At 35.1% G+C, this 121,814-nt stretch overlaps 5 protein-coding genes and 4 long non-coding RNA genes across 10 annotated transcripts; 5 read left to right on the top strand and 4 right to left on the bottom strand.

Moving 5' to 3' along the window:
* The first annotated feature begins 16,589 nt into the window (after positions 1-16,589).
* LOC123663021 lies at positions 16,590-18,098 on the top strand. The gene is made up of 2 exons (XR_006744603.1): positions 16,590-16,979; positions 17,944-18,098. It is a non-coding gene; the product is annotated as an uncharacterized LOC123663021 (long non-coding RNA).
* Positions 18,099-24,770: 6,672 nt separating this feature from the next.
* On the top strand, positions 24,771-25,386 carry LOC123662870. The gene is made up of 3 exons (XR_006744556.1): positions 24,771-24,869; positions 24,981-25,102; positions 25,166-25,386. It is a non-coding gene; the product is annotated as an uncharacterized LOC123662870 (long non-coding RNA).
* Positions 25,387-29,941: 4,555 nt separating this feature from the next.
* Positions 29,942-34,049, top strand: LOC123662876. Its single transcript, XR_006744558.1, has 2 exons — positions 29,942-30,272; positions 33,905-34,049. It is a non-coding gene; the product is annotated as an uncharacterized LOC123662876 (long non-coding RNA).
* A 5,779-nt stretch (positions 34,050-39,828) lies between these two features.
* LOC123663075 (piggyBac transposable element-derived protein 3-like) lies at positions 39,829-41,667 on the bottom strand. The gene has a single exon (XM_045597813.1). The coding sequence runs from the start codon at positions 41,665-41,667 to the stop codon at positions 39,829-39,831; it is 1,839 nt and encodes a 612-aa protein (XP_045453769.1).
* Positions 41,668-42,289: 622 nt separating this feature from the next.
* LOC123663076 (piggyBac transposable element-derived protein 4-like) lies at positions 42,290-43,987 on the bottom strand. Its single transcript, XM_045597814.1, has one exon. It carries the CDS (start codon positions 43,985-43,987, stop codon positions 42,290-42,292), a length of 1,698 nt encoding a protein of 565 aa, XP_045453770.1.
* Positions 43,988-61,357: 17,370 nt separating this feature from the next.
* Positions 61,358-62,367, top strand: LOC123662873. The gene is made up of 2 exons (XM_045597657.1): positions 61,358-61,662; positions 61,783-62,367. The coding sequence occupies exons 1-2, from the start codon at positions 61,497-61,499 to the stop codon at positions 62,331-62,333; spliced, it is 717 nt and encodes a 238-aa protein (XP_045453613.1). The 5' UTR covers positions 61,358-61,496; the 3' UTR covers positions 62,334-62,367.
* Positions 62,368-67,398: 5,031 nt separating this feature from the next.
* LOC123663077 (piggyBac transposable element-derived protein 3-like) lies at positions 67,399-68,238 on the bottom strand. The gene has a single exon (XM_045597816.1). It carries the CDS (start codon positions 68,236-68,238, stop codon positions 67,399-67,401), a length of 840 nt encoding a protein of 279 aa, XP_045453772.1.
* Positions 68,239-100,026: 31,788 nt separating this feature from the next.
* Positions 100,027-100,869, top strand: LOC123662959. The gene is made up of 2 exons (XR_006744581.1): positions 100,027-100,060; positions 100,514-100,869. It is a non-coding gene; the product is annotated as an uncharacterized LOC123662959 (long non-coding RNA).
* A 9,323-nt stretch (positions 100,870-110,192) lies between these two features.
* LOC123662825 lies at positions 110,193-112,709 on the bottom strand. Of its 2 annotated transcripts, XM_045597620.1 has the most exons (3): positions 112,494-112,709; positions 110,601-111,179; positions 110,193-110,540 (listed from the first exon to the last, which is right to left on the bottom strand). In XM_045597620.1, exons 1-3 carry the CDS (start codon positions 112,642-112,644, stop codon positions 110,290-110,292), a joined length of 981 nt encoding a protein of 326 aa, XP_045453576.1. In that variant the 5' UTR covers positions 112,645-112,709; the 3' UTR covers positions 110,193-110,289. The 2 variants fall into 2 exon arrangements, with proteins under 2 accessions (XP_045453576.1, XP_045453575.1); XM_045597619.1 differs by having other exon boundaries at positions 110,193-111,179; positions 112,494-112,705.
* Between the last annotated feature and the right edge of the window lie 9,105 nt (positions 112,710-121,814).

A 121,814-nucleotide genomic window follows, 5' to 3' on the forward strand; every position in this document is an offset into this window, starting at 1 on the left:
AAAAAGCTATCATCGTGTTAGGACGTGTTTTTCACACACACATCACTGAAAATCCAAGATGTCCTTTGATACGGAAAGGTTCATTAGTGAAATACAGAATAGACCATGCATATGGAACATGCCGAGTGAAGAATACAGCAACAGAGTATTAAAGCAGAGCAATTGGAATGAAGTCGCTGATATTATATACGATGATTGGCAAAACTTAGAAGAAAACACTAAACAAAAAAGAAGTAAGTTCCATTCTAATGAATTTATTATTTATTCAACAATATACTTGTATCACTCACTACATAAAACAAAGTATCATAATTTACAAAGTATTTACGGCTTTACACACTCCGTTACACTATTTCTTCCTGTAGCTACAACTTACAAATATTTCTCTTGCCAGGGTAGCTTTCCTTCGTTAATAAAATAGTTTTTAAAGTTTTCTCTTGTTATTTTTCCAGAATTTGATACAGTAATAACTTGGCTCCTTGAACTTGTAAGAGTTATTGAGGTACGTCGCGAAATATGTGCATATTGTGCTTGTTCTCTTGCTATGACAAAATTATGTAAAATACAAACAGCTTTTACGATAGCGATGGTTGTATTCACATTAGTAGCGATCGGTGTATGCAGAACTCTCCATTTGCTTGTTAGGATGCCGAATGCACATTCCACGCATCTCCTAGCTCGACTATGACGATAATTGTAAATTCGCTCTTCCTTATTTTAACTTTTATTAGGAAATGGCCACAAGATATGCTTTTGTAATCCAAATGCCTCATCTCCATGAAACACGAAAGGTTGGGGTAATCCATTTGTATTAGGCAATTTAGTTGAGGTAGGAATCTTCAGAGACCCACACGCCAATTTTTTGCCAAAACCACTTTCTTTAAATATATTACTGTCAGCATTTCGTCCGCAAGCACCTACATCAATAGCTATAAAAGAACAGTTTGCATCTGCTACGGCTAACAGAACAATTGAGAAGAACTTCTTATAATTAAAATAGACCCACTTTTTGGTGGTTTTCTAATACGGATATGCTTGCTATCGATAGATCCTCTACAATTAGGATAGTTGGTTTTTTTATAATATCGTTTTGCTATTTCTAGCCACAATTCTTCAGAAGGTTCCGACATTTCCTGTGGCTGTAAAATATCCCATATAATGCATGCAGTTTCACTTATTATTTTCGATACCGTCGATTTTCCAACAAGAAACTCTTGTGCAATTTTTCTGTAACTTAGTCCACTTGACAGGAATCTGGAAAGAATATTGAACTACCGATTATTTCTATTTCAGTAAAAGATCTACAAAAAAAAATGGAAGGGTTTGCGCGACTATCACACCAGAGAAAAAAATAAGGATTCCTCAGTCGAAAGCGGAAGTGGGGCAACAAAAAAACGCAAGACACCATACTTGGACATGTTACACTTTTTAAATGTTTCTAGAGCTAGCAACCAGACATCTGGCAATATTAGCGCCGAGACGTCTAACGACAGTAGCGCTATTTTAGATAAAAATGATTCTACTGACTCGGTAGTTAATGTCAGTAGACCAAAAAAGATGACTGTGTTTCAAGAAGCACTAATTAACTCGATGGAAAAAAAAAGAGAAAACGATCCAGATATGAACTGTCTACTAAATATTTTACCGGAAATGAAGACAATGTCCCCAACACAGAATTTTGAATTTCGGTTCGAAGTGATAAAAATTATTAAAAATATAAAATATAGTGTACATAATAATTATGACGGTGGTATGATGCAAACTGGATGGACGAATGCCTGCCAGTACCCACATCAGTATGGCTATGCGAGTGGAAGCAGCGGTACACCAAATGTGCAAAACTATCTTCGAAATAGTCCATCACATAGCTCTACAGGTTCTTCAGCGGAAGTAGAAGACATAGAAGCAATATTGCAAAGCGATTCAAACCACATTGAAGATGAGGAATGACTGGTTACCAACTTAATGTTACCATATTTGTTCCTAATTCAATTTAATAATACAGTAATTTTGAAAAGTGATTGTTAAATTAAAAACTATAAATGCGAAAGTGACTTTGTATTAAAATAAAAATAACATATTTTTTTAAAATCCTAAAGCGTTAATTATTTACTTACCTCAAAGTTATAGTAAGCCGTTCTTTGTGACATAATGTATCTCTTGTGATATTATTTTTAGCTATGTACTGGGTTATAGATTTCAACAATTCATCAAATGTATGAGAAGTCATATTGAAATAGTCGTAAAATTTTTCTGGATGTTTCCTTAGTTCTGGGTAAAGAGTGTGCAATTGTCCAATGCTCAACCTTTTCTTGTATAATGGGTGAACCCAGTGCTTCCTTTTATCCTCTTTCAGCGCTTCTAAGATACCAATTACTTCAAAAATATCCATCGTGACCAACACAACCACTCCCTTCGTACAACAAAAGTAAAGTGATAATTCAGTCGGTCGGCTAAATAAGCGGCTAACTCTTAACAGTTTGCTTGCGACGCACGAAAATTGATTTGAGTCTGCAGCTAACTCAAATTTCAGTTCGCTGCAAATTTGCGGCTCACTCAGTCAGCCGCTAATTGTTTGCCTACTGGGGACGCAGCATTATTCTTTATAATCTTAAAAATTTTTGTTTCATCCACATATAATATTACATTTGAATTCAAAAAGCACCTATCAATGTCATTAACAAATACATTAAATAGTAGAGGTCCTAAATGTGAGCCCTGTGGTACTCCAGAAGTAATTGAAACAAACGAAGAGGTGTAACCCTTAATCGCCACAGCCTGTGACCGATCACGCAGATAGGATGTCAGCCACCTAAGTAAATTCCCATGAATTCCGATATGTTCAAGTTTTTTTATTAGGAGACTATGTGAAATTTTATCAAAAGCCTTTGCGTAATCAGTGTATATGACATCAACTTGGTGTCCTGAGTCCATTGCATTAAGTACAATATCTAAAAACTCACAAAGATTAGATTCAGTCGATCGCTTATTGATAAACCCATGCTGGCTACTCATTAACAAGGGTCTTAACACCGGGTATATCATGTCATATACAATTTTTTCGAAAAGCTTTGGTATAGAGGACAATTTAGAGATTCCACGATAATTTCTTACATTCCCCCTGTCAAGACCCTTATGAATCGGAGTTATCAAAGATTTCTTCCACTCTTTAGGTATACAGCCCGTATTCAAGAACTTTTTAAAAAAATAGTTAAAGGTATGCTTAAAGTTTTACTACATTGTTTTAACAACATAGGATGAATAGAATCTGGCCCACTCCCCTTGCGTACATCTAATTTAGCTAAGTATGATTGTACTTTGTTCTCTGATATATCTAAAGACGCAATGATTGTATTAGAGTTATAATCCATAGTATTAAGCGAGAATGATATATTCGGTTCAAATAGAGATTGGAAAAAGCAACTGAACATGTTGGAATTGTTTGTCCATGTGAGCCAGATTGCAGACCCAAATACATAGTATCAGGTATACCAATGTGTTCTTTCTTAGATTTAATAAAAGAACAAAATTCTTTTGAATTAATTTTAATATTTTTTTCTACTCGCTCTAAATAACAATTGTAACAGTAATTTTCTAATATCTTTGTTTGTGCTCTAATTTCTGAGAATCTTTCATAATCACTGAGCCTTCCATACGTTTTCCATTTTTTATGCCATTTTAATTTCACATTTACAAGTCTAATCAACCGCCGGGAATACCAAACAGGATACCCAGTCTCTGTGGCTAATTTAGGTGGAATATATCTATCAATTACAGCGTTCACGATTAGAGAATCCAATCCCGCATCAAAATCGCGATCCCGCAAGCTTGCGGGATTAAGATCATCAATCCCGCGGATCCCGCGGGATTTGCGGGATTGATTTTAATTATTATTATTTTTGTTTCATGTAATTTAAAGAAAGAAAATACACACAAATATTTTTAATTATTCTTATCAACATGAAGCAAAGTTATCACTTATATTATAAATTAAATATAATGATGTTTAAGACAATACAATATTCACAATATTTCACGTTTCATATTTAGATTTTTATTTGAAATAGAACATATTCATTGGTTTTAGAGGCATTTAAAATCAGCTTATTTTTTTTTTGAAAATACTTTCGAAGAAATGATAAAGTATCTAACGTTTCATCTTTTAGATTTGATCTTATCTTGTTGCATAAATAGCCAGCGGCGGAAAAAGCACGCTCGGCTTCCACACTTGTAGGCGGAATTGACTTTACATAAGTATAAACAGCTTCCAAATACTTCCCCTTATTCCCTCCACATTCAAAAAGTGTCATCTCACGTTTCAATATCAAATCAGTTGAATTATCTCGAGTCACGAGACACGCACAGCAGCTCTAGACTCTGCCACCCATTCAGTACGGAGACTGCGCTCTAATTCTTCTTCTAGTGTATGTGAAGGCAGATTCGATAAAGGCATGTCTTCTTCACTGTCATCATCTTGCTGGTTTTCAGTTTCAGGTTGCACGTCTGACATCAGTCTCTCAATTAAACACTTCATTTCAGTTCTTAGCGTAGCTTTACTTGGATAAAAGAATGGATTGTCCTCTACACTTGCAGACCTTAAATCTTTTTCTAGATATTTTTTTGGATTTTCCAAGTAAAGCAACACAGCAGTTATTGATGTGCGGCGTTCTTTTATCCGGCGAGACAGTGACACAACAAGTTCCTGGCTTAACCTGCTGTTTTGTAGATTCAGTTTATTAATCATGAAACGCAATGTGGTTTCTGCGGTAATTAATGTTGCATCCTTGCGGCATAAGACGTTTACAGCGAGCTTCACTGGCTCTAAAGCTTGTTCAATATGAGTCAAAGTCATATATTCTTCGTCTGTGAATGAAAATGAAGATGATGTCAGTTTAAGGTCAATAAGTGCTTTAGATATGCAATGTTTGACTTCGTTGAACCTCGACAACATTGATGCGAGACTGCTCCAGCGCGTTCGGCAATCTAAAATAAGCTGCAATTCTTTGCCAAATTCTGCTTTGATGTATTGTTGCAGCAGATCATTTTTTACAGGAGATTTGGAACTAAAAACCTTGACAATTTTTCTCACTTTTTGAATAAGTTCTCTGTATTGTGGTAGCAACTCTTCTGCTTGGATTTCTTCCTCTACCGAAAAATTACCTTGCTCGTCGTTATCATCTTCACTTTCATTATCACTCTCATTATCTGGTCTGTTTCCGAGTACTTCAGCTTGCATTTCTTCTTCTTGTTGTTCTTGTCTCTTATTGTACAGAACTTCAAGTACAGCGAGTTGCAATCCATGTGCGAAGCATAATTGGTGGTGCGCTGATAATAATCTGCCAACTTTCTTCATGACGGCTGCACCATCGGTTGTCGCTGCGATCACATCTAGATTTAGGTCAATTTTAAAATCCTGGAGTTTTTTTTCAAGCGCAGTTACACAGGCTTCTGCAGGAAAACGTCCTTCAATTCTTACTAGCCCCAGGTTCCAAATGTTCGCAGTCGCAGCTCCACCGGCAAATAAGTGAAGATTTAAATTCAAATAGCGGCGATTTCTTAAAGATGTCCACTCATCAAAAGTTAGTGTGAAACGCTTTTGCAATTTTTTCAGTGTTTCAAGTTCGCCGATAGTTTTCTTTCGAATGGATGCTCCGTAGGCTATCACCATAGTTTGTATCGTGCTGGCAGAAGAAGGCAATTTGTGGCCTTCCGATTCAAATAATTCGCGCAAATCAATTGACGTGATGAATTTTGAGAATGGGATTCCATCTTTTGCTACCATTCTGCACACTCTTTCTTCCATAGAAACTTTTTTTTCGAGTGGGAAATAATCTGTTAATTTCTTTCTTTTCGGTGGGACTGACACTGCCGAAGTTGAAGGACATTCGTCTAAACGTGAAGTAGTTGAACTAAACGAGCCAATTTGGCTTGCGCTGCTCGTTTCCATTCCCGGTGCTGGATTTTCAACGCTACTGCTGACGCTGACGCTATCAACCAAGTTCAAATTCATGTTATGCTTTGTTCGCAAGTGGGTGTTAAGGCCTTTAGTAGAGCGAGCAGAGATTTTTATAATAGTAGGACATAACTTACATTTAGCGGTTGATCCATTTTCCGCTCTTAAAAAATGTTTCCATACTTCACTCGAGCTTTTATACTCTTTATAAACTAAATTGACGCTCATTTTTAATAATAAATTGTATTTTTTCACTCGTAACGTGCTCTTGGCACTTTAATAACTTGATAATAAAAAATAATAGTCCTGTCGTACGTTACGTAACCTTTTCACATCACAAGTAAGACGCAAATTACGCAATAACATTCTTTGACACTTGACCGCGCGCAAAGGTAAATCCCCGTGCGCCGTAGGGGAATCCCCAGTCATAGAGTACTGGAACTGACATTGATTACGTTCCGTTCCGTCCGATAATAGTTCCGATCATCGTCTGAGCCTATTTATCTTACTTTTTTTCAATCCCGCGAACGTGCGGGATCCCGCATGAGTAATCCCGCATTTTTGATCCCGCAAAAAAGGTGCGGGATCCCGCGTTTGCGGGATTGGATTCCCTATTCACGATACTATAGAACGTATCAACAGCCTCGGCAATATCTTTATCCTCTAGTTCAACTCTCCAATTAATTTTTGATAGCTGTGTGTTCACATTGCTATAATCCGCTTTATTATATTTACGGACTAAGTGGCGATTAAGGTTAAGATTCCTCTCCATGGAATAAATATTTATCACTATACTAAGCGAGGGATGATGAATATCCTCTGGCTCCGACAAAGGCAGAGTCCTACATACAAGGCACTTCAAGTCAGAAAGAACAAGATCCAACAATCTATCATTGAAATTAAAAACACAATTATATTGTTGCAAATTGGTAAAGCTTATAAATAAAGACAGTTGGTAAGTAAGCACGCTCTGCGAAATATTTTGTAATGCAAGACTACTACAGTTGTTTTGTATTGACCATGTGGCATTTGGAATATTAAAATCACCCATCACGACAATATTATGAAGAGGAAAATCTAAACGTAAATCCGAGATGTATTCAAATAGTTTTAATTGAGAATCTGATTGTCTACAATTATGAGGAAAATAACAGCACAACACAATGATAGACCTAGCATTAGTCAACATTTTTGAGTTCTACATTAATCATTGTAACATCTGCATCATTAACGTCGGGAGCTTGAGGAATGCTACGCATGTCTACAATAATTTCTCGACGAACCGCTATAAGAGTACCACCCCCCAAGCTCAAATTAAAGCGCTGATAGTCACGGTCCGTTCGATAGACTTCATACCTGGTATCAAATAATTCCTCATTAAAGAACCCGGGTAAAAGCCACGTTTCTGTCAAGCAAATAATATCATAGTTATTATTTAACACATTAGAGTAAAAATCTTTAGTTTTAATTCGCAATCCACGAACATTCTGATAAAAGACACTTAATAACATAATGATGATAATAGACTTAATAATAAACATTTAACATTAACTTTAAAACAAGAAACCACCATTACTCTAAAAAAATATACGTGGCAACCAATTTGTGTTTTAGATATTTGCAACAACGTATCCCAAGAATAAGTAATAAAATTCAACAGTAAGTATACATTTTTCACCCCAAAGCATGAACCCACTGCAACCCCTGGAAGAGATACATGGTAGCTCTCAGGTATTTTCAATAAATGTGACAACACATGCTGAGAAAGAGTAACAGAATCCAATTGTAAGCACTTACAATCAATCCCAACACAAGAATCCTCTGCAATCACCAAGAAAAATACAAGGCACTCCATTTTTATTCTCCACATCTGCGATGACAAATACTGGTAAAGCATAATAATGTTTAATTGTAAATACTTAATAATAATCTCAAAGCTACCACTGCAACCATTAACAAAAATACATGGCACCCCCTTCCGACTCCCAACATCCATGACAACAAATGTTGGGAAAAAGTAATAATCTTTAATTTTAAATACTTAATAACAATTTTAAATCTTGAAACTACTGTAACCGTTAACAAAAATACATGGTACTTTGTTTCTGTTTTTATCATCCATGAAAACAAATGCTGAAAAGAAGTAATAGTTTTCAATTGTAAATCCTTAATAACAATTCTAAATCTAGAAACGACTGCAACCTTTAACAAAATTATATGTACTTTATTTTTATTTTTAACATCCATGATAACAAATGCTGAGAAGAAGTAATAATTTTTAATTGTAAATACTTAATAACAATTTCAAAGCTAGAAACCACTGCAACTCTAAACAGAAATATCCGTAATGTCATCTCTGTTTCCAACATCCGTGCCAACAAATGTTGAGAAAAAATGTTAATTTTCAATTGTAAACAATTGATAACAATTTCATAGCCTAAAACTACTGCAACTTTTAACAAAAACACACAACTTCTAATGTTTTTTTTTTTTTGTAATATATACATAAATAGATTTTGAGAAAAAATAACAATATCCAATTTCAAATATTCTACATCAACTTTACAGCCTGATACAATTTGAACCCTTGACAAAACTATGTGACCCTTCATTATGAATTTTAATAAATGCAACAATAAACCCCAAGAGAAAGCAGCCAGCAGCATCCACACAAATGAATTCAACAATACATACCCATCAACTATAAATTCAGCAGTGAGTTCAACAAGAAAAAGAATATATTCTCCAAATTCTAATAACAAACAAAGTATGAAGTCTATATTATGATTACAATGAACATAAAAACAAAACAGATAACAAACGAACTTAACACTTATGATAGTTTTTTTAAACAGTCCTTAGATGTAATATGAATAACTGGAGAATCATCCTTGCGCCGAACCATTATGGTACAATTGCGAACCCAGCAATAGTTGTAGCCCTTTTCCTTTGCTAAACGTTTCGCTTCATTAAAAAGTGCCCTATTATCAGGAGACAGATGATCATTAAAATATATTTTATCTTGTCTTCCAGTAAAACCTATATCACAGGCCTTCAAATTATTTAATTTGCGAAGAAATGTTAAAAAATCGTCTTTCTTATAACGAGAGTGCATTTTCAAAATTATGGGTTTGGGTCTACCGTCACTAGTATTATTTTTTGTGGCGATTCGAGTTATGAAGTCTATATCGGTATCTGTGGATAATGTGTAGTTAGCTTTTTCGGCCAACGTTTTTAATAATTGAATAAGATTTTCACCATTTTTTTGGGGAACACCGTTAATTTGATGAGCGACGAACCCATTGCTCACTTCTACTTTGACTTTCCTTTATATCCTGTAAGGTCACTTTCAATTCATTTACTTCAGATTCCAGATGGCCTATTTTAGAAATTTCCAAATCAAAGTCACCAATTCTTTTAAAAACAGAATTGATGGATGATTCCATACTTGCAAATTTTTCCGACCACTGGCTAACTGTCTCAATTATACTTTTAAATTCGTTTGCAACGTAAGCTTTAAAGGATTCAATCGTCGAGTTGAGATTGTTGAATTTTTCATCAAACCATAATAACAATGATTGCGTATCATTAGAGAAAACAGGCGGGCTATTGCCACCCTTATTAGATGATTTACAAAGAGGGCACTTCCATTTAGCCTTATTCATCGGTAACATTCTCTTAAAGTCTGCTTCAAGTAATCCCACACATTGGAAGTGAGATGTTCTATTACAAGAAGCACATTTAATACAGTCATCCACCTTTAAAACTTCTGAGCAATATTTGCAATCCATTTCGATCTGAGAGTAGCGGGTATATAACAAAACCTTTATTCAAAGAATAAACAACTTACTGCTCAATAGTGTCACAATCAAAATACAAAAAAAAAAAAACAATGCAGTTATTCTCTTCTTCTTCTTAAGTCTTTTTGTTTTAATTCATATAAAAACAGCCAAACAAGAGGACAGCAATTAAAAATAACCTAACGAGTTTCTACACAGTTCATAAGCCTCAGACAGCAAACATATACAGTTGTCAGTTGCACAAATACTACAACTTAACTATATTATTAAGATATTAAACACACATAGACTAAAATTGATAACACTCAACGCTTAATATTTCAGTTTTCGATATTAAAAACTATTATAATTCAGCGCTGTAAAAGTAACACATAATGTGTAACAATAATGTGTGTTATTAATCGAAATGAGTCGTGGAAAAGTGATGTTAGGCTTGGCTTTAGGCAATAAGCAAAGCCAGGATGATGAAAAAGGTTTGAAATATTCATTTATATGTTCACTTAACAACCTTTACATTACACAACCCTTTTATTGTTTCTTTCCGTTTAGTGTAAAATGTTTATTAGTTGTATTAAATACATGTAAAATGAACCCCAAAGAGGCCATTATTGTTTTTATTGCGCTGTTATTAAGCGAACTAAACGGGTCTGCCCGCCAAATTCAAATTATGCTTTGTGCTCATTTTAAAATTTAATGGACGAACAATAAAAATAATAAGTAAATTATTTTCATTTTGTGAACAGAACTTGCTGATTTAAATATAGAGCAAGATGCTATTATGAATAAAGAGAACATTGCAACTACGAGTAAGTCGTGTGCTTCTGTATTTAATGTGTCTAATGGTAAGATATAATTATTTTTATATTAAATAATTTTAAATAATTTTATTATATAATTATTATAATATGTATTTTTAGGAGATAAGTAAAATATACAAAGATCATTATGGCACTACATTCCTGCAAATAAAATTATTCTCATGCCGATATTTTTATATTATGCATTTAATGTCATTTTTTATTTTCAGGCGAGGAATTATTTGATTTTAAGAGACTCTTCGCAATAGAACTCAACCGAATTATTTTGAAAAAAATGACGAAGATAAAGATTTCTCAGGTGAAACAATTTCATCTCAGTATATGCCTACTGAATCGAGTTTAGCTTCAACAGAAACCTTACACAACATGCAGCTACAGTCTTCATCTAAAACTAGTGAAAGTATGCACTGAAACGAATGCTGCAGCTAGTTCTACAAAAAGGCAATATGTGAAGGAGAAACAACAAGGGAAAAAAGGCAAAAAAATCTGACTTCATGGAAAAGAAACATATCAAAAAAGCTTAAAAACTCAGGATTACAATTCACAAATTATAAAGGAAAAGTTATCAAAGAAAAACAACTGGGGCCTGGATGTACCAACTCAAAGTGTGTTAGAAAATGTCCGACAATAATTACTAGACAGCAAAGGATGGATATTTTCAAGGGTTTTTGGCAATTAGCTGATCATAATAAACAAATGTAATATTTGGCAAGATTTGTAAAAAGAGTAAAAAAGAAAACTGTCGCATTAGATAAAGTATTTGATTCCAGAAGACGTTGGACTTACCAATATTATCTGCTTGACGAAGAAAAAGAAATAAGAGTATGTAAAAATATGTTTTTGGAAACTTTTAACATAACTGATATGTGGATAACTACACTGTTCAAGAAATTGGATAAAAGCGATGAATCTTTTCTAGAAGCTGATATGAGAGGAAAGCATAAAAATAGAGGAAATGCTATTGAAGATCAAGTTAAAGAATCAGTCCGTGAGCATATTCGTTCAATACCTGTAAAAGAGTCGCATTATGTAAGAAGTAGATCATCAAAACATAATTTTGACGAGAGCCTGACATTCCCGAAATTGTATCGTTTATACACAGAGTGGTTAGCTTCAAAATAGCCTACTTACAAGGAAGCTAATATAGATCAGTATGGAGAATTTTTAATACTGAGTTTAATATTGGCTTTTTCGTACCTAAGAAGGATCAATGTCTCACTTGTACCTTGCAAAATACAATGTCAGAGGATGAAAAAAAGAAAAACGAAGAAGTGCATGCATACCACATAGCTAATAAAATTATTGTAAAACAGTTAAAAGAGAAAGACAAAGAAGAATCTTTGAACTCAAATACAGTCGCGGCTGCATGTTTCGACTTACAAAAGATTTTAACTACACCACAATCGGAAGTTTCAGCATTTTATTATAAAAGAAAATTTTTAGTGTATAACTTTACTATATATGACTTAGGAAAAGCACAGGGATACTGTTATGTGTGGGACGAAACAGTGGGGAAAAAAGGGCCAAACGAAATAAGTAGTGCAATTTTAAACTATATAAGGTTAAAAGCAGCTGAAGGTGTGACTGAGTTCAGGTTTTATTCTGATTGTTGTGGCGGGCAGAACAGGAACAGGATTATATTCCTAATGTATGTTTACGCAGCCAAAACTTTTGGCGTTAATATTACTCACAATTTCTTTGAGGTAGGCCACTTGCAGTCAGAAGGGGACTCTATGCATGCTCTGATAGAGCGACGAAAAAAAAATCAAACAATTTATATTCCACAACAGTGGTACACGTTAATTCAATGTGCGAAAACGACAGGAAAACCATACATATTGAAGGAAGTTACGCAAAAAGATATTTTTGATTTAAAATCTCTCCTTATCCTAATACCTAATTGGAAAATCGATCAAAACAATAAAAAAGTAATGTGGTCAAAAATTCAGCACATTAACATAATATTAAATAGTTACTTCCCAAATATTTTGAATTTTCAATATAATTTTTAAGATGACAAGTACAGTACAATTGATTTGGAAAGGAAGGTATCTGTGAGAACTAGGCGCAAACCTAACACCAAATCCTTAAATTCTCTGTGGGACAATAAACTACCTTTAGCTTATAAAAGACCACTTAACATTTCAACGGTTAAATTTCAAGATCTCATGTCACTTTGTAATACAGGTGCAATACCTGAACAATACAAAATATTCAATGTCAATTCACCTCATTCGGATGCTGTAGATAACAATAATATTTCAACCGATAGCGACGAATAAGAGCTTCAATAAGTGATTGATTGTGAATTTGTTTTCTTTATCATAAGTATTAAAATAATTCTGATTCTTAGGTTATAAAGAAGTTAAGAAGAAAATAATATGATTAGTAATACAGCGTTGTTATCAGATCTTATCAATTTTAGTATACTTTTGTTTGAATAGAAGTGAAAGACTTTTTTTTGTGCCGATCGCGGTTACGACGAATTCGTTTTTTTGTTTGTTTGAATAAATAATGATAAATTTTTTGCTTTATTTTATTATAACTAATAGTAACTATAATTCAAAATGACGACGCGTTGGTGCAACGGTCACAGCACTGATTTGTGGCAGTTGTACTAGCGGTTGCGGGTTCGATCCCGCACATGACAAACATTTGAATTTTTATGTGTTTTTGTTTGTTAATTATGTTATGACTGAAATAAACAAGTAACGCCATTGTAATTCTAATTACATTTTTGTTCACTGTATATAATTCATAAAGCCGTATCCTTACATTATTGCAACTGTTCATACAATGTTCTTAAACTAAAAAAATCGTATTTTTCATCATTGTAACTTGAACAAAAACAACTTTCCGTTCGATGTATCACAACATGGTCGACTTCATATTACAGAGCGCAAAACTTAATAATAAAACAATTTACTTCATTACGGTACGACTTTATTTAATATCACTTAGCCACTTTTTAAATACACAAAAAATTGTAAAACACTCTCCTGAAAACTTAACAAAATCAGATACAATGTTCTTCATTTCAGGTGTCGATATAAGATTGAAATGTCGCATGGTGGAACCTAAGGTGCCAATCAAAATACCAATTGTAAATTACAATTGGTATTTTGATTGGCACCTTATGTTCACTTCCCTGAGAACTCCAATAAATATATTACAGATTGTTTATTTTATTTTAATAAACCTATGTTTGACAAATATTACTATTTTATCCATTCATCATGACAGCCTCCTCTCCTGAACTCAAAATTTATTTAAGTACATATAGTTCTTAACTTTTATTATTATTATAGAAACCAAAAAAAATATATATTTATATATCTATTTTCTACCAAGTATTTGTTCATAGAGTATTAATAATGATATATAATATGAGGTATAAAATCAATTTATTTCTCATAAGAACAATAATCATTCACTTACATGAGAAAAGTCTATGATACAATAACATTTAAGACATCGTGAGCTTAATCACTAATTTAAATAAATTTAAACATAAATGTAATAAAACTGAAATACACTCTTACAACTTAAATATAACAACACAAAGTGAAAACAAAGTGAGTATTTTTTTAAAACAAAAACAATATTAACTATATAAACAATTAATACAAAGGTAATTGAATAATATTGTAAGGTAAATAATCTTTAAATATATATAACTATAGCAATCCACTCTAACACAAACTACTTCAATCTATAGATCTAATAAACTTCACGTGAATAGAATCTATAGCACCTATCACATAAGGAAATCTAGCCATTTTATAAAATTCGATTTGTATCTGGCGAATGTTATCTGGTAATTCTGGAAAGTAGATGTGGCGTGGCCGGAGTGAAGCAATAGCTGCAATGACTGTGCACAATTCTATGTACAGTAGAAGTGCTGAATCCACCTAAATCTGCAGCAGACATTTGATTACACCCTGTTGCGTAGAAACGCAGAGCACATAACAATCTGTTGATTGGAGATAGACTGTGATTCGTGTTTGACGGAAACTCTAATTTATCCTCAATAGACTCCAGTACAGACAGGACTGTTGACTTCGTGAGACGGAATCTTGTTACGAAGTCTTGATCATCAAGAGTGTCGAACTGTTCTTCTCTCTCACATATCCATCTCGGACACCTTGCGCGGCGAAGAATACACTCATCCTCTTCGTCTTCCTCAAAAGCTAGTGACAATGCTCTTTCCATCTTTGAACTACCTTATATATATACGCTTTTATAATTATAATATTACACTACTATGAACTCAAGGACGCTCCGAGAAGCCTGTGAATGCTCCAGGAGGCTTCTGAGCTTCTGGAAGGAGCTGGGCTGGCTGAACTAGTCAGCCCACTTTTCACGCATAATGGAACACCTTTGCGTCTAAATGCGGAAAATCGAGCCCAATACATTACAATACAATACTACTATGAACTCGAGTATAAAAGAGTATATCATATGACAAGTATTTGTTTTTAGCTCTAAACAAAATACGTTTACAGAGCTAAATGCCAAAAATCGGCCGTTCAGAATTTAAACTCAGTTATTCTCTCGTTTAGTTTATGCTGGTGAAATGCAATTTGGAGCTCTAAACTCCATTAAACGCGTAAACCAAGTCTATGTTGAACTAATCACATTATTTTCATCAGTGAAATCAGCCCTTACTTACATAATATTATGTATGGATGTTTCATGTAATCAAATGGTGATTATAACAATAATAAAGACATTAATATTGCAACTTGAGGAAAAAAAATGCAAATAAATAAATGTTCTTACCTTTCTCAATTACAATTTTGACAAGACTGCAGCATTTCTCTCACCATCTTAAATGAGTTCCATTATTCATTGAGAAAAATTAAGTTATGTAAAACTTTTCAAACGTTTCTTGTAGAAACTATATTGACTAAATATGCACATATTTCCTTCTAATTTAGTGTCTGCCATTGTTAGCAGGCTTAGAAAAATAATGCAGTACCTGAAAAGAAGTATGTGATTAATCTCTATCTTTTTCCATACATGTATCCAATACTCCATCGATGTAACCAATCAGGCTACTCCATAAAAGTTTCGAAATAGCGGTTGGAGTTTTCTTATGTATGGACGCCATGCATCGTCATGGCTAGTCAAGAAAGTTGCCAAATATTTTAAAACAAAATTACTCGATTAAGGTAAGTTAAAAATAAAGCGTGATCATTCATACCCAAAAGAAACTATTTTATAAATATTCTGCATATAAGTGCGTATTTTAGAGTATATTATTAGCTATTGTTATAAAAATAATCCGTACTTTTCATTTTGTGACAAAAAAACACTACTCCTTGGAGGCGGAATTATGCTGTTCATTTGAATTATTTTAGTTTTTGTAGGCTTTTGATATAGAGAAGAGAAAAAAGCAATACCTACGTAGAAACCACAACACCAAGTACCAAACGAAAAGAACTTTTTATTTTATTTTTCCTTTGTCCTTTCCCAATTTTTCACTGATTGATTTGATAGACATTTGATAGCCAGTACCTTTATACACTCAGATACTCTTATTATTTATTAATATACCATAGTAACTATTGGCGGCAAGGAACTTTTGCTGAACCATGTAACCAAACAGTATATAAGCCTTATATACCTTATTTTAAAAGGTACATATAACTTCCTTGATAGGCATTTGGCGCTAGAGCATGGTGTAGGTGACCAAAGAGTAGACATGTGTAAGTAATGCAATTGATACATTACGCGTGATATTACTCGAACATGAAATATGGCATCACACATTACGCGACGAAATGAAGTATTACACATCACACTTGACATTACGCGCTCTGTTCCAGGGGTGTGAAACTCTCATACAATATCGTAATTCAAAAATATTCATACAAACTAACGCCATCTTTTAGAGGAGGAGGGTGAGTTCGGGGTGATAGATTAATGTGCCAAAAATAGATGGCAGTAGCGGCAGTAGAGTCTAGAATTTTTGCAAATATAATTAATTTAAATAATCAATCAAACATGTTTTGTACGATTCATAGGTATAAAAAAATATATTATAAAATATAAGTATATTTTAATTTATCTCCAATATTTTTTGCCGTGGCAATATTATTGAGGCCCATCGTGCATTAGTCGGCCATATTTGAATTTTGAATCACTCGTTTATTTGTGTTTGTTCAGTGTTCGTTGTGATTTTAATTTTATTGTGTTATTCCCTACGTTTTGGCTTGTTTACGGACTTTTTGATCTTCTACGTGTTACGACATCACCTGGATTGTTATTTGGACCCCGGACTGATTGCATGACTGTTAACTTGGCTCTTTATTACACGGATTACAATTTTTGCAATTTTGATTAAGTATTTTAAAATGCCGAAATCAGCTGAATTAAAATGTTATTTCAAATGTGATATTGATGGTGAGTATTCAAATTATTTAAAGAAACGTTTCAAAGCAGTATTTAGACATTAAGTATTATACCAAGATTACTCTTTTCTTCTCTATTCGACTTAGTAAAAAAAAATTATAAAAGAAGTAATTAATTTGTATGCCATTTTAAAATTTGGTTAGCAAGAAAAACAGCCTATAAATCATTTGGCAAGCATACAAGGATTTTTTCAGTAATAATAAAATGAGGCTGCAAAATTTTTTTCTTTATAGTTAGTTATTCAAACATAAGTAACATAATAAACAAAATAATAAACAAAATAAACATAGTTAGTAATTCAAACATAAGCAAGCAGCTTGTCTTATTATGTATCTACAAAAAAAAAACAGTCATACTGCAAAATAATTATTTGTCGGAGCAAGATTGATTGGCATTCATATTTAAATTTTGGTTAGCAATAAAAATAGATTACGTTTTTTTTTTCAAAATCAGCAGTGTTCGTTAAAAGCGGGTGGAAAATAAAGCTATATATATGACACTATCCCAATATTACTAAATAGGGATCCCTTTCTTTCGAATTTTTGTTTTTCTAATTTAATTTTGCAGTTAGGTATTTTTTGGCATACTATTTCAGTAGGCATAATTATCTTAAAGGCTTATATTACCAGCACATGGGTCACTCATTGCTGCTTTTACATATATTCAGCCACAAAAAAAAATACTATAACTGTTCAGAGACAATACAAATTGCAGACGGATTTAGAAATATTTGCTGACTATATGTTGTTGCCCAATTGTACTAGCTAATCAGTAATATTTTTTTGCTAACAATGATACAAATACTTTGCAAACTGTTTAAATCACACCCTTAATAAAATAGAAGTAATAATTAACTCTTTTTATTCCTTTCATTGCATTTAGAATTCATTATTATGTCTCTTTAGTATCACTTTTATGTATAAAGCAATATTTTAAGAATATTAAAAATTTTCAGGACCCTTACATCGCTTTCCCAAATGGGAATATCCTCATACAGAGAAGTTAAACCAATGAAAATTTTGAAATTTTGATAGGAATGATCATGTTAAAAAACAAGCATCCGATTATTATAATAAAAGATGAAAATAAACAACAGTTTTATAAATTCTATATGGTACTGGTGTTTTATTTTTAAACCCTCGATTATCTGTTAATATTAGGTAAAATAGAATTAATTTGAAATCAAATTTTTAATACTTAACACAAAAAAAAATAGAAAATATTCTTAATGTACATACTTGTTACTTTTTGATAAAAGTTAATGATAAATATGAAATACTTTTCACACTATTTCCACCAATTTATTAATACGAACTGTTTGTATTAATAAATAAGTGGAAAAAGTGTGAAAAGTACATACAGTATATTATTTAAATAATAATCAATCTGGTAAAAAATAAATAAACAGCGCCACCTGTAGTATTATTATAGAAATAAAATTGTATGTGCACGCCATCTGTTAGTGGGGGAGGTCGTGATACATCAATTTTAATTTCTGAGTGGCGTATCTATACCAGTATATAAGTGTTTAATCTATGCTCTGTTCGGTCGGAATGTTGGATTTCTTATCTATTTGCTCTGTCTAACTTCACTTACTGAGTGAGACACGGTGATGCGCGGCGCACTTTTGCAACCAGTCATAACCTCACTCTCTAGCTCTACATTATTTTCGTTAGTATGAGTGAGAGCGAGCTACTGAGCCGTGGCGAGTTTCCGTCATTTTTTTAAGTGAAATATGAATCGTATTTAAGAATGCTAAGGCATATTATAGCACAACACTGTACGTAATACTTTTTAATAATGCGTTACGCACTTGACTGCCGCTAAAATTCGAGTTCAAATTTCTGCTTTTGCATTTATTAAAATGTTTTGTTTATTTATGTTACTTGTGAAAATAAAATTATAAATGAAGTATTGACATAAAAAAAGTAATCATTGTATGTATATAAAGTTGATTTTTAAATACGCCAGTATTCATGGTCATAAGTTTATTCCTAACTTATATTATAAACTAGCTGCGTCCCGCGGTTTCACTCGCGTAGTTCCCGTTCCTGTGATGATTCCGGGATAAAAAGTAGCCTAAGGCTCTCTCTCCAAGGTCTGTTTTATCTGTATACCAAAATTTGACAAATTCGGTTCAGCCGTTTTGACGTGAAAGAAGGACGAACAAACAAACACACATTCATAATATTAGTAGGGATACGAAAGTAACTCTATCTACCTTTTACGATTTCTGATTTTGATGAAATTTGGTATAGTGATCGATGGGACATCCGAAGAGGATCAATAATCACATGGGGACCGAAACTAAACGGGTAAAATCGCGGATCACGGCTAGTATTAATTTAGTTGTCCATGTGTTTATTATTAATGTGTTAATTTAGTTGTGTGTGTTTTTACAAATCAAAGCTAATTTTAGAACAAACTTTTAGAAAACCAAACAAAAAAAAAAACAAAACAAATATTATGAATTTTTAGCCAGTTTCCACCTCTCATTTACCATTTTTATGCTAAAGTGATGTTTGGTCTGCTACGTAGTACACCGAACACCGTACACTTAAACAAACTATAAGTACAAAATCTCATGGAATGTTTGGTGTGATGACAATTACGTGATATATAGCATTTCATAAGAAATATCTCACGCCGAACAGTACACATTTCGGGTAATGTTCGGTGTGATGGTGTGATGCCATATTACTCAGTACGAAATGTAATATTACATTACATTTTGAAGCACTGTTTTGCGCAAGTCTACCAAAGAGTATTTAAGTAGGTGACAGACTGACAGTTATGAGTTGCCTACAGTACAGTGTGACCAGAGTGCCTAGGGCGAGTTTATTCACAGAAACATGAGAGAAACGCGTTTATACGTGAAGATTATTTTGCATGGGAATTTAAGCACTGCAGCCTAGGCGATAAAGAATAGTATACGATACAATCGATACACAGTCATCTAGCGGCAAACGCGAGAACTAGGTTGAAATGCCGAATTTCCCATACAAAATGAAATTAAAATTTACGCCCGTTATTGCGAAACGGATTAAACAAAACTCGCACTAGGCACTCTGATTTCATTAACCAACTTCAAAAAAAGGAGGAGGTTACTCAATTCGACCGTATATATATATTGTAGTGTCGGAATGAAAGTCTTGATCAGAAGGTGTCGATCGAATGCTTGTGTTGACTCTTCGGTCCATCGTATGACAGTCTTGTCTCGCTTCTTAACGTTGTGTAGGTATGCATTGAGTGGCGCTTGAATAGATGCGGCGTTAGGTATGTGGTCGCGATAAAAATTTAACATACCGAGGAAACGACGTAACTCTTCGATGTTCGTAGGTTTCGGATACTTCATGATGAATACGTGCAAGTTAGCTTGAAGACTTCTGTGCATGTGATTGCTGGTGCATCCGCTTGCATGGTATGCTGTGCTACTTTCAAACAGTTCTTTTCAGAGCTAACAATCTTGTTTCACGAACATTGAAACAGCTCTTTTCAGAGCTATGTACTTTCTGTTTCACGGACACGTCAATGTATCTTGGTAACGGTAATAGTTAAGGTTATGAACGGTGAAGGTATTTTTAAGGTAAAGGTATCGGTAAGGTTAAATGGTAAAGGTATCGGTATCAGGTAAGTTATCTTGTAGTAGCCTCATTGAATTACTATTACTACTTAAGTAATAATAGTTCGATGTGGTAGGTAGCCACATATATATAGGTATATATATTTTTTATGTGTGTTCGGGGATAACTTCGTCATTTATGAATCGATTTTGATAATTCTTTTTTTGTTGGAAAGGAGATATTCCTAGTTTCGTACCATGATAAGGAAACCAGGATCTGATGATGGGATCCCAGAGAAATCGAGGGAAACTCTCGAAAATCCTCATATCTTTTTACTTGGTATACCGATTTTAATGATTTTTAATTTAATCGAAAGCCGATGTTTATCATATGGTCACATTTAAATTTCATTGAGATCTGATTACAACTTTTGGAATAATCTCTGATAATGCGTATTTACTTGACTATTTTTTCGTCTATCTATGTTGAATTACTTGTCAATATAATTGAAGTCGGTTTTTCTTCGTTTGCCTGCAAACACAATTATTTAACAAATCTACTGCTAGTGGAGGTTAAAAACTACTAAATTCTACCAAAAGAGAACGAGAAAATACTAAAAATCGATTACATTTCTTCGCTGTTGTGTTACAACGACGAAGCAAATTTGTTCTCTTGATTATAACGATTAAACAATAAGATGAACAAAGAAAATACCATAAATTAGATAAATCAATGTTTATTACTTAAAATTAAAATCTACAAAAATATAGGTATTTTTAAATCGTGATCGAGTTATGGTTATTCTCCTTTATAGTGAGTAACATTGTAATAAAGCTGAGTCCATTAATTTGATTTGAAAACCCTATTTCTTAGCATCTTTAATCTATTCTATTTTTTATTGAAATTTCGTGTTTCACTCGGAATTAATATCTGTGCGAAGACCCTACATTCCAAAGACAATCCTTAGTACCTATGAAATACAGCTTAGATTGGCTTGTTTAATAAGAGACCAGTATAAAAATGCCTCCAGGAATTATCATTTATGTACAGTTAAATTTAGGTACAAAAAGTGTTATAACCTCAAAACTCGTATAATATAAGTTTTATGTGCTAAAATGGGGTAAATCGGGAAATTATAACCTAAAATCATTTTATCGGTATTTACTCACCAATTAAATCGGGTGTTCGACCGATAAATCGGTAACTTTTACATCACTGGCTCATGGCACGAACGGTTACGAAAAGAATAAAAATTAATGACAAAGCTACCTAATTTTTTTCAATACATGTGGGAGTCCCCCAACAGCTTTAAATAACATCCCTATTGTAAAAAAAAATTCCTTGGCGTAATTATAGATAATAAAATTAAGTTTAATATTGATTGTAAATTGTATACGTGAAAGGGCTTATAAAAGAATTAATATATTAAGATATTTAGCAGCAGCAATTTTTTGGGGTGCTGATGCAAAGATTCAGATTCAAGAAGTATTTTATATAAAAGCATAGTAAGAAGCCACTTTGACAATAGTTGTATACAGCTTATATAAATGCTAGACCATCTCTGCTAAAGAAACTAGATATTATTTAAAATAGGACATTAAGAATAATTACTGGAGCTATGAAATCTACACAAATTAACTCAGCGGAAATTGAAACAGGTATTCCTCTTCTAATATTAAGACGCTTGATATTAGCCCAGAAGTTTTTTCTAAAAATGCTGGCAATAAACTCTTCTTTACCTGTTAGGAAGCGCACAATCAATAAATGCTGCAAATGTGACTTATTTTACATTTAACGATAAATATTTCAAAGTTTGTCTATTCTAGCTCTCTATGGCCTATTTATGGATATCAATTTGAAAGTATTTTGGAAAAAAAAATTACAAATATTCTCGATATCAATACTAAATCAGAATTTCTTAGATTGTTAGATCATAAAAAAGATTCTTATAAAATTTATACGGATGGATCCAAAAGCACCCAAGAAGTTAAAGCAGCATATTTCGATAGTAATTTAGGCTGTACAAAATGTATTTTGCTAAACAACAATTGTTCAATTTTTACTGCGGAATGTTACGAAATTTAAATGGCATTACTATATATAAATTCCAGTAACACATATTAGAAATGTTATTATTATTATGGATAGCAAAAGCGCTTTATTAGCTATAGACAGTTGTAAATTAACCTTTAAAACAAATTGTTTAGTATTTAAGATTAGAAATTTACTGTACAATTTAAATACGAGAAATGTTTACGTTGAGCTAGCCTACCTTACTACAGAGGAATATCAGGTAATGAAATAGCTAATCAAGCTGCAAAAAGTGGATATGATGAGGACCACAGAGATGTTGTTAAAACACCTTTCTCCGATTACTTTCCAATCCTCAAAGACGGGATTAATAGACTTTGGAGAGATTATTGGACTATAACAAAGCAGAATAAAGGACAATGGTACGCTAAAATTCAAAAAGACTTCAATACTAAGCCCTGGTATAATATCATCATCTGTGAATCAAGAAAATTTGTCTCCATATTAATAGAATGAGATTTGGAAATTGTTTAATTCCATCTCATCTTTTCAAATTAAAAATTATTTAAGACCCTAAGTGTTAAATGCAGTGAGTCGTACGCTGACATAAACCACATTATTTTTAAATGTGAGTCATTGAAGTTACATAGATTAATCCTGGCTTCGGATATAAATAACATTTGCTCAGAAAATAAAATGAATTCTCCCCGCCGTCCAGAAGAAATATTAGCCAATCCAGGATTTTTTAAACCATTATTCAAGTTTATATGTTCGTCAATAGAGAAGATATAATAAAGAAAAAATGTGAAGTGTAGAAGATTTTGTTTATAATTATATAATATTATTGTCTTAATATATATAGTATTTAAAAATGTGTACAGTTTAGAGCGAAAGACTCGAATCCAGCTCTTAATAAATTAAAAAAAAAATTAAAGTTAAACATGGTTATGGTTAAAACCTAGGATGAGTTATATACTTATATCCAGGGTTAAAACCATGGAGCATAGAGAAAAGGAGACCGATCGCTACGTACTAAAGCATAGCCCGCCTGTCCCTAAAAACTTGTACATAATTGTAGTTCATTTTCAGCCACCAGTCTGCGCTGCTGACGGTAAGTTGCCTCTGTGAAGTTAGCTGTTTATGTCATGTGCTTATGAGTACAAGTAAATGAAGTTAGTTGAATAATGTATTTTGTAAACAATGTTTACAAATTTTCTTTGCGGCATTTGTGAGAAAATAATCGTGCTCCGTATTTTTTTAATTTTTGACCAAAAGAAACATTAAAAAATGGTGAAACATTGTATTGTGCGTAGATGTAAAAGAGATTTAGCATCTGATCGCTAAAATAGAATGAATTACTGAAAAACAATTTGCGTCAATCATCTTTATTCAAAGTACCAAACTACCAAAGGTAATAATATCTTCATACGTTATTGATTCATAGCTGTACATTGGAATACTGAATATGTAAAATTATTATTTGCTTAGTTAATCATGGTTTTTTTAAATAAATTAATCTTTATTTAACTTTTAAGAAATTGTTGAAATTAAGGTTAATTACAAGATTTGCAAGTCATTACATTCTCAAAATTTATTCATTCACTTTCAGAATAACGTATTGAGGGAAAATGGGTAAAAGCTTTATCACAACAATTGACTCCAAATCAGTTTGTGTGTGAGAAGCACTTTCGCGAAGAAGATATTAAGAAAATTGATCGATTGATTATTAATGGAGCTGAAATTATCATCCCTCGCAAAAGGTGGACTCTTTTGAATGACAATGTCATTCCAATAAACCGTCAGGATTTGGAAAAGGACATTTCTGAAGAGGTTTGAATGCCAAAATTTATTATTTTTAGATGATATTGAAATATAAGAAATATCAAATCCGTTTACTTTACTTTAAAGTTGTTTTTTTTTTTGTTACAGCAAGTTCCAACAGTGCAAAATGACATTAATACCCTTGTTAAAAATCGTTCAAGGTAACAATTTAAAAGAAGATTCTCAACCAGCAGGACCCCATCATATGGAATCACCATTCATCAGATTGTAACAGCTAATAATGTAAAAGAATTAGATATTATTATGTTTATCATATTGTTATAGATTTGCGAGATTTTAATATTTTTTTTGTACATATATTTCAACATTAGGTCATTATCTCGAACATGTCTCCGTCTCCTTTTCACTCAATACTGATCCAAGGATGGTGTTATTTTGCTTGTGATGAAGAGTTGATATTATATAAGATATGAATTTTACTATTTCCAATAATCTTTCAGTGAAGGTAAATAATTTTCTCATGCTTTTTTAAATAATTTTATCTATTCATAATGCATACAGAGCATTTTATAAAATTTATTAAGTTTTGCTCACATAATCATTTCTGATACAACAGGTTTCTTTCTCTCAACAACCAGAAATTGTTATTGATACTACATCATCTATAGAAGATATAAAAATGTATATGGAAACTCTGCAAGCCACTATTTTATGTAAAGGAACTGACATACACTATAGGTACCATATATTTTCTTTCATTTCTTTTAATATAAATAAAAATCTCATACTATTATACATTAGGTGAAAATTGAAAATAAACTTAAAGATTCACCTAAATCGAGGCTCCATCTAGAACTGTGACACCTGAAGTAAAAACAAGCATCAAGTACATCTTTTAGTAGTAGTGTGAAAAGAAAGAAAGTATCTATCTACATTACCTTTGAAAAATTCCAAATCATCTTGTAAGTCAATAGATATGTTTTTTAGGTAGCAGATTTTTTTTGTAATTATCTAACTGTATGCAAATGAACTTGTAAATAATGTAAATACATTTATAAAGCAATTTTATGAAATAAAAAAAATATGATATTTTAATTGTTTTTTATTTATTTTACTACTATGTCGTTAAATATAGCAAATTTTGATCTTTCATTTCTACTAACTATCACTCAATATTGATACTAATTCACCACTTCGCCAGTAAACCTGTATAGTAGTCACAATGCAAAGGCCACGTTTATATTGTCTCCTTGTTAATTAAATAATTAACAGATAGTCTAATAATATGGCTAATACATTTCCGATAATTTTAGTACTATTTATTGATTCTTAATTTACTTTGAGAGAAGTTGTATTTATAATTATAAATTATGTGAAGAAACATATTGTAAGCATCATTAAAAACAGTAATTGTGGTGTTTTTATGATTTTTATTGAAAAAAAAAAATTAATAAAACCATATCAAAATATGCATAATATTGTTCATAATTAATGAGAGACAATAATGTATTTTTATACAAAAAAAAAGCTATAGAATACTATACAGGACAAGGCGTTGGCGCAACGGTCATAGCACTGGTTATGGTGGTTGCGGGTTCGATCCCCGCACATAACAAACATTTGTATTGGCCATACAGATGTTTGCTGTGGTCTGTTTGTGCAGTCCTTTTGAGTCTCCCCACCGTGCCTCGAAGAGCATGTTATGCCGTCGGTTCCTGTTGTTATCATGTACATCTAATAGCGATTGATACGGAATAAATCTGCCAACCAACATTGGAGCAGCGTGGTGGATTAAGCTCTGACTTCTACACGGGGGAAAGAGGCTTATGCCTAGCAGTGGGATATTAGAGCATTACAGGCTGAAGCATACAGGAAGAATACCACTAACAAATGCTATAGTTTTAACTTATTTAGTATCACAGAACAAAAAAGAAAAACAAAATATAGACCTAATCCCAGCCGTGGGATGTTAAAATATTGATCTTATAAAAACAATTTTACATCTTACTGATAAAGTCTCAGTATCTGTAAGTTATTGAATCTATAACGATATGAAACGGATAAGTTTTTGATATGTTTTCATTCCGCTTCACACTTCACTATCTGGCAAATATTTTTCTATTCAGAACCTTTTTAAATTATATTATAGGTAATTTCATATTCGAATCTTATTAATAGGTAAACATCGTAAATATTTTAGTTAAAGTACATTTACAATAAATGTGAACAAAAAATAAAGGTTATAAAAAATGTATAAGTAAGTGTTATATTAACTGTGAAGTTTTATACTAAGCTTCCTATCGCAGCTTTATTGCGTTGAAATAGATTAATAGTACGTAACTTAATCCAATATCGTCTACTTCTGAATGAATCTTTATTGTGAATTAAATTAATGCCCATGGTTAAAAATATGCAAACACCTCACAGACTTATAAATAAGACAGTCTTCTCTATAATTATTATTTAGTACTATCTGATCCGAAAGGCACGTCCTTTTTTGCGAATTATCGAAGTTTAATCACTATTTTGGTTTTTCTTTTCAATTTATGCGAAATTTTCGCATGAGTTCGCCACGTATATACACATCTCTGGAGTTGTTATATACGTTGAATTTTTTTTCTATAGGTCATTGTAACTTATACTTAAAATATACATAAGTTAAAACTAAAAGAATATCAGGTAAAATGAAACCCAGTCTCTTAATTTATACGCTAGTGTAAATTCCAAACAACATCTGTAAAAGCGTAGAAACGTGTGTATATTATTACGATAACAACTTTTTGAATTGTTGTAGCTCAGAAACAGTTTTTCAGCTTGTTAGGAATTTATGCACCTTCGAATGTCTAATAAAATGATCGAACTAAACGTTGATAGACTTGATAGATCAGTTCAAATTAGCGCACAACAGCCCGCGCTTTTATTGAGGCAACTTAGCGATCGCAGCGCTACGCTATTTCGTCGATATTTTCGACCTACCCCACCCCAGCCCGCAAAATAATGATATTTGTAATAAAAAAAAATTCAACTACGTTGGCCTTTTAAATTGCTCACTTCAAATTATTTAATTAAAAATCAAAAAAGTCGTTGAAAAAAATTCATTTATCAATATTTTCAAACTCCTATATCTTTTGATGTATACAATATTTTAAATTGCTCAACGTGTTAAAACCCTGCTGAAGTTGCATTTATAATTGCTCAAGTACAGATTTGAACAGCTCCACTTTCCTTAATTTTTAAATGTATATAAATTGTTTGAACAAATAAATTAATGATATTTGTAAAAAAAAAATAATACTAATCGATACATTTTCAATAGCTCAATTCAACTACGTTATCCTTTTAAATTGCTCACCTCAAATTATTTAATTATAAATCAAAAAAGTCGTTGAAAAAATTCATTTATCAATATTTTCAAACTCCTATATCTTTTGATGTATACAATATTTTAAATTGCTCAACGTGTTAAAACCCTGCTGAAGTTGCATTTATAATTGCTCAAATACAGTTTTGAACAACTCCGCTTTCCTTAATTTTTAAATAAATATAAATAGTTTGAACAAATTTATCGTTTATATCATAAGACAGGTGTATATACGCTGCGCGTGCGCATAGACAATGATGGGAAGCCAAAAAATTGCGGATATTCGTAATAAAAAAGATACTAATCGATAGATTTTCAATAGCTAAATTCAACTACGTTGTCCTTTTAAATTGCTCACCTCAAATTATTTAATTAAAAACAAAGAAGTCGTTGAAAAAAATTCATTTATCAATATTTTCAAACTCCTATATCTTTTGATGTATACAATATTTTAAATTGCTCAACGTGTTAAAACCCTGCTGAAGGTGCATTTATAATTGCTCAAGTACAGATTTGAACAGCTCCACTTTCCTTAATTTTTAAATAAATATATAAAGTTGGAACAAATTTTACGTTTATATCGATAAAGTGAGCGCTGCAGATGCGCATAGACAATGATGGGAAGCCAAAAAAATTGCGGATATTCGTAATTAAAAGATGCTAATCGTTCGATTTTCAATAGCTCAGTTCAACTACGTTGGCCTTTTAAATTGCTCACTTCAAATTATTTAATTAAAAATCAAAAAAGTCGTTGAAAAAAATTCATTTATCAATATTTTCAAACTCCTATATCTTTTGATGTATACAATATTTTAAATTGCTCAAAGTGTTAAAGAACTGCTCAAGTTGCATTTATAATTACTCAAGTTCAGTTTGGAACAGCCCCACTTTTTTGGCAGGCAGATTTCATACTTTCCTCGTATAATTAAAATAATTACCTACTTTTATTAGTTATCAGGATTCACATACATTGTTAAAGTAACATTACTTTCCACTGTTATCCTCAATTGCCGGTTGCTTCTATTAAATAGTTTAAGGTGAGCAATTTAAAAGGCCAACGTAGTTGAATTGAGCTATTGAAAATCTATCGATTAGTATCTTTTTTATTACGAATATCCGCAATTTTTTTGCTTCGCATCATTGTCTATGCGTACGCGCAGCGTACACCTGTCTTATGATATAAACGTTAAATTTGTTCAAACTATTTATATTTATTTAAAAATTAAGTAAAGTGGGGCTGTTCCAAACTGTACTTGAGCAATAATAAATGCAACTTGAGCAGTTCTTTAACACTTTGAGCAATTTAAAATATTGTATACATCAAAAGATATAGGAGTTTGAAAATATTGATAAATGAATTTTTTTCAACGACTTTTTTGATTTTTAATTAAATAATTTGAAGTGAGCAATTTAAAAGGCCAACGTAGTTGAATTGAGCTATTGAAAATCGAACGATTAGCATCTTTTTATTACGAATATCCGCAATTTTTTTGGCTTCCCATCATTGTCTATGCGCATCTGCAGCGCTCACTTTATCGATATAAACGTTAAATTTGTTCCAACTTTATATATTTATTTAAAAATTAAGGAAAGTGGAGCTGTTCAAATCTGTACTTGAGCAATTATAAATGCAACTTCAGCAGGGTTTTGACACGTTGAGCAATTTAAAATATTGTATACATCAAAAGATACAGGAGTTTGAAAATATTGATAAAAGAATATTTTTCAACGACTTTTTTAATTTATAATTAAATAATTTGAGGTCAGCAATTTAAAAGGACAACGTAGTCGAATTGAGCTATTGAAAATGTATCGATTAGTATATTTTTTTTACAAATATCAATATTTTATTTGTGCAAACTATTTATATTTATTTAAAAATTAACGGAAGTGGATCTGTTCCAAACTATACTTGAGCAATTATAAATGCAACTTGAGCAGTTTTTTAACACTTTGAGCAATTTAAAATATTATACACATCGAAAGATATAGGAGTTTGAAAATATTTGTTTTTTTTTTGTAATTTTGATTTTTAATTATATAATTTGAGGTGAGCAATTTAAAAGGACAACGTAGTTGAATTGAGCAATTCAAAATCTATCAATTAGTATTTTTTTTATTACAAATATCATTATTTTGCGGGCTGGGGTGGGGTAGGTATATTTTCGGGACACTATTTTCTATAGCGATCGTTCTCCTCTTCTCTATGCTCCATGGTTAAAACTCTTAAAACCATAGACATAGAGCATAGAGCTCTGATACTCCATGGTTAAAACTAAAATGATTCTTTCGAATTTTGTGACATTTCATCCGCTTTCTTTGTACGCTTCCTTTTCTAAGCATTTATAGGTATAACCTATATATATCGTTGACGGAGCAAACTCTGTCTAGTGTCTACGATATATCGCTCATCCAGAACGACAGTGTCATAATTACATTTTTGTAACTTTACAGTATGAGTATTTGAAAGTTTGGGACTAAAAATTTAGGGAAGTTCTTCATATTATCGAATTATGTTTTACATACTTGTCCAGGTTAGTTAATAAGGTAAGTTTATCCATATTTATTTATTATACTAATTTGAAAAAACATACATTAAATACTGAATAAAAGAAGCACGACCTACACTTATGACATTTTGTTGAAAAAAAAAACTTAAGTATATAATTATGACAATGTCATTGCAGAAATAAATATGGAATAATCGACAATTAAACATCAAAATTTAATACAAATTATTGTATTCAAGCAATATTAGAACACAAGCATAATATGCTTACTATCAGAATTATTTATTACACAATGTCTTTTAAAAGCTTTTGTTAAATCTTTTCTTTTTACCATAAAAAAATATTTATAAACTTAACAAAATTAAGAGATCAAACAATACCTACAAAACATATTACAATAATACTTATCAATGAAATTAAACTTTCCTCTTCAGAACAATATAATATAATTGTTAAATATTATGGTAAAGCTTTAGATTAGGTAAAATCGAATTTCGGGATCGTGGGGGGAAGGGGGGGGGGGGGGGGGGGGGAACACTACCCCTGGTACCACTATCACACCTCGGAACCCCATAGTTATGGAGATATCGATGGTTAAAGTTTTGAGGTTAGAAGAAGAATTTCGTACCTTTCACACGTTATTTTCACATTTCACACGCGTTTTTTCACAGTTCACACATTATTTTCACATTTCACACATTATTTTCACATTTTATAAGCTATTTTAAAAATAAAAACGATTTCGACTCCAAAATCAACAAACAATACAACTTCGATACTCATGCTCCATTCTATAGTTTTCACATCTTATTTTCACATTTCGCACTTAATTATAACATTCCACACGTTAATTTAACGTTTTCACACGGTTTCACACGGTTTTCACACTTCAAAACCCCATAGTTATAGAGATATCCATGGTTAAAGTTTTGAGGTTGATTGATCAACAAACGATACAACTTACGGTAACTATGCTTCGATCCGTAGCTTTAAGATGTTATATTCACATTTCGCACTTGATATTAGCATTTTAAACGTTAAGTTATTGTTTTTACACGATTTTTTTTAACAACTGAGAAATAGATGTTTTAATAAAAAATGACAGGCCACTTATCGTTTCGTTCTAAAACAATATACATTGTTTTTGTTTAAATAACTGTAAAGGCAAAAGTCTTACATCATACAGCCTTGTTTCATATTATATTTTTTAATTAAATAAATAAAATATAATGAAGTAAAAAACATGACATGAATAATTTTTTTTTTACAATAATCTGACTTCAGAAAAAGACCGAAAGAAACCCATACCTATCTAATTTAAAAATTACACCGTTTGTAGACATAGTTTTGTTACAAAAAAAAAAACCCTAACCTATCTAATTTAAAAATTATATCGTTTATAAACATAGTTTTGTTACAAAAAAAAAAAAAAAATAACCCTAACCTATCTAATTTAAAAATTATATCGTTTATAAACATAGTTTTGTTACAAAAAAAAAAAAAAAATAACCCTAACCTATCTAATTTAAAAGTTACACCGTTTATCGACAATTTTGTTACAAAAAAAAAAAAAAAAATAACCCTAACCTATCTAATTTAAAAATTATATCGTTTATAAACATAGTTTTGTTACAAAAAAAAAAAAAATAACCCTAACCTATCTAATTTAAAAGTTACACCGTTTATCGACAATTTTGTTACTAAAAAAAAAAAAAAATAACCCTAACCTATCTAATTTAAAAATTATATCGTTTATAGACAGTTTTGTTACAAAAAAAAATAATCTACCACCTTTAAAGTTAGAGGAACGCTTGGCTCCGGCGCTGCGGGAAGTGCAGCCCTTCCGCCCTTGCGTGCGAAAGCACGCTCACTCATGCTCCGTTCCGCAGCGGAGGCTGGTCGCCTTCGGCGACCAGCCTCAGCCGCTCCTCTACGCATTCGTTCGCGCGCTTTCGCACGGCGGGCGAGGGCTGCCCTCCCTCCGCGCCTCCGCGACACAAAAAAAAACACTCTAGGGGTAGGACAGACCAAGACCACGTGGACAGTGGGATGCTCCGATTCGGTTTTGGGTATTTTTCGAATTTCTAAACCTATATTCTAGCACGCAATGTTACTAAATATAAATTAATTTTGATACTATAATTTAAAATTATAGACCATAAATTTTGAAAATTAACTACATAGGTATTTATAAATTTATTTTAGTTCTATAGAATATTTTACACAATTGTTTGTTGAGATTGTATATTTCAAAAGAATGATAACTTAAAGAGTAAAAGTATGTATTTAAATAATAAAAAAAAATTTTACCACACACACACCACCACACACCTATATTCAACATATTTTTATATTTATTTATTGTCATATAAAATGAACTAAAATATTGAGTATTTTTCGTTTATAACAGTAAATAATTAAAAATAAAATATATTTAATTAAAAAATATAATATGAAACAAGGCTGTATGGTGTAAGACTTTTGCCTTTACAGTTATTTAAACAAAAACAATGTATATTGTTTTAGAACGAAACGATAAGTGGCCTGTCATTTTTTATTAAAACATCTATTTCTCAGTTGTTAAAAAAAATCGTGTAAAAACAATAACTTAACGTTTAAAATGCTAATATCAAGTGCGAAATGTGAATATAACATCTTAAAGCTACGGATCGAAGCATAGTTACCGCAAGTTGTATCGTTTGTTGATCTTGAAATCGAGATTATTTTTACGTACTTCTGTTCGAAAATAACTTATAAAGTTGCAAAACGGCGCATGAATTGCACTGCCCGCAGCGTTGGAGCTAAGGTGAAGTCAGACGCGGAGCTCAAAGGTATAATAATAGCTTTAAATTCTTCTTCTAACCTCAAAACTTTAACCATCGATATCTCCATAACCATGGGGTTCCGAGGTGGGATAGTGGTACCAGGGGTAGTGTTCCCCACCCACCCACCCCCCATCCCCCCACGGTCCCGAAATTCGATTTTACCTAATCTAAATCTTAGCCAATATTATTAATACAACACTTGCTTATAAGTCAGTTATTAGAAAGTTTCACGTAAATCTTTATATTTTACTTATAATTAAAAAAAATATTTATTTAATCTTAAAGTAAGTACAGAGATAATATTTTAATAAATTACACTCTTCAGAACAATATAAGATATAGAATAGTTAAAACATGATTAAAACACTTGCATAACAGTTTTTTTTGTGGTGTCAGATAAATTTTTTTTTGTTAGCATAATTTTCTTTTCTGAAATTAACAAAATTAAGTGAGAGATCGAAATTACGTACAATATTAATAGTATTATAATTTCTTTAAAACAGTCTAAACAATTTTACCTTAGCAAGTGTAAAGTGGTCACTGCCTACCCCTACGGGAAAGAGGTGTGATTATATGTATGTATGTTGGTGTAGAATAAAGAGTTATTATTATTATTATTATTATTATAATTATAAATCTATAACTAAACATACTAACACATTCTCTGCCATGTTTGTCACCCATAAATTATTAATATTCTGTCAAGTGGTCGATTCAGGGTCCGTCATATTAGACAGTATCAGTAAGAAATGATTAATTATTTATTTTATTAAGTGAGACAGATTCTTAAGAGTTTATTTATTTATTTATAAGAGATTATTATAATATAACCTTTTTTTCACAGTGTTTCCGAATGGTTGTTCAATAGAGCTTGCCCCCGCAAGGTCTGGAAAGATGTCTGAGATGACTATCTTCAATGGTATGGGACTGGTCAGAGATTTGTTTTAGCATTTCATACCAAATTCAAATCAAGAATCCGGAAGCGAACCTCCTTCTCAAACAGTCTACTGATCAAACATTAACAACAAAGGCACAAGAATATAGGTTGTTCAATCTCTTTTGGATCAAACACTTCAAACTGGTAACTTGTTTGATTAGAGCAAAATCATTACAGCCTATACAGTCCACTGCTGGACATAGGCCTCCACAAGTTGACGCCAAAAATAATGTGAACTCATGTGTTTTGCCCATAGTCACCACGCTGGGCAGGCGGGTTGGTGACCGCAGTACTGGCTTTGTCGCACCGAAGACGCTGCTGCCCGTCTTCGGCCTGTGTATTTCAAAGCCAGCAGTTGGATGGTTATCCCGCCATCGGTCGGCTTCTTAAGTTCCAAGGTGGTTGTGGAACGTTGTTATCCCTTAGTCGCCTCTTACGACACCCACGGGAAGAGAGGGGGTGGCTAAATTCTTTAGTGCCGTAGCCACACAGCACAATGCTAACTTGTAATTTTCATGATGATTTTGAGTTGTTTGCAAAATGATTGAGTTTAATTTCTGACCATCATTAAATTTGTTAACCCTTTATGGCGCAAGATCATTATTTTCGTTATTTTCACAAATACTTGATGGCAAAAAGGGTATAACTAAATCAATAATACTGAAAAATACCAAAGAAAGTTAAGAAATATGAAAATTTTGAAAACAGTTATTTTGCTTATTGTAACACAAATCAACCCCACATTTTTCGCAAACTGTTTGAGTATACCCTGTGCAGACTTGAAATTTGGACCTCATTTGTGTATTTACCCAAGCAGGCTAGCAGGCTAGTGACCGTATTGGTCTAACCTTTGAGGAACATGTTAAGCTTCCTTAAGTGACCTTTCTTCTTTTTCTCTTGTATGAACCTTCGGTACGGATGATTGCTTTATATTTGCATAACGTTTCTGCTACAGCTACTCTTAAATCAACAGACTTAAGAGTTTTGCTGGTACCAGCTTCGCTGCCAACTGAATTGAGTAGTCCACTTGCAAACCCCGCTAAGTCAATGCCGCAATTAATTGAGAAAACTAATTAAAACGTTTAGTCTTAAAATTACGATATTTAGATGCAATTTTTTGTGTATTAAATAAACTTAGTAGCATATCGAAGTAAATGGTATTAGCAAATAAAATCACAGTTTCATAATAATCATTTAATTTGCATTTCAAAATCAAACATAGCTAGTTTTGCAAAAGAATTTTTAACATAGATAGTTTTGCAGTTGTATGCAATCAACATAGGCAGTTTTGAAAGTATCAAATATAAGCTTCTGTTTTACTATACTCTTAATAAATTAGGATTTTTATCTATTATTATACTCTAAAATCTATTTCTTCATGTATTATAGTTTTTTCATTATCAGTCTCATCTACAACAGTCTCATTTCGTTCTTCTTGAAGAAACCTGTAATATTGTAAATAATCGTAAGAAGCCCAATCTTCACCGAAATGTTTTTTCAGAAGATTTCGCACATCATTCAACTTGACTGCTTTTACTGGAACTCCAACATTCATCATAACGGGCACAATATTTTCGAATGATTTGCCTCTTTTACAAACGTTGCCATAATTTATTACCTCAGATATATAATTAGGTTCCCCTTTAATGGCAATTCTATTACTTCTATCTTTTCTTAAAAATAATCTTTTAGAGGCATTAAATTGAAAGTGCCAAGATCCAGGTAACTTAAGTACGTTCTTTACGCTTGATTTCCAATCATGAAAATGAAAGTCGCTGCCTAGTCTCAGAACTGTTCCATACTTTTTAAAAATATCAAAATATCTTTTAGGTTCCACGATAACTTCTAAAGGACGTATTTCTCTTTCAATATTTCCAAATACACGGTCGGGGGGCATAAATGAATGCCCCACTACAGGGAATATCAGCGTAAGTTTCTTGATTTGACGTGGAGCTTTTGTTTTTAGCCAATATGCCAACATTCCCAAAACAATTGAGTTTTTATTTTGCCCCCCACAACCGTCGCAAAATAATTTAACATGACTAACAGTATCTTCAAAATTGGTATTCATTAGCCGATGAAATACCACCGAAGCAATCTGATTAGATCCTTTCTTTGCCTCGGTTTCTAACCACGTGTAAATAAATGTGTTTGAACAGTTTTGAGCCTCACGAGATGGTCCTTGACATACTGTTAAGTTATAGGTATACAATTGTCGGCTAAAGTAGGCACTCTGGTCTGGCACTTTTGGTAAAACCAAATTCTTTTGACAGTCAAAAGAGAAAATTATTTCGTTATCGCCTTGTGTTTTGAGGCTTTTGTAAAAGCATTTGGCCTTTAGCTTGTGAATACGAAGCTGAGCTATTTGAAGCTGTTTTTTTGCTGTGTCGCGTTCTCTTTTAATAACTTCTTTTAATTGGATGCATTTAGAACATGCGTCTGTAGCGGGAGACTTAAAACTCAAATTAAAGTATTTGTTAAAAATACGTCGAAAATTTTCATATTTCACCGGCACATTCTGAGCGTCATCGTTGTAAAGTTTATGTAATTTTTTTATACTTAGATCGCTGCTCAGGTATTGCACAGTAGATCTATCTCTTACATAATGCGATTCCAAAGCTTTAAGTCCCTTTAAATACGATTTTACGGATTCTGTGCGATCAGAATACAGATTGGACTTTCTATCGCCTCCTCTTCTTTCTTTCGGCATTGCCATTGTCATTAAATGCTGTTTACAAATTCTTTGTATTCTGTCCCTAGAGATTCCCAGAATTGTAGTCATTGCTTTTTGACACACCTTAACTAATTTGACGCGGCGTCTTACAGCCAAATTTTCGTGCTTTGGTATAAAATAACATATAGTCTGGGTTTTTTTCTTACTTTCTTTTTTAGGAGTTTGTGCTGTACAGTATTTTAATAAAAATGTATCTTGCGTAACTTTATCTGAAGTTGAATAAAAATTCCGATGAAATTTACTGTAGTCTTGAACCGTTAACTCGTTACACTGGTATCCCTGTTTTGAATTTCCATGTTCACATTGTGGTATAACTGGCAAGCCCTTAGGCATATGTCTAAAACAAAACAGATAAAAACTTTAATAACTAACAACAGACAAAATAAAAATAAGTAAAAAAACTTTTTAAGTTAAACGGTTTTATGTTAAAAATACATTGCAATGTTTAAGATAAATGTACTAAAAACCAAAAAATAATAAAATAGATACAGTCGTGGGAATTATAAACATATGCATAGACTAGACTAAAATAAAACCGTGGGGTACGTCAATTGTCTACAATCGTTGATTAAAATGTTTGTTTTGTAATGTTACACTATAATTAGGCAGTTGTTCAACCGACAACGATGGACGTGTGATAAGTAGGGCTAGAATGTGGAAACAAGCTAGCAAGCTCGATTATAAGCGAGTTTTAGGGTTTCATAGTGGTGAGCGAGTAGTACTTTTATCATATGTTTTGTCGATTAAAGACAAACTACGAGCAGTGAAACGATTCCTCGCCAGTCAGCAGTGTGAATGTCCAACGATAAACTAGTTGAAACATCTCTTTTATTTACATGGAGTGTATAACTATTGGAATTTCCATGAGCAAGAAAATAGTAAGTAATTTCCTCACCGTCTGCGGGCCAACTGCCTATTTTAACGACGAATTAAACGATTCTTCTATCGCACATTAAGTCGATAATTTGTAGACAATTGACGTGCCCCACGGTTTTATTTTAGTCTAGTCTATGCATATGTTTATAATTCCCACGACTGTATCTATTTTATTATTTTTTGGTTTTTAGTACATTTATCTTAAACATTGCAATGTATTTTTAACATAAAACCGTTTAACTTAAAAAGTTTTTTTACTTATTTTTATTTTCTAGTTTTTAGTTTTTATTTCGCATTCTGTTTAATTCATTTAGTGCTTCATTATTGCAAGGCCCATCTTAAATATTGAGGTTGTATAGTGCACTGTATTCTTCTTGTCAAGCCCTTTTATTTGATACCCATATTGGTGGGATTGATAAAAAATTGTTATCAGACATTTGGTAGCGGCGGCCAGCTTAGATTTCAATTTTGCATAGTAAATTGTATTCTACTTGTTGAGACCTTTCATTTGATACCCATGTTGATGGGATTGATAAAACCTAAGTTATCCGCCATTTTGTAGAGGCCGCCATCTTGGATTTTAATTTTATATAGTACATTGATTATACTGGTTGAGCACTTTCATTTGATACCCATATTGATGGGATCGATAAAACCTACGTTATCCGCCATTTTGTAGCGGCCGCCATCTTGTATTTCAATTTTTTATAGTATATTGTATTCTGCTTGTTGAGCCCTTTCATTTGATACCCATATTGATGGGATTAATAAAACATGAATTATCCGCTATTTTGTAGCGGCGGCCATCTTGAATTTATAATGATAATGAATAAACATAATTGTATTGTCACCAAAATCCAAAGTGTATACAAAATTTCAGATTAATCGGTTGACAGGAAGAGGGTGAAATTTGAATTACTAAATTTGACCCAAGAATAAATAATAAATAAAAAATAAAACAAACGGGGTGAGCTAAATAAAACCGTTTAAAAATATCCCCAGCAAATATATATATACTACTTAAAAAAGGTAACAATAAAATCTTACCGTTTTGACTTCTCAAATTCTCTCTTCCATGTAGATTTATCAGCTATCTTTTTACGTCCTTTTCTGTTTGGTGCCAAAACAACTTCTTTTTCTTGACATTCCATGATAATTTTAATACAAAGTACCTCGTTTTTGAAAGCCTGTAGTATCTAAACAAAGCAACGCGTGCATGCACTTCGACAGTATTATGTGTACTGGGCTACTGGCTCAAGATGGCGGCTTTTGCACGAGTTACCACGCAACTTAGCGTCGTTTGCAAGTTAATACAAACTTAGCGATTTTTGAAAGTGGACTGCCGATCAACATAACGACTTTTGCAAGAGTATGAAGAATTCAATCGCATTTTATTCCTACTATAGCGAGTTTTAACATAGTATTGTTAAATACACATGTTAATATTTTAAGTACTTAACCGATTGCCGCCATTGGAAAAAAATGTTGTTTTTTTAACATAGCGTGGTTTGCAAGTGGACTACTCAATTATGATGAAATCATGGGGAAATCCAATGATTTTTTTTTGGAAAATTTGTATGAGGAACGTTTCAATAATATTATTTTGGAAATATTTAACTACTTTTAGAAGTTTTTACTAAGAAAAATAAAGAAAAAAAAAGTCCGCTAATCTGCGGGCCTGGCACTGAGATTGAAAATTTTAATCACAGTGCCAACTCCGCAATTTTGCGGAGTAGTTTATTTAATGTTATACGGTTTATTTAAAAGTATCTATGATATTTTAATATAAGATAATAGTATTTTATTTAATTTTAATACCCTTGGTAACATTTACTTAAGTCTTTCACAGGATAATGGTGTGATAATGTTACAAAAATAAGTACAAATTTTTTAAAAATATCTAAAAGCGACTTTAATTGCGTAAAAAATACCTCAACTACAGCATTCTAATTAAACATAAATACAAAAATCTCTAAAAATAATCACAGCTTCCTAAACTCACAAAAAAGAATTAACCCTTTATAACTCAATGAAAAATATTAATTTAGATTGTCGATTTTTTAGTACGTCTTAATAAATAAAAAGACACGTATTTTTTAGTTTTTAATTATTTTTTAATAAAAGCTAAAAAACTTAAAAAATAGGGAATGTGACAGATATGTTACATTGACTCATAATGTTCCTCTACGTCCTAGGTAATAATTATGTAAGAACAGTAACTCTAGGACGTATGAAATGCTTTAAAGCAGTTATTCTGCTTATTGTAGCACAATGCTACGCCACACTTTTCACAAATGGTTTGTGATACGCCAACACAGTTCGGATACTTGCAGCGAATCCTTTTTTCGGCCCATACAGGCCAGTGCCCAATTTGGTCCTGTCGCACAGCTGTTGGAGGGACATATTGGGCTGGACCCTTACGTTTTTTTGCCTGGATTTCAGGTTCAATATTTCTCCTTGTTGCAACTGCTTTTGTCCCAATTTTGCAGAGCACCGTAGCGATCTCTTCGCGAAAATCTGCTGACGATAACAGATTGTCTTGTGGGTTCTTTATTTTGTGTACTCTTTTATATAACAGCCAAGCATTGGACATGACAAGATCTAAAAAATGGTAAAACATCCGGACCTGCCATCTTTTGCTTCGTAGTTTTATTTTATATCGACCCATTATGCTGTCGATCAAATCGACGCCGCCCATATGGCGATTATATTCCCCAACTATCTTTGGGCAGTCAATGGTCATATATCTTTTATTCACCTTGTCGTACCTTGTGACTTGTGACTTGGGTAGCTCACCCACAAAACTTGATGCAAGTGTAACAACTTTATTGTCTTTCCAGGCGACTGTGGATATCTCCGTTCCTTCGACGCTACCAACGTACTCCACCGAGTAGCCACGTTCTTTTTTTGAGATCTCTTTATCCGTTGGCAGTTTGCAGTCTGGTATTCGGTTACGTCGGACGGTACCAAGACTTAGTATGCCTTGTTTAGACAGGTATTCCAAGAGTGACAAAGACGTAAAATAATTGTCGAAATATAAGCGGTAATTTTTATTTCGAGGTATTTCACGTGAAAGTCTGACAACAACATTTGATGCAGCACCCAAATCAGGCTCAGTAAACTCAACTTTATTTTCTGCTCCTGTTTCCGGCTCAAATTTGTATGCAAATCCACTTACACCACTTAGGACATAGATTTTGTAACCCCATTTATTCGGCTTTTTAGGATTATATCTTTTCAAATTGTGTCTTGCTTTGGTAGAGCAAATTTGCTCATCAATACAAAGATACTTTTCATATGGCACATTTTGGCAGATATCATTTAATTTTTTTACGACCGGTCTAATCTTAAAAATTCGATCGTGGTTAGGATGATCGCGAGGAACATTTTTTGAATTATCATTGAAATGTATGAAACGCCTGATTTTTTCAAATTTATTAACTGGCATTGTATTTTGTACCAGGGGTGTTCCTAAATTACCACTCCAATGCTTTGTTACCCTTGGAAGATGTACTAACGACATAATATATACAAGTCCGATAAATTGTTGTATATCAGTTTCAGTAACACGAAAAGCCATACTCGGATCTTTCTGAACAATATACAGATTAGTTTGATTGGCAATTTCTTCAATCAATTCTTTGGGAAAAAGTTTAAAAAAGAACTGGATAGGACTATTGAGGTCTAAAAACTCTGGTGGCAAGGTTTCATCGCCCGTAAAATGGATCTGGTGGTCATTTAGTTCCAGGTTCTTCTTTTTCCAGCGTACATTCAGTTTAGGCTTGCTTTGACGACGTACCGACGGTCCTGGCTTAAGAGAAGGTTCCGTGGTGTCTAGGTGTTGAGAAGTACTTACATCGTGCTCAAGGTTCTCAATAATTCCGTCGATACTCGATCCTTCAACCGTTTCAAAAGGTCCCTCTTCAAAGGGGGACTCCAGATCGGGAATAAAAGATGGGTCCGCAACGCTGTCATCGTCACCATCAAATCCATCCTCACTAGCCTCATAATCAAAGAGGTACTGCGTAATTTCATCTTCCCCTAAGCTTCTGGAAGCCATTCTGTCAAATAATAAAGAAACGGTCAGTATACTGCACTATGGGAGCATTATTACGCAATGTAACAGAAATGTTACAAACAAAAATTTTATGATTTTGTCACAAATTACGAAATATTATAAGTGACTAACGATAAATAGTTAAAACCATAGACTTACCTACTAGATTCACGATACAGATTCGTATTTCACTTAGTTATTATATTTTATTTTTATTTTTGTAACTGTCATTCGCAAACAAATTCCACAAATTGGCGGTTACTAATTTTCGAACAATATTTGATGTAAGTAACGCCATCTATTAACTCACAAATGCACCAATTTCAGCGAGCAGTCTGTTACCGTCGTGAAACATTGACTTAAAATGGAATAAAGTATCAATTTGAAATTTTATGAGCAATGAATTGGTTTGTTACAGTTATGTCACAAGGTGATATAAAGGGTTAAAAAATCCAAATAATACTAGAATTTTGCAAAATCAACAAATAATCATAATAAACAGAACGCCGTATTATCGTTATGTAAATAAACATTTATAGCAAATAAAACTTCCAAAATATGATCATAATGCTTAATTACAAAAAATATCAAACATTTGGTAACTAAATAAAAAATGAACTAAAATTTAAATTGATAAATGGTATTCATCGAAACATTCAAAGCAAAGACCAGGTTTGTCATGACACATTTCGCAATGCCACATAGAGTCTTTGCGTTTTTTTTGCGCTTTCGAGCACATTCGGCACATTTTACGCTTGACAAATCCTTTGGAATTTCTTTCAGTAATTTTACTTATTTTGTGCAGCACTTCTCGACTATTTCTTGCTCTGCTTGAACCAGCAACGACTGTAGTATTTTTTTCGGGTAACAGCTCATTTATCACAGATAAACGGTAATCATAGAGTGTCATTTTCGGTTTACCAGAATATTTATTGTACATTTTGTATGAGTTTAAAAAGAGAAGTTGAAAGGTATGGATTGCTAACTTGAGATACCAACGAAGTGTTTTTCTTTCACATGGATAAAATGCGAGCAACTGGTCTTGTCTATCAACTCCAGACATAAACTCATTATATTTTGCAATGGCTTCTGGCTTTTCACTGATCTGGCCACGTTTATTGGCAACTGGCACCATTCTGTCTGTATATTCTGTGGTGATGTACATCAGTGGGCGTTTGTCTTTCCATTTTCCGATGTGTACATTTTCTTGAAATCGCGATATATTGAAACCTTTTTTCAGTTTTTCTTGATACACTTCCCGTGGATTTTCCTTCAAATCTTTACGTAAGGTTCCAGTACAGTATGTTTTATGTTCTAAAAGACACTTTGCTAAGCGGAAGCTATTGTAATAATTATCCATATACAATGAGTGTCCGTTTTCAAGATACTTTTCCATCAATTGCATCACTACTTTTTGCGCGTGTCCTTTTCCTGCCACTTCAATGTCTTGATTTCCTGCATAAACACGAAACTTGAGAATGAGACCATCTGGTTCAGTCAGCATATACAGTTTTATTCCATACTTATGTCTTTTATTTTTGATATATTGTCTAAATTTAAGACGCCCTCTCCATAGCACCATACTTTCGTCTAAAGACAATTCTTTGGCAGGATAATAACAACTATCCATTTTATTATTGAAATAGTCAATCATGGAGCGTATTTTGAATAGTGGGTCTGTTTCATTCCCTGTCTCTGAGCTGAAGTGGAGACATCTCATTATGAGCAGATATCTGTTTCTACTCATATATTGCCCAAAGACAGGTATTGAAAATAAACGGTTAGTTTTCCAGTAGTCTTGTAATCGGGACAGTTGAATAAATCCCATGTGAAATAATAAGCCCAAGAATATTCTTAGCTCAGGAATATTCAATTCCTTCCAATAATTTATTCTTGAATTTTTTAATGTTGTATTATTTTCTAATAATTTAGCAGCTTGAGCATTAGTTCTTTCGCAAATCATGGAGAGAAAATCATTTTCAAAGAAGAAGTTGAAAAATGAAATAGGAGTTGTACCAGGGTTGCCGAAAAACGCATTCTGTTTCGTGAAATCTATATTTCGCAACTCGCATGTTGAGGTCCATCCTACTGTACATGCAGCTGCGCTTTCTGGCGGTTGTAACGCTTCTGATGGGCTCGGAAGTTGCGACAGTGGCACCAAATCCATAGCCGCATTTTGCTGAATAAGCCGCTGGTCAGCGGCCTCTTCTTCGTCATCTGATGAAAAATCAAGATCCTCAAAATTGTACTCCTCATCACTGCTATCATCTCTGAAGAGCTGGTCTTCAATGTCGCTATCCGTCATATTATAATTTATAGGCATTTTGCATCGTTTTGGCCGTGACGGTCCGGCTTCGTCATCCATATTTGAATCTTATTCACGTCGCACTAAAAGTCAATATTTAAAAACCGCAACTCGTAACTTAAATTTAAATCTTTCAAGCGTAGAGCCACCGCATAAACGTGTCGCCAAGTGCAGAGCCGGGCGCGTACTGACTCATACAAACCGAGCGGCGTTACTCCGCATATTTGCGGGGCCGGCACTCCGCGCTAACCCTGCGTCCCGCAAATATGCGGAGCTGGCAGCGAAGCTGGTACTACCCTTTTCAGCCAATATTCTGCGGTACAGAAGTCATGCGTTACAGATAGCCAAATATAAGAAATGATAAAAAATTCGTAGATACCAACGTTTACTACGGAGTTTGATTTTGTAATGGCTCATAACACAATCTAATAGGTCGACACCATCCATTTGTCGATTATATTCCGCCGCAACAAAAGGACAATCAACAGAAATGTATTGTTTTCTGGATTGTGGATGCTAGATTTACAATCTTGTTTTCTTTTTAAGTGACTATAGCCACGTCAACCCTATTACTGTTGCCAACCTGTTCTACGGACTTACCGCGTACGTATTAAAATTATACTTCATTAATAATATTTAATTATATGAAATAGATTATTAAAATGATTACATTAATTATATACTAAAAGTTTAGACCCCAAAAATAGAAAGAAAATATCAAAATAATTAAATAGTGGAATAATAATAATTTTTTTTTTTTATAATGATAAAGATATATTCATTAGAAATTATTGAGATTTCTATTTGATCTATCTATGTTTCTGAAAATAGCGTTATGTTTACCAATCTTATATATTTGGGAGACTTTTTATAGACTTCTTGTCACATTCTGAGTCATCTGAAATTTCAGTAAGTTGTAAGATGTGTTAACATTATTATCCTTTTTATTTTTCTTCACATTATAGCACTGATTTTAAATTGTTAATACCACACGAGGTGTTTGTAGCACAAAAACATTTTCTATAAATTTTACGAATTATGTAAATACAAATTTTATTGTTCATATTACGAGTATTGCATAGGTCAGTCCTGAATAATAATTACCAGTCCTTAATAATAAGTACCAGTATTTTACAGTATGGGACTGATTCCGTTGCTATGAATTTTATTATCTAGTTTATGTGAAGCCAACTTCAAAGATTTTTTCAATCGAAGAGAAGATAGATCTATATTGACATTTATTGGATAAACATATACATAGATAACATAGTGAATACCGCTGACTAACCTGGGTTAATTGCGATTTTTTGTGGATAGTCTGGCATTGCACATTAGGCTGAGAGCTCCACACTCCCGTTGCCCTTAGGTGCCGGGGCTAGTGCGTAAATTGCATTTCCCCTGATTGAGTCGATTGAGGATTTGCTTCCGGAGATTGATCTCGGAGGTGCTTTGGACCGTATTTTCTGTGGTGTGGGTAATTGCGCTCGACGTTTCTTGTTCTGGTAGTAGCGTTGTGGCCTGGTGTGGATTCTCTGACCTCTGTATTGATTCATCACCGGACCCTTGTAGTTAAAGGCGTTCGCTGTGTCTGTTGCTGTGATTTCTTTCATTTATTTAAAATTATTTCTTGGCCAGATTTTTTAATGGCTTTTGAAGCTTTCAGCTTCTCTGCAAAACTTTCCCCAAACAACCATTGGTCTACGAGGGTGGGATGATAAGTAACTAGCCTAATAAGAAAACACTTAACTTTTCGTGATAAAATTAATTTTATTTTTCGACATAGTCTCCGTGAACCTCTACGCGCTCTCTTCTAAAGCAGTAATGCCTTCCATAAAATGATTTTTTTCGAGGCCCGCAAAATACTTCTTTACTCTACAGCGGCTATGAATTCATCATTTGTGTTAAATTTCTGTCTGCCCAAAAAAGTTTTTAGCTTATAGAATAAGTGTGAGTCTGATGGTGCTAGAAAAATCTAAAATTATTTTTTATAAATTTGTATATCGTTCACAACAATTAATGTCAATAAGGGTTAGTAAAAGTGGTATAAAATTAAAATGTCAAGTTAAGATTAGTAAATTACAATACATTATATGTAGTTAGCTGTTATTAAAATTCAGTGATAGTAAATTTACAGAATTACTTATAAGCTATATCTTAATATATTATTATAACGTCTGCCCAATGTAGTTTTTGATTTTCTGAAGGGGATTGGAGAAAATATCTATATCATTTCTCGTATCTCCTTCATCGTAATCTGTAGTACCACAAGATGATTTTAAGTTGTGGATAGCGTTATACGTTTCAAAAATTCTATTTAAGGGAGAGAACCGTCCGAAGTTAGTACGCGCGAACTTTTGTGCAAACGGGACATACTTATTCAGTCTGTACAATCTTCTAGGCACATTTAACTAATAGTTTATTAGTTTGTACAGAAACAAGTTGTCCAGCAGCTTTCGTCAAGAATAAAGTGGTTTTAAGTGGAAATGATGCAGTCGATCCTCGTAAGACGGTAATACTTTAGCCAAATTATATTTAAATGACAAGTTCCACAAGAATCTTTTGGACAATTTCGCGCTTTATGTAGATGTCATAGTGTGGGTTCAACACAACACTGCAGTACTACAGGCTACTACGTATCAGTGAGTTGAAGATCGTAAGTATGGTAGACGATTTTTTAAATTCCTTCCAATTCCGCATGACGAAACCGAGTGCTTTGAAGCCCTGTTTAGCGATTTTGTCAATATAAAGATTAAACCGAAGTTTACTGTTAATGATAAGTCACGAATATGGTCCAATTCATCTAACGGTAGGTCATCTATAATATATGATACTGCAGTTAATTCTTGTTTTCGAGTAAAGCGAACTATTTTAAATTTTCTTATCTTATTAGTTAGCTAGATAGGTGAGGAATTTTCTTTAGATTTTGTACACTTCTTAGTTTTTATTGTTTTTTTTTTTATTGGCTTTCTAAACAATAAGAAAATAAAGCAATCATTCATAGTAACGCAAGTTTTTAGATATTTTGGCGAAACCATTGCAAAATTTCGCGGTTTTATTTGTTTTAAAAATGAATTGGCACGTAGCCTCAGTACTAATTGCAAATAAGAAAAAAAAGCACAAATTTTTTAAAAATTGACTTAAGTCGAAATTCTGGATTTTTTTGACAATTACAAAATTTCAAAATTTCTCATGAACGGTCAATATTTGTATAGGCAGTATAGGTATAAATTCATAGCTTATGTTATATACTATCATGCCCTTAAAGGAATTTATCGAATTACTAGTATCCCTGTGTATAGGCTGGATGTTTTTTTTACTGGTTAAATGCTTTTGTCAATAAAAAGTGATGGTCTTTTTTTTTTAAATTTTAACATCCGTAGGCTCTTGAGCGCCCATGCCTTTTTATTTACATTTTAATTTTCAAGTGTTGAGGCTTATTATTTTCAACATTTCATGCTTTAAATTACGAACTAAAGCTTCTCTAATTCGATGGTGAGTCCAAAACTGACCGTGAGAGATATATATGTAGTAGAGAGATATAGTGTAGGTTAATCATTAAGATAATTATTTATGACTATGTTTTGTTTTTTTTTATGCTACATGCTCCAATTACTATTTTATAACACACTACATGCTTTATACTTTACATTGTGTGACTCCACATTGTTAATTTACTCGACCATAAACAAAACCCTTGCCCATTGTTCATGAGACCAGTTAGCATGTTCGCGGGCAAATTGAAGTCGAGCTGCTCTATGCTGTGGGAGAAACTGTGGGCCACGGGCTGGTCTTCTTGCCCTTAAATTAACTTCCTCTATACATCTTCACACTGTACGCTCACTAACATTTACATTCCTGGAGATTTGAAGCCGCTGCTGGATGTCGACAGCAGTAAGGAAGCGATTTCTTAAAATCTCTAACACAATAAAGCGGTCGTCATGGGCTGACGTGCAACGTACACCACTACTACCTGGTCTGCGTGTGCAGAGGCCAGTCTCTTGGTACCGTTTTAGTGCATATTGCATCGAAGAACGCGGTACGTTAAGGATAGTAGCCACTTCACGATGGGTCATCCCTTGTTCGACTAATGCCACTGCTTGTGCTATCTGACTTGGTGACAAAGGCATTTTTATGGATATTTAGGCACCTTGAGATGTTTATTTATCACAATAAAACCAAAGAACTTCGACAACTTAACACTTGCAAATTCCAGAACACAATTCAAAACGTAAAGTTCGTCGGATAAATGACACGATTCAACTAAATTTCAGAACCCAAACCAAAATGAACTTCAACTCAGTTAATAACCCTCTTAGGAATAATGTAAACATTATTTCTACTCACTTATACAATAAGAACAAAGTTAGACACACTTAAAAATTTGTTATCGCATGTTATAAGTTTGGCCAAGATTACGTGCCGCTGAGTGTATATGCTATATTCTGGAATGGTAGATGTGGCTGATGGGATCACTTTCAATTCAAAAAGACACTTAAAGACTGATTAGTAAACTATTTAGTTTTACTTAAACATTTTGAATTTATTTTTATTAAACGTAATCATTTTAAAATTTATATAAAAATACAAAAGTTATGTCAGATAACCTAGACATGTTACTTCTTAAAGCGATTTTCATAGAATCATAATACAACACAATTCAATCTAAACAAATAAAATAACATTCCAAAAGTAATTCAAATATAATACATTTAAAACCAAACAGATCAGATTTGACATCAAAAGAGTATCTGACATTACCAATCAACATATATAATTTATAAAATATACGTATACAATGTGTCCGGTTTCCGATGTCCGATACTTTAAGGGGTTAAAATACAATTAATTTTATCGACAAATCAGGGATTAATGATTTTTTTTTGCCATCAATAAAAAAATGGCAGTACTTTAAAAAAAATTGTCGGCGGAGCATAGATGCTTGTATTAATTTAACAATATCTACACAAGTAGAAGACTTTCAAACACAAAAGTGGTCTCAAATGTTAGTTAATAGTGTAGACAATAAATCTAGATTAAAAATATTATTTTCTAATTTTTCAGTATTAGTAAAAAACATTTTTGAAAAAATAAATTAGACAAAAAATTGATGTAATTTTTCAGATTCTTAGCTTTAAAAAAAAAACTATCGTGTTAACCATTTTTTTTTATTTGTTTTTATAATAATACAGGATATTTGCTATAAATGCACATTTAAATCTTAACTCTGAGTTAGATAGTTTAGGAGCTATGACAGTGTAAACATACTTACTTGAAAAGCGTGGATATACTAGCAAATGAAATAAAACAAAATAATTTATATCAATTGCATTTAATTTGGCAAAATAGTTACAAAAACTGCTCAAAGTGACCTCCTTGTCTCTGCAGACATGCTGTTGCTCTTAGTGCAACGTGTTGCGTAGAGCGCTGGATCATTGCCCTGTCTTCTCGCAATTCGTTTGCTGCTTGTATTATTCTTTCTGCTAACTCCTCTCGTGTATTTGGCACATTTACATACACTCTTCGTTTGAGTGTGCCCCACAAAAAAAAATCAAGAGGTGTTAAATCTGGCGACCGCGGTGGCCAAGCAATTGTTCCTCCGCGTCCGATCCACGACGAATAGTGTGCGTTTAAATGATTACGCACACGAAGCGCGAAGTGTGCCGGAGCACCATCTAATTGCAGAATCATTCTGGTCCTGTAGGCCAATGGTAATTCCAATAGAACATCCAAAAAATCCGTTTCCAGGAAATTTAGAAATCTTGGGCTATTCATTGTCTCCGGTAAAATGATTGGTCCAATTAGAGTGTCGTCAATCATTCCGGCCCAAACGTTAACAGAAAATTTGTGTTGAAAAGAACTTGGGCGGATCGCATGTGGATTTTCTTGAAGCCAAAGGTGTTCGTTACGGTAGTTCGTATACCCCGATCGCGTGAAAGTGGCCTCGTCTGTCCACATAATTCTTTTTAAAAAGTTTGGATCATATCGCGTTTCTCTCAATATCCACGAACAAAAAATTGCTCTTCTTACACAATCCGGTTCCAGTATTTCTTGCACCCTTCGAAAATGGTAAGGATGTAATCCTTCTCTTTTTAAAATTCTCCACACCGACCATTTCGATAGACTGAGACGATTAGCTATGCGTCTAATGCTCAGGCTAGGGTCTTGAGTAATCATTTGCAATATTTCCTGTTCATCTTGGAGCGACAAAACACGAGTACGTTCGTTACCGAGCTTTCTTATTCCATTTTCCGCAAGTCTCAAATGAATTCTCACGAAAGTGCGAGCATTCGGCGTACGTCTGTTAGGAAATCTTCGTGCATACTCTACAACAGCTCTATTTGCACTCCCGTCACACAATCCATACACGAAATGGATGTCAGCGATATGCTGGCTTGAGTACTCGTTCATTGTAATTAACAAAAAGTAACAGTTCAACAACAAAACAAAAAACGTAACAAAGTCTAACAACAAACAACAATTATGTAAAGTAAGTAGATTTAGTTAAAACAGCACAGGAATGTTATCACAACGCAGAGCGAGGGACGACTGCTCGACGGCACAAGCGCACACTGCACCCTTTTTACCTGGAGACAGCCGTTATTCTGTCTCGCTCGCACTGTTGTGCACAGCGTTTTTACCTGCTCACACAAAGGATCTTATTGTGCTTGCTTACGGTTCCTTGAATTATTGAAGAATTTATCTTACTCACTGGAATAGGTGTACAACTGTACAGTTATCTAATATGCACTTTGAACAGTTACATTCAAATTATCATAGCTCCGAAACTATCTAACTCAGAGTTAAGATTTAAATGTGCATTTATAGCAAATATCCTGTATTATTATAAAAACAAATAAAAAAAAATGGTTAACACGATGGTTTTTTTTTTAAAGCTAAGAATCTGAATAATTACATCAATTTTTTGTCTAATTTATTTTTTCAAAAATGTTTTTTACTAATACTGAAAAATTAGAAAATAATATTTTTAATCTAGATTTATTGTCTACACTATTAACTAACATTTGAGACCACTTTTGTGTTTGAAAGTCTTCTACTTGTGTAGATATTGTTAAATTAATACAAGCATCTATGCTCCGCCGACAATTTTTTTTAAAGTACTGCCATTTTTTTATTGATGGCAAAAAAAAATCATTAATCCCTGATTTGTCGATAAAATTAATTGTATTTTAACCCCTTAAAGTATCGGACATCGGAAACCGGACACATTGTATAATGTACCTGTATAGCTAATGTATAGATTATTATTATTTATTATTTATTTATAAGATCACCAACATACTGTACACTGTTGCTACATAAAATATTATAATCAACAAAGATATAACTAAGTGCCAGCACAATTACAGGTGACGACAACATGCAAATGAATAATAGTAAAATTAAGACCGCGTAAGTTACATTGGCAAAAATATTCTATTTACATAAGGAAAGCAATGTTAATAAAGAACAATATAGAATAGAACCAGTAGTCAGAATAGTTTTGGGAACAGAATAAATAATTCATGATTACTCAAATGATATAAGAATTGTACATAAAGTTATTCAATTTAAAAATGTCATTTAAATTAAAAACTATGAGTTATGACAATAAATAAGATTAAAAAATAATCGCAAAATTAAAATCATTTGGAAAAAAAATGTATATAAAATTAATTCAACAATGTCATAAAAATTAAAACAACCAATGCATAATATCAATTAGAAAAATGTCATAAACTTAGTTAATAATCAAACAATAAATCAAAACTTGTACACAAAATTAACATGTTTACCCACTATCTATAACATAGTAATTTCTTTCTTAAATCTGTAGAGGCTGTCTGAAAAAAGGTCTAGCTGATCGATTTTTGCAGTTTCGATGAATTGTTTTACAAATCTATTTAGAGGAGCATTTTGCCTAAATTTGTATTAAATTTCGAATATCTTAAAAAATTATGGGACTTTGATATTCTTGGCAGCTTATATGGAATCGAAAAATTCAACGATGAAAGTAGTTCGAGTACGTCTAAAGAGCCATTAACAATCTTATAAAGAAAAACTATGTCAAGCATGCGTCTTCGATCCACCAATGATTGCATTTTAAAGAAGGCGAGTCTGTTCTCGTACGAATTAACTTTCTTTGCCAAATTAAACGAGTAGGTTAGATGCCATAGAAATTTCCTCTGGACACTTTTAATTCTTTTGATGTAAGTATCATACAGTGGGTTCCAAGGGACACTGCAGTATTCTAACCCGCTACGCACAAAAGAATTAAACAGCGTAATTTTAGTAACAGGAGATTTAAATTCTTTACTGTTCCGTAACACAAATCCAAGATTCTTAAATGCTTTAGAACATATTAGATCTATATGGTTGTTTAGCCGTAACTTACTGTCCAACATTACTTCCAAGTCCCTAATAGTTTCAACCTTGACTATGGTTGGGTATGGTATAGATATGATAAATGAACACTTATTTTTTTAAATATTATTAATCTTAGTAATCACATGCAAATTAATAATCAGAATCAGGCAATGGCTCCATACCTGAATGTGCCGAATCGTCAGAGTCGTCACCTACTTCAATAATAAGTCTGTCAGAAATGTCGTCGACAATATGGCCATTTGGTCTTCAACTCCAATTATATGTTTAATGCAATCTTTCCAGCGCTGGGGAGTCACTAGACGAAGCCCTTCCTCGAAAAAACTTCGCACTTCGTTCATTTTAAAAGTTTTTATTGTTTTTTGCGATATGGCCCTTTACCTATGCCCACACCAATTCAATTGCGTTTAGCTCGCAGTGTTAAGAAGGCAGTCGCAAAATGGTACCTCACCGTTAAGCAGCCATGTCATCGACGACATACCTGTCATGGGCTTTTTTATGTTGCTGTGCAATTTCCATTAGTTCAGATTTTAACATTTTGTTATCAAAGACTATATTCTTTGATTTAAGCCACTCTCGTATTTGACCTTTACGCCAAGGTAGAAATAGGTAACGATTCCAATTTTCTGGTGTGGTACGGAGCATTTTCAATAACAAGTACTGAATTTCCTTTTAATTTATAGACAATGTTTTTTAACCATTTTTCATATTCGTCGCCATTCATTTCCTTTTGATAATCTTCTACTCCTTTTTTTGCATCTAAAATCAATTCTCCACCATCCACGAAACCTACAGGTACCGATGATGCCATAAAATTAAGTCTCCACAATCGATTAATGCACTGCGTCGTTTTCTAGTCATATATTTGAAGTTCAGATGCTTTAATATTTTATACAAAGTACTTCGAGACAACGGCGGGAGTTCTGGGTCATCATTTACAGCTTGAAGAATCTAAACATATTGAAAATTATCTGAATAAGTAATCATTAAAGTCTTGTCGAACTAAAAAACGTTAAATGAATGTTAAAAGTAAAATAAGAATAATACCTTGCAAGGATGGTGATTTATTTCAATAAAAGAAATCGTGCACTTGTCGACGTATAGCCGAAAGAGTGAAATCGTCTATTTTCTTTTAATAATTTGCCTTATGTGCAACTTCTGGAGCGCTCATATTTTCATTCTCCTTGTGCTCCTTGAGCACATTGTATACCGAACTCCTGGCTATGTTTAAAATTTCAGCAGTTTTTAAAACACATTCGTTTTTCGGGTGGAGATTCTGTGTATACATTCTCTGTATCTGATCTGTATATACATTTTGTACGCGTTTATTATCATGATTTTTTTTTTTACTTTCGGTGAAAGAAATATGCTTATCTTTTTCTTGGCGAAAAGTTTTCTTCATTCCATGATTTTTAAAAGATTCGTCTTTTGTCAAATAATAAAAAAAATATATGGTGGTAACAGTAAAACGAACGATTAACGACTTATCAGACGAATAAAAACTTTGGACTCATTTATTTTTGAATGTATCTTTTGAGGGGTTTTTTTTAAAGTCTTGAAAATTTTTATAAGTGCACTTCTTTTCGGGCTAGTGTTAATATAGTTATAGACATCTCTGATTAAATCTGGAGGAGGCACATAAATGAAATGAGTAACAGATGCATTTGACTAAATATAAATACGGAATATCTCTTTGAAACCGTGTTGATAAAGAGTTGAAATGACCCATCATGATGTTTGCACTATCCTGCAAACCCAATCATGTTTTATTTGTAAGAAATGTCATTCTCGTTAAAGAACAATATTATGTGTTCATAGAGTGAGCTGTAGCATCTTCAAGAAGTATGAGACCCAAAAATGAGTCAACTACATTGTGGTCTTTATACACTCGTGTGCAACTGAATCGATTCAAGCCGTATATTGGTATAAAAGTTAGATTTTTAGGAAAATGGCTTAGCCGATTTTCTTGTTTTTTTTTTGTTTGTTTGAAAGCCTAATCTTTTCTCTTAAAAATGCTATCCTTATTGAGAAAAATCGGTTGAGTATTTATTGATAAAACTTAATTTGACAGAAATACATAAAAACTGAAGAAAAATGAAAACAACAACATAATGAATAGAAAAATTATTTTTGATAAACTAAAGAAAATTTAAATTTTCAATACTTTGTATAGCTTTTATAACAATTCGCATGCGATTTTTCATTGATTTTATCAATTTTTTGATAAAATCTTGAGCTATCGTATTCCTATCTTCCACTAGCGCAGTTTTGAGCTCGACGATTCTAGATGGAGCCTTATCTCTAACTTGCACCCTCCGTTTGAGCACGTCCCATAAATGCTCAATGCAATTCAGATCAGGACTGAGGACTGGCCACATAATCGTCTCAATTTGCATCTCTTGAACTCCCTTTTTTTTGTTTCAAAATCGTCTGTATTTTCTCATTCCATCACCATGTATCCTTGTTTATCTTCCTTTTTCCTTTCGTTTCCCCAAAGACATCCCTTGCTTACACTTCCTACCCACGTTGCCATCTCACTCCAGCACTCGTTTACTCCTATCTCCGTCATATCTCCCATCTCTATCATTTTACCAACAACTCTTACCCTGAATTCTGCAGCCATCTCCCTATCATCCACTTTGTATCATTTCTTTCTAACTGGGGGCTTCGGGCTCTTATTTAAACGCTGAACTTCCAGGGTTAAATCCAGGAGCAGTAGCCTATGCTGGGAAACAAGGCTCTCACTCGGTATTACCTTGCAGTCTTTGGCCGATTTTAGCCTGTTTCTTCTTAAAATAATATAGTCAATATGGGTAGAGTGTAGACCAGTACGGTATGTTATAAGATGTTGTTCCCGTTTTTGATAGAACGTCTTGGCTTTTGCTAAGTCAAAGGCCAAGGCTGCTTCCAGTAGAGCTTCGCCGTCTCGGTCCGTGACCTCGGCCCCCATGCACTCTCTCATACCCGTTATTCATTCTTCCCACATGTCCATTAAAGTCCTCCCTAATGTGTATTTCGTCACATTCTGGTATTCTCATTATTACCGCATCGAAATCCTCCTAAAACTTTTCTTTCATACTGTCATCGCATTCAGTTCCAAATTCAATCGATACCCGTAACTGACAAATACTCATGAGTAATCTCAGTTTTTTGCAACTCGTAAACGTATGTTGTGATTTGTTTATTATTTTATGTAATGAACCGCTCGCCAAATTTCTTAAAAAGACAGCTGTACCATCGGTTTTCTGCTTTACTAAGGTAAAGGGTGTCCAGCGGAAAATTTTGTTTTATAAACTTAAATAAAAAACATATTAATAAACTCAAAATATTTATTATATTTTTAAAACAAAGCACGTTTCTGCGGATTTTATTTTTTTAAAATAATGTCCTCCAAGTGACGTCCATTTCTCGCAACACACTCTTGTAAGCGAACCCTCATATTGGCGAATACGCGCCAACACAGTGCTTGGGGGATTGCATCAATTTCACGCCGGATATTTTCTTGCAGTGCAGATATGGTGCGGGGATTATTACAGTACACTTTAGACTTGAGGTATCCCCACAAGAAAAAATCACAGGGCGTCAAGTCAGGCGATCGTGGTGGCCAGGCTATGTCTCCGTACTTGCTTATTAATTTTCCAGGGAAAATGTCCCTTAACTTCGACATGGACACCCTGGAAGTGTGCGGGGTTGCCCCATCTTGCTGAAAATGTGTCCTATTGTTGCGCCCTGGAAAAACTTGCAATTGCGGCACCAAAAACTCATCAATCATGCGGCAGTATACAGAGGAATTCACAGTTTCCCCCTCATTAAAAAAATACGGTCCGATTATTCCTTGAGCTGAGATGGCGCACCATACTGTGGTTTTAGGGCAGTGCAAACTTTTCTGATGACGTTCTTTTGGGTTGTTGGGATTCCAGTAACGCATATTTTGCTTGTTTACGTAACCCCCGATGTGAAAATGTGCCTCATCGCTGAACAATATGTTTCCAAGTGTTCTGGGGGTTCGAAATCGTTCCAAAGCCGTTCTGGCGTACCTTTCCCTTGAAACATAATCGTTCTCATTCAATTTTTGGACAATTTGCATTTTATAGGGATGAAGCTTTAGTTTTTTTTTCAAAATCGTGTGCACAGTTGACTTCTTAATGCCTGTAGAGGCGGCAATCTTTCTTACTGATTTCCTTGGATTTCTAAGAATTTCTTGACGCACCTGTGTCACTCGTTCTGGTGTTGCTGCCGACGTAGACGGTCCTGGTGGCGGCCTATTGATCATTGTCCCTTCTTCTCGAAATCTTTGCACCCACGTTCTGATAAGCTGCGTACTCGGACCATCGCTTAATCGCCGAATGTTGTAATGCAAACAAAAAGCACGACGCGCTCGAATAGGCGAATTACCGTTCATCAAATATTGTTCCACCGCGTACGCGCGGTGCGCGCCCGACCAATGACTCATGGCGACTGACAAATCCGCAGAAACGTCGCTTCTAACGCCACCCCCTCCGCGGCCCTAACCCCGCTTACAAATGAGTAACGTTGATTTAAAGTTGAAAAATTCCCGCTGGACACCCTTTAAAACCAGAAAATCCAGCTGCCCTTGAACGACAGCATCGTCTTGAGAGAAGATGTATAAAGAAACTATTTCAAGAATCTCGTACTAGTGTTACTATAGAAACTGAAAGAGACCTTACACTGGCAATAGGTCGTGAAGAAGAAGTGAACACTGAAACCACTTCAGCAGCATGTTCACCTAGTGCACCTGAATTTGATACAAAAAACTCAAGTTTACCATGAACACACATATGGGTCTATTAATAGAAATGAGAATAATAACACCTTTATTAAGTTTTACACAGGATTTGAATCATATAAAAAAACTCAGTACTCCACTCTGAGCCCAATGGTTCACATAATTAGGTATTATGACAGCTCTTTGATAAATCTGATTCCAGAAGATCAGTTTTTTTAACATTGATGAAATGAAGACAAAGCAAATGTAATTTTTAATTTATTATGTTTTTTAATGTCAGCCAAAGTACTGTATCACAGAACATATATACCCTAAACGGGAAGAACGACAAGTTCATAGAGTGTAATTGCTTACATAGAAGCACACTAGCGCTGCACTTGCTGCCATCGGTAACTATTCGATATTGCGGGAAATTCGAATTGTATTTATCTTTAATAGGTTTTAATACGGAAATTTCAAGAGGCGTAAGAGAAATTAGTATAAATATTTTCCCTAACGCCTATAGAATTTCCCGGTATCGTTATTAAAGGGTAAAGGGTGATAAATAGGGGTAGGGGTAATGAATAATAACAGTTTTTTAAACATTTTTTAATATATTTATTTTTCGTATCAACGATTTTTTTTTGATGCATTATCAACAAATTCTCGATTTTTTAAGGTGCAAAACCGTTTCAGGCAGATTTCAATTGTGCTTTTGATTATGTTAATGTAATTTATATCCTTGTGTTCATTACACCCCTGCAGCTAATCTTTATTTAAACAATCGCATTTATTTTGTATGTCTTTTTTATTTTTCTTTTATGCGAATTTTCATTTAAATAATTATTTATAATTTTGGCAGCATTTTCCACCATTTTACAGAAACTTGGCTGGATATATTTTAAATAAAATTTTACATCGTCGTATTCCTTAAAAGACGTAAATAGATGGAAACCTCAGTGTTTGGATCAGCATACATGGTTTTACAGGGCTCGCAGTTTACTGCCATCTTTTTAGCAATTAAGCCACACACATATTATGCACATGCTTGCATTTCTCCAGAACACTGAGGTATATCAAACTTTTCTACACCTTCAAAAGTAGATCTTATAGATAACATTTCCGCTGGTAAAGGTGTAGAAGAGTTTGCATCATTTTTTGCTGGTTCAACTTTTTCAAGGAATACTTTAAAATTACTTAAAATATCATTTTTATCATCCAGACAGTTACTGTTTATATTATTAGTAATTAAATTGGTAATTATACTAGTTTTTAAGGCTGCAACAAATTGAATTGAAGTGGGGTTTGGATTACAACCACAACTGCTTCGAATGCACCCGAAATAGTTTTCTAAAGGATCTTGATTGAGCTTTCGGACACATAATGTTGTAATTTTTATAAATTCGCTTAACTGCGTTCATCGTCTTTAACCAACCTTCTTGAGATGGGGGCTTACTAGTTACTTAGTTACGGGTCTCTGTAAAGAACTCACTATAGACGGCGCCATGGTTCGCTTAAACCGAAAATAAAAATCATCATATCAAAAATTTCGCTCTAGCGGGTACATCGTTCCATAGTTTAATTGGCTAGAGCGCCGACACGGTCAGTCGACGACGCGGGTTCGAACCCCGCTGGAGCGGTCAATTTTTGATATGATATTCGAAATTGTCAAGGATGTTTCTCTTTCAAAAGAAACTACCCATTACATCTCTCTAAATAAGGCACACAGACATCAGTTATTTTACAATTTCTTGCAGTATATGGACACTTGACTAGAATACACTATCATTGGATAGTGTCTTCTCCCAATAAGCCATCTGGTGAAGCAGCAAGAAATGGATTCAGAGGAAAATAAACAATACATATGCTTGTACTGACAGTCCATACTTGTCCTCCTATTTCGCAATAGCAATTGTTTCATGGATTTAACCATGAACCATTGCTCGAGTATGCACAATCTTCGGTGCAAAAATTTTTTGTAATATACTTTTAGTGCAAGTTTTACTGTGGCAAAGTACATAAAATATGCTAGCAATAATCCTACATGATCTCATTTCATGCCACTCGGCAGAGGCATTTTGAGCCTTGGTATTCTTCTACAATGCTAGAATTTTTTCAGTTGTGACATTCTTCAATAGGAGCTTTTCAAGCAAATTATCTTGTGGAGTCTTGGCTAAATATGGGTAGTGATCCAATTCAATCTCATGTGGATTTGCAGGTTCATATGTCTGCAGTAAAAGCATTGACTTACACCATACCCGATGACCAAATTCCGCACATAATCTGTATAATTTTCCGTTACGTCACTCTCATTTAGGGGCTTAAAGGCCGGCGCCCACTGACGGCGTGGCACGGCATGGCACGGCAGGTTGTGCAGAGGCAACCCGCGGCGTGCTGTAACATCCCGCGGCGTGCTGCGGCATCCCGTGGCGTTCCGTGGCATGCCGTGGCATCCTTCTGAAAGCCCAGTCACTCTGGCATCCATCAGTTTTGCTCCGCGCGTGTTCGATTTTGGTTGTGTCGTTATGGTTGACTGGGATTTAGTTTTAATAGCACTTCTAGCTGAAGATGAAGAGAGACAAATAAGAAGTGCTAATTTGACGAAAAGACAATTCTGGGTGCATAATTTATGGAGAACAAGATCTACAAATGGTGAATTCAGCAACTTGTTTAATGATTTGAGATACGACATGCGAAAATTCTATGATTATTACAGAATGGACTATGAAAAATTTGAAAAGTTAAGTCATTTGCTAAAATCGCATATGTATAAAGAAAAACAAAACTAATTTTCGATCGCCTATACCTGTTACCGAGAGATTGTCTGTATGTTTAAGGTAAGTATATATTACATTACAATGATTCATATACCAACGCGTAATACATACAGCTTCCCAGCTAACTTGTTCTAGCTATTATATATTACAATCTAAGTTATGGTATGTGGATAGCTGTTTGTCATTAAGGTAATTGTATAAGGGTATTCTGTGTTCGCGCTCATGGAAGCAAGACATGCGCTCATGAGCGGCAGGTGACACCACGGAGCATTTACTAATATTAAATTAAAAGTCTTGATATATTTAGTAATTATTTATTTTTATAATCAGCTATCTACCACAACTGCTACATGGTGGCACTTGACCATCAATCCAGTTGTGTACCTACAGTACATTATGACAAAAATGAAAGTATTATAAAATTTTATGAATTTTCATAGTCCGCCAATTCACTATTGGAGTTATTGTCATGTATATCATTATTATTATGACGTCTGGATATAGCAGTAGGTATGTATTCTATATGTGTAGCACCATAGTTTGGTTCGGTGTTATATTGTTGTTCGGCCTTACTAAATGAACAAAAATTGTGTAAAGGATTTGATCTTTCGATTATTGTATTATGGGTTCTGGCAACAGAAGTTGGTACGTATTGCTGAGATGAATGTAATTCATTTGAAATATCGAATCCTGAACTTGATGTTGAAGGACGACTTGGCTGCACAACTGAAGTTAACTCCACATTTTCCAAATGCTTTATTTCTGCATCAGTAACAATATGTAAAACATCGCGTTTTATTTCAGCTTGTAATTTTGGTGACAAAGTCTTCGCTGTTGCCGCCATTGCCTGAAAAAATATCTCCATAGGATGTTGTTCCTTTTTTTGGTTTTCAATGTATTTTTTTAATATTTCTGCTGTTGTTTCCGTATGCTGTGCTTCCGATGACATGTATGATCGCTGACGATCATGTCTAACTGGTCTAGAATCTGATGCCTGTGATAAAAACGACATTGGAGATATAGGTGATTGTGCTCCAGGAAAAGGAACAGTTGATGCTGTTTCGGGAGGTTGTGTATTTTCAATATGCTGCGTATCTTCGGAAAGCTGTGTATCTTCGGAAGAAGAGTCTAAATTTGAGAGCTGAGGTCTATCTTGAAAAAACTTTTGCAGAAATTCAAGTTCCTTTTCAAATTTAATTGGTCGTCTCTTTTTGGCAGCGTCACCGCTTTTGTACACCCTGTTTTTTAAGGCTTTTCTATAATTGTTACGAAGGCAGCTCCACGCCTTCTGGCATTCTTCATCTGTAACAAGAATGAAGTATTTCAAATAACACACGCTTTTAAGTCGTTTACTAAAGCCGGGTCCAGACATGTATCATTTGCACGATCCGATCACCGTATTCGTATCCTCGATGCGTATCATGATCGCATATGTATGTATGTAATGATCATGATCATGATCGCATATGTGGACGGGTAATGACGCGTTTACCCGTCCACATATGCGATCATGATACGCGGATACGGTGATCGGATCGTGCAAATAATACATGTCTAGACCCGGCTTAATGATTTTTTTTTGTTTTGTTACAGGTATTTAATTACAGGAGCTTCTTTTAAGTCTTTAGCTTTTAGCTATCGTATGGGATTCACTACCGTGCGTAATATAGTCCACGAAACCTGTAAAGCAATATTTACTGTATTAAGGTCGACTGCATTGCCGAAACCCACGAGCCAACAATGGCAGTCAATTGCAACCGACTTTGATAAATTTTGGAATTTTCCTAACTGCATTGGGGCAATAGATGGTAAGCATTTCAAGATTAGAGCTCCTAATAACAGTGGAAGTATGTATATCAACTACAAGAAGTTTTTTAGCATCGTTTTATTAGCTGTCGTGGATGCAAAATACAAATTTGTGATTGTAGATGTCGGAGCATATGGTCGAAATAGCGATGGCGGTATACTCCAAAGCTCTAAATTTGGTTCGAAACTACGTAATGGGTTTTTATGCATACCACCGGAAAAGGCTTTACCACATTCAACTCAAAAATTACCCCACGTATTTGTCGCCGATGAAGCCTTTCCACTAACAGAAAATATTATGAGACCATACCCCTCACATCTTTTAAATGATGAAAAAAAAAGGATATTCAATTATCGCTTAAGTAGAGCACGGCGTATTGTAGAAAATGCTTTTGGGATGTTACAAGAAAGATTTGAATTATTTCAAAAAGGTATAAAAGTTCAACCAAAGTACATTAACAACATCATACTAGCAAGCACGTGTTTGCATAACTTTATCATTGATGGTCATTCTATGGAGGCGCTTAGCTCTAATACTAATAATGCAATCGATAGAACCAATGATACAGTGTTCAACAATCTCGAAGGGATGGTTGTAAGAGATTGTTTCACGGAATATTTTTCTAATGTTGGTAACGTGTACTGGCAAAATAAAATTGTTAATAGATGTTAGCTTCTATTTTTGACAATAAATAAGTAAAAAATAACTTACGGGTTTTATTCATTTCTTCTGCAATTTTCAGCCATGCGTTCCTTTTCATATGTTGATCCATGTAGAAACGGGAGGACACATTGTAGATACACTCATGCGAACGAACCAGATTAATAAGCTTTTCTTCATCCATTTTTCCGTATTTTACGTGAAAGTAATATTATTATATCGCGTACGCACGTGCTAATCACTTTTCATGCGCAGTCAGTGTTGTGAGAGACAGACATAAAATGGCGCGCGCCAGTGTGTTTTCTCCCTCCCTTGCCCCCGCGCACAGACCGGACTGCGCCCCACCGAAATGCTGCACAAGTTTCAACCTTATTTCAACTATCTAGCAATCATAATTCCTCGACCCCAAAGTGACCCACACGTCTCGCGGGATGCAATGGCGCGCCGCGTCATCCCGTGGAATGAAAAAGCAAGACACGTCATGCCGCCGCATTCTGTGGCGTGTCGTGTCATGCCGCAGCATCCTGCGGCACGTTGCGGCATCGTGGTACCAAAATAAAGTAACATAAATTCTAAACTCATTGAAATAAGGTTCAAAATAACTTAATTAGTGTTAAAATCCTTTGCTATGACGCACCGTGCCGTGCCGGCAATGGGCGCCGGCCTTAAGATTACAGGATTTTAACCTCTTGCTTGGTAAATTATGAACTGCTTGCTAAAATGTCATTAGCTTTTCAGTACACGATTGACGCAGTTTCATTAATTTCTTGTGCACCATTTCATGTATACCAAACAACAATACAGAGACATGTTTGCAACTTGCTTGAGTACCACTTCCCGCAGCACAATCACAATGACATTCTTCTATTATTCCATCTTTACTTAACTTTACATCAACCACATATGCCACTGTTTTCGTACTGGCTTTACACTGTCCACGCAAGTAGGTGTAATTGCCTTCCTTGGAAAAACGGGCAGTCACAAGATGACGAGATTCGTAAAGAAGCTGTCCATTAGGCTGGGTACTATATCTGTAAAAAATAGAGGTAAATACGTTTACTTTTGTTCGTGTTATAATGAGACTCCTTTGCGGAAAGTTTTTTGATACAGTCTCTGTTACGGCCCTAGCCAGTCCAGCAGAGCCTCAGAGATCGGGGCCCATCAGCGACCTCCCGGCGGACTGCCTAGGGTCGGGTACGGAATACCTATGGCGATCAGGTTATGCGGCGTGAGCAATCAAATACAAAAAAAGAGGGTTGAAAATAATAATGAAATTGCACTTACCTTCGAAGGGCAGCTAGGGTCTATTGAGGTCGAAGATCGCCAGGGAACGTGTGTAGGTCGTGTGGTGTGGTGTGACGTTGAGTGTAAATAGGTGTCCTGACGGTCCCCGAAAAGGAGGCCCCAGGCCCCCAGACTTCGACAGTGAGTAGGCACCCCCGGTCACAGAATTGATTATAAAGAAATACACAAGCAGTTACAGTCACAAGCACAACAACAAATATTTACAGTTAAGTTATAAGCACAGCAATTAAAAAGGTAGCAGTAAAATAAGTAAGTAAGCAGTTAGTAAACCGCGAGGCACGCGCAAAACAATAATTCCAACAATGGGAACCGGCCGGCCGTCGAGAAGCGATACGGCCACACCGTGCAGAGCGAATTCGAGACTGACGCAGCTAAGCGGCGCGGGCGACGGCGACGGCGGGGGGCCGTGCCACCTGGCGATATCACCGATGAAGCCCATACAGAAAAAAAGCGTCGCTAACGCAGCGAAATGGTATTACAAAATCATAAGTAATAAATGGACCGCCCACTAGATGTAAGAAACGACAGAGCCACGGTTAAACGCGGACCGCGAAACTAAACCCTAACGCAATCGCTCTAAGGCGCGATTTGGCCTAAACAGTCTCTAACCTTGTCTTTCTTATGTGCGCTCTGCGTTAATTTGCGGTCACCACCTCTCACCACTCTTGAGGTATTTTTCCTTTATGAATTGTTTTTGCAATAAGATTAATACGAGCTTTGCTTATGGAAAATACTCTCATAAAGTAACTTCGACAAACAGGTACATTTTTTTCCTTGTAAATGAATAAAGAATAAAGATTGTATGAAACACTCATGCAGCATTTTTTGGATTTACTGTTTGGTTTTGACACATAGTTGCCCCTCTTTTGTGGCTCGTATGAGCAAATCCAACGAGTTAAAAAAATATCTTGATTGATTTTGTTAGTTTTATTGAAAAACCGTTTTCTGTTTTTAATAACCTCATCAATTTTGATCAATGAACAGCGAAACTTACCTACTTTCTGCTTTATGATTGCACGTTTTTTTAAATACATAAAGGATCCCAATCTTTATAACTGTCACAAAAAGGACACAATTATTAATAAATCATAATAACACTAACTAAAAAATCCACACAATATCATAGTATGTACTTACGCTTTTCGCTTTGATTGCTTGTTCTGACGTTTCTTTTTTCTTGCTCCCGTGTTAATCATATCTACAGTTTGTTCTTCCATCTTTTACTAAGTAAATAATAAATTGTCTTTTAACTTCAAAATAACATTTAATTAACTACAAAATAACAGTCTATGCCTTACGTTTAATAGGTAGTTAATACTTAATACTAACTTGCTAGTTACTGGACAATTGACATGAAGGATAGATAATCTAACAGAATACCATACACGACATCATTTACAGTTAAGTTTTAGTTGCGTTCACAAAACTTAAAGATTATTAAAGTGTTCTAAAACACAACAATATACATTATAATTTTTAAGCTAAAAATTAACGAAAGGATCATGAAAGTAAATAGCACGAAAGTAAATAGCGCAGAAATAAGTGCAGTAATCAAATTAATTCTAAAAATGTTCTGTTTTGATGTGGATATTGTAATCTACATTTTTAAAGATATATTTTGTTGTAAATACGAGCTAGTTTCGAAAAAAAATTAAAAAATTTGGGTACGTTTTTTATATGCAATTGACCACTTTTGTTGCATTCTGAGATCGAAAACGTAAAGAATTAAAAAAATTCTACCATAATCGAAAAAAAAAAAAAATTATAAAATGTTATTATCCACTTTTGATCAGACACTCTTCATTTACTATTTTTGATCAACGACTAAATTTAGAAATCAAGTACGAATTTTAGAGACTCGATTTCTGCATATGACAGACTAGCAGTGACTTTGAGATTTTTGGCCACTAGAGATTCCTATGAAAGCCTGATAAATTTTACTAAAACGTCTAAATGTATGTAATCTGAAGAATGTGCTGCGATAAATGAAGCATTGCAAGATTATGTTAATGTAAGTAAAGCAATATACTTATTATTTTTATACATACATACACGACCGTAATTATTAGTGAAAGTAAGTTGATAAACTTAAACAATTTATTTTTAAGACATTTATAAAAATAAAAATAAAAACAACTTAGATACACAAAAAGTAACTAAAAAAGAAATGTTACTTAAAATTGTTAATAAAATACAGCAAAGAATCTCCGGTTTCTTCAGTTGCTTGACCATCCGGAATGTGTAATTGTTGGCCTATGTTCACATTACTTTCTGAACTGTTTTCCATCTGGTTGGGTGGAGGGGATTGATCTGTGATTGCAGAATGCAGAATGCATGTATTTTGTGAACTGTCTGAATATGAAGACATCGGAGTTGATGCTAAATTTGACTCAAAACCAAATTTCTCCAAATCAGCATCGAACAGTATATTATTTATGTAATGTTCAACGTACGCTTTCGTTCATTTTGAATATTCACGATGTTTTGAAGCTTCACGATTTCCAAAAGCTTGACTCTTGTCCCTTATCTTTGATTCATTTGTCTTTTAAAATACGGTATTATAAATTACAGTACGTCAATCACTCTGAGAACTTTGATAGCGCGATGTAGGATACGTCAGTTTTTCTCTAGTTTATAGGTTGCGTGATAGATGTCGCTACTAGTTTACTTACCAGCTATCGTTTTTCCAACAGTTTGGCTCAATAATTGTGACGCATATTTTACCTTTATTTTAAGTATTATTTCTTTGTCACAATGATTTTCTGTAAGGTTTTTTATGATTTTTAGCCATTTATATGTTGGATTATTTTCATATAACTGTGTGATGTGCTTCCATTTTGCTATTTTTTCTTCGCCATTTATAGTAAATTTTAAATCTTTTGTCAAAAGATTATTTCTCACTCCCTTTAAAAGATGTGGGACATCATATAGTGGAATAACTTGTTTCCCATCAATACAAATGTCAATGTTCGTAGGCATCTGTTTTTTCTTAAATAATTTTTTCTTGTTTCTTCAACAAGATAATTTATGGCACCTACATTTGAAGTTCCTTGGTCACAAATTGTAGCCAAGACAATGAAGCCAATATCACATGCAGTCTTTTTATATTTTTTTTATTTCTCCTTCTAATATCTCTTTTGGCGTGCCTCCCGAGCAAAATGAGTATGTAATTTCTCATAAATTCTCATACCATAAACACTTGAACGTAATCTGCAATTTTTTGACTGGCTTCACCAGTATGATTTACAAATCCAGATATTTTATCTTTTTTTTTGATTATATTCAAAATGTGGAGATAGTGCCATCTTATCAAAGATTAACGTTCATAACCTTTCATCGTTTTTCATCTTATTAACCCTCTTTTGCAATTGTTTAAAAATATTGTCATTTATGCCATGTCTCACATTGGCTCTCGACTCCATTCTTGAAAGAGTCACAGGAGATGGTAGCACAAACATTTTACTTAGCCATCTGTAAGCTTTTGGTCCATTTTTATACAGGCTAAGTGACATGATTTTTTTCTTTAGTAAATCTACGTCCCATTTTCGGTATAGTTATTTCCCTAAACTGCGTAACTGTGAAGATAGCAGCCAATGTTTTAAATTTATTCAGACCTTTTTGGAAAGTCGTATTAGAAGACATCTTCTGTGCTTGCTTTAATCTTTTTTGATAAGACATATTGCGTTTTATATATCAGCAGAGTTCAAATATTTTTCTTGCAAGCCCTTTGCTCTATGAATTCTTCTGTAAAGAAGCCACGAGTTTGCCATGCTTAGGTCCAACAAATGGTAAAACAAGCGTACTTGCCACCTTTGCTGCGGAGCTGTATTTTATAGCGTCCCATAATGCTATCGATTAGATCGACACCACCAATATGGCGATTGTATTCTCCAACAATATTTGGACGATCAATTGATACATACTGCTTGGTCTTTCTGTTGTATCTCCTCACCCGCGCTTTTGGCATTTCATCTACAAAACTTGATGCTAAATTTACCACTTTATTATCTTTCCAGGCTACGGTTGTTATATCCACACCATTGACATCAGCAACATACTTTACAGAATACCCTCTTTCTTTTTTTGACATCTCTTTTTCTGCAGGTAGTTTGCAATCTGGAATCCTGTTTCTACGTACAGTACCAAGACTAAGTACACCATTTTTTGCCAAGTATTCTAGCAATGGCAACGACGTAAAATAATTGTCATAAAATAGTCTGTAATTTTTATTGCTAGGTATTTCTCGCGAAATACGCATGACAACATTTGAAGATGCACCTAGATCAGGTTCGCCGGGTAAAACAACATTTTCTGAGCCAGTTTCAGGTTCAATTTTGTATGCAAACCCAGAGATGCCACTAAGAACGTACATTTTATAGCCCCACTTGTGAGGCTTATTTGGGTTATATCTTTTCAGCGGATTTCTCGCTTTAGTAGAGCATATTTGCTCATCAACGCAAAGATATTTTTCTAAAGGAACTTTGGAAAAGATTTCGTTCAATTTTTGAACAAGTGGTCTAATTTTGAACAGTCTGTCGAATTCAGGGTGTTCTTGGGATAACATTTGACAATTATCATTGAAATGAATAAATTGACGGATCTTTTCAAACATCTTTACGGGCATTATCTCTTGAATTATAGGAGTACCTATTTGGCTATTAAAATGACTGGTAACTCGAGGAAGTTGAATCAGAGACATTATATAGACTATACCAATAAATTGTTGAATATCTCTTGAGGAAACTCGAAAATTATTATTGGGATCCTTTTGTACAATATATAAATTCGTTTGTGTTGCTATAAAATGAATCAAATCTTTAGGAAACATAAAAAAGAAAATCTGAATGGGTGTGTCAAGCTCTAAAATATCTGCTGTTAAATTTTCATTTCCTAAAAAATGCAACTGTTGCTCATCCAAAATCAGGTTTTTTTTTCTTCCATCGCAAATTTAGTTTTTGTGGCTTTCTAGAAGGCCCTGGTTGACTTGATTGCGGTATAGTCGATGCAGCAGCAGTACATGGAGACGGATCTTGTTCACTATCTTCTAAAAATTGAATAATCTCATCAAGGTTCACGCCATCTGCTTCATTTTTATCGCAAATAATTTCTTGCTCCATATCATCATTTTCAGGTTGATATCGGGATCTGCAATACTGTCATCGTCATCTTCCATGCCATCGTCATTGTCTTCGTAAGTATTCAGCACCTTAACTATTTCGCTATCCCGAAGGGGTCGATTATTCATTCTAAAAGGACAAGCGGAAAAAACTTACGAGAAAATACCACATTCAAATGGTTCAGCTATTTAAGATTTAAGGTTCCATAAACAGACAAACAGATAAACACACACATAGTTGTCAACCCTTCTTTTTGCGTCTAAAGTGAAAAATAAATGAATCATTTTTACAAATGGAAAATTTACCCGAGTTAGGCAATGTGACATTTCTGGCACAAACACGACAGAAATTCAAACTCATCGAAGGCATTGAATTAAACAAAATCTTTTATTATCAGTCAAGTTAGTTTCATCATAAATAAGGATATTGCAAATTATTAAAGAAACTGCATTTCTTGTAGAACTTTTTCGGCCTGGACCTATTTTATATTTTGTGTTATTCGAACTAACAAATTCGATGAATTCCAATGAAAATGAAATTTAAAAATTCAACTCATTATTAAATTAATTAAACTCATGTATTGCCGGGAATTTTTCCATTAAATATGTTACTACGGGAATTTTTTTCTAAGTGATTAAAAACAAGCATTTTCAAGTCCAACTTGGTCATTGGACAGCCACATTCACTAGCAGCCACGAGAACATTTACAAGTTTGTCTTCTTCAGTATCTGTTAGTTTCTTTTGTCCCCCTACCGGCTTTATATATATGTACTTCTTTTGCTTTATTTAATATGGTTCTCCATGGTATGCCAAATTATTTTTCTGCTTCTCTACTAGAAATAGCTCTTTTTTACCAAATCTACAGCTACGTCCAACATTTCTACAGAGTAGTTTTTTGTAATTTCTACATCCTAGTTTCTTTCTAGTTGTCTTTTTCTTTCTCTTCGTTGTACAAACATTCATTTGGTTATTATTGTTCATCCTATAAATGAAAAAAAAAAAATGAGAAACTGTAAATGCAAAAAATTTGTACGTTACAAAATGTGCCATAATATTGCAACATGCGTACAATACAGAAAGTCGTAGTACCGTATGTCATTTATCACTAAATAGCATATATAAAATAACTGTTTCCAATTAATAATTGTGTTTGCTCGCATTTACACGATACTAAAACATAAACGATTTTAATTTTTTGTCTGTTTTCTGTTTATACGGGCTAATCTTCGGAACGGCTGAACCGATTTTTATGATTACTTAAACATTTGTTGCCAGATCTCAATCAAATTTAAATGGTACCACATGACAAGTATCAGCTTTCGATTAAAATAAGAATCATTAAAATCGGTACACCCAGTGAAAAGTTATGCGATATAATATAACGTTAGTCGACGAAAAAATAGTCATGTAAATACAGATTATTGTATATAACTCGAAAAGTACATGTTAGATCACAAATGAATTAAAACAGGACCAATTGATACACATCACCTTTCAATTGAAATAAAAATCATCGAAATTGGTCCACCCAAAAAAGTCCACACAAAAAAGCTCTGATGAAACATCCATAAAAAATACAGTTGAATTGAGAACCTCCTCCTTTTTTGGAAGTCCGATCCGAGTCCGATTTCAATTATTTTTTTTAATCAAAAGGAGGTCCATCTCATGCGTACTTACTTGACTACTTTTACGTTGACTTACGTTGTATTATACCGCATAATTTTTTACTGGGTATACTAATTTTGATGATTCTTATTTTAATCAAAAGCCGATGCTGGTCATGTGGTTCCATTTAAATGTAGTTGAGATTTGATGACTACTTTTTAAGTAACCTTTGATAACGCGTATTCAATTGACTATTTATTCGTGTACCGCCGATACTTGTCAATGTAATTGAAGTCGGTTGTTTTTTTCGTTTGTAAGCAAATACAATTATTTTGCAATTCAAGTCAACCGGAATGTATAATCATAAGCTTAACATAATAAAGAACAATGGGTAATTTTGTATGGAACCCGTACCCACCTTGTAGCATCTTAGACTAGGTGTCATTTAGAAGAGGCTTAATTGACTAACTCAAAAACAAAAGAATGACTGATTGAACGAATGGGAGACCGAAGTTATCATACACATTTTAACTGCCAATTGTTATGACAATCGCACCTTTTTCCGTTCTGTAAACCAAATAAAAAACCAGTCGGCTATTCTGTTTGACTTAGCTTCCTTCCTACCATTTGTTTTTGGTACAGAAAAATAGAAAAAAATAACCATCAATATTAAAAAGCACAGTTTTATTACAAAACACAGCAACATCATTTTTAAACTGTGTTGTTACTCTTAATGATTATATCATCCCAGGCACTTGCCGGACCTACGAACTTATCTTGGTATCAGCCAACACCTAAGTACCGTATTATGCTAACAGTGTGGGCACAGGCACCTAGAGTTTTCATGTCCGTCATGCAGGAGCAATAAAAGGCTTCAATGGCTTCTCTGCCCTGGACATTACCTTTGATCAAATCGATCCATATTAACTAGGGGGGATCCCCAGACTCGAACTTACGAGACTCATAGCGGTAGCGGTTTAGCCACCGCGCTACGGAGGTCGTCAATGAGATTGTAAACGCATTTTTCTAGCTTGTCACATGTGTTTGTATGTGTAGTATCTACTACATGCACGCGCGTGATATTTTCTCACTGCTCTTTTCGGAGTCTTTCCCGTTCGCACACTATGTCAGGTGAAATAGCATTCATTTAGGCTTCGCCTACCAACGAGTTCGCACCGTCGACTTGTTGAACCTTAAGGTATCATTCTTCATCTGTGCTTTGAAGACTTGCTGCATCTGATGAAAAAAACTCAGATTATATAAAAAAGAGTTAGCGTTTCATACTTCATCAGTTTGAAATAATGGCCTGAACTGATGGCGGATTAATGTTTTACGTTTGTCTGTGGGCCATAGCTTAGAGAGAAAATAAATGTAAAAGAAAAATGTTGTTAAAAATTAAAATGTAACAAAAATACACACCTTGTTCTTCATTAAATATAATTGCCAAATTATGAAGTACAACACAAGCGATGATGATTGTTTTAATGTTCTCATATGAAACTCTTATTACCTCCAGCAATATCCGAAACCGTTGCTTCTTAACTCCAAAACATTTTTCAATAATGTTACGGGTCTGAATATGGCGTTGATTAATTTATCGCTCTGCTTCAGTTCTAGGTGTCAGTACTGGAGTGATAAGCTGAGGGGTACATGGATAATCACTATTCCCTATGACCCTCCCAATAAACTCCCGTTCTTCACACCTCCTCTTAATAGAGCTTTCCCTATAAATTCGGGCATTGTGTGTACTTCCCTTCCAATGACATACAATGTCACAGATCTTAATATTTGCATCACAGACAACCTATGAATAATTAAGTTTGAAGCTTATGCATGTATGTATTATGTATGCATGTATGTATTATGTATGCATGTATGTAATTAAAAAATCTAACAAAGTATCGAAAATAAACTAAAATGTACCGTATCTGTTTCAGTACATGAAAGTAATGTAAGTAGAAAATAAAATATTCAGTGAGGACAGTTACTTGGGTGTTAATAGAGTAATGACCTTTTCTATTTACATGGTATTGGCCCACATCTCCACCAACCCTCCTTATTTTATTATGAGTGCAGTCTATAGCACCAGTTATTTCCTGAAGCCCGCAAATGGCTTCAAATTTTCGGATCGCATTAATCTCTTCCGATATATTGGACGGCATTTTGATATAACGCGAGCTTTTCGAAGCCAAGGCTATCGCCACTTTGCGGGACAAGCGCGACAGAGTCTGCTGGCTCATGCCGTAAATGTCAGCGTTGTCCTCTTGAATCTGAAAATATAGTTAGGTACATATAGTAAACATTAGGAAGGTAAAAAATCTTCATTATAACCTACTCCTTTATAGTAAATATATGAAAACTTGAAAAAATACTAAATAGGCGATTAACCTCATGACGGCCCCAATGTCTGATTACTGCCATTGCAATTCTACAGGAATGCTGCCACCTCGAGTATCGCCCTAGATATATCAGGTCTCACTATTTCTACGATACGACTCATGTTTTCTTTACTAGTTCGGCATTCTAAGTTTAAATTCCTCATCCGATAGATAAACTTTGTAGCGGATTTAAGCGAACTTTGTAATTCTTCGTCTTTCTTCTCCTCCTAGCTCTGAAACTGCTTGAATCAGCTACGTCGTTTTGGAAATCACGAAGATCTTCTAATCCATCCATGTTTTAAGCACAAATATATTTTTTTTCTAACAAACAGTTTACAATGGTATACAAAATGGTTGTTCCCTGCAAAAAATGAAACACACTCTAGAAACCACTTAAATACAGATGTGTGGCATAAAGACAGTGGTCCTCTACAGTCAGAGTATCTGCTCATGTTTTCTAACAGAAGAAAGGCGTGTTTATAAAATAAAACAACATTATTTTCTTATAACGTATATTCTTTATCGTCCCTAATAACAATGTCACCCAGAATTCCTGCCGGTGCTGCAATATTTTATTGATGTCTCGCCCAACCAAGGTACCATATCAAAGTCATTGTATGCGCGCAACATCCAACAGTCTTTCGTCCAACTAAAGAACTACTACAGTACTCTATAGTTCCTGCTCGACCGGGTACATTATTTTCAACTAATAAACATATATAATACTGTCTTCTAGACAAATGGCGTGACTTTATTTTTCCTGTAATTAAAATTGTGTCCTCACTACCTCTAAGATTATATTCAGAAGAATTTATATTTATTTCATTACAAACTTCAATTCTACAGCCGCCATGTAAACGCACATGCTCGCCATAATAGGAACGGGCTTGTCGTATTTGGTATGTTCCCAAGGCGAATAGAATCAAGTCTCTGTATTCAAGTACAGGAAAGTAAATATTTTCCTGATCTACTGTTATGCTTTGAAAATTACTGGATCATCTATTCATGTCGACCGCTTCAGCCATCTCAGCCAGATTATTTGGTAATGTAATATTTTGCCTAATTATTGCTAATATGTCATTGACATATTCATTGTCTTGAAGGCGAGCACTCTACTTGTTTAACAAAGCCGCTGCTATTTGAAAGTTTTGCATCATGTGAGGAAGTGATCTATGGAAATATTCTTGTCGCAGTAATTTAAAATCTCTTTTAAAGTAGCCATTGATTACTTCCACCACCCATCTGGCTACGTAGCTCCACCGTAGCACCACCGGATGATCTCACGCCGACTCTCGAGATGCGTCGACCACACAATTCCACAGCACCGTCCACCCCTGCGATGACAACCGGAGGCAAGAGAATTATCTCGTCTTGGTTAAAAATATATATAATTATTTATGGTATACATATATTTTTTACAAATTAAAACAAATTACATATTAGTCAAGTAAACTGTACACTAAAAAAATCTGTTCACAGCTGTGTTACTTAGAAAGTTCAATTAATCTATTCATTTAATACAAGACAAAGACAATAGATAGCCCTGACATTAATTATGGATTTTATTACTATTATTTCGGGGAATTCCAAGTAAGTCCTTGTATCTATTTTACTAACTACGACTTATGGAGTCTCCTTTTTGAAATTGGAGTTATAGAGTATAAATATGTGATATAAAAACTTCGTAGGGAAATGTCATTTTGTTCGAGTTACAAAGTCTTAATTACTTGAAATACTGCATATTCAGGGGTTCAGCGGAAGGAAATGGCGTTCTTTTTCGACTTGCTGAGCATTTTGACTTAAAGAGGTTCGAGTTATAGAAATTCCACTGTAATATATTTTTTATCCAAGCCTGCTACATGTATGAAAAAAACAGAACTCACCTCAGCAATAACTTTTCCATTTGCGTCATGCTTTATGTATTTTCGAAGAATGTATTTTTCTTCGAAATGTTTTTCACATACGTAATGTGAGGGTGCCAATTGCCGGTTGGAAATTTGTCTATTGCCACTTTTTGAGCCGCTCGCTGTTCGATGGCACTTTAAAAACAGAGTGCTTTATTTTCAGGCTTTTTAAGCCCGTCTTACATTGCGGCACAACATAGGACTTCGTCGTGTCTTAAATAATAGCTACTTCACGAAAGGAGAATGGTCATCTGTGACCCAGGCCCGGCGCAAAAGTTAACTATCACGGATTTTTTGTTATATTAAGTGTACCAATAATAAAGTGTCAGTTTATTCGATATCGATGGCTAACATTGTAATACTACTGTGGGCAAAAAATAGTAAGACTTTGTTCATAATTTTAAAATTCTTTATTTATTCTGCCAAATCTATTTCTTCCCCCTCAAAGTAATCCCCCCCGGCCGCAATACACTTATGCCAACGTTTTTTCCAATCCTCGTAACAGTTGTTAAAGTCAATTTCCGGAATAGCCTCTTACAGACTCTCTTGTATTACCAAGACTCTAGTGTTAATCGTATACGTAAGACTTCTAGGTTATAAGACAATAGTGTTATCCAATAAAAACTCTGAACTGTGCTCGTGAATTTTTAATAAATGATAGGTAATAAATGACAGCTACATATTAAAACTTAAAACTTAGTTTTCTAAATCTAATAATACAGTTGCCATACCCAGTGCGGGATGGTAAAAGTCGTCCTGGTGTCTAGCCCACCCCAGGTAATAAATGACACTCACCACATGAGCGCAACTACCCAATGTTCTTTTACCGTGATAGCAAGAACAGTAGTACTCGCTAATAGCATTTCTACCCTCAATCTCGGGGTTGTATAAAACATAAGTATAATAAGTTTTCGTAGTGACGTGGCGAGAATTGATCCTGCACCTAATGAGGACATGATTGTTAATAATCGCCTCCGGGTGCCTGTATAACTCCATCTCATAAACCTCAGTTGCTTTCAAATGTTCGCTGCAGTAGGAACGCGCTACCTTAACGTGGTATGTACCAATCGCGAACAGAATGAGGTCTTCTATCGTCAGCCGCGGGAAATCTGCCACCTGTGGGTTGTCAGCCGCCATTCTTTGGAACGTCGCTCTTTGCCGGTTTATATTGAACCTTTCCACATACTCAGCCAATAAATTGGGTCTTTCAATATTTTCATCTATTATGTTAATAAAATCCGATAGGTATGGACTGTCCAAATAAGGCTCTTGGAAGCAGTTGATCAGTGCTGCAGCAATTCGGAAGTCATCAAAGATATGTGGTACATTTTTATTGAAAACTCGATTTCTAAACAGCTTGAAATCTCGCTTAAACCGCCCGTTAATTGCCTCCACAACCCATCTCACCATGGTTATTTTTCTAGACTTGTTTGCTTGTTCTCTCCTCAATTGATTTTCGTGTCTTAGTTTAGTGGGGGGCATATAAACATCATAGCCGTAAGTTTCCATCAATGGAATTGAATCGCGAAAACCCTTGTCTAAAATAAATACGTCTCCTTCCACAAAGAAATAGTGAAATGCTCCATCTTCTATTGGTTCGTCGTGATTTTCTAATATTTGTGTCATAATCTCAGCGTCTGTCGTTCTAGCGGGATAGGGACCCGTAACATCGAGGATGTAACCATCAGCACACACAATCAGAAAGGGCTTCACCAGGTTACGATATTTGTGCAAGCTGTAAGTGCGGCGTTGAAATAAAAAATTGGAGCTTTTTTCGATGAAGATGTAGGTACCATCACAAATCATAATTGCCTTGGGCGACTCTTCATTTCCAAACAGATAGTTCGGCAAAACTCGGTTGTGTTGTATCACTTGCTCTCTGCTTATGTGGTCCAATCCTAGATGTGATGGCACAAAATCTGTGAGAAGACAATGTCTAACTCGAAGTATTTTTCTGTCAACAGTTCGCCTTGACAAGTTAAATATTGATGCGATTCTGTTATTCGGCTCACCCGTTCTGAGTTTACATAAATAGACAGCTAAGTCTTGGCGTGGAGTATTAGACGATCGATGGAGGGTCGGAACCTCATCTAGCAATCTATTGAAGGTTTCTCTGGTTTGTCCAGTCCAAAAACGTATATCTTCTTCAGATATTTCGTTCAGGTTTTCAAAATCCAAATAAGACCTTTGTTCCAAAGCTAAAGTGTACATATTAATAATGTCAGCAACATAATTTGCATTCAACCCGGTTAGTCGATTCGTCACATTCTGTGGAATATCTTCTAACGGCGTGTGCAGCAGGTGTCGTTGGCAAATACGAGCAAGATTGGGTATATAAAAGTGATAATAGCTCAGAAGATGCACCTTTATCGAGTTAGGTATTTGCCGAAGGTGGGTATCATGGCAGTCGTCGAACATGCATCGCCGAGCCGTATTAGCAGCTCGCGTTATTCCCTCAACATTTACCACTCCAACAGCAGGCGCAGCAGGAGCGTGTAAGGCTGCTTGATTAGTGTCGGAGTCAATCCTGTGCCAACATGCGTGGCAAACCGACCTCGTGCCATCGAAAGGGACCTGTAAACAAGAAAACATTAAAATGTTCCTTGCCAAATAAATGACAGGTACTTATTGCATATATACAGCCATTTAATACGTTTTGACATTTATTTTATCCTTACAGAGTTATAGACTAAAGAGCTTCTGGGCCCTATTTTTTCAAGCTACAAGCTACAATTCTACAAGTAAAAACTGCCAAAATCGATTAAAAGAAACAATCAGAGGCCGCGATTGCAGCGATGTTACCAGTATTTTACTTGTAAAATTGTAACTTGTTACTTCGAAAAATAGGGTCCTGATAGTTCTTTTTCAATCATTACCTATTCGTAAAACAATAAAAGATATGCAGGGTGAAACCGATAAGTGATCTGATTCGATTATTTCTAAACTATACAAGATATCGGAAAACTGATTACTGATCCTGAAAGTGCTTCACAAGCTCTATCAAATGGTTATCAATAATGATTTATGAAATAAACTGGATCTATCCGGAAAATCTCGTGAAGCACTTTCAGGATCAGTGATCAGTTTTCCGATATCTTGTATAGTTTAGAAATAATCGAATCAGATCACTTATCGTTTCCAATATTACTTCTTATTTATACACATATTATATGTATTACTGAGCTTGTTGTTAATATCCCGCGACGGGAGTGAAGCGAGCCCCGAACATCCCGTCTGGTCACAATTTAACGCCATTATCCATTTTTACGTTATATAACTAGGTAATATAAATGAAAAACGATGGCATGGAAAATGATGCCACTTTTTTTAGTGATTGTGCAAAACGAAAGTGATATCTCTGTTAAAAATAATGTTAAATGGATGCTACACCATGCCGATCCTTTTTGAGGTTATAAAATAAATAAAAAAACCGGCAGCATTAGTTTGCTCTCGGTGCCTCCTTAATTAAACTACATTTAATACTTCTACTAATATAAGGCAGACGTAAACGTTTATAATAAACTTAATATATATTAAAAGGTACTTACTTCACCATCTATGGCGCGTAACATATTTTCCACAAAAGCTCGTCGGGTTTCCAACAAGCGTTCAGTAAGAACATGTCCGCGACGACGACGTAGTGTACGCTCACAGACAACACAAACATTGTCTGCCATATCAGCAATCCAGAAACACAAAACAATCAATAATCCAGAAACACAAAACGCACAGATTTCAACTCCAAGAAAGTAAGCGAGGTAATGCGCAAGTGCTCAGGAGTGAGCGCGTGCCAACCGTGAAATCACTCTTCTCGCTCTTCTCAAAGAATTGCGAAAGAGATAGGATAATGCGCACCCCCCTTACCCCGCAGGCGTGCGAGGCGTGGGTTTCGGCGGCGGGGGGAGGTGCGCCCACCCGCGCCACCTTTTTAGATGGCTGAGATGAGAGGATTGTTATATGTTGACTTTAATAACTTCATGCCTTTTTGTTTGTTTTCACATGACAAGTAACATAATAAACAGTTTTATGTTTTTAAAAAAATGGTTTAATAAAATATTTTTCTTTAATAAATCACACAGCAATATCACAATGTTAGCCACTAATATCGGATATAACAAATATTGATAATTGTTACACTCAATATCGCAATGTTAGCTACTAATATCGGATATAATAAATATTGATAATTGTTACACTCAATATCACAATAAACCTGAGATATGTTTCTTTCGCGCCGGGGCTGGGTTTTTTTTCCATAGGTCGTGACCCTTCTCCTTTAATCGACGTAAATTATCCGATTCACTTCACAAATCACAAAAAGCACTTCTCAACGTGTAAAACGTGATAAGATGACAGTTGACTGCATTCAAAAATGTTAATGTCATAGACATCCCCCGATCGCAACACCGCTTGGATATTGCTTCAATAGCTTATTGAGATCTTAAGGGAGTGATAGACGTGCGAGCAAGTTCGCGAACTTGTGACTCGACGATCTTTTTCGCTAGTGTGTCACCCTAAGTACGCGTACTTTAAAACCGCCGAGTAAGTTCGTTGGTGATCCGACAAGTTTGAAATTTTGCTCGTGAGCCACCTCCGCTCGTACGTGTGGCAGCACTGCGAGCTGCGAACCGCCATTTTTAACCGACTTCCAAAAAACGAGGAGGTTCTCAATTCAATTGTACATGTATGTTACCTCAGAACTTTTGACTGGGTAGACCGATTTCCATGATTACTGTTTTAATCAAAATGTGGTGTATGTCGTGTGGTTCCATTTAAATTTAATTGCGATCTAAGAAGTAGTATTTGGGTTATATCTAATAATGTGTATTTACTTGACTATTATTTTGTCTCCCTACGATATATTACGTGTCGAAAAAATTATGTTTCGCCAGTCCATGGACGCGCAACGCTTGTAGTGTTGGTATTTGTAATTTTTGTTACTTTTGACTGAGAAATAATTACTCAAAATGAATGATTTCCGAACTTCGTCTTTTTTTTTGGTTTTTAAAACGTAATACCATACATCTTCTAAATAACACAAAGCTTCTTCTGTCGACGACATCGCAATACAGAATGAGTAAGCTTCACTAGTGTCACCGACGTCGAGCCGAGTAAGATCGCGATCTTAATAACCGCGTACTTAAAGTTCATACGTCTATCGCCTTACCGAGTTTCAAGACCTATGTATACGACCGTGGTCCTGTCTCAAACTGACAGATACAGTGTTGACAAATAAGAATTTTATTTTTTTACCGTAATATAAATATATTTTAAAGTTTTTGTTAATATTTAAGCCGTATAGAAGTTTTCGTAACCCCGCCAGATTTTATTTATTTGATTGTTCGTTGTAGCGGACTCAGCCAAAATAAGGGTTAAAGTGAACTGACATGACAGAATATAAATATTCTTAGAAGAATAGCGAGGAAAGGTCATCGCACAGAACATATATATAAGCGGGAAGAACGACAAGTTCATAGAGTGTAATTGTCTACATAGAAGCACACTAGCGCTGCACTTGCTGCCATCGGTAACTATTCGATACCGCGGGAAATTCGAATTGTATTTATCTTAAATAGGTTTTAATACGGAAATTTCAAGAGGCGTAAGAGAAATTAGTATTAATATTTTTCCCTAACGCCTTTAGAATTTCCCGGTATCGTTATTAAAGGGTAAAGGGTAATGAATGATACCAGTTTTTTAAACATTTTTTAATATATTTATTTTTCGTATCAACGATTTTTTTGATGCATCATCAACAAATTCTCTATTTTCTAAGGTGCAAAACCGTTTCAGGCAGATTTCAATTGTGCTTTTGATTATGTTTATGTAATTTATATCCTTGTGTTCATTACACCCCTTCAGCCAATCTTTATTTAAATAATCACATTTATTTTTTATTTTTCTTTTATGCGAATTTTCATTTAAATAATTATTTATAATGTTGGCAGCATTTTCCACCATTTTACAGAAACTTGGCTGGATATATTTTAAATAAAATTTTACATCGTCGTATTCCTTAAAAGACGTAAATAGATGGAATACCTGGGTGTTTGGATCAGCATACATGGTTTTTTACAGGGCTCGCAGTTTACTGCCATCTTTTTAGCAATGAAGCCACACACATATTATGCACATGCTTGTATTTCTTCAGAACACTGAGGTATATCAAACTTTTTTACACCTTCAAAAGTAGACCTTATAGATAACATTTCCGCTGGTAAAGGTGTAAAAGAGTTTGCATCATTTTTTGCTGGTTCACCTTTTTCAAGGAATACTTTAAAATTACTTAAAATATCATTTTTATCATCCAGACAGTTACTGTTTTTATTATTAGTAATTAAATTGGTAATCATACTAGTTTTTAATGCTGCAATAAATTGAACTGAAGTGGGGTTTGGATTACAACCACAATTGCTTCGAATGCACCCGAAACAGTTTTCTAAAGGATCTTGATTGAGCTTTCGGACACATAATGTTGTAATTTTTATAAATTCGCTCAACTGCGTTCATCGTCCTCAACCAGCCTTCTTGAGATGGGGGCTTACTCCTAGCTCCTAAAAACTTTATGTTTGAGAAAAATTCTATCATTTTGCAAAAAAGTTCAAAATGAGGACTGGTTGAGGACATGTTGGTCAAATATTTTTTCCCCCTTTTTATCCGGCGTATCCCCATTCATGGAAACATCCCCACTCATGAAATTTTTTCCCATTGGGGATATGAAATGTGATGCTGTTTAATGAGTCAAAAACTTAATCCAACATTAGAACCAGGGGAAATAGGTCCCGACATTCCGGAGTCAAATCACCTTTAGCAATCAAGTGTTCCGCCGCCGCAGCTACACTTTGGCTGAACACTTGAGCTGCAGGTTTTACCTTAATTTTATTAATTTTTTCCTTAATAATATGTTCGTCGGTAAGTCGATGTGTGACCCTTAATTCCCCATACAGCTTGTCAGCAGCATACAAGTTTTCAAAATACTCCCACTTAATCACTCCCACTAATTTTTTAATATCTAAATTATCTGTATATATCAAATCTTTGTTTAATAAATTATTCCTTGTGCTCTTTAATCAATGTGGGGGATCGTAAATCATCATCATCATCATTTCAGCCTATCACAGTCCATTGCTGGACACAGGAATCCACAAGTTCGTGCCAAAAATGGCGTACTCATGTATTTTGCTGGGTTGGTGACCGCAGGGCTCACTTTGTCGCACCGAAAACGCTGCTGCCCGCATTCGGCCTGTGTATTTCAAAACCAGCAGTTTGATTGTTATCCCGCCTTCGGTCGGCTTTTCAAGTTCCAAGGTGGTAGTGAAAAAAATACTCGTATATCGTTTTATTTTCTATCATCTCTGGATGTCGATGCACTTCAATTAAATAAACATTGCTGTTTCTTAAATGCTCATGGCAATAGGAACGGGCCAGTTTTAAATGATAGGTTCCCATGGTTAGGTTCGAAAGTTCTTCGAATGTCAATCGGTGGAAATCAGCTAGCTCAGGAAGGTTCGCTTCCATTCTTATAAAAACAGCTCTGTGGCGGTTACTACATTTATATGTATTATTATTTATAATGTAATTCGCCAAATCATTTTCCATATTTAGTCGTGGGCTCGGTTTTCCGCATTTAGACACAAAGTTGGTCCGTTATGCGTGATCCATATTTAGTTTTTTTTCTTATAATATTGATATATTCTTGAACCCTTTCGTTGTCCTCGTATGGTATTTGATTGGTATTTATAACAGCAGCACAAATCTTAAAATCAATCATCATATTCCGCATCGTGACATTAAAATAGCTCTCTCGAAATATTTTAAAATCTCTCTTGAACCTTCCGTTTATTTCCTCTACCACCCACCGTCATATTGAACTAATCTAGATTTATTTGCTTTAATAGTGGTTAACTGTTCGCCAAATCTTCTAGTGGGTGATATGTGCGCTTGAAATCCACACTCTTCTATAAAAAGTATGGCGTCACAAAAACCTCTATCAAGAATAAATGCGTCTTCTGGTAGGAAATACGACTGCAGACCAGATTCAGATTCAGGTGACAAAAGGTGACGTAGAATTGTCGCGTCGGATGTTGTTGCTACGTATGGGCCATAAACGTCGATTATTTGTCCATTTGAACATACTACTAAAACAGGTTTCAATAAATTCCTGTATTTGTAGAGTAAGTCGTTCTTTGAAATAAAAAGTTTATGCTTTTTTGCAGGTAAATCTCTTCAAAACGATAACAGCGTTTTGACCTTCATTTCCAAAAAATATATTTGGAATTGTGAGATTCTTTGCTACAACTTCCTCTGTAGTTAAATGATCAATCAATTTTAAACAATGTTGCCAATCGCTCATTTGGTTCTCCAGTCCTTATTTTTGCAAGATATATGCCAAAAACTGTAGCAGGTTTTTGTGATCTTACTCTTAAAGGTGGTGTTTGATCTAAAATGTTGTTAAATTGATATTTTGTTAAAGATGTCCAAAAATGGAATTCATTGTCATCAAATCTGTCTAAGTTTTCGAAATCCTGTTTCCTTTTTAGGCCCCATTTATAAATGTTAATAATGTCTAAACATATAATCACCGTTAAAATCTTGGTGATTTCCTTGCAACAATAGTTCTTTCCCATACGTTATTTCCTAAGTGTACATTATAGACTCGAGCACGATAAGGAATGTAAAAATTATTGTCTCGTAACATTTGGAGTTCGATGTAATTAGGCACCGCATTTGTTGGTGCGTTTCGGAAATTGTCAAATACACAGCGCCTTGCTGTATTGGCACAACGTGAATGGCCGCCAAGATTGATTAACCTCTCACGTCCCGCTAACGCAAAATGTCAAAGTTCACTGCATCCCGAGGTCCGCGCGCCGTCGACAACCGATATGCACGATATCGCGTCCACGGGCGTTCATAGTAGCAAACTGTGCCATATACAGGTTGATATTTTTTTGCATACATAACTACGAGTAGGTAGGTTAAGAGTAAAATCATAAATGAACTGCATGGATTTTGGTATTTTGTATGTAGGTAGATCATGACACTATTTATCCAAGAAAATATTCCTGTGATATAATTCCCTAGTTTTTGCCCCGGCCTCGCTTGCTAAGTCTTACATGTATAGGGACAACGAAAACAACTTTTTTAAACTTAGTAGTTTTATTCAAATTAAAAAATAATCTTACATAATACACAAACAAACTACATAATAAACTTACATCTAAAGGTTATTGAGTGTATGGTAGTCTATCCAGCACTGCCCAATGCATAACGGAGCACGGCATTTCTGACACATAACCGTCACTTGGGTGCGGACCTGACGCGCTGTGCATCGCACGCAACGTCGTCGTATGTGCTGTGTAGGTTTCCCACGGATCGTTTCTGTGTGTACCGGATAATGGTCCGAAGCATTATCCAGCCGGACTAAAGCCGATGGCATTTGCCGTATTGGGTGTGCTGGCTCGGCCCTGGGGAACCGCTTGCACAATCCATCTGCTAAAGCATAGCGGAACTGCCTGTGCGTTAAAGTGGATGTGGTTGGATGTTTCTGGTACATTATAAAAGTGTTCAGAATACTGATGTTAAGCAGTCTTCTGAACACTTTTATGTACCACTTCAGTCCCCTTTTCCTTTCTAACAAGTACATGGATAGCTTCTGATCCTTAAGATCGACACCGCCCATGTACTTGTTGTATTCAGAAATGGAGACTGGCTTGTTTATATCCTCTCCTGCACGCCTGCCGGCTACAAGTTGATCATCATGGTAAGTTGAAATTGTGGCTACTAGTTTAACGTCTTTCCAGACTGTGAGACTTATGTCACCGCAATGACAACTCACCACATGACCACGCACCACATCCTCTCTAACATTTTTGATGAGAGCGGGGACATGGCGACGCCGCCTGTTCAACGTTCCAATGAGGTCTGTGCCGCGTTGATTCAAATACCTGGTAAGGGGTAACTGGTTATACCAGTTATCCATTACCAGGCAGTGACCAGCATCCAGGAACCCCTCCATAAGTTTCAGCACTACTTTTTCAGTAGGGGCTGCAAACCCATCGATGGGTCCCTCGTGCATAGAGGAATTCTTCCCGGCATATATGATGCACCTAAGCATATATCCAGTCGTTGCTTCGCAAATTTCGAAACTTTTAATTCCGAACCGAGCCGCCTTAGTGCGTATGCACTGTACCCAGCTAAGGCGGCCCTTCCACAAAATCAACGACTCGTCTATGCTTAGGTGCTTATTTGGCGTATATAAGGTGCAAAACTTTTCATTACAGTGTTCAAGAATTGGGGTTATTTTTGCCACCTTTCTATCGTAACTCCGCGTGTTGTTTGACATGTGATCGTTATTCACAAAATGGAGGAAACGAGTAATCATTTGGAACCTGTTCCTGGACATAAGGAGTCGAAAGTCAGGCATACCCAAGATGTTGGTTGCCCAGTACTCAGGTATATGCCCTCGAGGATTGAGTGACATATACATGAGTACTGCGAAATATCTGTACATCTCTGGCACATTCGTCTCAACCCAAGTGTCCAGGTTCGCGCTGATATTACCGCTTTCAGAAAGCTTCGCGATGGTCTGCCAGGCATACTTATTCGTCTCCTTGACAATGTGATCCATAATGGTCGAATCCCATACAAGCATAAAGAGCTCGAAAGGCACTTGTGTGCCGGCACTATCAGACAGCCCGGGCGTTCTCTGATATTCCATTTCTTGCCCATGAAACGTCGAATAATCTTGGCTCCAATCGAAACTAACGGGCATATCACCCCCACCAACTTCTCTGCTGGGCTCAGCTTCCTCGGCCTCCACCACTGCTTGTGCAGATTCGAGTTCGCGGAGTTCTCTCACTACCGCTCTCATCCCTGCATAATCTTCAAATTCATTCTCGTCGTCGTCGTCGGTACCAATTTCTACTTCGCTGCCAGAATCTTGCAGGTAGTCAAACGATATCGAAATCCGACGACGACGTTGAGGGCGGCGGGTAAGCCTGCGAGGGCGGAGGTTTCTATTGGATGGGGTAGACGGCACTACCGGCGTAGACGGCATTGCTGGCGTAGACGGCATTGCTGGCGTATTGGCAACGGTCGGTGTCACCGCAGGATTCCAAGTCTAAGGAAATAATGAAATAATTGGAATATAGTTAGGAAAACTGACCATAAAACTTAACTCTAATAGATGTAAATATTGACACTTACTACCACTCTGTCTTCAACCCGTTCACCTAAGAATGGGCTCCCGATAATATTTATGTGACCGCCAGGTGTTTGACACACATTATATATGGGAAAAAGCTGGCGAGGCGCGTCGTCGGTAGGCTCTGGGGCGGACATCGCGATGGGAGCGTTCACAGGAGCCGTGCGTTCTTTGTCGTCTCTTAGTTCCATCTTAGAAAAAACAATAAAGCATATTACCACACTAGCTGTGTCCCGCGGTTTCACCCTCGTAAGTCCCGATCCCGTTTGAATATCGGGATAAAAGGTACCCTTTATGTTATTCCTGGTCTCCAGCTATCTACATACCGAGTTTCATCGCAATCGGTTCAGCGGTTATTGTGTGGAGGAGTAACAAACATACACATACACACACACGCACACACAAACTTTCGGTTTTATAATATTAGTAAAGATAATACTTTCATACGTGTGTTTCCTGTCACTTTGTATAGAATAAAGTTAACACAATATAAGTGTTTAGAATAATTTACCTACTGATAGTAATAAAAATAGAAATTACTGTAAAGTTCATTTTTCTCTTCCCTTCGTATAACGAAGACTCGAACAAAAATGCATAGTCGAGAACATCCTGTATGCAATTAGTGTAAACAACAAAATGGCGGCCATTGTTTTTTCGAGCTCACAGATTCAAACTTCAAAATGGATTATATAGCTCATTTACACTTTATTTATACATATTTTGACTTTAAATAATAACTACAATAACTTATTTCATTAGTAAATAAAGTTACTTACCGATTCATCCATATTTCACACAAAACACACGAAAAAACTGCACTACGACGTCACTTGTTTCGATGATAAAAAACGACTAATTTCAACTGTTCAGAATTTTGAACTTGCACCAATAGGGGATGAGTGTGATACATCAATGGGAAGCTTGTATTCTTACCTGTTCATACATGTAAAATACAAGCGAAAATATACCTTCTGCTGACAGAAATTAAGCAGAAACTCGCATGAAGTCATAGGACTCGATATCGCGACTTTGGGACGCAGAGAACACTTTTCAGCCGACCGGATATCGCGTCATCGGGACGTGAGAGGTTAAGCCTAAAGGCATACCGGGAGAAGGTAGTGGTATCTCGGGTTGTAGCTGCTCAGGTTGTAGTTGTTCAGGTAGTGGTTTTTCAGGTTGTGGTTGATCAAGTTGAGCTTGTACAACTGCACGATGAGCTCTCTGCATGCAAGGATGGCATATAGATCTTGCTCCATTAAATGCAACCTGAAAAGACGTAACATTTTTTTTGCTTTAACTTTAGTAGTTAGATAACAATAGAAAGCCACACTGTACTTAAGTAATTGTTAAACATTTATTTTATCACAAAACCAGTGACTCTACTTTTGTGTCCATTATGTACACGTAATGAACATATTTATTTAGGTATACTATAATAATATGATCACGGTAAGTTTCTTTTACGCAGCTTAAACTAACGGTGATTGTGCACAATGCATTTATAAAATGTGTTAAAAAGAAGGTACTTTATAACCATTCATTTAGCTGGTCATTAGTTATTAGCATTCGAACACATTTTTCGACTTTTAACGACTGAAATAAACGCATAGCAATGTATTAAGCCACGCGGAACGGCGACCGGCGAAATGTACCGAGCGAACCGCGCGGGCGACTTGCGGCGCGGCGGGCGAGCAAAACAAAGGCATGAATCAGTACGGCGCGAGCCACGGAGTCGAACAATATTCGGAGCGAATAGTACAGTTTTAAATGAGTTTAGTTTTTGTCGCCGCGAAAAATGAATACCGAGACTTTTATTAGTGAAATGAAATAAAATGAACATTAAAGACTGGTAAAAAGGAACAAGAAGTTGTTTTTTGTTTTTAATATTATACGAAGAATTAATATTTAGGTTTTTTCAATAAACAACATAATTATTTGATTAATTAGCTGGTCATAATTTTAGTAAAAATATATAGTTCCAAATTAATTTATTATAAAAAAAACATCTGCGAGCTATTCTGGCGTATGACCGACCTTAAATCTCAGTACCTTAAATTTAAAGCATACTTAAGAACAAAATTCATGTATCTATAGCCACGATATTGTGACCGGAGGCGGCCGCCAAATAAACAAAGATTTCTTTCCTTAATTATAAAAGTGACAGCCGAAGGTTGCAAAAAAAGCAAAGTTTTATTTAAAATTAAATTTATTATAACTAAATTATAATTAATTACACGTGACAATTGTTCGATGTGAGGAACAAGAGTGACTTAAAATTAAAGATCGCTCAGACGGAGCATCGGGTTGTTTTGGATTCTTCATGTTGGGTCGTTTCACACGGTGCCCAGGTGCGATGCTCAGGTGCGATGCCATGGTGGGAAAGTTTCGTAACAAGCTCCGGTTACCGATTCGAGACGTGGGAATGTTTCGAAGCAAACTCCGGTCAGCAAATCCCGGCATAGAGCGTTTCGTAACACTTTCACAAACAAAACATAATAAATGAATGTAAACAAAATAATGTAAACAAAAGATAAGAAATGTTCCCACGAACGGCCACACTTGCTAACCATGTGGTCAGCAAGTGAGTGTGTGTATATATATATAAATGTGAATGTAAGTTTATTTGTTACGCTTTTTTGTGCCTATTTAGGCTGGCCGCATACGTACGGTTTCCTCATTAGGTTTCCTGATCCGGAATTCAGATTAGGTTTTCCGTGATCCTAGCGCAGACGTTAGGTTTTTTTATTCGGAATTTTTGCCGCCAGTGGGTATAGTAACGCTTTCGTGAAAGCACGTATCATGGACATGGATGACGAAGAATTTATTGGGATAGCACTTTTATTGGCGCTAAACAAGAAAAAAAGGAAACGTCGTTATTGGGTCCACCCATTAAATACTCAAAGAATAAAAGAGAGTCAATTTTATCTAAAAAGAGCAAAATTAAGAGCACACCCCGAAGAGTTCTTCAAATTTTACAGAATGTCAATGAAATCCTTTGATGAACTTCATAATGGCATACAAAACAAAATAAAGAAGCAAAATACATGCATGAGGTTATGTTTGGATACGGAAGAAAAGTTGACCATTACATTAAGGTAAGCTTTTATTTAAAATCAAATACAATAAAAAAAAACACAAAGATTACAACACATCATACAGGTAGGTACTTAAATTTTAAATAATTAAATTTAACTATTTAAATTAAATTTAAAAATTAATTAAATTTAACTATTTAAATTTTAAATAATTGTGAATATCCTTCTCCCTGGGTATTTTGATACTGGAGAGTTAAAAACTGTGCAGCCTGGCTATCTTCAGTCAGTTCAGTTTGAATAATATTAGTGTTTGGTTCAGAATTCTCAGGATATTCTTGTATGCGATTTTGTTGGATAGGTGAGTGCGGAGGTGCTATATTAGTAATTGAGTGTATCTCAACTTTGGCTTAGAGGTACTGGCACTTGAGACATTTGGTTGATGAGAGAATGGATGATTTGCTGGTGGAGATGGAATATAAACATGTGAATTTTGGGGCACATACATATTTTGTGGCAAAGTTGGTGATGGTGTTGAAATATTGTAATATGAAGGTGAGCTTTGATGTACAGGAGTCTAGGAACTATAGATGGATTGAGGGCTTGTCGATATCACAGATAAGTCATTTGAAGACTGTGAAGATGGATAATTCCCCATATTAATTTTCTTTACTAATTGCAGCATTCCTAACTGAAAATCTATTTTTTGGTTAGGATTCATTTTTTTCATGTCGCTTCTGAAACTTAATAAAAATTTGGTGACATCATCTTCGTCAGCAATGGATGTAGCTGTTGCTTTCTGTCTCTTTTGTAACATGTCTAATATCTGTGGGACATTCTTCTTTTACTGTGCCTTTACTACCGGTGAAGTTTGTATCGGCACCTCTGTAATATTGACATCATGTTCAATACTTTCTTCTTCTTCATTTGTCTCTCGTTGTGGTTGAGTACAATCTGTATCTTCATTTGAATAGTTGCCTTCAGATTTTCTGTTTGCAAATACAGGTGTAAGAAAGCATAGTAAGTCACTGTAGATATATTTTTTTTTGATTTTTTAGCTGCACTGCCTGTAGGAATCCTTTTTGGTTTTTGAATTTCTTTTCGGTAATAGTCCCGTATGTTGGTCCATTTTCTTTTTAGTTCAGCACCTATAAAAAAAATATAAAGAAATAATTATTGAGCACATTAACATTTATTAATTAATTAATTATTGATAACTCATTTCTTGTTTTTGTTATTTAAATATTATAAATTAAATTACTGCTCAACAACCCACGGCTCTTGGATCAGCGCAATGGCTGTTGTGTTAACCTCCAACCATTTCCGCATCTGAGCCGTTGCTGTCATGCTATGGTGGAGGTTAGCTTGGAAGACCTTACAGGACGAGTGAGTCGGGTGAGCCATCTTCAGATAGCCTCTCCCCCGCCTCCTTCGTCCCTGTCCCCTCTATGGCCAGGTTGTCCAGGCCAGTTAAGCAAGCCCCTTCCTCCGACTCCCGAAGCGGCTCCTCCACGACCACCGATTCTTCGGTCTGGGGTTTGGGGCTCGACTGCCTCGTAGGGTGCGGCTCGGGGATGGCCGGGATTGCTCCTGACCCTTCTTCCTTCACCTGCCCTACGCTGTCGTCTGTGCCCTCCATTTGGTCTTCACGCCCCGTTGGCAGGTGCTCGGCGAATTTGCCCTTTGGACCCTGGAATTTCACGTACACCGACCCCAGCAAATAGCAGAGTCGACGTTCGCGTTTAACCAGGGTCTGCACCACATCCTCAGGAGCGCTAAAGATCAGGAACGTGTTACCGTCCTGTCTATCCTGTCCGACCTTGTGGAGGACCCAGCTGTCTACCCTTGCTCACTTGTTCTGGAACCGCAGCGCGCGTCCCACCTTCCAGGTGTCCGGTTGTTCACCTGGAAGCAGAACGCCGCAGCGGACCAGCTTGACGAGGTCGCGCTGTCGCTTGACCGTCAGTCTAGCACCCGTGGGCAAGGTGAGCTCCGAGACTATGCGCATGAGGTATCCCATGGTATCGTTTCAGAGCCCCGTTAGCGTAGATCAGTTTACCCTGAAAGACAGGGTTCACCGGCTCATCATCGGTCGCTTCTATGGAGTCCTTGAGAAGGCGCTCCTGTAGAAGGACCTGTACCTCTTGTGCGGCCTGTGCAGTCAGGGGCTCACCGGTCGCAGTTGTTACCGCAACCAGTAGGTCCGACTGCAAAGCCGCAGCATAGGGGACATGGGTTCCGTCCGCTAGCTTCGGCTTTTTGGGATTCCCCCTCGGCGACTGAGAGTCGTCGAGGCGAGCCTTTTTGGCCGGTGCCTGGGACGTACTTCCATCCCCCGCTTTGACCTTCGCCAGCGCCTTGCCGCGTTGGGCGCGACCGGTTGCCTGGTTGCCCTGCCACCTGCCGCCCCCTTCGCAAACTTGACGGACCCCATGGGTTTGGGTTCTTTGGCTTGGGCCTTTCTTTGACGTTGGCGCTGCCTCTTGCTCTTGCGCTTGGCTTAGGTTCGCTCCCTGGTTGGAAGGACCCTGCACCACCAACGCGTCCCGCCGACTCTCCGGGTTTCCCCTTGGCCTGTCGTCGGTCGACAAGAGTCCACGCCTCGTCAAAGCGTTGGAGGGCAGCCACCTCTTCCGCCGTCCGGGTTCCGGGTTGCCCCAGTGCCCTGTCGGCAACAAGGATAGCACCCTCTGTTGAGGACGCCGTCGACGTGGACGGCCTAGGTTACTCCGGTTTCCCAGTTTCCCCTCGGCCACCCACGGCCTTGCGTTTTGTGTGTGGTGGCGCCACCTCGGCAGCACCACCCCCATGTTTGTGTGTGTTTGCTGAGGTCAAGGTCGACTTCGCTGCCTTGCTTCCGCTTGTGGAGAAGGGCGGTCCCAACTTCGTGGTACCGCTCCCCTGTTGTGTCTGTTGAACCCGTAATGGGTGTTTGGTAGACGGACCCGCATTCGCGGTTCTCGCCACCAGTGAGGTACCATCCGGTTTCCCTTCAGGTCCCTGTGTAGGTTTGGATCTGTTTGAATGTAAGGTATGCATTCGTGTCTCCGAATCGGAATTTCGGATCAGGAAACCTAATGAGGAAACCGTACGTATGCGGCCAGCCTTAAACAGTCGATCTGAAAAAGTAAACTGCAGTTATGCGTCGAAGCTGACACACACGCTTTTTTTTTATGGGATTAATATAAAATTTTCAATACAATAATTAGATTCGCGCTGCGGCCGGAAATTATAAAAAAATGGATGCATAGTGTACATACCTGTCGTCGTGCTATTTCTTGTAATATGAGTTCCACTTGATCTCTATTTCTCTCGAAGAATGCCGGAGAAAGGTTATGTTTTCGGCGCCGTAGCACAGATCGAGCACAAACAACACAGCGATTTGGGTTTTCCATTTCAACGAAGGTCCAATGAAATGCAAAATCGTAATAGTCCAATACAAACGATGCCAAGGTAGTATAATGATTCAACTGCAAATTTCATTTGACCCCTTTGAGGATTCATTTTCTGTCCAAGTGTAGGCATGTACTTTTTTTTAGTCAATTTCTATTATGATAATCCTATAACCACGGTAAAGTTATAAATATAGAGCTGTCTTGCCTAATAGGTTGCCTGATCAGGTATCTTAGTAACGGAAGATTTTTCTAGCAGTCAAAGCTTAATACTAATAAATCGTCTTTCTTAATATTATTTCTTATTATAATCTTTAATAATCGTCGTTTTTTAAACTGTCCAAAAATGCAGCTGCTTGCAATTTGTGTTGTATCCTTGCTTGGGTCATAATGTTAACTTTTTTGCTGAATCCTTATCTATTTTCAAAGTTTCTGAAAACTGTAAACATCTGGAACACACATCTTGTCTTGGACTACCAAAGCCTATATTGAAACTAGTATTGAATACAAGTAAAAAAAAGCCTAGAGTGTTACCGAAATCAAGCTATGCTTGGTCATTATACATCACCCACATTTTATGTATATTTAAGTCAGGATCTAAATAGAGTCTGTTCGTATGCTCTTTCCCTAGAGTAATGGATCTCCAGTGGTTAAAACTTTTTTAATATAGTTTTGAACAGCTTCACTTTTGGATGAGTAAAGATGTTTTTTCCTATTACCTCCTCGTCGTTCAGTAGCTGATTGTTGGGTTAAAAAATATATTTTCATGACTCCTTGCACTCTCCTTTTTTTTTCAAACGAAGAGTATTAAGGAATGTTTCCCTGCATACTGGAATCAATTTGCCATTTTTATACCTTGGTATAAAATACTTTAGCGTTAATGTTTTTGGTGCCCTAGAGTCGTGGGTCGCTTGCGACTAGTAGAAGTAGCATTACAGTGTTTTATTAGCATGTTATCTTGTTGCTGTTTAGTTTTATTGCTATAAAATATATTGTGGAAGTAAAAAAAAGTCATTACATTTTAGTGACTTGCACTGAAAAGCTTTACTACTGTGATAACAATGGGGTGCAATTGGTAAACCAGGGAAACCATACCTAAAACAAAGCAAAAAAGAAAATGTTGTAATGTTCGGTGGTCAGGAGGGGTCTTGAGGTACAAACAGCGGCGTGACGTTCGTAGATGTTTATTTATTACATACAACAGTTATAAATTATAAACTTCTACTTGCTTATACAACTCTGTGAAATATTGTAGCTGACTCGGAGGTCCGAAGGGACTGAAGGAACTCAAGGAACTGCCTAACATTATGGGTGGAGGACATTATAAACCAATACAATTGTAAACACATTTGAGAAAGTAACAAACAGTCTCACGGACTCTGCACTCATTAGTAATTACTGATAATTTCTAAATGTTCTCTAAATGTTTGTCATCTAATTATAGTTTACACGGTCACAACATTATCTTATTATTTAAAATGTACATTTAGCTACACAATATGATATAAAATATCAAAATATTACAATGTAACTATATGCTATTATACCATTAAAACAATCCATGCATGCCAAACAAAAACATCTCATTTTCAAGTTATTATCAATGATAATAGTTTTGATAAAGGAGTTAAATAAGTATAATGTAACTACATGAAGTAAAAGGTGTCAAATTAGAACAAAAATAAATATTTCTGCCCCTTAATAAAACCACACAAAAGAAGTTACCTTCTCATCAAAAGTAAAAATGCAATTACTTAGAATTTTTCTGTCTTTTCATTGCGTCTTATATGTTTTTTAACCCGCGACGTAAAAAGAGGGGTGTTATAAGTTTGACGTGTCTGTCTGTGGCAACCTTAGGTACCTTAGGGTGATACTACCAAAATAAACACTTTTATTTTTTAATAATCATTTATTACAGTTACAACTTCCATGGTCTATACAAATTCATCGTCAAAAATGATGTCTTCCAAATATAGTGCCTGGGGAATAAATACATCGTGGCGACCAACGCCTAAATACCATATTATTGAAATAATATGGGCACACGCACGGATTTTTTTTTTGTGACATGTCTACAGGCTTATTATGCCCGTGCTTTTGTTATTCCATATATTATTATTATTATTTTTTAACATGCATCGGTACTTCACCGCAACTTTGGAATCTAGAAGCCTTAATAACTAGTCTTAAAATTTCAAATTTCTAAAAGTCGACGCGAGTGCACTGACCAAGACTATTCTACATATTGCTTTTTTATATTCTTATATACTAATTATTTTTATTATATTTACACTTATTTGCTAACTACGATATATGTACACTTATTTTCTAACTATAATATATGTACACTTATTTGCTATTTACAATGTACACTTAACCTATGTTATTGTTAGTAGTTAGGTACTTTTTTTTGTGCTTAGGAATCGTTTTATCCATTTAAATTTCTTTTTTTTTAATTTTTTTTTAACACGCACGGATTGTGCGCCGCCCTGTCAAACACGTACAATAATAATGAACTAAAGCATCCCTCCCTTGTTGTTGACGGTCTACGAGCACATATGAATAATAAGTTCGTGCTCTTACATGTCTGGACTGAATTCGTCCACGAAGCAACCACACATTGTTTAAAAATATATTACAGTCTTGAAGGTCAGGTAATCTGTCTTCCCTACAAACTTCTAAAACATAACACCGTCTCTTAAGTGTTCCGCTACGAATGATTTTGATAATTTCAAATGATATGTGTCTAATGCATACATAATAATATCTTCCTCAACCAAACGTGGAAAATCTACTAAGAGATCGTTTCCGTCGATCCTCAAAAACATTACTCGCTGGCTATTCAGATTTTTTAACTCTACATAATCACATAATACATTAGGCGTGTTTCTTTTTTCATTAATTATGGTCACAAACTCAGCAGTACGGTTATTGTCGATAAACACTGGATGAAATGCATTTACAAGACTAGCAGCTATCTGAAAATCTGTGAACATATGCGTAAGGGCTCTGTTAAAGTACGATGTTGTCAGTCTTACTCGTCAATTGCTTTTTTTTCTTAAAAATTATGTAAGTATTTATGATAATTGTCGAAAGCAATAGCTCCACAACTACTTTCTGGAACCATCGAATGCTTCGCCTACCAGGGTTGGCATAACTAGCCATTTGATCAGATAAATCTATGGAACACTTGTGATTATTATAATCGGCGATCAAAGCTGGTTTCATAACTGTCTTGCTTGGGTTTCTTTTGCTTTTGACTGTAACATAACTTATAGTATGTGTTCAAGCGACATCTAGTGGGTAGTGGCGCTTCTAATGTGAAGTTGCCGCTTATTAGCCAATGAGAGGACGACGGGCGGGGGGACCTCGCCTAACTTCATACGACTTTTTTTCTTCGTTCAAAATATTTAAATTGTAACGTTCATCATTTCTTCATTCATTATTCGTTGTTATTTGGTCAGACAATACACGTAATCTTTATTATACGAGTCGTCTTTTATTTCAAAGCAAAGTAAACGTTAATAGTTTTAATACCGATTGATCTTGAAATCGCATATAATACAAGCAATCTGAAATACGAACATTTTGGTACTTCGAGACGGATCAAGATTTGAGTAGAATTGAAGCAGACTGGACATCATCCATCCATCAATTCTCATCATCTCCAGAACTCCAGGCGTAATCGTCCATCCATCTCTCTTTTCATCCATCCATCCTCATCCGCTCAGGATTAAGCGTAACTTCGTTCAGCGTTTTGTTTGCAGTCATTTTATTTAAAATTGTGAGTATCTTTTCTTTCTTTAAGCCATCAAGATGAGTAGTAAGGGTGATAGCTTGAAATTGCCAAAATCTCCATGCAAATCAGATTCGGAACAGGATTCGTTAGTTGATTTAAAACGTTCGCGGGGTAGTATAAAATTACGGTTAACTTCATTCAAAAAATATTTGTATAATTTAAATGTAGAACGAATTGCTATAGATTCAATTAAAAAAGCAGAATTAAAGTTAAGAATGCAAAGAGCTCAAGAAAGTTATGAGGCGTTTAATAAAATTCAATGTAAAATCGAGTTAGTGTCTGATGATATGAAAGATCATACAGAATACAGAGAAAATTTTGAAGACATTTATTTTTCGTGTATGGCATCGGCACAGTCTTTAATTGAATCAAATAAGAATGACGGTTCTAACTGCAATAGCTCGTTAACTTCTAGTTTAAAATTACCTCAAATAAAGCTACCCTCCTTCAACGGTTCTTATGATCAATGGTTAGAATTTAAAAATTCATATGTTAGTATGATACATATGCGTTCAGATCTCGATGCGATTCAAAAGTTTCATTATTTACGATCATCACTTTCCGGTAGTGCATATCAAGTAATAAGCGCTTTAGAATTTACAGCTCTCAACTATTCGGCTACTTGGGCTTTACTTGAGAACAGATTTAATAATGAACGGCTTTTAGTACATAATCATATCAAAGCGTTATTTACTGTACCTGGTATGAATAAAGAATCGCCTAAACAAATCAGAATATTAATAGATACTATTTTACGTAACTTGCGAGCTCTTAAAACGTTAAACGAACCCACAGAGCATTGGGATACTTTAATAATTTATTTAATAGCATCTAAACTAGACGTTTGTACTGAAAAAGAGTGGGAAAATTACAAAGGATCTATTACGTACGCTACACAAAAGGATTCTAGTCCTAAATTAAAGTTAGATGATTTGTTAACATTCCTTCGCAATCGAGCTGATACATTAGAAATGATATATGCTAATCATACGGGTGTTAGTTCGCAAAAATCGCACGATAATCGGCCTCATAGTGATATCAAAAAACCGACATCGCAAACAAAATTACATAGTTTTATTTCTACGCGTAAAGATTCTTTGAATAAGTCGGGTAGTAATAAACGTTCTTATAACTGCGTCGCATGTAGTAGCAATCATGCTCTTTACACTTGTCCTATTTTTTTAAACTTAACAGTTAAAGATAGAATAAAATTAATAGACGATAATAAAGTTTGTCGTAATTGTCTACGTTCAGGTCATGCAATAGAAAATTGTTTATTCGGGCCCTGTAAACATTGTCAGTCTAAACACAATACGTTATTGCATTTAGGAAGTATTAACAATGTTTTATTACCTCCTATTTATAATATGAATAAAGAATCAGCTGATCGAGATAGTGCGACCACTACGTCGACCACGCTGCATTCTACCCGCATTAACTTAAATATTGATAGCACAGCTGACGAGTCGCGCGTGTTGTCTCATTCCGTTTTGCTTTCCACCACCTTAATCGAAGTAGCCGACAGTAATAACGTATTTCATACTGCGCGAGCGCTTTTAGAAAATGGAAGTCAACATTGTTTCGTTACAGAACAATTATGTAAACGAATAAACGTTAATTTAATACAGTCCACTTTACAAATATCGGGTATAGGTCAATCGGTTGTTCAGTCGAGTAATATGTGTTAAATATACGTTCAAAAATATGCGATTATAATACGAGTATAAAATGTTTAGTTTTACCGTCTATTACCTCGAATATGCCGACGCAAAATATTAATATCGACCTTACTAGCATACCACAAAACGTTCACCTTGCCGATCCTTATTTTAATACTCCGTCTAAAATCGATATTTTGATAGGAGCAGATAAGTTTTGGGAATTATTGCAAAATCAAAAAATACGTTTACCGAATGGTCCATACCTACAGAATTCGTATTTAGGTTGGTTAATTTCGGGTCCTATATTTTATACGAATAAAGATGCTACTAGTAATAGTAATCGAGTACATTGTAATGTTGCTCAAAATTTAGACGTTAAATTAAAAAAAAAAAAATTTTGGAGATCGAAGAAATTCCAGACGTTTCCAACGTTCTTACCGAGGACGAGAGGAAGTGTGACGATTTGTTTATAAAACACTGCACTTAGGATGGCATAGTGACAGCGACGAATTATAATTATATCATTATCATTATAATCATTATTTCAATTTTAAAAATAAAATAATTGATTCTTTTTTAATAATTTCACAAATAACGATTTCATTATTTCAAAAATTTTGTTGCAACGTCTTTGGTTAAGTAAAATCAGATGGGATGACGCGGTACCTGATGACGTCACTGTAGCTTGGAATCGTTACATCAAAACATTGCACCGCTTGAGTGAGTTACGCATTCCACGATTCGTAAGTAGCATGCACACTCAAGACACCGAACTTCACATATTTACGGATGTGTCTCAGGATGCTTACGGTGCCTGTGCATATATACGTACATATGATGATTGCGACTCTGACGTGGCGGTAAATTTGTTATGTGCTAAAAGTAAGGTCGCTCCATTAAAAACGATTAGCATCCCACGATTGGAATTATGTGGGGCATTATTAGGTGCGAGACTTTATAAAAAGATAATTAATTCATTGCGCTTAAAATTCGATAACGTTTATTTTTGGACAGATTCCACTGTAGATGATGATGATGATGTGATGGGTTGGATACAGATGTCTCCGCACTCTTTAAAAACATTTGTTCAAAACAGAGTCACAGAATTAAACGAGTTAACCGGTGACTCAATGTGGTTACATATAAAAGGTAAGGATAAACCAGCTGATCTAGTGTTTAGAGGTCTTAACTTTGAACTGCTCACAAGGTCAAACATATGGTGGCACGGACCTAGTTATTTACGAGAACACAATTTTAAGTTAAATCTGAAAATTTATTACAAACTTACGATAATTTACCGGAATTACGATCGAAACCTATTGTATTAACATGTAAAGAGCCTTGTAATAATAGTTTTATCGATTTCAATAGGTTCTCGTCCTATAATAAGTTGAAGCGCGTCGGTGCGTATGTATTGCGTTTCATTAATAACACGCGTAGACGTCTTAGTAGTGGTGAGCCGCATAACGATAGTTTACATTTGTCTGTGCAGGAATTAAATGCATCAGAGCTAACTTTAGCGCGTATCGCTCAGTTGCAATCGTTTCCGGACGTTTATCGCTGTTTATTTAATGATCTTCCGCTAAAACAGGCTGTAGACAAAAAAGGAATTTAATAAAATCGCGAGTTTAAATGTATTTATGGACAATAACAAATTAATACGTGTTGGTGGTAGGCTTTCTAATTCGACTAGTTTTAGTTTCGATAAGAAACATCCTATTTTAATGTGTAGTAAACATCGACTCACAGTGTTGTTGTTTGAAAGTGAACATAAACGTTTATTACATGGTGGCCCTCAGTTGCTACTGTCTTCTTTACGAGAAAGGTGGTGGACACTTGGTGCTAGGAAATTAGCTAGAAAGTCAGTTCACAATTGTGTCACGTGTACGCGAATGAAAGGTAAGACTTTGAATCCCATCATGGGTAATCTGCCCTCTGAACGTTTAGAAGTCGGGTTTCCGTTTATCCGTTGTGGCGTGGACTACGCTGGACCAGTTCATTTGTTAAATCGTAAAGGGAGGGGAGCCAGGATTGTTAAAGGTTATATTTGTTTATTTGTATGTTTTATTACTCGAGCTATACATTTAGAATTAGTCAGTAGCCTCTCCACACAAGATTATATTCTAGCACTTAAACGTTTTATTTCTCGTCGCGGTAAGCCGGCAGAGATATTTTCTGACAACGGAAAAAATTTCGTTGGTGCTGAAAAAGAGTTTTTACATGAACTCAATAAAAACGTTAATAAAATATTCGATTTTGCAGCTGATATTGGCATAAGCTTCAGGTTTATCCCGCCTTACGCTCCTTATTTTGGTGGTTTATGGGAGGCAGGGATAAAATCATGTAAGTTTCATTTGAAACGTGTAATCGGTAACGCGAACTTAACATATGAGGAACTCAGTACTGTATTAACAAAAATCGAGGCTGTCCTAAAATTCCCGTCCCCTAACTCCTATGTCCTCTGATCCCAACGATTTTTCTCCTCTCACCCCAGCTTATTTCCTAATTGGACGACCGCTGATCTCGCCTGCCAGCAATCTCACTGCTTGGAACACCAGCTGTCTCACTCGCTACGAAAGGGTGGAGCAAATGCGGGAACACTTCTGGAAGCGATGGTCGAAGGAATCTGTGTCGGAGCTCCAGCTCCGAACCAAGTGGAAACACATTTCTGGCAGAAATACATTTCTATTGACACACTGGTGCTTATCAAAGAGGATAATCTCCCGCCTCTGAAGTGGAGATTGGGGAGGATTTTACGCACCTATCCAGGCAAGGATGGTGTTGCTTGTGTTACAGATATTCGCACATCAACGGGCATCGTTCAACGAGCTTTCTCAAAAATCTGCCCGCTGCCGTTGCAGCCGATAGACGAGGGCGCAACCAAAGAGGCCACATCATTCTGAGACCCTTTTTCTTTGGAAGTAGGTACTTCCAAGGCGGGGGCCATGTTCAAGCGACATCTAGTGGGTAGGGGCGCTTCTAATGTGAAGTTGCCGCTTATCAGCCAATGAGAGGACGACGGGCGGGGGGACCTCGCCTAACTTCATACGACTTTTTTTCTTCGTTCAAAATATTTAAATTGTAACGTTCATCATTTCTTCATTCATTATTCGTTGTTATTTGGTCAGACAATACACGTAATCTTTATTATACGAGTCGTCTTTTATTTCAAAGCAAAGTAAACGTTAATAGTTTTAATACCGATTGATCTTGAAATCGCATATAATACAAGCAATCTAAAATACGAACAGTATGTTTCGTAGATAAAGCCAAAACATCTCGTTTATCCTTCCATTTTAATACAAGAATGCCATCATCGTTTTCTAAAGCAGTCATTTCACCCTTCTTAAGTTTTTCTTGCGTTACTTGCTTTGGTAAGCCCTTCCCATTTTTTCGCAGTGTTCCTATTACATGTGTTTGATTTTCCAATAATTTATGCTCTAGTTCTATGCTTGTGTAATAATTATCGGTAACCACACTCCTTCCTACTCCTAGGTAGGGTTGACAAATCTTCATGACTACATCCGTGGACAAATTTGTCTGTCGATTTAAGGTTTTGCCTTCGTAAATGAAAAAAATCATGTGTGTACCCGTCATCGTCACATAATTTAAAAAGTTTTATACCATACTTGCCTCGTTTTCCGGGGATATATTGCATAAATACTACGCGTCCTCTAAAACCTATCATACTCTCATCGATTGTGACATATTCTCCTGGGGTTTTACAATGATGAAATTTACGTTTTAGTAACTCCACAAAACGTCTAATTTTTATAAGACGATCGGCATTATTGGAGCCATAGTATATGGTGTCTTCGAAATGCCAATATCTAAGCAACAATTCAAAACGGTTTCTACTCATAACCTGAAGAACTACTTTGTTCTCATATAAAATATTTTTGCTCCAATAATCTCGTATTTGGGGTAGTTTTTTGAGTCCCATGTATAATAACAGGCCAAGAAACTTCACCATTTCTTCTTCAGTGCAGTCCTTCCATTTGTTGAGCGTCATGTAGCGTGTCATTACAGTAAGTAATTGCATTTTGTTTGCATATGAATTGGTCATTTGTATCATAAGGTTCATCATCATCATTACAGCCTATACAGTCCACTGCTGGACATAGGCCTCCACGATTTTACGCCAAAAATAACGTGAACTCATGTGTTTTGCCCATAGTTACCACGCTGGGCAGGCTTTGTCGCACCGAAGACGCTGCTGCCCGTCTTCAGCCTGTGTATTTCAAAGCCAGCAGTTGGATGGTTATGTCTCCATCGGTCGGCTTTTTAAGTTCCAAGGTGGTAGCGGAACTGTGTTATTCCTTAGTCGCCTCTTATGACACCCACGGGAAGAGAGGGGGTGGCTATATTCCTTAGTACCGTAGCCACACAGTACATCACATAAGTACATAGTACAGTATCATAAGGTTAAGAATATCTTTATCGACGAATAATTTATAAACGTCTAATTCGGTCTCGCAATTATTTGGAATATGATTACCTGGTGGTATTTGTAATGGAAACTGCTTTTGTCGTGATCCGTTCCAATGATGCCATGTGGACGGTACTGCCGACGGTAGTCGCCGCCGTCAAAATGCCCGTGCCTTTGTTTATCATGCATGCATTATAATACCACAGGCGATTTTTCTACTTATTATACTACAGATCAACAGTCCTGTGACTGCCTAGTAAAACTAGGACGTGGTCCGACGCTGACGGTTTTTTTTTTCCTCACTAAATACTGTTTATGCAGAATTATACACATAATTGCTTTCTAATTTCTAACATTACTATTTTTCTTATATATGTCTATATTTACACTTATTTGCTAGTTATCATATATGTACACTTATTTCCTAGTTACCATATATGTACACTTATGTTCTACTTATAATATACACTTAACCTATGTTACTGTCATTAAGGGTTTTTTTTCCTATATATATATATATATTATTCTTTATATAGTTATTATTTATTTATCTATGTATAAGTTATCTATTTCTTTACTTAAATTTCACTACATAATTATTTATTTATCTATTTATTTATTTTATTTTATAGGTACATCCACAGAATACATATGAACATTATATATGATTTACTATTACATTATTATCTAATATGTATCCCATTACGGGGTACACAACATTCCACAATATATTAATGCCGTGAAGCAAGTATAATTAAAATTATTTCGCATAATATTAAAAGTAAAGATCCTACTTGTTAACAATAAAATTCATTTAAAAAGGTTATTAATCAAATTTATATAAAAAAGTAAAGTTAAGATAATATTAATAATCAAACATAGTTAGCATTCAATAATAATAAACAATAATAAATGCTGGCGCTGAGAGTGTTAAAAATGTGGAGCTTCCGTTCTTAACAGATGCAGATGCAGATGTCTGTTGCATCACTAATTAGTAGTGTACACGTAACAATATTATGAATATTATGATAATCGAATACTATTTAAAAAAAATCTGCACGAAAGAATTATTCAGGTACCTTTCGGTTGTGTAAGTTTATTGTAATATTGCCTTTTACAATCAGGATTTTTTTAAATAAGAGTTTTGCATTTAGATACATGATGTAATCTTATCATGATGTATTATTTTTCAAGTACTGCCCGTATAAGACTGTTTTCATGCATCTGGCAATTTATATGGTTTTCTTCAAACATAAATATGCCATAATTCCCAAATAATTAATTGAGAAGCACAATCGCTAAACGTTGAGCTCATGTTGTAATGTGATTTGGCTTGTATATTTTACGACCGGCCGCCTGCCTGACAAGGACGAAGAGCGATCGGCAGACCGAAAAAGCGATGGATGGATTGTGTGAGTGAGGATATGAGAAAGAAAGGAGTAAGCACTGAAGTGACGAATAATAGAGAGGAATGGAAGAGGAAAACATGTTGTGCCGACCCTACATAAGTGGGATAAGGGCAGGAAGATGGTAATCGCTAAACGTTGAGTATTTGATGTCACTACGAAATCTTCGTGGATAATTCTGCGAACTGTTAGGATGGCTCTCCGTTGGTCCTTTTTAAAAAAACACTTTATTTACTGCTGCAAATTAATTTAATTATTGACAACTGTTCTAATACAAAATCGGACTCGAACTGACTGAATACAATAGTCTTTTTTAATATGAAATAATAAAAATGGAAGCGACAGGGTTTATCGCTACATACTGCATATGTTGCATTTTATTAATATAATATTTGTTCATAACAGACCATACGCCTCACAAATACAACATCCATCATAAAAACTTTTGAGACGGAAAACAAAGTCCACCTCTGTTTTTCAATGAAATTAGTTTATGAAACCATAAAATATTACTTGCTTGCAAAGCGTCAGTACAAAATTCACATTTTATAACCTTAAGAAGGTAATGGGCTACAAAACCAGATATGTAGCCAACAATGTAACGATGTAAGTCATAGAGATCAGGCAATTCTGTTGATAGCTACAACTTTACAGCGCTAGAACAAGTTTTAGTGAATGTTATCGAATCATTACATAGCTGTTCTTCTTGAAGTTTTTGCAATTGGGCTGATCCATTCATAACTTTTATTGATGAGGAGTCATTGAAAACACCTATACTTTCTAGTGGAATACAGTTTCCATTATCAGAAGCTTTTATTTCTAAATTACATAGAACTTTTATATAAATTCCCTTGAATTGTTTTGCATTAGGGTTATTATTGTGCCCTCCATGCATTCTAATCATCCCAAAAAGCAACTCCAAATGTTCCTGGCAGTATTTGTAGGATGATATAAATACAAGCATATTGTTTTCCCCCGCCAAACTTACAACGATTGTAAGCTTTCAATGCCTGTGAGCGTTCCAAGGAAACAAGTTTTGCAAGAACATTCCAAGATTGGTTTGAAACTTTGAAGTATAACTTGCACTTTTTTCCCCTCTTTGTCTATTTTTCGTTTACTGGCTTGTTTGATTTTTAATTCACAGATATATGATTTCATTGAATTTAAAAAACTGAATATGACATCTTTGTTGCGACTGTATAAAGGTTGCTTGTAATCAAATTGCTTAATATTCTAGTCCATTATTCATGTTTTTTACAAAATGTTCAGATGGTTCGGAATTCTTAAAAATAATTAGTTTTGCATTCCCCCTACAAAATTTTAACGCTGTCGCTACACTGGTGCTTAAGACTTGACTAGCAAGCTTCATTTTCATGATATTATTACGGAGCATAATATGCCGTCGTGTGATCTTATTGGCGAAATGTAAGCCTTCATCTTCTTGAAGTTTATTTAATTCACATAATAGATTCCAGTCAATTTTATTATTATAGCTGTCTAAAATGACTTTTATAGATTCCCAGTGATTTCAGACAAGCTGTTCGGACACGTGGACGGGATCTAAGAATACGGCCACATCATATTTATCTACAGGATGTTTAAAGGTGGTCTTCAATTCGTGTTTGGTATCTATTTTATAACCTAACAATTTCATTACCGTTAAATTAGTTGAATGTCCGTCGAATGTTAAAGACGCTACCTTTATACCAGCATCGTGACATTTTATAAGCCATAGGTTGATTAAATTAACTCTATGTTCAGTAGTTAAACCATGTACCAGAAAATATCCCAGAGGTAATTTAAAATGATCATTGATACCGTTTACTAAAAGTACGTAGGCTTCAGAGGCAAGAGTTTGGCAATTTTCTGAAGTCCCTGTTTCCATATCCAGATTTTTTTTCCATCCCATAATACACGGTGATTTTATAACCGTTTTGGAAACGAAATATTTTACTTTGGAATCATCTATAGTACCTATAAAAATTGATAAATCAATTGTAATGTTGACTAAAAAAAAGTTTCAATTTTAATATTCATTTTTACTCGATCGACTTGGAAAGTAGTAGGGCACTGACCATTCAATGAATGAAACACGTCCGTGCGCGTTTCGGTTGATAAAAGTATACCTATAGGCGCGAGCTAGCGAGTACTTACGTAGATAGACTCGTTTGTCCTTCATACTTTACACGGGCTTAGGACCCTCAGAAATACCTATTTTATTTAAACTTCTTTTCGATTATTAACCACGATTGTTCTTTTCACAACAAATCAATTTATAAACGGGCTGTAGTATAAATTTCAGGCGTATTTAAAAAATTGGAGCTATCTACAGAATAATTAACTTACATACCTATTAACAGTTTATTTACACTATTTACACTTCTCAGTATCGAAGCAACTGCTCAAAATGGAGTCTGCTGCGTTCAATACACAAACGTACACGTTTAATACAATTGTCTTTTAATTTTCTTAATGTGTCTTTATCACTTTTCACTTTATCAAAAGCGTCCACTATCGCAATGCGTAAATCATCACAGCTTTCACATTGACGTGTATAACTTTTTATTTCCGATCACAAGAATAATACCGGCCTACACGTGTTCACACTGAAACGAACCTGGTGATGGTTTTCTCGTATCAAGTGGAGGTTAATTAGAGCCCAGTAATGCTCATTGTGCACATTGTATAGTCCCACTCGAGTAAACAGTGACTCGTCCGTCCAGAGTATGTTGTCGTTTGTATTATTTAACAACCACTGGCAAAAGGCGATTCTTGCCGGTGCGTTGTTTATTACGTGAGCCTTACGAAAATGATACTGGTGTAATCCTTGTGTACGTAATATCTTCCATACGAAGTTTTGGCTAACATCGAATTCTCTTGCTGCCATCCTTGTCCTCCGCCGGGGATCGCGCTCGAAGTACTCAAGAACATCTTCAAACTCCGGCGAATAATAATTTAAACGTCCTTGACCTTGTTTACGCTTATACCGCTATGGTATTACTGACCGACTGAAAGCCAGGGACGCGGGACGCCGACGATTACAGGTGAGCAACGCCGTCATTGGTCGACTCCGGCGCAATTCGCTAGCTTTGTTGCTATTGGCTAATACGATTTTGTGACTCGATATTAAAACGTATAGTATTTCTATTTTTAGAATGTACCTACCGTGTAGCGCTACTACTGGTTCTCACTTTTTGTCTGTAAACGATATGAATATCGACTTTGATGAAAAAAAAAATACATATATTTTTAAATTAACGTTATATATAGCTTCTGTTATTGATAAATAATTCAAAATTTTCGTCTCCAAAACGCTTTCAAAATCACCCGGTATATCCATCCCATTATAGTATTTGGAAAAATAAAAAAGCTGCCACAAATAAGAAGGCAAATATTGCGGAGACTGCTATGCAGAGGACATGAGGGTCGATGTAGACGTGGTGGTAACATTATGTTAGTAAAAATTTATCGATGGTACTGTCATAATGTTTCTGCTTAAACAACTCTAGTTGTATGTGTTTGGGTTGGGCTTTGATGAATCAGTGAGTGAGTCCTGTAATTTAATAAATATATGAAAAATTTTATAAAAATTCCAAGAAATATTGATATTATCTATTCATTATTTATTTAAATCTAAGTTGACCGTTAATTGTCTGAAAGAATGTAACTGACACTAGTTTTTTTAAGAGAACTACTGTATTCGTTTAATTGTTACCAAAAAAAAAAAATCGTAACATAAACTATTTAAGTTTTAATTACGTCTAGTCTATTTAAAATTTAAGGCATTTTAATGTTATTGCTTTAAGAATTGCCAAATTAATTATGCGACTGACAGTTGAGTGATAAAGTATCAAATCCCTCTAAAATGACTTTGTAGAAAAATCGTCAACATCATTTTTTTTTAGAATGTCAACATTATCGAATACAATCTATTTTTTTGGTACCTTTGTCAACGGTGGAGCACGGCAATATTAAATTTAACACGTTAAACGTCGAGCAAAAAAAGGCAGGTAGTCATTTGGGCCATGGGGGACACCGGTGGGCCACCCTGTATTTAACTGTTCGGGCCACGGGGGCCCATGGGGGACACCCGTGGGCCACCCTGTATTTAACTGTTCGGGCCACGGGGGACACCCGTGACCCAAGTGAGGTGTTCACATCAAACGTTGATTCCAAGCCACGGGGCATTCATATTGAATAAAAACGGTAAAGATGTAACCCGCGTGGCCCTGTGAAACAGCCAAAACAGCTTGGTTTTTAAATATATTGAAAATATCAAAAGTTACAGCGAATTTCTTAGGAGATGTTAGGGGTGCCCTAAAACAGAATAAAAAATATATAATTTTATTTGTAATTATTTATTTATTTATAGAAATGGCTTACAAATCAAAATAGAAAAAAAATAAACATATTAGTGAATTTTATTAAAACAGGGCAAGCAAAGGGGTGTTTTAGAGGGACATTGTTCGCAATAAGTGATCACTTTTTGTGACTTATTTTTAGCTAATATGCTACCCATGGTTGCAGCTTTCTCTTTATAGCATTGACGACAAGTTCTTCTAGCTGCTCTTACTATACCATCTCTTTTTAATAGGACATGTTTTACTCTTTTCAGTCTTAATAGCACTTCAGGTTCTTGTCGTTTCTGACATAGATGCTCCAATAACTGTTTTCTGAAATCTACGATTTGAATACTTTTTTTTGTTACATTTTTATATAATGTCAAAGCATTAACGATAGCGGTATTTAAAAGAAGATCTATCGCCAGTTTCTTGTACCATTTAACCGACTTACGCAAAGGTGTAGAATAAGCAGCCATTTGGTCCGACAAATCAACGGCCCCTTTAGCTCTATTATAATCACATATAATTTTGGGTTTTGAAACTATTTTTCCACGTTTTGTTACTGTATGGAATCCCGTAGAGTGCTTCGTCGACAAAACAAGAACTTCTCTTTTGTTACTCAACAGTTATACCATCTGTGCTTTCTTTTGCTATATATGCCCCCTTTTTAAGTTTCGTGGAAATAATTCTTTTTGGTAGACATTTCCTGGTTTTTCTAATCATGTCTACTAAGTGAGTTTCCTTGTCTAAGAGCTTTCGAGCTAACTCTAAACTGGTATACCAGTTGTCGGTATATAGTGTATGACCTTTATTGAAGAGATCACTGCATAACTCCATGACCACATTAAATGGGGTATTGTTTGTGGTTTCATTGTTTTTGCCGGCATATACGTTGACCTTGTATGTATACCCGGGAACAGTGCACAATTTGAATTCCTTTATTCCTTACTTGTGTCGTTTTTGCTTATTGTATTGCCAGAATATAATTCTTCCACGAAATGGGATAACGCTTTTGTCGATGCATAAGTCTTCAGCAGGTATATTTTTTTTTGAAAATTGTCATTCAAATTATTCAAAAGCTTACGTATGCGATAAAGCCCATCTAATTTATTAAGTTCGTCTTCGCTAGAAAAATGCAACATTTGTAGCAGCAGCTCAAAACGATTGCGTGACATGATCGTTCGGGGATATGATTGACATATTATTGGGTCTCGGCACGGCATTGGGTACGGCACCATTAGTTTATAAAAAGCTGCAGGGGATTCTTGATACATGCTAATGCGAAGATGAGGTGTAAGGCCAGGATTTTCAGTAAAAGGTATAATAGTTCTTTGGTTACCTTTGGGTGCTGTCCATACTCCTGAAGACGGTGTATAACCTACATAATGAAATATTTATTTGTTATGAATACAAAGCCAATAAAGTTTGAGGGTATATTTGAAAAGTTTGTTATGAAATGCATAGTGATTTTAATTCATTTTTTAAAACACAAGCAAGTATGACTGATATTAATTAATGATTATGTACATAAAATCTATTTAATATTAAAACAATAGTTAATATTAAGTTCGCTCTAAAACAAGGATGTTATAAACTACTAAAATAAAATAACTAAAATATAAGTTATTTAAATAGTTAAAAATAAATTGGTTAACCTGATATGTTAGAGGTAACCCTTAAGGCCTGTTCAGACCTAAGCGGTATTCGCTACCGTCTGCGGCAGAGAAAACCCAGTGGGTATGCGGTAATATTACTGTTCAGATCTAAGCGGTATTCGCTACCGTCTGCGGCAGAGAAAACCCAGTGAATATGCGGTAATATTACTGTTCACACGAAAACGGATTTCGCTATCCTTGTGGGTAGAATAACGCGCGGTAGTCGAGTTTCGCTCAGAGAGGTAAGAAATTTGCGCCAGTTAGTCATTTCTGAGTCGCCAAAGAATATACACGTCAGTCACGTTGTAATTTCTGCAGAGCATCTGATTTTAGTGATGGATAGTGATGAAGAGGAAGTTTTACTTTTATTAGCCTTAATTGACTCACCAGTCAAGAAAAGAATTTGGATCCATGACATCAATAGACAACACCGAATTCATGGGGAATTCCACACTTTATATCCAAGATTAAGATTGGATGAAGATCGGTTTTTTAATGCATTCAGAATGACGACTGAGAACTTTGATGAAATATTAAATATAATAAAGGAAAATATCAGCAAATCATTCACTAAATATCGAGAACCCATATGCCCTGAAGAACGCTTAGCAATAACGTTGAGGTAAGGAAAACAAATTTGAATATTAATTGACGAAAATCTTTATTTTAGATAACTAGGAAGGAACTTTGATTTTTTACAATATTAACACAACTTTTATCTTAACCTAAAACCTTCTTATTAGATTTCTGAGTGTTTCTGTTGATCGTAATCTATTTCGTGTTCGTAATCGAGACCTTCTCCAGTCAGTGAAGGTGCTAGAGGTGATAGAGCATTATCTTGAATACAACGCAGAGCAGACTGCAGTTCAGAATCATTAGTAGACTGGGGACTACGAGAATAACATGATTGTTGAGACATACAACGATCATTTTGGCTTGTGTTAGGCTCACTACGAGAATAACATGATTGTTGAGACATACAACGATCATTTTGGCTTGTGTTAGGCTCACTACGAGAATAACATGATTGTTGAGACATACAACGATCATTTTGGCTTGTGTTAGGCTCAGTGGTGTAGTAAGATCGCAGTGTTGTTTCTCGTTGTAGACTACGTTCTTGCTCTTCTTCCAATTCCGCTTCCATCATAACTTGAGCTATTTTCATTTTTGTTATAATTTTACGTCGCTCAGAAAACCTGTCTATTGTTTTTGCATATCCAAGCATAACATGTTCAATCGACGATAATTTATCTGATTTTGTATTCAAGTACGTAATCACTTTATCAACAGGATGTTCGTTAACAGAAGTCCTTTTCCTGGAACCCGAACGTGAAGTATAACGTTCGGATGATGCTACTGAACTTGACCGTTGTGTTGAATTTTCATTATAAGATTCGGGTTCAGTAATATTTTGGGTATCAGATACGCTTTCTTCTTCTCTTGCCACATTAGTATCAGTTGGAGCAAATCCTATGTGATCTTTTAAAAATTCCATTGAAGATGCCCACTGCCATTTGCTGTAACGACTGTAAGATTTAAACGCACTTTGGCCTGTAGTGGTTTTTGTAGTTTTTAAATATTTACCATAAGTGTCCCGTAGATTTTTCCATTTCATTTTGGCTTCATCGCCTGTAAAAAATATAGTTTATTTATAATCTATTCAATTACTTTTATTCATTAGTTATACTTAGACCAGTTTAAAACCCTGAATTTGTTTAGGTTAGTAAGGTGATAAATACTGAGGAATCTTAAAAACCAAATTTTTAATAAAAATGGCTTAGGGCGTGGACCCATGTCTACGGAGCGGCGCCGTTCGCCGTGCAACGGTATGGCATCGCCACCGGCGGACGGCGCGACGCCGTGCCGCACCACGGTACCGCGAACGGTGCGCCGTCCATTGCCCCTCATTCGATCGAATCAACAGCGAAATATCGACTGAAAGGGGCAATGGATGGCGGGTCCACGCCCTTAGACCTTGAGTAAAAAAGCTTATTAAATATTATTTTTTTTGCAGATTTTTAGCAAGTGGAGATTCATTTCGCTGTATTGCAAACAGTTATAGAGTAGGTTGCTCAACTGTCGCAGAAATTGTTGATGAAGTTTGTGATGTTATTTGGACTACATTACAACCCATATACATGAAGCCTCCTACAGAAGAAATGTGGAACTTAACATCTGAAGAGTTTTATAATATGTGGCAATTCCCCAATTGCCTCGGCAGTATTGATGGAAAACATGTCACTATCGTTTGTCCGCCTAATTCAGGCAGCAATTATTTTTGCTACCTCAAAAAATTTTCTGTCGTCCTTATGGCAATAGTAGGACCACACTATAATTTTTTATGTATCGATGTTGGAGGTTTTGGAAAAAATAGCGACGGTGGAATTTTCGAAAACTCTGTCATGGGAAGGAGGTTTAATAATGGGACTATGAATGTTCCAAGGCCTAAACTATTGCCAAGAACTAATGACGTCACACCTCATGTGTTAATAGGAGATGAGGCATTCCGATTGCAAGCACATGTAATGAAACCATTCAATCAAAGAGTTTCTAGGGTTGATAGAAGAAAGGAAGAATACAATAAGCGCCTATGCCGAGCTAGACGCGTTGTTGAAAATGCATTTGGATTACTGGCTCAAAAATGGCGAATATATTTCAAACCCATGCACCTAAAAGTGTCTTCAGCTAAAAAAGTGATAAAAGCAACATGTGTACTCCATAATTATTTACGCTCTAAAACTTGCAATACCCCGTACTTGCAAAATATGTATTTTACTACTCAACAAAATAATGCAATGAACAATGAATATCAAAATTTTGAAACTTTGCAACTTTCAGGCGATAGGGTACGTACACAATTTGTCAACTTCTTTAATGGCGGTAGTCGTATTTAGTACAGAATTGAAAGATAATATAATAATATAATAAAAGATAAAAACTTACCACTTATGTTACATTTTTCTCCTATCTCATCCCATATTTTATTTTTCATAAATATATTTTTATAATCCGTAAGTGACATATCATACAAAACTGGATTGCACTTCACCATCTCAATAAATGAATCGTTATTCGTTCGTTTCGATGACGCCATGTTGCAAACGCGTCCTTTCGCTAAGGAATATCGTGCGTAACTGTTGTCATGTTAACCCCGCTTGCGGAGTGAGGGGCGATATGCATGCCGCTACTCCCGCGCAGTATGTACCTCTACCCACAGCGGCAGCGAATATCGCTCAGGTCGCTCTAGCCGCGGTACTTGATACCAAATCCTGAGCGAAACCCGCGCGGTATGTACCTCTACCCACAGCGGCAGCGAATATCGCTCAGGTCGCTCTAGCCGCGGTACTTAATACTAAATACCTGAGCGAAACCCGCGCGGTATGTACCTCTACCCACAGTGGCAGCGAATATCGCTCAGGTTTGAATAGGCCTTTATAGTGATATTTTCAGTATCGCTTTCTTCACTGACAATATAACACGACGTCGCTTATGTAGTGATGGCCGGACTATCGATTCGTCATCTGAACTGAGTTGAAAGCTGTTGTTAAGTAGGTTTATTTCTAAATTTTCAAGTTGCGTTATATCTTTAAGGGTTAAATCAAAGTTTTCAAAGTAATCCATTATACTCACAGAAATTTTACGTAAAGTCGCCAAAAAGAGAACAATAACACAACGCAACGACAACAATAAATAAATAATATCACGTGCCGTATTATTATAATCACTGTAGTCACTAAATGCGGCTTGCGGGAATAACTTACACCGCGCGAGAAAGTTGCGTGGGCGCGCGGGGTGGGCCGCACGGTGACCCCGCGGCCCCCGCAGACGAAATATCGAAATTTTATATCACCAGACCACGGGGGTCACCGGTGACCGATTACACATTTCCTAAAGAAAATATCGTAAAAAAATGTTTAAGTCAAATTAAATATGCAAATTTAGCTATTTTTTAATGTTTTGTGTCGATATTAACTTAGGCGAAAAATGATGGAATTGATGATTTCCACTAAGCCCGAACGGGTTTTCTTGAATCGCCCATCGTTGGGCCACGTGGCGTTCAACGTGTCAATCTATTATCTGGAAAAAGAGTCTACTATTTTGAAATAAAACGCAAAACAATTATATTTTAGCGGAATTTGAAACTAAACTCGAATAATAGAGGATTTTGAAATTGAACTGTCATAACTCAGAGGGGTTTTGAAACTGAATAAAAATATCGAATAGATGGTAATATTCAGACATAAGTAGTAGTCACAAAAAAAATCTTTATTAAACAAATCAACTTAATAATTAGCTTTTAAAGAAACGTAATACAAAGACAAGAGATCTTAATCAGATACACAAACTAAATGTGTCCTATAACTTCACCAAAATTTGGTCCATATAAGTCAGATTCTTTACCAGTATTGTTGAGAGAATAATCACCGTCATTATTTATTCTCTCTTTAATGCTTTTGTAAAAGAGCAAGCTCGCTAGCCCTCTCCATTCACTACCAAAATTTTTTTCAAGCAGTGCCGTGACATTGGACAATTTTTGTTTTAGTTTGGCACAATTTTATAAGGCTCAATCCTATTCGGCGAAATCATCGTAATTTTCTTGTTTTTCTTCGTATGACTTTCTTTACATTTATCTCGCTTCTGTACGCAACTTCACTTTGCACCATGACATTTTCTGAGTTTGCGCGCGACAAAAAAAAAAAAACGCTTTGTCTTTTGAAATTCAAAGTACCAAGATACTGTGGGTTTGATTATAGTTCGGTAAGCAGTTTTCCAGTCCTAAACGGGTATCGTTGCAAAATCGAAAGCTTTTGCGTTGTTTATCACTGTAACAATATTCATTTTTTAAACTACTCTTTCTATTTTAGCAAAAGTATGGTCAAGTAGTACAAAAAAATGACCAACTACCGGGAATACTAGTTCCATTTTTTTTTAATTTCTAGGAGCTTCGGCGTAGAGCCATTTGCCTAACATGACTACCATCGTGGTATTTTTATTTTGACTAAAAAAGCCGTCGCATATTATTCTTAAAACAGTTATATTTTCTGCCATCGTGCTATTCTTCAAATAATGGTAAGCGAAGCTGGCAATTTCGTTGCTTCCTTTGAGATGAATGGTTTCATCACAATAGTAAGTGTGTATTATGCAAATATTATAAACTTTTAAAAAAGAATACTCGTGGCGCCATCTAGTAACTGTTTTTAGGAAAGGCAAGATTTGTCAATTGCCTTTGTTCGATCCTCCTCCTGTCTATTCTTTGTGTGTTTTAAAAATGTAATGGTAAAATGGTGTGCATCAATATAAAATTATACAAGTTTATAAGTTTTAATTATTTAACTTTTCCAACATGGTAGCAGAGCGTGGTTAACAAGTAAAACTCATTGTAATATGTGGATTATTAAGATTCGATCAAAAAATAATAATACGATTGAGGTTAAAGGCGCATGCGCAACAAAAAAAAAATTGTCTTGAAAATAATAAATTATCAACAAAATGGCAAAGCAGGCAAGAGTAGAAGATATAACATTACCCATTTTTGACGGTGCAAATTATTCAATTTGGAAGTTAAGGTTGCTAACCTTATTGGAATATAAGTGTAATGAGCCCGCCATTACGATGACCTTCATTCCGGGCTAGGACGAAAAGGCTGAGGCGGAGTGAAAATGAAAGGATTTAAAAGCAAGAACCATAATAATGAGTACAATTTCAGATAAACAACTAGAATATATTAGTGAATGTAAAACAGCTTATGAAATGATTAGAAAGTTTGACAAATTGTATTTAATATAGTCTACTGCTATGCAAATAATGTGTAGATGAAAAATTGAAGATTTAAATTAAATAATTATAGTACATTAGAAGATTTTTTTTGTTGATTTTGAGAAAATAATAAACGCCTTTAAAGTTGCTGTAGGAAAGATTGATGAATCTGAGAAGTTGAGATACATTCTCAGAGCGCTTCCACCAAGTTTTACTTATATTGGAGATTTTCTTGATGTTATTCCAGATGAACAAAGTGTTGGAAACACCAACAAAAAACAATATGTAATTAGTATTTAATAAGGTAGCTATTTCAATTTTTTAGATGGTAACTCAATTCCGTCATGTCTATCACGCTATCTCTTTTAAACAATGTTGTCGCTCTCTCTTTCTCTCGGATTTTGGATTGCCGGCAAGGCAGATGTATTTCTTGGTGCGTAAAAGGTAATAAATAGTTAAGTGTGAAAAACCGTCGTTTTGCATTTATAAATCGCCATCAAGTCAACCGCCCACTATCTACCAGCAAGATCGTCAACATACAGTCCACTCGAAATCTAATATTTCTACATTTTGGTCCAATCGACCCGGATAGTGGTGGCGTGGCTTCGAGTGTGGCGGCAACGCATCGTGGTTTTCTACAACTACGCAACGAGAAGCAGCTTTCCGCGAGATCCACGAGGTTCGAGGAGCATTTTAAAACCTGCAACGAAGGAGAAACATCCATTTGCAGTAATATCGAAAGATACGATATCGAAAAAAGGTGGTAAAAGCGGCTAGAAGTCATGATTTTACTATCTACGCCGTCTTCTCCGTCATCGCGTCATACGCCGAGCAACGAATTAGAGGCCTTCGCGGCGTGCATCAAGTCGAAGTTTCATTCGTCGAGGTCGCGCGGTTCGTCAATCAGCCAATCAGGGTCGTCGTGGCGTGCATTAAGTCGACCTTTCATTCGTCGAGTTTAGCGCAGGTCATAATCAGCCAATCAGCGGTCGTTGCAGTGTGCAGCAATCGCGCGGTTCGCCCGTCAGCCAATCAACGGCGTGCTTGATTTCGGTCTTCAAGCGTCACGTTACTCTCCGCTAATCAGCGGCCTATGCGGCGATCAACGGTCACTTCATTCTTTCGATCACTTCATTACTGTGCAATCTTGCGCAGTTTTACAACGAAGAAGTTTTCAAGTTGCAATTCAGGAAAGTTTTTACATAGTGACTATAATATTTGTGTTAACTAGTATTGCATTTAAGTTAAATAGCTTGTTAATTGTTATACATAGTGCTGCATAATGGCAGAGCTAAAAAAGCTCGTCTCTTCAAGGGGATATGTAAAGGGAAGCATTACAAGGTTGTCCCAACAAAGTTTTGTCGCCGACTCATACAAAAGTTTAGTAGCAAAGAGGGATCGTTTAGTTAAAATTTTTGCTGAGTATGATGAGTACAATAAGTTAATCTTAGTACTGGATCCTAGTGATTCCGAGAATTACTGTGAAATTGAAGATAAATATTATACCGTCATCTCCACATTGAATATTGAAATTGATAAAAAACAAAGTAAAGTTGTGCCTTACGAAAGTTTAGTAGCAAAGAGGGATCGTTTAGTTAAATTTTTTGATGAGTATGATGAGTACAATAAGTTAATCTTAGCACTGGATCCTAGTGATTCCGAGAATTACTGTGAAATTGAAGATAAATATTTTAGCGTCATCTCCACTTTGAATATTGAAATTGATAAAAAACAAAGTAAAGTTGTGCAGGTACCTACTGTGCAGAGTAATAACACTAAGTTACGTCTACCTACTATACAAATAGACAAGTTTACTGGTAAGTACAGTGACTATACACCGTTTATAAATCTATTCAATTCTGTCATTAGTAAAGATGTAACATTGGACAATGTCTCTAAGCTATACTATTTGAGGTCATTTCTTACGAATGAACCTTTCGATTTAATTATTTAATTAAAAATTTGCCATTAACCAGTGAAAGTTACCCGGAAGCCCTCCGGTTGTTAGATGAAAGATACAACAACAGATTCCTCATTGTAAATGAACTTAATGGTTCTTTATTGGATGTCACAGTAGATTATGTAAGATCTAAAATAAAAGAGCAAAATATTACTACAAGCATCTCGGATGAGAAAAACAATGTGAGTACATTTACAGCCAAAACTAAGCCACAATGCTTTGTCTGCGGAAAGACTGGCCATCTCAAGAAGGACTGCTGGCACAGACAGAGAAGTAATCAAGGACAAGAAAATTATCAAGGCAAATATCAACCCACTCATGGTCATCGAGGACTACAGAGAGGATTCTGCAGAGGTCGTAGCCGAGGCAAAGATCAAGATCGCTCCAGAGGTGAAACGTCAAACAATTTTTCATTGGAGTCATGGACAACTCAAGTATGTAATCCAATAGTCAATCAGGTATTTGGGTGTACTGAAAATGAAGAATGTATTAATAACAATAAAATTAACTTACTTTTAGATAGTGGGTGTACACACCACATAATAAATAATGATACCCACTTTTATTATTGAGGCGTATAGTTGCAAAACCCCCTAAAACATTTTTTATACAAATTAACTTATTTACATCAACGGCTAGTATTTCAAATTCTCTTTGAAATAAGAAAAAAAAAAATCGTAGCAAATTCCACTATAAGTGTACAAATTTACAAAGGCTAATTCGTGTTTAGTAGCAAAAACCGCTATAATTACATGTTTTACTTTCAAACGGCCCTAAAACCAAATACACCAATCAGAGCGCTTGATTCATTCTTTCGCAGTATGGCGATTTCTTTTGTTGTTGTGGAGAATATTATGTGTGTTAATATTGTATTTTTAGTATTAAATAATGGAGGAATTAATGCAATGTGTTAAAAAAATCTGATCTTGGAAAATCCAGGAAACGTCCTGTTATAAAATCTAAGTGGAAACGAGAGGTAGCACGTGAAAAAAGGTATGTTGAATATTTACTAGAAATTCACGTTTTGTTAGTTTAGGGTGGTGTTATACAAGACTGCGATAGCAGCTCTGAGCAGTGTTAGTGTATGTCACCAATTTTTCTATAGGTATATTGTCCTTTGGATTGGCTCATTGATAGTATATTGGTTTTTTAATAAAATTATTATTTATTGAATTTTATTGGGAAAAGTTTTTTTTAAAGATTTTATTAGTTGTTTGTTAGTGAGTCGAGTTTTAATTTTTATTTGTTTCTTTCAGGTACAAAGCTGCGGGTTTTCCTACATATCCTTCATCAGGATAATAATCAGGATAATATATATAGGATAATCACAATCAAAAGGCATTTAAATGTAAGGAACTAACTATGCAAATGATCAGAAAATTTTATGAGAAATTCTACAAATGTTCCACCAAAATTACTCAAGACAATTTTATTTTAAAATTTTGCTCAGTACAAGAAGCAAAATGTAATAAAAATGAATCCAAACGAACAAAGACTATAAAATACTACATTTTAGGGAATAAAGGTGCCAAAGTTCCAGTGTGTCAGAAAACATTTATGGGTACTCTGTTAGTTAAGAAAGATCGAATACAAGATGTTTTGAAACGATTTCATAAAAGTGGGGGACAAATGCCCCACGAAAACCGGGGCGGGGATAGGACAACTAACAAGTTTATTGCTAGAAAATTATCTGTTCAGAGGTTTATTGAATCATTTAAAGGCATAGAGAGTTACTATTGTCGATCTAAAAATATGAATAGAGTGTTTCTTTCATCAGAACTAAACATACGTAAAATGTGGCGCATGTATAATCAATCTCATGAACCGGACATACAAGTAAAAAAACATTTTTTCAGAAAAATCTTTAACCAATGCTACAATATCGGGTTTGGAACACCAAGAACTGACGTATGTTCAACGTGTACAGCAATTAGTGAAAGATTAAAAACAGAAACAGATACGTCAAAAAAAATATGAATTAATGATTGAAAAACGTATTCACAGACTAAAATATAAAGCGTTTTACAGCATACTGCGGGAAGAAGCTGACGGGCTTTTGACAATTTTATTTGATTACCAAAGAAACCAAGCACTGCCTAAATTACCGGACCAGTCTGCTTATTACAGCAGACAGTTTAGTTTCTACCACTTTGCTATAGTAGCAGAGAACTCAAAGGCAAAATTGACGGAAAATAATGTCTATTCCTATTACTGGGATGATACAACTCATGCAAAAGGCAGTAATGACATAATCAGTGCTGTATACCACTTCCTGCAAAATATTAATATGACTGCGAGTATTAGGGTACTAAGAATAATATCAGATGGATGTTCTGGACAGAACAAGAATACCGGCATGATCTCAATGGTCAGTAAATGGCTGTACTCAGAATCGCCAAGGCACCTTAAAAGAATCGAATTGATTTACCCAATTGTTGGTCACTCATTTATTCCTCCAGACAGGGTATTCGCCAAAATTGAAAAGGTTTTAAAAACTAAGGAAGTCATTACATCACCAGCTGAATATGTTTCCGTATTGCAAGAGCATACGAAATGTACAGATTTAGCATCAATTTCTGTATATGACTGGAAGACTAGTTATCAAAATATTATAAAGCCTACTACAAGTTGGCATTTTGCTTTCATGAAGTGTAAACGAGTTTTTATTACCCGGACTAAAACTGAAAATGTATTGGTGCAAGGCGAAGTTAACTATCGGGCAGAAAACAATACAAAAATGACAATTACCAAGAAAAATAAACAAATTACTATGATACAACCTAATATCATTCAACCAAATAAAATAATTCCGAATCCTGCCAAATTACAAGATGTTTTAAAATTATTAAAAACCCATTTCGGTGATAATTGGGAAACTTTGGACGTATTAATTTTTTATAAAAAAATTAAAGAAAGAGCACAAGAAAATATGATTGAAAGTTCTGAAAGCAATTACCATAATACCTTGTCTGACTTGTGTGAGTCTGGATTTACAGAAAATAATAGCTATGTGTAATATTTGAATAACAACTATGCAAAATAAAAAGTTTTAATTTCTTTTATACATACTTTTTTTTATTATACCTAATGCTAATACTAATCACCATTAATCCTAAAAATTGATTGTAATATTTGAATAACAACTATGCAAAAATAAAAAGCTAATTTCTTTTATACATACTTGTTTTTATTATACCTAATGCTAATACTAACCACCATTAATCCTAAAAATTGATTGTAATTGATTGTTTGTTGTTAACAACAAACTGCATGAACCCATCCAGGTTTAATTTTATGTTGCTTGCAAAGTCCCCTAAAACGTAACGAGTTAACATCAAATCCCACTATAATGAACGGTGAGTTTCAAAACCCACTTTAACGTAACAATTTTATTTAATCTACTGTTTTCTATAACTATATTGACAGTTCTATTTTTTTCTTTGGTATTAACGTACTTCCTTTCGTAAAAATGTTAACAGGTACAGTAAGTACCGTGTAATATTAAGTAATAAAGTGAAAAATTTACTTCCTCATTTTTTTCTGAGAATCATTTTAGGGGTTTTGAAACTACACGCCTCAATTATGTAGATTTAAAAATACCCGTAAATTTAAAATTACCCTACGACAAAATATTAAAAGCTACCAAAGTAGGCAATGTTAAAATTTGTTTCAAAAACTATTATAGTCATAAACATGTAGAATTAAAAAAATGTTTATTTTGTGAAAGTTATTAAGCAAAATTTGGTGAGTTTTTCAAAGATAACTAAAAATTGCACAATAGTAGCTAAATATGCGAATGCGAAAATTTATAACGAGTCTAGAGAACTGATAGCTGTTGCAGATAAAATAAATAATTTGTATTATATAAAAGGTTTTGTATTGAATGACAAAAATAAAATGTATGCGCACTCTGTAAAATTAACTCATAAAGAGAAATGGCATAGGGCACTCAGTAATGTAAATTTTCAATATCTAAATAAGTTAATTAATGATGAATTAGTAGATGGTTTACCAGATAAGATTGAAAGCATAGAAATGAAATGTTCAAACTGTATTAAAAGTAAAATACACTCGAGAGCATAGAAATCGCACACCCCCTACATTTTCATTTTGACCGCAAATATTTTTTAAATTTAATGTTGTTTGCGAATACAACTTAAATTAAATTAAAATACACATTTTTAGCTTTCTAAAAACCCATTATGTATAGCCTTGACCTTCGAAATCATTACAATAGGAACAAAACAACAGAATGACCCAAATTCACTCGTTACAGGTAGCTCGGTTTGTAAGACTTTAAGCAGGTATAAAAGGTTAAAAAAACAATATTTTTTTCGAAGACAATGATTTGTTAATACGAGGTATTGCTCCTCCTAGCCTGAATAACCGCTTCCATTCGATTTTTTATTGTAGAAATATTTTTTTTACAAACACTTGCGGTATGCTGTCCCATTCTTCCTTGATTGCGGTTTGGAGCTCTCTTAGACCTGTCGGCGGTGCGTTTCTTGCCCTTACTCTTTTCTTTAGATCATCCCATAAGTGCTCAA

This window comes from Melitaea cinxia, chromosome 19 (genome assembly GCF_905220565.1).
Source record: "Melitaea cinxia chromosome 19, ilMelCinx1.1, whole genome shotgun sequence".
In the NCBI taxonomy this organism is placed as follows: Eukaryota; Metazoa; Arthropoda; class Insecta; order Lepidoptera; family Nymphalidae; genus Melitaea; species Melitaea cinxia.

Coding starts and splice junctions, on each gene's coding strand:
- LOC123662873 (XM_045597657.1), top strand. CDS start 61,497: ATGGGATTCACTACCGTGCGTAATATAGTCCACGAAACCTGTAAAGCA. Junction 61,663..61,782: donor CTGCATTGGGGCAATAGATG/GTAAGCATTTCA, acceptor TTGTGATTGTAG/ATGTCGGAGCATATGGTCGA.
- LOC123663076 (XM_045597814.1), bottom strand. CDS start 43,987: ATGCCTATAAATTATAATATGACGGATAGCGACATTGAAGACCAGCTC.
- LOC123663077 (XM_045597816.1), bottom strand. CDS start 68,238: ATGTTTGAAAAGATCCGTCAATTTATTCATTTCAATGATAATTGTCAA.
- LOC123663075 (XM_045597813.1), bottom strand. CDS start 41,667: ATGGCTTCCAGAAGCTTAGGGGAAGATGAAATTACGCAGTACCTCTTT.
- LOC123662825 (XM_045597619.1), bottom strand. CDS start 112,644: ATGGCGTCATCGAAACGAACGAATAACGATTCATTTATTGAGATGGTG. Junction 111,180..112,493: donor AGAAAAATGTAACATAAGTG/GTAAGTTTTTAT, acceptor TATTTTTTACAG/GCGATGAAGCCAAAATGAAA.